Here is a 109,982-nt window from a genome sequence, read left to right on the forward strand (position 1 = left end):
AGAACCACAGAGGCTGATAGCTTCTAATTTTTATTCATTTGTTAAACCTTTTAATGCTTTTGTGTTCTCCAGTCAACAAACTATTGAAAGCTGATTTGCTTCTAAAGCACTTGGGGTTTCACTAGGAAATTTTTCACCTTCCTCTGGTAATACAAATCTTACTTTCCCTTGGCCCACTGGTTTAGACCAGCACTGAAAGAAAATTAGACTTGTTTACCAGGCCTCTTCTACAATAGCTAAAACACCAATAACCTTGCCCTTCTATAGCATATCTTCCAGCCCAGCATTCTACTAGTACAAGCAGTTTAGTTTTGCCTCAAAATGCCTTGCTTGCCATATCTATGAAGCATCATTACATTATGCAGTGGCAGCCTTTCTCCCAGATTTATGCAGACTGACTCATTAAGAGACACTACAATGTTGCGGGGGGAGGGGGTTGTCTGCAGTAGGACAATCTTAAGCACAGGGACCCTAGATACTCTATCTAATGTGGGCAAATAATTTGTTGCAAGTGGTTTCTTCCCTTTTTTAAAACTGGTTTTTAATCACTGTTTTAGTTTGTGCTTTCCGCATGGCTTTTATATTGTGTTTAGTCACTTTCTAATTTTAAAATCTTTTCTCTTGCATCCCTCCTCTTGGCCTGCTGTTTCCCAGCTGGGCCTTTGATTAGACATGGAGAGAGAAGATTTTGATGAAAAGGGCAACTCTTAAATCAGCAGGAGGAAGGACCTCTTAATGAAGAATCTCAACACTGCTTCATTCATTTCTTTAGAAGCCACGTTCGATCCACTTTATCAATTTCTACCCATTCTGCAGTCACATGCAGAAGGCAGAACCACCCTATTCTAGTGCTTGTTGCCCTACTGAGACCCTCTGTTGCAGCTGATGGAACTTACCATACCGCTATCCTTGGTTTGCCATGAAACATCAAGTCTAGAGGCTGTAGGACGTGTATCTACCCACACTGAAACCACTCAAGTGCTATCATTTCTGGGGGAGAGGTCCTTGGTGTGAAATCAATGGAGCGACAATGATGTATTCCAGCTGAGGATCTGGCCCCACATGAATAGTCCTTCTCCAGCAGCTCCCTCCTTCCCAGTGGTTACTACAAAAGTATAGTGTTCTCCCTAGGATTGCATACAACTAACTTTTGGCATTCTGGAGTCCAGTAAAGTTTACAGGCCATTTAGAACTCCTGTTTTCTCTCCTTTTACTGCAAGACTCAGGAGTGTATGTGGTGTCACTGGGACAATGGAAACCATGTGAAACTTGTAAAATATACAATTCCTGACTTTATTACTATTTTTTGTAATGGCTCGCAAAAAACCAGCAAAGATCAGATTGCTGATCTCCTTTCCTGGGTAATTCTGAGTGCTGGTAACGGCCCATCAGTGTCACTGGATGGGAAAATTAAATTGACTGGACATGAAATGTTCACCAAGACAAGGAAGCCAGATAATTGAATGAGTCTACGTGATCATTCCTTTGGATAACGACTTCATGGGCTATGGCTTGATATAGGAGAGTTTTCTATTTGATAAGAGCGTGCCCAAAAGGAGTGTCTCTAAGCACTTAGTCATTTCCAGGTAGCTGTGTGTTTTTCTCCTTTTCGGTGCTGTATGATCCATGAGGATTATTTCTTGATGATTCAGCCCCTTATCTCGTGTCATCTGTAGTTTGTTTATGGACCCTACAGTTTGCTTGTTCAGGTTCAAAGAGCATCTCTCTGGGACTCTTCCAATATGGGTTGCAATGCGAAAGACAGGATTGTTAATTCATTTGGGAGGAATGAAAATCACTGGAGGAAAAGTCAAGATCCATCAGCCACCAGCCTGAAACATTCTGTGAGCCAGCTGAAGACATGAAAGAGGAAAACATCCCGAAGGAATGAGAACTGTGTGCTACTGCAGACAGAACTCCACTCTGCACTAAGATACACCACGAGGCTGCATTCAACTGCTGGGCTCTGCTGGCATTCAGAAGCAAACTCCACGATTCATGCCAGTTGATGTTATGAATCTTTTATGTGCAGTCCCAAGGTATCTCTTGCTTTAGGGATACTATAACTGATTGCTTTAAAACAAGTTAAGTCTTCCAAAAAAGAACAAATCTCTCTGCTCCTCTTGTCAATTTTAAGTCTCTACTCAAGATGATTCTAAACTAGAGCACGCAATAGGGGCTGATCTTGCATTCCCTACTATTGGAATAGGTGTCTTGCATCCCATCCTAATAGTATCAAGAGGCTGGTACAGCCTCATCTCAGGTGCTAAGGCACAGCACAGTTGAGAGCCCTCTGCTGAGAACGCTCTAACATCGCTGCACTAGAACCTGGCTTCCGTCAGCCTGTATGTCCCCTTCCAGTGCAGTTGCTGTGATGAGGTGCGTAGCAGGAAATGGGCTCCTACCGATTATCTTGTATCTTATTTATTTTATTTTGTACAGCAGCCACGTGTGGTCTCAGTACTGAAGAGAGACTGAAACATCAAGAGGATGATTCTCTGCATTAGAATCCTAGTTGAGTCCAAAGATGAAGGTGTGAGGCATTGAATTAGCCCAGTGGTCTGCAGAATTCATGAGGGGGAGAAGCGGTTTCCTAGACATAAGATTTTTCTCTCCCCTCCCTGCCTCTTTCTCTGCCTCAGTCACTCAAGATGGAGAGTGTGTGTTTGTTTGTGTCTTGGACCTTTTCTGTTGAACACTACAACCCACTGACATTGCTCCATATATAATTTAAGCCATAGCTCGGCTCTGACAGCTTCTGAGTACCAGCTGTGCTCAGAGAAACGTGTTCCCCAGTGATTACCAGAAAGGAGAGGAGGCTACCCAGAAGCACAAAGGATGTGGATGTGGACCTGGAGTAGATGTTCTCCATTAAACGTCAATTCGTCCCAATTTCTAATTCTGTCCCGATGGCCTTGCGGAGCTCATCATTGCGGTTGCATTTGAATTTGGAGGAACAATCATCCAGCATCCACTCTGCTGAAGTTCAGATTCCTTTACTTTAGGGTGGCAGTGGCTGGTACACAGCATGGCAGGGGACAGAGACAGAGCTGAGAGCCTTTCTTAGTGGTCAAAGCATCAGGATTGATGTAATGAGACTTTGTGGAGCAACTGGTTCTAATTCCAGTGGAGTCATCAAAGTCCCTCAAACTTCAGAGGTAAATGCAGTTTCTTCCTGGTTTCTCTTTGCAGGTCCGTTAGGACTTTGGTTTTGCAATGTCTCATCTATCAGCTCTGTATGGATGTTAAAGTCCCCATAGAGCCTTAAGCCAGAGTAGGGGTTTGTCCTGCAGCCCTTGGCCAACATTTTTCCTCTTCCTCTTGCTGTTGTGCCATGTGCCTGTGGTCCACCTGACCACTGTCTGCCCACCCCAGCATTGGCCGCATTTCAGTGATCAGTGTTTGTTCTCACTCCCACACTGACATATGTAGGAGAGAGAATTCCTTTCATTCTAAGCTCTTTACATACATAATTACAGTTTATAACTAATTTTTGAATGAAAACTTTTATTTACCTGGATACAGAGTTCGTGCTGCCGAAATTCCCTTGGGATGACATTATAAAGGATGCTGCCACTGGGTTTTCATCAACATAATTTCTGGTACAAAACAGATCTTTTCTTCAGACAAAATTTTACTGAGGATTTTTTGTATCATATAATGCAAAAGAGGGTTTGTTTCATTATTGTGCTATTGAATGTTTTTTTTCTAAGAGAAACACAAGGTATGATCTGACAAAGTGAGAATCCAAGGGCTGTCACTCTCTGTGTACTATGTAAGGAGGCAAGACACTGAATAGGCTGGTGTGGCATTAAAAAAAAAAAAAACACCCCACACCTAAGTGTTAGCAATTGGCATCCTGACTGGCAATCCCAGCAGAGAAATTAAGGACTAAATGGGCCCTGGGAATGAACTATTTTCACCCTAGAAGTGGTTCCTCCAGAGTCCTCCATTGTTCAGCCACAGAGAAGGATTCCTGTTCCCAGAGTTATTAAAACACCACCTTCCTCTATCATCCCATCCATTTCTGAAAGAAAAGCCCACTAGGAACTCCCCCCAGGGAAGTGTTGTTCAGAGCAGCCAAAGATCCCGTGATTTTCATGTTCCTGTGCAAAGGGTCAGAATCTCGAGAGTTGTACAGAGGAGAGACTAAGTTAAGTGCCCAGTTATCCAGACTTAGTGAATCTTAAGAGAACCTCCCATAGACTGTTCAGAAGGCTAGAATTCTGATCCCCATATTTACGTAGGGAAAGCAGCTAATTCCACAGGGAAATATACATTTAAACCAAACCAAAATGGCTCCAGTACCTATAAAATCCACCTTCCACTGCATTTCAGACTCCATGATAGAAAACTGTTATGCCATGTAAACCCTGCAAAATCAGTCCAATGACTTCCTAATGTGAGATCATGACACATGCATTGTAATAGTTGTTAGTGGTAGAGATGTCTATAATTAAATCTGTGAACACTTCCCATTTGAAGATTCCTGTTTTCAGTTGCTTATAACTCTGCCAACCTTTAACCATTCAGATAGGAATCTTCCATGCTGCCTGTTTGCCTCTGACTGAAATATTTTTGGGAAGCTTCTGTAAAAATGGTTCAACCCTTCCTTAGGTTAGGGAAATCGACGGTGTTTTGATAATGCTAAATTCTTACGCCCATTTAGCTGAGAAGCTCTGTCTCCATGCTTTGGAGCAGTGACTTGAAATTTTGGCAAGGGGATGGCCCTGGTGGCAGGGATGCGCCTTTAGCCATCCCCGTGAATATCTGCCCAAATTTGGCCAAGTTATGAGCTTCTGAACAATCACAATTCGCACATGCTTAGAGGTTTGCAGCGTTATTTTTCAAAGCTGCCATCCGCACTAAACATGTTCTGTCCTCATGCAGCCCCCACAGGCTACACATCCCCCAAGGATGACTGAGCATGCGCCATTCGGGGCAGAGCAGGACTCTCTCTGCTTTGCTCCTGCATGCTGATGGCGATCCATGGGGCAGTGGTATCAAGGGCAGGCAGGGAGACTTTCATGTATGCTCAGTGCTGCTCCAGCTCGGCCCAGGTAGTGCAGCCAATTCTCACAAGTAATGCCATTTTGGCCCCTACTGGAGCCAGTAGCCCAATGACAGGAGAAGCTCCAGCCCTGCCCAGAGGAAACCCTCTCTTATTGGCTGTCTTCCCCGCTTGCCTGCCTCTGGGGGAAGAGCAGCCAATCAGGGCCGCTGCAGGAGGAAGGCAGGTGGAGCAGTGAAGAGCTCCTAGAGCTGCCCCCACCACCCTGGAAAGGGGATGAGAGGAACCCCATTGATGCTGCCCCCCTCAGGGCTGGGAGAGGGGGGTGAAGAACCCTGGGAGCTGCAGAAGGTGGGCTGAGGGAGCAAAAACGATGCAGTAGCTGGAAGTTGTGTAATTAATTGGGCTGGAGAATACTTAATGAATTAATTAGAAGTGTGGGGCTTGGGGAGAAGCTGGAAGCTCCACGCTACCAGCCAACCAGCAAGAGCTGCATCCAGGACCAGAATCACCTTACAGTGTTAAAGCCTTGGCCCGTCTAAGCCTTAGCACAGATCAGGGATGTGGGTGGGTCCTGTTTACACTACTGCATGGAAATGTTGCACCTGGAACCCTGGTTTGGTTCTAGCGGTAGTGCCTATGAGGTCTGAGGGCTTTTTCTCCCATTCAGTGCGCAAATGGAGGATGCTGACCATTAATTGTTGTCAGCCAGACATGGAAAGAGACGGGGTGGTGGTTGTCCCTGCTGGAACTTGATTGACCTTTTTTTGCAGGGATTCTGCTGGGACCTGAATTCTGCAATACAATATTATCTCAGCTTGCCCAGCATGGAAAGTCTGGAGGAAAAGATCCTACCAGACAGAAGTGACTACGGAGGGTGGGGAATTCAAAACAATCTAGGGCCAGCCCCTGGGTGCTGCAAAGCTGTAAGCCCTGGGTGGCACACTCAGCACTGAAATAAGCGTCTGGCTTTGCGCTCATCGGGCTTCTAACGCAAAGGCTGAGACACAAGCCCCCCTCCCTCTCCAAACAATCCCTTCTATAAATCTTTGTTGGTGAAGTGTAACTGGGCTGGGCTATGTCTCAGCTCCCAGCCCTTTTCCTGTGGGTGGGTGTTTGTGTGGATGGGGAGGAGGGAGCGAGTGCCTAGCTGCCCTCGCTGTTCTTGCCCATACAGGTGTGCATAAATTGAAGGAATGCCAGACTGAGTCACGGGAGCCTCCCCTCCCCCTCTACCTGAGCTGGAATAAAACTGTCCCTTTCTGGAAAAAGGATCCCACTACAGCTATCCTCACCTCACCCTCTCTCCTCCTCTCCTTACACCACTGGTGAGAGAGACAGGCAGAGGGAGTAACTCCTAAGAGAAAGAGGAGGAAAAGAAGTCAATATTTGATCAGAGGGGACAGAGAGCCCTGCAAAGTTATGTCAAGTTCATGAGCTGCCTGCCTGCCCTGTGGATTTAAACTTGGCAACTGAATGGAAAAGAGAGAAAGGGGACCAAAGAAATAAAATAAACAGGCTAAGTGTGGAAGTCTGCTGGTGGCAGTGAAGCAGTGAAATTCCCCTTTTGCCTTCAGAAGAATTTCTTGGCTTGCTGTGTGGGTGACTGCTGTTTGGATTGTTGCAGAGGATTTGGACTTTGAATCAGACAAAGCACTAATGAGGTTTGTGGAATTAATTTATCTGTGTTCTTTAGTGTGGCGCTTGCTTTAATTTTTTGCCATTGATTAACAAAGGGGAGCGGTTACATGAAGCACAGGGCTTCTCTCACAGGTAGGCACAGGACAGATTGAGGTGGATTGCTTATTGTATGTATCTTTTTTGGTTTTTTTAAACTTTGTGTATTTTCATTCCTTTGTGCTGCTTGGAAATGGCACTGGTTGATCAGACAGGTTTGTTTTGCAGAGTTGTGCAGTTGTTTGGGGGGAAGGGGGTTACCTTGTTAAAATATGTAAAGTGCTGTCACACACACACACCCCAACCATGTCTGAGTTGTGGATTAGCAAACGTTGTCCCAGGTTTCTAAGGTTTGCTCTTTTCATTCCGCTGCTTTCTAGCCAGGGAAAGATGAACTGTGCCAGGAGAGAGGGCATAGGGAACTTGTAACTAAGATGGCCCAAAGTGTTCAGATCTGTAGGTTGGGTTTAGTCCATTATAAACACGGGCCATTTTGCAAAATGTGGATCTGTGTCCAAAGTTTGGGGTTGAGCCAGTTAGAAAAGGGCCAACTATGAAATCCGGGTTCAGATACAGGATCAGGGAGTTTGGTCTCTTCTGAATTGCAGATAGAGTTCGGCTTTTTCTTGCGGGCAAATCTGGCGTAGAGTGTGCACAAGAGAAGGAATACAGGGATGGGGAGGGGCGGTGAGTGGGGGGGGAATAAGGGAGGCAGAGTGCATGTGTTGGACAGGATAAGGGGAATAAAGTATGTTGGGGGAGATAAAAGGGGCAGTGGAGGGTTAGAGGACAGGAGGGGGCCATGTGTCGGGCAGTTGGAGGATAAGGGGCTGTGTGGGGAGGGGAGCAGGGAAAAGCGTGGGGATTTGTGGACGTGGAGCTATATCAGAATTCTGAATCCTGGTAACAGCACAGACAAGATTTGCGGTGCACTGCTGCAGATGCTCACCTCAGCAAAACCGTCTCCTAGCTGCTGGGCCCCTTTGTGGGGAGGCGACTGGGAGGAGAGGGGCACTAGAGTGAATGTGGTTTTCCAAGGGGCAGTCAGTACGCACTGGCCCGGCTGGACAGGGGCATTCCCCATGGTGTAACATTAGCACTGGAGGGAACAGGATACCACAGGGCATTGCTAATGAGCTATGGAGCATTTCACTGAGCAGTATGACTCCTGCCCAGCTCAGCAGGGATTAAAAGTTGTTCCCACCTACTGGATACTTGGTGGCCCCTAATGAGTTTGGTTTAATGAGCCGTGTATGGACGCACCCCTATGTTTTGCACTAGACTGTAAGCTGGAGGCAAGGGCTGTCTTGTGCAGCATGTTTGTACAGTGCCTAGCACGATGGGGCCCAAATCTTGGGAGTTCCTGCAGCAGGGGCCGAAATCACATTACTATAGATGGCAAAAGTTTGTGTCTCGCACACTGGAGGGGTATTTTGGGGGGATCGCTCTCCTAACTTGCGAATTTTGGGGGTTAGCAACAGAGAGTTCTGGCTCCTCTGCCTTGCGGGGACTTTCCGCATGTAGCTGCGCAGGGGGGGCTGATGAGTCCACAATCATCCTGCAGCCCTACCGTTCAGGGAAGGGCTTAGCCTGAACTGAGGCAGCTGCGCTTCCAGCCAAAGAGCAGCTTGCTGCTGCCCCACAGCCTGCAAGCGTTGGGGGTGTCCCCTAGGACACATTGTGTTAAGTGCTGTACAAACACAGGACTAATTGTAGGTGTGATGTGCTGCATCTCTTTGAGTGGTCAAACACGAACTCCTTTTAGGGGGTTATACCTGGAGCAATGTGCCATTGGAAAGGGCATTTGGCTTTGGTTTGAAGGGGTGTCTCTGGCCCTATTGCTTATGCAAGTGTGTGTGTGTGTGTGTGTGTGTGTGTGTGTGTGTGAACATAAGAATAGTCTGACCCAGTATGGCCAATGGTGCATCTAGCCCAGTATCCTGTCTTCCAACAGTGGCCTGTGCCTGATACTTCAGAGGGAATGAACAGAACAGGGCAATTATTGAGTGATCCATTCCCTGTTGTCCAGTCCCAGGTTCAGGCAGTCAGAGGTTTAGGCATACCTGGAGCATGGAGTTGTGTCCATGACCATCTTGGCTAAAAGCCATTGATGGACCTATCCTCCATGAACTTATTTAATTTTTTTTTTAACCCAGTTATAATTTTGGTATTCACAACATCCTCTGGCAATGAGTTCCACAGGTTGATTGTGTGTTGTGTGAAGAAATACTTCCTTATGTATGTTTTAAACCTGCTGCCTATTAATTTAATTGGATGATCTCTAGTGTTCGTGTTATATGAAGGAGTAACTATCACTTCCCCCTTCATCCACACCATTCATGATTTTTTTTTTAGACCTCTATCATATCCCGCACTTCAGTCATCTCTTTTCTAAATTGAATAGTCCCAGTCTCTTTAATCTCTTCTCATATGGAAGCTGTTCCGTACCACTGATCATTTTTGTTGCCCTTCTCTGTACTTTTCCCAATTCTAATGTATCTTTTGGGGGCTGGGGCAACCAGAACTGTACATAGTATTCAAGGTGTGGGCATACCATGGATTTATATAGTGCATTATGATATTGTCCTAATTGTTCCTAACATTCTGTTCGCTTTTTGGACTGCCACTGCACACTGAGCAGAAGTTTTCAAAGGAATGACTCCAAGATCTTTCTTGAGTGGTAACAGCTACTTTAGACCCCTTCATTTTGTATGTATAGTTGACGTTATATTTTCCAATGTGCATTACTTTGCACTTATCAACATTGAATTTCATCTGCCATTTTGTTGCCCAGTGACCCAGTTTTGTGAGACCCCTCTGTAACTCTTGGCAGTCAACTTTGGACTTAACTATCTTGAGTAATTTCATATCGTATGCAGACTTTGCCACCTCGCTGGTTATCCCCTTCCAGATCATTTATGAATATGTTGAACAGCACTGGTCCCAGTACAGATCCTCTGGGGCCCCCGCTGTTTACTTCTCTCCACAGTGAAAACTGACCATTTACTCCTACCCTCTGTTTCCTGTCTTTTTAATCGGTTACTGATCCATGAGAGGACCTTCCCTCTTATTCCATGACAGCTTCCTTTGCTTAAGAGGCAAGTACACTATATCAACTGGATCACCCTTGTCCATGTGCTTGCTAACATCTTCAGAATGCTAAGGTTGGTGAGGCGTAATTTCCTTTTACAAAAGACTCCTCCTCAACATATTAAGTTCATCTATGTGTCTGACAATTCTGTTCTTCACTGTGATGGGTAGATTGGGAAGTAATGAATAGATTTCATTTGCATTACCAAAGAGCTCATGCTTTGCAGACTTTGCCTGGGTAGAATCTAGGTTTGCCAATTTTAGTTGGACGTATTCCTGCAGGTTTCGATACTCTTTAATTAAAGATTAATCTTTAACTCCTGGAGACTCCAGGACAATCCTGGAGGGTTGGCAACCTTAGCAGAATCTCTGTCGGGGGTGTTCACAGAGTACTCCCCAGTGATTTAAATCCAGGTGGGTGCGTAAGGGATTAGAGGCGTGCAAGGAGCCTGCCGCTCCCACTTGAGGCTTGGACAGGAAATTCAGTTCGGACCCTGCTGCCAAACCACTCTGCAGGAGTGAGGCCATTTCAAGAGGGAAAAATTAAAGCTGCTGTGGAGTGTTCTGGGATATTCAGGCTGAGGGGTCAGATTCTGCTGTCAGTGACCCGCGCCCCCCTTTTCCTTGTGAAGAGAGGCTTTCTCTCACCTCCCCAGCGGTCCGGGGATGGCCTTGGGGTTTCTAAGCACCTAGCTGCGTTCCCTCCTTGCCAGCCCCCGCCTGCAACTGAGCAGCCAGTGTGACGTCTGGCCCCAGGGAGGGGCAGCTCTGTGAGGCTGGGTAGAATAATGCACTAAGTACTGGACTAGGAGCGGGCGGTTCTGATGCCGGGGTCGTGATAATGATGAGATGTCGGCTTGCTCCAGGGGCAGGAGAGGCTGTGGGGCTGTGCAAAAGAACCAAACTTTCCTGGGAAGGGCCCTTTCCAATTAAGGACTTACTGGGCACATGAGTGGGGGTGGGGAGGGAATGACTCAATTTGCCCGTACGGATGTCAGGGCGTCCCAGCAGGAGCACTTCGAACATCCGCCATAAAGCACTTCAAAGGGCAGTTGAACACATTACTTTAAAGGGTCAGATCATCCGTCCCTTCTTCAGGGAAAACTCTGGGGAAATTGGGGGAGATTCGCCTAGGGGAGCAGGGAGATTCGCTCCAATTTGGACAGGCTGAGCAGGAGGCAGCACTGACGTTCACTATTCAGAGAGGGAAGGGTGGTCGAGTGCTGGAGGCACTGGGCTTGGGCATGTGTGAGATCTGGGCTTATTTCCTGGCTCTGCCACAGGCTCCCTGTATGACCCAGGACAAGTCTATGCATCTCTCCAGGCTTTGAATTCCCGTCTATAAAACGGGGCTCGTGTTTCCTTCCTCTGTCTCGTCTGTTTGGATTGTCAGCCCTTCGGGGCAGGGCCTGTCTCTCACTGCGTGTCTGTGGAGCACCCAGCCCAATGCGTCCTGTTAACAGATCTTACCACCCTTGCCGCAACTATCAAATTTCAGTGCTTCTGTAGCAGTGCAAAAGAATCATGCGCTTTGCACCCAAACTGCTGTTGCCTCCAGCTCCTGGCTGGAGACGGTGATCCGGGAGGGCTCAGGGTTAGGAAGAGGGATATTTCTTACGAGTGCCTGTCAAACCTCAGAAATAGGGGGCAGTATTCCGGCAAGTGGCCCCCCCATCGGTGGCGGGGGCTGAGATGCTGTAGGAGATGCTGCTGGGAGTGAGGGGTGGGCTGCTGTGAGGCCGTGTGATTCCCCCCCACCCAGAGTGCTTTGGGAAGGGGAGCGGGAGCCGGTTACTTGGGAGGAGAGACTGAGGAAATTCCTATTGTCCAGCAGCCCAACACGGCCGTCCTAGACCGAGACAGGGCCTGAGGGGAAACCTGAGCACACTGAGTCGTTTCATATCTCATGGGTGTGGAGCACAACAAAAGGCTGCTGTGTCCCAAGCGCTCTGCAGTTCTAGCCCCGCTGGGGGAAGTGCTCAGCTCACACCAGAACACGCTTCTAACAGCGGGACCCTTCTCTCCTGGCTCCAAAGGTTCCCCCCAGTGCGTGGGGCTGCCTCGGTGCAGACTATGAATTCTTGATCTTTCCCACTCCGGTTTTTCCTCTTCCCTTTTGTCCATGTTCCCTTTGCTCCCATCAGGTTCCAGCTCAGTCTAGAAACAGCTGTCGCCTCTGCCAGTTTCGTATGGCAGAGCGGCCCAAGCAGGTGGAGTCCCCCTCTCAATGGCCGGCTCTTGGTGTGTCCCCTGAATGTTACCGCAGCTGAGAACCTGGCACCTGTGTAGTTGTATCTGTCCTGGGTGAGCCTACCAAGTGCCTCTGCCTGGCTGGACCAAGCTCAGCTGGATGGAATCTTGCCCTCCCTGGCAATATTGTCTGGCCCCAGCTGTTCAACTCCAGAAGCTGTGCAGGGAGCAAGGTGCCTGGGCTTAAGACTCCGCCTCACACCTGGGCTCTGCCCAAAGCTCCTGGCCAAGGGGAAGCTTGGAAAAGTGACAAACTGCAGCAGAATCCTGGCTCTCCAAACCCCTTCTCCAATGTCTCTCCTTACTCCAGTGCTTCCCGATGAGTCCAACGTCTTTGCCCTGGCTCAGGCTGTTCAGATCATCAGGAACCCACTGCCAAACTTACCAGAGTTTGCACTTGGAGTTTTATATCTGAAATCCAATTGGATCAAAATCCTGGTTGCATAGAAACCGCTGGGAGCTTTTCCCACTGCCTTCAGTGGGGTCAGAATTTCACACACGGACTCCTGATGACCCATTATCTTCTACCGCTCACTGCCTTAGGGTGCTGTCTGCTGACAGATGGACGGACAGATAAACAGACATCTATAACCTTGCTCATCACCATGTGGCTTCCACGTTCTGTTATATTGGTGGTCCCTTTCTAAAGCAGATCCAGTGACAACGTACTGAGCTATATTCATGTGGGGTAGGGGGAAGGTAGAGGAGGAAAGCACCAGGGTTTCTGGGGTCATGACCCTGGTCAGATAAATTGTAATTTGTGTCTTTAGGAATTTACACTTTGGTAGATTCTGCTTTTTGATGTAGAGGATTGCATTAGTGCAACTGCTACAGGCAGCAGAGATCCAGCTACTACACCTACTGCTAAGAGACAGGAAACAGAGTAGGATTAAATGGTCCGTGTTCATCAAGGTTCCCTACGAGGTCTAATGTTAATCCATTTATTAATTATCTGGAAAGGAGGGTGAGCAGTGAGATGGCAAACTCTGCAGGTGTCACAAAGCTAGCTTTGTTAGTCATGGCCAGAGAAAACTGGCAGGAACTTCACAGGAGGGACCTCCCCCAGCTAGGAGAATGGACAAAGTGCTGGCAAATGAAGTTCATTGTTAAATGCAAAGTAATGCACCTTGAAGGGAAACGTTTAAACTACGCCACCACCTTACAGGGTTCTAAATTAACTGTCGACCAAAGAAAGGGACCTGGGCGGAGTAGGTCAGAAGGTATAGACAGCTCAGTGAAGATCTCCCTCAATGTACAGCTGCACTCTAAAAGGCAAACAAAATGTTAGTGTGTAGAAGATCTGAAATACTATGTCAGTACTCATCCCCCCATCTCAAAAAGGGTGTGGGAGAACTGGAAGCGGTTCAGAAAAGGGTGATAGGAATGATCCAGGGCTTGGAAAAACTCTCCTCTGACTAGAAATGGAAATGCCTGGAATTGTTACTTTAGAAAGAAGATGAAGAAGAGACCTGATGACAGTGTATGAAATAATGAATAGTTTAGAGACGGTAGGTCAGGAGTTTAGTTCTCCCTGTCTTATATCACAAGAACAAGTGGCATTCAATGACATTTAAAAGTGACAAATTCAAAACCAATAAAACAAATGCTTTTTCACACAACACACAAACGAAGTGTGGAATTTGTTGTCACAGGATGTTCCTGAAGCCAAAAAATTAGCGCTATTCAAAGAGGGGCTGGACATTTATAGGGATAAGAATATCCAGAGTTATAGTTAATGCTAATAAATCCTGCAAGGGATATTAAACCTCATGCACCAGGGTTTAAACCAATCTCTATTCGGGATTAGCATGAAACCTAACATGGGGGACAGATTATCCCACATCTGCCTAATGCGAGGTTTCTTGCACCTTCCTCTGAAGCATCGAATGCTGGCCACTGTCAGAGACTGGATGCTGGACTAGATGAACTTCAGGTTTGATCCAGTCTAGCAATTCTTAGGGTACTTATCGAGATATGATGCCTTCCAAGGACATTGATCTTCAAGCACCTCTGGCTCTTGTGCACGTATTAATACGTCATTGGTCTGTGCCTCTATTCATGATGCACTTCACGTTTGTTGGGAGGAGGAGCTCCCCTTTCCAGCCAGGGCTGCACACATGGACTTTTCTTCCATTAAAACTGTCCTGGAACCCAGATGCAGCATCCTGTCAGGTTTACGCCTAACCCATCTCGCCAGCTGGTACAGCCATATTGGTTCAGTAAAGGTACAAGGAGCAGACTCTGGCCAAGACTAAGGTGGCTCAAGTGAGGCACCCACCTACTTTTAAAAGGATTTGCAGAGGGCGGCTGCTCCTATCTTGCCTATTTAAGCTGTAACTTCCTCAGGGCAGGGACTATGTCTTATAGTGTGTATGTGCAGCACCTAGTACAAACAAGCCCTGACTGCGGTTGGGAATTTCTACTGCTACAGTAATACAACTGGTATATGGCATTCATATTCCCATTTTACAGCTGGAGACATTGAAGCATAGAGATAATTAATACCCATCTCTTATCTACTGCTTTTCATCAGTAGCTCTCAAAGCACTTCACAAAGGAGGGCAGTGTCATTATTCCCCTTTTACAAGTGGGGAAACTGGGACACAGAGGCAAAATGACTTGCTCAAGGTCACCCAGCAGGCTAATAGCAAAGCTGGGAATAGAACACAGCCCTTCTTGAAGTGACTTGCCCAAACTTGCAATGCGAGTTAATGGCAGAGTCAGGATTAAGATCCCAGGTCTCTGGGCTCCCAGTCTGGTGCCCTGCCTGCTGCACCCTCTTGCGTCCCCGGCGCTAGAACTGGCCAGAGCTGCTTCTTTCCTAAGCTGCACCTTTAGAAAAGGGAGAAACCAAAAGCGTAGCAGACCACGCGTCTGCTAGTGAGTGCAGGGAGAATAAACTCTAACAAATCTTTCCCACTGACAAATTTTCACTTCCTCGCAGGGGTTTGGAGCCGTTTTCACTGGCTAAGAGGAAATGTGAGACAAAAGGAAAATTCAAAACACTCCAGGGTTGTTAAGACACGGTCATCTCCTGCCTTTAACTCCTGCTCTCCCTCTCCGTGCGCTGGGTAGTTCATCGGGGTTCTGAAATGGTCTGACCTGTTGTTGGGCAGCCGTGATCCTTCTTGGCGGGCCTGGGGTGTGTTTGGGTTGTTTCCCCCAGGGCAGGGCCGGCTCTAGGTTTTTTGCCGCCCCAAGCAAAAAAAACAACCTCCGGGAGCACAACTGTCGAAGCCAAAAAAAAAAAAAAAAGCGGAATGCCGCCCCTGAAATTGTGTCGCCCCAAGCACGTGCTTGGCTTGCTGGTGCCTAGAGCCGGCCCTGCCCCAGGGCGTCCCCACGTTGATCTGACCATGGGGTGCTCCGGGTAGGGCTGAGTACTGGACCTACTCAGCAACGTCTAGGGTAGCTAGGTGAGAAGCGCTTTCAGGAAAAGTGGGGGCTACAGCACTCCTTATTATGTGTATGACAGTAGTGCCTGGAGACCCCATTTGAGTCAGAGACCCATTGTGCTAGGTGCAATACAAAAACCTAGTAGGAGACCACAGCCCATGCCCTGAAGAGCGCACTGTCTAACGGGGTTCCTACAGACACGCACAAGCCATGCTGGGAATTACTGTCCACGTTCCCTGGTCTGTTGCATGGCAACATCGCTGTTAAAATGCGGCTGGATTTTATTGTCTTTTATCTAACCGCTCACCATGACTTGATGGCAGCCTGTGTGCCCAAGGCACTGAATAGCACATGGTGACTCAAACTCTCCCCTAATGGTTCTTTCCTGTCTTTCCTCTAAACAATCGAAGTACCCTCCCTCCTCTGGAGTTCTATATATATCTGTGAGCTTGGCATGCCAATGCTGGTGCCGGTGTGACATAGCAGGCATCACATGCAGGGTCTTCACAATGGCCATGGGCTCTTTAGATGTGTTGTGGAGTGGGTTTTGCTGAGTGCTGGTAGTGGCAGTGCAGAGAGGTTTACCTCTGTGCTTTCTCCTGCTGGCTTGGGAAGAGGGCCCATCCTTTGGGTCTCAATTGTGGATGGTGTTTCAAGGCATTTCTATAGCGCTTGTTGCTGGAGAGTCTGAGCAACTGGTGTTTCCATGCCTCTCGTTACAATCCTGTCCTCAGGACTGGGGCTCAGGAGGGCAGGAGGCAGCTCATGGGAAAGGGAGACTTTCCCCAGTTCAGAACCATTCCCGCTCAGTAGTAATTGGAAACTGTTACCATCTGGTGCCAAATGAGATGGTCGTCTCAGTGCAGTGCCTAATGGCACCTGGCATTAACTGGAGCTTTGCTGGCAGTGACAGCAGAAGCACCAAAGTCTGAACGGGGGCAGAGGTTGAAATATCCTCGGACTCCTTAGAGATGGGTGCCTGCAGGTCGGGGTGAAATGCTCTGCCAGGGAGTCAGGGCAGGAAGCCACAGCTGTGAGTAACCAGAGGACATTGATCTCCACGGCTGTCAACCTAGCAACTTCCACCAGCTCTAAATTCACTTTAAACTACAGCCAGCATGATGGGTGGCTTGATGATAAACCAGTGGGACTGAATGCTTAAGCCACAGCAGCAAGGTACATGAACCAAGTACATCTTGTCATGTTATCCAGGCGCTCTAATGAAGAGCGCAGTATAACACCAAGAGGGAGAGGCCAGTGCTTGCGCGCGGAGGCCCTGATCCGGCAGACTGATGCACATGCTCAGCGTTATACACTGTGAACAGTTCCGTTGGCTTGGCTTCAATGGAGCAACTCACCACAGAACTATAGAGAGGTAGGGCGGGAAGGGACCTGGAGGCAAATCTTTGCAGGATCTACGCCTGGCCCAAAGCCCATAAAGTCAATGGGAGTCTTTCTGTTGATTACAGACGGTTTTATATGAGGCCTTTACCAGCTAGTTCACAATGCCCAGTTCTTCTGAATGGTCTCCCAGTGGGAACAGGTGAGCTGCTGATGTATGTGACAATCCAAGACGCGTCATTCCCACCTTCCCGAAACATTCCTGCTTTAAAGGGTTTTACAGCCTCTTGATATTTTAACATCATGCTCAGGAGCATGGATTACCCTGAGATGGAGAACCAAACCAACTAGCCCCAGGCAATCTTTGTTGTGCGAGTCAACCTTGCACAGTGCCTGCATCCTCTAGCTCAGGGGTCGGCAACCTTTCAGAAGTGGTGTGCCAAGTCTTCATTTAGTCACTCTGATTTAAGGTTCCGCGTGCCAGTAATACATTTTAACGTTTTAGAAGATCTCTTTCTATAAGTCTATAATATATAACTAAACTATTGTTGTATGTAATGTAAATAAGGTTTTTAAAATGTTTAAGAAACTTCATTTAAAATTAAATTAAAATGCAGATTCCCCCGGACCGGTGGCCAGGACCCGGGCAGTGTGAGTGCCACTGAAAATCAGCTCGTGTGCCGCCTTTGGCACGCGTGCCATAGGTTGCCTACCCCTGCTCTAGCTCGAGGTGCTTTAGTACCTTACACTAGACTTCGGCCTTGACTTTTTTAATGTTACTGCCTACATGTAACAATACAGGGAATCACAGTCCTCCTGGCAGGGAGGGGGTCTATAAGAGAAAACAACTACAACCACAAACTTCTAAATGAGCTTCTGCAAAGCTCTAGTTTTGTCTCCTTTGATTCCCTGGGGGCTCCACACCCCATCTGGAGCACTATGCAGTAGCCAGAGACATCTAGTGGCTGAATAAAATATTGCAAGTTCATGCATGGCCACAGGAAACAGGATTTAACAAGTCAATGTTTTGCAACGAGTTTGACTTCAGTGAGGCTGCAGCTTTGGAACAGACAGAGGGTGTAAATTGCTCTTCACTGGCTCTCAAGGATGCAAATTGATTCAATAGCCTGTCACGGGGCCAAACATCAGGGTTCACTGTGGAAGTCTGGCACTTGCCAGGGTGGTTGGTGCCATTCTGGAAATTCTTAGTACAATAGAAAATAGCCAAAAGGAGGAATTCGGTATCTTGTTTTTCCGTCTCCATCTTTCATTAGAGCACTGGGCCCTGACCCCAGGAAAAGAAGGTATTTGCTCTGGCTGTGAGTCATGCAGGCTGACTGGCACTGGGCTCTGATTAGCCATGGCCTACCCTATTGTTGGTCCCCAGGCTACAGAGGGATGGTGGAGACAGTCAGTGCTAGTGGCTTCTCCTCCTTGGTTGGGGCTGGAAGGCCGAGAACTATAAGTGTTTGTAGCTCTGCTGAGAAGGGTGCGGAAGAACCAGCGGTTACTGGAGCCTTTAAAACACCTAGCGACTCCTGAGAAAGGAGGATCTCTGTGAAGGGAGGAGTGGGCAGCTAAGAGAGGGGAAGGGAGATTGCTTGGGTCCGCTCCTGAGCAGAGACTGAGAATAGCTCTCCAGAGCCAGGCAAGCCTTGTGCATGCCTCCCCATGCAGCTCTGCCAGTGCACTTTGATCTCAAGCCCACAGCCCCCGTCTGTTTGTCCTGCCACTCTGCTGATGTACCTCACACCAGACCTGCAGCACCCCCTGATATTACAGGGCTGGGCATTTTCCTATTCACAGACTGCTGACCAGACCTCACTGCTGCTAGGCATCGTTCTCGGGCCCCTTCTGGGCCCCAGTCCCAGAGCACAGCGTGTTCCTGGATATGAGCGAGCCTGCCAGGGAAAGGTGACCCAATAAAATCTGTGCTGAACAGGGCAGTGGCTGCTGCCAGCATGAGGGCACTACACACAGGGATGCATTGGGATATTCAACCCATTTGCACAGATCACTGGCGCTTTAAAGCTGAAACACCTGTTTGGGAAACTAAAGACCCTGCTTCATTCTCCTTTCCTCCAGTATCCCATGGGTTAATTCCAGTATAAAATCCCCGCCACACACACACCTGTCTGTGTGGTGGGGGGGTGTTCCTCCTTGTGGAGGCTCTGCCAATCACCCCATGCTGCGAACCTGTCTAGAGGTAGAGTCCTCTGCAGCCCCACGGCTGCTCGGCTGTTATTGCTTGTGTGTTGGATGCCTTGCATGGGTTATCCCCAATATAAAACTCCACACACACCCCCCAGGGGAGGTTGTAACATTGTTGGCTGGTGCATTTCCAGGAGGAAGAGGATGGACGTGCTGCTCCAAAGGACGTGGGCCGGGCTGCTCCTGTTGGTCATGGTCTGTGACGTATGCCTGTGCCAAAAAACCAGAAGTAAGTTCAGCTCTCCTGTCTCTCTCTCTCCTATTTGGTTACACTGCTGAAGTCCTTGGCCCTGGAGGTCTGGGGCACGGGCCTCTCCATCTGCCTTCTCCTGGCCTGCTAAGCCAGCCGCCTTGTGCCTGCTCCTATTCCAATCATTCCTGAAATGCAGAGCTTGTGGGTAGCACCCAGGTGTCCTGTCTGCTAGGCCCTGGCGCTATCCAAGACAATAGTTCTCCTAGTTCTTTTGTGTGCACTTGCTCCATAGCTCGCTTCCGTTGTTCTCTGACATACTCAGGGCCGCCCGACGGGGGGGGGGGGGGGGGGGGGGGGGAAGTGGGGCAATTTGTCCCGGGCCCTGCAGGGGCCCCCACGAGAATATAGTATTCTAAAGTAGTGCAACTTTTTTTTATGAAAGGGGCCCCCGAAATTGCTTTGCCCCAGGCCCGCTGAATCCTCTGGGCGGCCCTGGACATACACGCTGTCTCTGGTTTTGAGCCAGCTCCCACTAAGTCTGCGATAAAACTCCTATTGACTAGGAGCAGGCCCAGCCCCTCTGTCCGTGGCTCGCCCCTTCTTGCTTTCCAAGGTCGGGCTGGCTTCTTCCGCTCTTGATGCGTTCGATCTTGCCTCCTAGTTAATCGCTGCGTGGCCTCCAGAGCAAGAAGCTGCACAGAGTGTATCCGAGTGAGCAAGGACTGCTCCTACTGCACGGACGAGGTGAGCGCCTCCCCTCCCAGGACCTTGTCACGCACAGTGTGATCACGTGGCCGTTCACTAGAGAGAGGCCCCCCAACAGCATTCAAGAGAGGGAACCCGTGTTTAGATCCAGCTTTCACGATTGAGCCCCCTCCTTCTAATAGGCTGGATCCCGGCTTTGGCAACGTGGCTCCAGGCTGTCTCTGTCTGTCACTCATAGACAGTTTGGGGGTATTCCAAGGTTTTGGCTCAGGCCCGTGTCTCTTTTGACCTGCCGCCTCCTCTGTGCAGCCCTCTGCTCAGACTCCCGGAGAGCCTCCCTGCTAGGGGAGCTGCATAAGAGGCTCCTTTAGATTCTCCTTCCTCAAGAAATGGGTCCAAAGGGAAACGGACCTGGCGGCAGTATAACCCAGGGAGGGGGTCAGTTTGTGGTGGGCTCAGAGCAGGGATCTCTGGCTGCTCAGGGATAGACACCAACCCCCAACTCTGGAATGAGAGCGAGGGATGGGCATTTGGGTCCTGTGAGAGGAGGGGTTGGGCCGTGACCAGACAAAACAATTGCCCCACTGCCTTCTGGTCCCCCGTCTCTCCAGTCCAATGGCACAAGTTACCACGGTGCAGATCTGCCCAGACGTGAGCTGGATAGCCCAGTGACAAGAGAGCAAACGCATTTCTTGCAGAGGTGCCTTGGCAGGTAGCAGGGCCCCGGCCCCAGCAAGGTGGGGGGAAGGGGGGCGCACAGAGTAGACAACACGAGAGGTGCTGGCTCTGTGTGTGGGAGAGAAAGGAAGGTGGGGGCAGAGAGAGGAGGGACTCAAGTGAACCAAGAATGCAGGAAATGAGGACAGGTGAGGAACTTGTAAGAGGGCTTTGTTGTAATTTCAGATAAGCCTGATCTTTGGCTCAGTAGAGGGGGAGAGGGAGCAGAGAGGCAATGGGATGTAAAACACAGGCGGGTGAAGCACAGAGACCGCTAGCATAGACCACAATGTGGGAGAGGTGGAAGAATGAACAGGTGGGGGACTCCCTCTTTTCTAGCTAAGATGACGTTTCAGTATCTGTTTTATGCTCTCCAGGGGGGTCAGTGTTTGCAGGGGGAGAGGGCTGACTGGCTGAACACCCTGGTCTTCACGAACGGGACGGGAGCTGGGGCCTGCGACAGAGAGGTGTCCGAGGGGCAGTCTCTCATGAAACTGAAACGCCTGCCCAGGCGAGCCTTTTCCACTCCTGCCCGCTCCCAGCCTAGCGGAGGAGGGGCCGGCTGCCTGACCCCCGAAATGCTTCCCGTCCGCACGGGGCTCTGTTTATTTCCTAACTCTGTGGTTTTTCCTCTCCTGTGGTCACAGACCTTCAAAGAATCCCGCTGTGACCTGAGAGACAACCTGGTGAGCTATGGCTGCAGCGGGGCCAGCATTGTGTACGTGAGAGGAGAGATGCTGGTGCAGCAGGTGAGCAAAAAACACCTGAACTCTGGAGATAATCCACCAATGTTCTGCTTCTCATTTCCTTGACGAGCCTTTCGCTTGATTGCCTTCAGACAGCTCTTCAAGGGGCATCAGCGTGTCCCGAACCTCACCTTCTAGTTGTTATAATCTGCTGAGAGAACTCCCTCCAGATTCCTAAATACTTCTTTGCAATTCCACACGGCTAGGCGAATATAAATACCAGCAGCTATTGTTTACATAAGGCCTACTCAAAAACAGGCTACGCCCTTTGCTAGCTGATTAACATACCCCATTCTCAAAGCCCTGCTGGTGAAACGGATGCATGAACAAAAAGAGCCGCGCGTGTCAAGCTGTGTTAGAAATGCAGGAGCGGGTGATGCAGCTCGACGGGCTAACTCTGGCGTGGGTAATGGGATAACACAACCTTTCACCTCTAGGGCGCCAGTCAGAATTTAGCCAAGGTTGACCGCTGAGTGGGTCAGAACAGGGGGGAGGGGCAGGGAAATGTTGGGAAAATGTCCTGGATCTTTTTCCGCCCTATTGGAAACAATGACGTCAACATTTGACCCATGTGGGCCAGCTCCAGTTGACAGCTATTGATTGGAAGCCCTGATGCCTGTTTGGCAGCCTACCCAAAATGAGTTTGGGATCACAGCACAGTTCCTCGTGGAAAGGGGTAACGGCCACACCCACCCCACCACAAAGGGCACCAAGGCCTCGTCGGCATGGAGAATTTGGGGCAACCTCTCCCTTCTGTTGCTCTCATACAGTGTAGCTCCTTCAGCCCTAATGTAGACCAGCTGCTGGCGCCCTAGCATGGTCCTCTCACCCTGCCCAATCAACATGGCCTCTCTGGGGCTTCCCCTTGCCAATGCTGGTGCAGCTGGAGTGGGGTGGGCAATGGAAGGACCATCCTTCGTGCTGACAGGGCAGCAGAATAAACTATTCTCAAAGCTCCTAGTCCTCAGGTAGCTTAGACACGTCCGGGCACAGTCAGCGAGGGCCTGTCCTTAGAAATCACACGGATAAGAAGCAATCCACCTCAGTTAGCACAAAAATAAACAGACATCTCCAGCTGGGGGGTTAACCCAGACTCACCTGGGTGCAGGGGTTTCCCACTGGCGTCAGTCCCGCCATGTGTCCCCAGATGCCCTTCCCCTGAGCACGTGCAAGGGGAAGGAGAATGAAAGTTAACCCCTTGTTCACCACACACCAGCTATTACCCCTGCTTCCCATCGCAAGCACCAGGGTGAATCTCCTCTGCTGCTCTGCTAACCGTTTCCCGTTCTCTCCCCTGGCAGAATTTTAGCATCGACACGTCTCTGAAGAAAACCCAGGTGTCCCCACAGCGGATGTTCATGCGGCTGAGAGCTGGGGAGGAGGCCAGCTTCAACATAGACGTCTTCCAGCCCCTCGAGAGTCCTGTGGATCTCTACATCCTCATGGACTTCTCCTACTCCATGTCTGACGACTTGAACAACCTCAAAGAGATGGGCCAGAAGCTAGGTGAGGCTGGAGCAAGGCATGCTAGGGGAGGAAGGGAAACCAAGTCCCCCTACTGGCAGCATGGGCAGAGAATCTCCACCCAGGGCAGGGAACAGTAACACAACCGGCAGAGGGGCTGTGTGCATCTGGCCACCAGGTGTTTGTCGTTGTCCCTCGCTGCTTAGTGACGCACCTGGCCCTTTCTGGCCTGGGGTCCCTCTCCCCACCTGGAGTGTTCCTTCTGGCCCTCGCTGCACTACAGCATGAGTCCTTTTTTCTAGTCTTGTACTAAGAAAAGCTGAAAACCAGTGTCCTAGAGAGCGGGTGTGTTCTGTGTGGTGCCCAATGACCCAGATGCTCTGTTCCCCTCATCCCATAAGTCCTTGCACTAGTGAGGAGCCTTACCTGAGGCGTGGCATTCAGAACAGCTCCATGTGAAGGTGATGGGAAAAGGGCTGTGGTCTCAGCTGCGACCCTGCCAGTGCATCCCAGCTCACTGCTCTCTCTCCCTCCCTCCCTGCCAGCCGGATTCCTGCAAGACCTGACCTCCAATTATACCATCGGATTTGGCAAGTTTGTGGACAAAGTCTCGGCTCCACAAACAGACATGAGACCTGAGAAGTAAGTGAAGCTGAGAGGCTTCGATGAGATTGGTCAGGGAACGCTAGTCTGTCTCCTCATTGGCTCCCCCGCTCCGCAGTCTCCAGTGCTCAAACCCCCGTCCCGGTTTCTTCTCTTTGATAACTGCAAACCTCTCCTTTCCTGCCTTCCTGCCCTCCGCGCCAGTGTCTCCCAAACACCACGGCTAATGCCATCTCCTGCCCGCCCTCCGCGCCGGTGTCTCCCAAACACCACGGCTAATGCCATCTCCTGCCCACCCCCCGCGCCGGTGTCTCCCAAACACCACGGCTAATGCCATCTCCTGCCCGCCCTCCGCGCTGGTGTCTCCCAAACACCACGGCTAATGCCATCTGCTGCCTGTCCTGCCACAAGCCCACATCGGCCCCACTCCTTGGTTCCCATCCTTGGCTTTCCCTTTCCTACAACAATAAATTCAAGCTGCACATTCTCTTGTAGAGTTTAAGGCCAGAAGGGAACAGATGATCTAGTCTGGCCTTCTGTACATCGCTAAACACCATCCAGTCACTTCCATGCTAAGCCAACAACCAGAATTAGACCAAAGTATTACCACCCTCAGGAGACTAGATGACTGGGTGCTTTCAGAGCCCTATGTGATCTTGCTCCCACTCACGTCTCTGCTCTCACTGCCAGTGCTCCTCCCAGTCATCTCACCTCACTGCTCCTCATGTCACTTTTTGGACCTCTCAGCTTCATGCCTTTGTGCTGCCCCACCAACTGGAAAAGGGACTCTTCGTTCTGGGACCACCTTTCTCTCCTGCTTCTAATCTTTCTTTCTGCACCAATTCTTCCAGGGATCTCCTCTATCTTCTCACCAGTGATCCTCAAGCAGGGCCCTTCCTTGCACACCCTCTTGTCCCATGCCTTGCCGTGGGTTGCAGGGGCAGTACCTTGCTCTGTGCCAGACACGTTTACGGCACCATATGTGGTAATCCCTTGATGACTCCAGTAGCCAAGCCCCATTTGAAAGCCCTTGCTTTCCCTTTTCTCCATCAGGCTGCGAGAGCCCTGGAGGGACGCCGACTCGCCCTTCTCCTTCAAGAACGTCATCCGCCTGACCAGCAACATCCATCATTTCAGCCAGGAGCTGATGAAAGAGCGCATCTCCGGCAACCTGGACGCCCCGGAGGGGGGCTTTGATGCCATCCTGCAGACGGCTGTTTGCAAGGTGAGCGTGGAGGGGGCTGGCTCCTTTAGATGGTGTGTGTGTTGTTTGGGAGAGAGACAGCAGGTGGGATAGGTGACTAGCAACGTGGCTAACCCGAGCCCAGAACTCGGGGCCATACCTGGTGGGAGCTACTGCTCTCCCAGGATGGCCAGTCCGCTGCCCCTGCTGCTGTTGCTGAGACGGCAGCTTGTCTCGTCTTCCTAGAGTAAACCCCACTGAGAAGGTGCCTCCAGTCTGCGGTGCTCCCCTTGGGTCCCCTCACCCTCTGAGCTGTTCCCTTGTTCCTAGGGTTGTGTGGATCTGCTCCCCAGAGGCCAGCATGTTGTGGCAGCAGGTTTTCTGGCTGGGGAAACGGATATTTCCCTTATCAGCAGGCTAGCGCCCTGCCAGATATATCCAGGAAACAGCCCGCTTCTCCGCTGCGGCTGGACCTACCTGGACCGCCCCAGAGGCTCGGTGGGAGATGTGCACTGGGGGAGCAGGGAAGGAGGTTAACCCTTTCATCTCTGCCGTTTTTGAATTCCCTGGGCTGCGTGGCAGTTGGACGTGTGCACTAGCAGCGAAGGCGGGGATTATGAACAGAGTCAGGTACCCAGAGACCCCTTGACTTTCAGTGAGGAGTCGGGTGTCATGCTCTGAAAAGCCTTGCCTGCCACCGCTAGCGCGCTCGCTGGAGACTGGCCCGGTGCATTGTGTTTGATGGGCAAGTGAATGAAATGCCCCTCACCCTCCTTCCCTCTGGCCCTAGGAGAAAATCGGCTGGCGGACTGACAGCACTCACCTGCTGGTGTTCTCCACCGAGTCCGCCTTCCACTATGAAGCTGACGGCACCAACGTCCTGTCAGGGATCCTGCCGAGGAATGATGAGCAGTGTCACCTGAACCGAGCGGGCACCTACACCTACGACACCAAGCAGGACTACCCCTCTGTGCCCACCCTGGTGCGCCTGCTGGGCCAGCACAACATCATCCCGATCTTCGCCGTCACCAACCACTCCTACAGCTACTACGAGGTGAAAGGGGTGGGCGGGCGGACGGCTGGGTGGGAGGCGCAGGGAGTTAAGGCAATCGTCATGGGTAGGGTTGCCAACTTTCTACTTGCACAAAACCGAACACCCTTGCCTTGCCCCGCCCCTCCTCTGAGATCTCACCCATGCCACTCCCCTTCTCTGAGGCCCCGCCCCCACTCACTCCATCCCCCCTCCCTCTGTTGCTCGCTCTCCCCACCCACACTCACTCGCTCATTTTCACTGGGCTGGCTCCGGGGGCTGGGGTGTGGGAGGGGGTGAGGGCTCCGGGTGGTGGTGTGGGCTCCGGGGTGGGGCCAGAAATTAGAAGTCCAGAGTGCGGGAGGGGGCTCCAGGTTGAGGCAGTGGGTTGGGATGCGAGGGGGGCTCCAGCTGGGGGTGCAGGCTCTGATGTGAGGCTGGAGATGAGGTATTTTGGATGCAGGAGGGGGATAAGGGCTGGGGCTGAGGGGTTTGGAGGGCGGGAGGGGGATCAGGACTGGGGCAAGGGGTTGGGGCGCGGGGGAGGGAGTGAGAGCTCCGGCTGGGGGTGGGGGCACTGGGGTGGGACTGGGGATGAGGGGTTTGAGGTGTAGGAGGGTGCTCTGAGCTAGGATCGAGGGGTTGGGATGGCGGGAGGGGGACCAGGACTGGGGCAGGGGGTTGGGGCCCGGGAGGAGGTCTGGGGTGCAAGCTCCGGGTGGCACTTACCTCAAGCAGCTCCCAGAAACAGTGGCACGTCTCCGCTCCTGCTCCTACGCAGAGGCGCGGCCAGGTGGCTCTGCGTGCTGCCCCGTCCGCAGGCGCCGCCCCCGCAGCTCCCATTGGCCATGGTTCCCGGCCAATGGGAGCTGCGAGAGCGGCGCTTTGGCGGGGCAGCGTGTGGAGCCCCCTGACTGCCCCTATGTGTAGGAGCCAGAGGGGGGACGTGCCGGCTGCTTCCGGCCTCGCTGTCATTCCACCTCTAGCTGGTTAGTGACGTGCCTGTTGTGTTAGGTGAGAGGAAGATCTGGGGAGGCGTGTTGTGCAAATGTTTGGCTAACGACAGGGCAAAGGGAAGAATGGCCTTGTGGATAAGGCACTGGACTGGGACTCAGGAGACCTCCATTCTGTTCCCACCTCTGCCACAGACTCCCTGAGTGACCTCGGGCAAGTCACTTCATCTCTGTGCCTCCATTTTCCCACTTGCAAAATGGGGATAATCACCCTTCCCCCACTCCAGGAGTGAAATTCATTCTGGTGGTGCGGGGCCCAGGCACTGCAACGGAAAGTACCAGAAAAAAGCCTACACTAAAGTGGGGAAGGGAAGGGGTGCAAAAAGGAAGAGGTCCTTCTCGCTTCTGGGCATTGATTAGGCCACCCTCCAAATCCACCTCCCTCTGGACTGAGCGGGCTTGTCCCACTGGGTTTGTCATGCTGATGAATGCGGGTGGAGTGGGCAGGAATTCAGAACTACAAGATCCCACGTGCCACCTGTCCTGTGCATAGAAAAATGATGTTTGGAAGGTGCCCCCAACCATTCCCCACTGTGCTGCTTCACCGTCGTTGTGTTTGGAGTGATGCTCGCTCTGAATCTGGAGGTGAAATGGGGGAAGCCGCTGCTTTTTATGAAGAAGTGAATTAAACTACCTGAGCAAGATGGGGCCAGGGATGTCTCGCTTTAGGCAGGCTTCAGAGAAACGCCACACACCAGCTGTCAGCTCCAGCACAAACGCCCATTGGCAGTTCGTAGCCTGAAGGCAGGGCTCTGCTACCTTTGCGGCTGGTTTATGGAAATGAACCCTTGCAAGGGTGTCTCCGGAACCGCAATATTCCTGCAAGGGTTTGTGGCTTAGCTTCCTCTCCCTTTGTTTTTCAGAAGCTGCACAAGTATTTCCCCATCTCGGAAATCGGGGTGCTGCAGGAAGACTCCTCCAATATCGTGGAGCTGATTCGCATGGCTTTCGAGGTAAGAGATGGCCTCTGGGGTGTCGGTCTAGCTCACAAAATCAAGCCACTGGGCAGCTGGGTAGGGGGAGCATTCTGCCAGGGAAAGAGCAGTGGGGCAGGCGAGAAGGGGAGGCGTGGATGGGTTATGCGCTGAAGATAAGTGCTGTTGGGATCTACCTTTTGTTCTTCCATCCCAGCGTATCCGTTCCAAGATGGACATCCGGGCTGACTCAGTCCCTAAGTCCATGAAGACAGAATTTACCTCCTTGAAATATAAAAAGACAGAGTCTGGGTCGTTCCATGTCATCCGAGGGGAAGTGGTAAGTCCTACGCTGAGCTTCAATCCATCTGTAACGGTTCTTAGGGTGCCCAGGGTTGTGAGTCACCTTGTTACCTCCCTACCTCCAGCGTGAGAGAGACTTGCTTGTGCTGCACTCGGTGTCAGCTCCCTGACACCACCAGCTGTCAGCCACCCAAGCAATCTTCTCTGGGCTATGCCAACCGAACTTTGCTTTGCGGGTTACCAGTAGATGCACCCCACTCCGAGTCCCTTTGAAGCGTTCTCCTGTTACGTCCAGCCCCTGACACTGAACGCTCACAGAAATGACCAGGTTTGCTGTCCCCAAAAGAACACTACACACACCTTGACTGGTTCTACACAAGACCAGCTCCTATAGGACATCAGAGCCCTGAGATATATTTATAGTGAAAACAATCTGAAGTTTATTATCAAAGATTAAGATTGAAGAGACAGTGAGTAAGGATAATGGAAACAGGATGGTTAAGTGTAAAACAAAGTAGAGCGCTCTTCCTAGAGCCATATGCGGCTCCTTGTATAGGCACTGACTCCGGGGCTGGAACTACAGGCGTCAACTTTCCAATGTGCCGGGGGGGTGCTCACTACTCAACTCCTGGCTCTGCCACAGGCCCTGCCCCCACTCCACCCCTTCCCGCTTCCTCCCCTGAGCCTGCCCGAGCCTCCTGCATGCCAGGAAACAGCTGATCGGGAGGCGTGGGGAGGGCTGCCGGTGGGTGGGAGGTCCTGGGAGTGGGCGGGGAGGGGAGCTGATGGGGGGCTGCTGACTTATTACTGTGGCTCTTTGGCAATGTATATTGGTAAATTCTGGCTCCTTCTCAGGCTCAGGTTGGCCACCCCTGTCCTAGAGTCTAAACATAACAGAGTAAGCTTCTGTCTAAAGATGCTGATCTCACCCAAAGCAATCTTCCAGCATCTCCAACCAACTAGCCGGGATCCCCCTTTCATGAATGCAAAAAGCGCTGTCCTTTTGCTTCCTCAGTGAAGGATAAAGAGGCTTCCTTTTGCCTTCTCCTTATATCCCCTCCTCCTCCCACAAATTCATTGTTTGTCCCCAGATTTGGGATGACCCCTCCTGGTGTGTTGACCTCACATCTGTATGCTGACTTTGTCTGCAACTGGGGCACTTCCATTGTGTTTGCTTACAATGCTTAATTTACACGTCAACCAAGGCAGACGAGTCAATATACATCCTGTGTCTGGCAGAAACTTGTTTGTCAACCCTGCCCTGATTCAGACTTTATGAACATATGTCCGTGGTACAGTACATACATACATAACTTTTAAAATACCATCAATACGTACACATCACAACAATTATGAGGATCACTATGACATAGGGTTGCCAACTTTGTAATATTTAAAAACCGGACACTCGAGCAGGAGTGCTGGAACCTCTCCTTCCCCGCCCCTTTCCCCGCATGGCCCTGCCCCTGCCCACCACGCCTCACCCCTGCCCTGCCCCTTCCCCCGAGGACCCGCTCCTGCTCTGCCCCTTCCCCTGAGCCCCCACCCCCATTCGCTTCTCTTTCCCCCTCTCCCCCACTCCTTGTAAGGGTCAGGAGGGACTTGACTGGGAGCTGCAGCCGCCTGATGCAGGTGGGAGGCGGCCCTGGCTGAGTAGGGACTGGCGCGGGTGATGACTCGGCGCCTCTCCCGCACGCAGTAACCAGACTTTGGTTGTCCAGTCAGTAGATCTGACCAGACACCGTCAGGTCCCCTTTCCAATTGGACTTTAAGGTCGAAAACCGGACACCTAGCCACCCTACTATGACCTAAGCCTTTATTAGAGACCTCATGTGACATCATTTATGGATAAATACCATGAAAGCCGTGTGCTAATGGTTGGGAGTTTGTCAGGCGTGTTAGGAGTTGCTGTTACACAATAGTGAACCCGTTGCCAGTTGGCACTGAGTGGCTCTTAAGGTCACACCTCTTCCCTTACAGTAGGGTCAGCCACTGGCTGATCTGCAGGTGTCGGGTCATAACCCTCTTGCTTGAACAGGACATCTGTCATAATATTTTCTCTTCCCTTAATCGGCACAGTTTCCATGCCATGTTCTTGGAGCGTGGTGTAGCAGTTTGGAATTAGTACCTTGGGTTTGATGCAGCCACACCAGTGGATATCGATCTGTCAGGGTCCTAAACCTTCTGTTAATAGACAGGGCCTTACCGGTTTGACATCCCATACAATGGGATAACATTCTTTTTCCATGACTCAATAATTCTGTTCAGTGGGTGTCAGTTTTTTACTTCAGAAAGCGACAGGAAGCTTTTTGTTACGTCCCCCTGTTTGCGTCACCGCTGCACCCAAACCAGTGTCCGATGCATCAGTGCATAGTTCAAACATTTTGTCAAAATTTGGACTGGGCAGAACAGGCTTTTCTGACAGGATTTTCTTTACCTCATCAAAACCTTTTGTCCCCACCCTGTTTTGTTTGGTTTTGGCTTTTGCACAAGTCTGTGACTGCAGACACAATGTCACTGAAACGTGCACGAATCGGCGGTAATAGTTAACCAACGCTGTCAAAGACTGGACTTGTTTTTCAGTCTGGGCCATAGGCCAGATGACAACAGCTTTCACTTTCAGGGGATCAGGAGAAATTTGGCCACCTCCCAACCAGTGTCCTAAATAAGGAACTTCAGCAACTTCTGTTTTACATTTTGACACCTGTACAGTAAGACCTGCATCTCTGAGTTTTGTTAGCACAGTGCCCAAGTGATTTCAGTGATCTGACCAAGAACTGCTAAACAGTGCAATGTCGTCAGTATAAACTCGGGCAAAGTCTTGTAGCTCGTTTAACACTTGATTAACGAGCCTCTGAAAGGTGGTTCCTGCATTCCTGTGCACTCCGAGAACCCTCATGCCATCTGTCTTGGAGACTTAGCTGGCCCGCATCATCATGGTATCTGAGCACCTCAGTCTTCAGTGTATCCATGCTCACAACACCCCTGTGAGGTAGGGCAGTGCTGTTATCCCCATTTTAGAGAAGGGGAACTGAGGCACTCAGACTAAGTGATTTGCCCAGGGTCATGCAGGGAGTCTCTCTCTCAAAGCAGGGAAATGCACCCAGGTCTCCTGAGTCTCAGGCTAGCGTCCTTCCTGTCTTGTGTAGGTTAGCAGCAATTTTGGCATGTGCACGTTCCTGGTGTTACCAGAGTAACAGCTGGACTTAAGCTCCTTGGAGCAGGGACAGTTTTGTGGTGTTTGTACAGCACCTAGCACAATGGGGTCCCTCATTTATTATTGCGGCTTCTAGGTGCTGCTGCAATACAGATGAATAATAGCGGAAGGTACTTTGCAGGCCGAGCCTCTACAGCCAGGGCAAGATAGTTCCCCACCATTCATTTATTGTCCTGGAAAGGAGATAGCTTTTTTTTTTTTTTTTTTTTAATACCTGTCTCTATCCTTCCCTTTACAATGTCCCCAGCCTCTCACCTCCAGGCCGCCAGTTCAAATCCACCAGAGCAGCGGCTGGATCTAGAAGGGGCGTTTGGCTGCTGGCAGCTAACAAACGGGTCTCTTCCATTCAGGGCAGCTTCAAGGTGCGTGTGAAAGCTCATGAGTACGTGGGCGGGGAGCACGTCTGCAACCTCCCTAAGAAAGAGCAGCAAGGGGTAATCCACGTGAAACCCTCCTCTTTGAGTGACAGCCTGAAAATTGACGCCTCCGTCATCTGTGATGTCTGCCCCTGCGAACAGGTATGGAGGCTGCACTCCCACCGTCTTTGCTTCCGGGGGAAATCTTGGGATGTTTTCTGCTCTGATACAGATCCGGGATTGTAATGAATTGGCTAGTGTGTGTGAGCACCACTGCCCTCTACTAGATGGGATCCTCACTGCTCAACTGTGTGTCATATGCCCCTTGCAGCTACCAGCTAACGGAGATTCTCCTTTAGCTCAGGTAGTCAGGGTTTGTGCTTTTAGAGCAGGAAATCTGTCCTTGCTGCTGCCATGAATGGCTGGGGTGAGCAGGGTAGTATCAACTGCAAAGAGCTTGGTGGCCATGGATTTGTTTCACCGTTGGGGATCTGGGGGTGGAATGGAGTTTACAGGTGTGTCTGCTCGGGGTGCTGCGGGCAGCGTCTCTAGGCATTTTGAGGGAGGCTTCCAAAGTGAAGCGACTTTATTGTTCCCAGCGTCCTGTGGAACAGATTCCTAATCTGGCCAAGGAGACATTTTGCTACAGCCCCGTGCACAGAGCCAGGGATACAGTACCTGCTAAAAAGAGCTCCCCTCATATCCTGCTGAAGATCTGCCCACCCCCCATCCGCCCTCTCTTCATGTGCCCTCAGGGGGCCATCAGCAGAGGGTCCTAGAGACCCTAGAGCCTGCTAGTCTGTCTTCTAGGGACATGTGACTGGGTCTGAGTCTCTGGAGGAGGGTCAGTAACGTCCCGTCTCTTTCTCGTTTACAGCAAAAGATGGTTAGATCGGCCATGTGCAGTTCCAACGGGGACTTCGTCTGTGGGCAGTGCGTCTGCTACCCGGGCTGGTAAGGATCCTGTCCAGCGCTGCTCCGTAGGGGACCCAGTCCTGGAAACCTCCTCCTCCGGGCTTCAGTTATCAGTGGTGGTCAAAAGATCTTGGCTTAGGCTTTCTCACCCTGTATGTGATGGCTGCTCTCTCTGTGGATGTGAATCTCCCCACTGGCTCACATGCCAGGGATCTGTCCCCTGATGGGCCCCGTGGTGCCTCTGGCTTCTAAGGCCTCTCAGTGTGTGTCTCTCTCTCTCTCTCTGCCAGGCGAGGGGACATGTGTGACTGTTCCACAGCCTCTTCCAGTGACAACCAGGCCTGCATCCGCCCTGGAGACTCAGAGCCCTGCTCGGGGCGGGGCGAGTGCCTCTGTGGGAAATGCCAGTGCTATTCTGAGGACCTGACCCAGCGCTACGAGGGTGACTTCTGCCAGTTTGACAACTTACAGTGCCCGCGCACCTCCGGCTTCCTCTGCAATGGTGAGTGGGGGCCGAGAGGCTGGCAGCTGCTAGCTGGCCTCGGGGGCTCCTGCAGCTCCTTCCCGTGGGGCGCTGCCCCGACAGCGGCGGGTGCAGCATGGTTTTGGTAGCGAAGCAGGCGCAGAGCTTTGCCATTCACACCCCTCAAGATGTGAGCTTCAACGCCAGATGTGCAAATGCCCCACAGTGCAGGGGTTAGATCCGGAATGTTGGGTCAGGACCCATCTCTGCAAAGAGCTTTTCGGAACAGTAACTTCCTAGAATGGCTGCGAAAGCTTGTCCACCGGCTCGCGTGACCCAGACAGCCCTTGAGAGTTAGCGCTCAATACAAATACTAAATACAACACAGAGCCTGGCTTTTAGCCTGCACCTGTAACAAATCTTCCTGGTCATAGAGAGGCTGGGGAGAGAACCCAGGACATGGGGCTCTGAATAGAGAGGCCTCTGCTCCTTGAGCTACAGGAGATTTCCTTTAGCTGGCGCTAGTAGTAGTAGTAGATCCTTTTATGCACTAAGAACCAGCCACTAGAGAGAGACATGGCCCCCCACACATCCTGAGCCAGAAGGTCACACTGCAAAGCACAAGGAAGGGAGTGCGCTTTGCTAACCTTAAAGTTGCTTTGGCCCCAGGGCCACAGTGAAGGATCGGTGCAGCTCAGGTCTGATTAGAGTCCTGGATCCTGGCCCACCCCTCATTGAAGTGAATGGAAAGATGCCCATTGATCTGAATGAAACTGGATCATGCCCCTGGTCTGTAATCAGTATCATCAATTGCTTCTTCGGACCACGCTTGCGACTATCCCTTTTCCTCTCCCCCAGGGGACAAAGCCCAGCGATCTAAGATACAGTGAGGGAATCCTCTAGGGAGCAGCTGGGATGGCTCATGGGACTGAGAGTTGAAGGCAGGAATATCCTTAGGGGATCAGGAGCTAGAGATGCCGCCCAATTCAGCACTCACCTGTAGCATCCGCTCTTTCTCTGCAGATCGTGGTCGCTGCTACATGGGTCAGTGTGCATGTGAAAGTGGCTGGGGGGGCCCTGGCTGTGAATGCCCCACAAGCAATGACACCTGCATCGACAGCAAAGGGGTAGGTTACTGAGGGCAGGATTGTGCCATGCAGGGGCGGGGGAGGGCAAACTAGGTGGAGGCTGGGTCTGACTTTCCTGCTACCCTGGATCCAAAGGGTTCGGGGTTAGAGAGAGATCTGGATCCAATTAAGCTGGAGCGCTGGATGGCCTGAGAGAAGCAAGTGCGGCTGCGGGTGGCACAATGCTCTCCCTAGCCCAGTGCTATCCCATGAGTGGGGGAGTTTCTTCCTGACCCCAGCTGATGATCAGCTCCTGCCCTGACACATGAGGATTCGATGGACTGGATCATTTTTATCCCAGCTGTTGTCACTGTGGGTAAGTGATGAGGATGCGTGGGTGAGGGAGAGGTTGACAGGGCAACACTGAAGGAGAGCCACTGCTCTAGGACCTCTGTTACCAGCAGCACTAAGTGAGGGTTTATCACTAGTGTCAGAGGCTGATCCTGGCCCCCTCTACTCCTGCAGGGGATCTGCAATGGCCGTGGGAGATGTGAATGCGGCAGGTGCATCTGCGACAGGCCTTCTCGGTTCACTGACCTCACCTGTGAAATCAGCTACTCCCTGGTAAGGCTCCCAGTTCAATGGTCAGAGACCAGTACTCCTAATGCATCCCCTCTCTGCTCACAGCCTGGCTCCTGAGCCTCTGGGGGAACATGGGGCTCTTGAGAGGGCTGGGGGGAAACCCCAAACAAGGCCAAGAGCACATACAGGCCAGAAGCAATCTCCTGGGGACGGTCCTGCTCGTTAGAATGGTTTCCATCCTGGGACAGCAAGGCTAGAGTAGCTGTTGAATGGCCACCGAAGGCTCTTAGCCAGGTCTGTTTAGCTCACAGATGCTATTAAACTGATAAATACAACAGTATACCAAGATATGCATTTACAGGAAGGGAGCAGGCCTAGTGGTTAGAGCATATGTCTGGGATTTAGCTCCTGGCTTCTATTTCTGACTCTGAGACACTTAACTTCCCCGTGCCTCGGTTTCCCCAACTTTAAAACGAGGAATATACTTCGCTTCTTCTCAGGGGTGTGGGAGACTCAGGTTGTTATAATGTCTGTGAAAGCTCTCTGAGATCCTCAGATGAGAGCTGCTACCTCAGGGCAGAATATCAGTGTAGATTATTTTACTGAGATGGGGCTGATTCAAAACCCCAGATCTAAATATCTCCTACATTTGGGAAAGTTTGGCTCTGGATCAAAACTTTGTGACCCGGGGCCTGTCTCTGCTGATACACTGCGTGCATTGTGTGCGTACGTGCATGTGTTTGAATCTGGAGTTTTGGTTTTGCCCACTATAGAAATTAGGAGCCAGCTGCCAAAATCTAGATCTGGGTTCAGATTCCAAATTCCACCTCCAGGCCCGAAAGGAAAAGCATCCAGGATTGTTTGGGATTTCAGTTGGTCTGTAAAGGGATTTGAACTGAGCTGGGTTCCCACTCACCTTCCGCTGCAGAGTCGCTCTTTGTATGTCACCGCCACACACTTTCATGCTAGTCAGCCCCGGTCTGATGTCCCCGCTCCACCCCCTCCCTTACTCTGACGATGAGGGTGCATGAATTGTCTCCAACACTCATCCTTCAGAATCCGACGTTGTCCCTCCCTCTCTCCCCCTCACCGTCTGATGTCATGTCTCTGGTGCACAGGGCGTGCTGGGGGTTTGCGAAGACATTCGAAGCTGCGTCCAGTGCCAGGCCTGGGGGACCGGGGAGAAGAAGGGGCAGAAATGCCAGGACTGCTCTTTCAAGATCCAGATGGTGGATGAACTGCAAAAAGGTACTGAGCCCTCAGCCTGCGGGTGTCAAAGCTCTGTGTGTATCTCACGTGGCTTCCCCGAGCCCGGACCGTGTGTGTTTTGTGTGCAAGCAGCGCCTAGTACAATGGGGCCCAATCCCAACAGGAGCCTCTGGGTGCTACCTCTCATGACAACAGTCGCACACCCCCCCCCCTCTCTCTCTAGCGAAGGAGGTGAACGAGTACTGCTCGTTCCAGGACGAGGAGGACGACTGCACGTACCGCTACACCCTGGAAGGGGATCCCGGCACACTACACAACAACACCATCCTGATGCAGAAGAAGAAAGGTGAGCGGGGCCTGGTGGGGGGAGGAGGCGTGGGTAGGGCTCAGAGCTAGCAGGGCCTTGTGCCCACGCCCACCGCTGATCACAGCTCGACCTCTCTCTCTGCCCCTTGAGGGCGTCAGAGCTGCAAACTCTAAGTCTGAGCTCCCCCTGGTGACCATTCTAGAGGCCACTTCTCTCCTAATGAAGAGTATGAACTTGGAGCTAGTGAAAGGTAGCACCCACCCCATCCACAGCACAGGCCCAGCATGGGCGGGGAAGGTGCAAGCTACGGGGCCCCCTCAGGGCCAAGAGCATGGCTCAGTCTCCAACTCACGTCTCCAAGGACACCTGCAAACCCTGGCTTGCCTGCCCCACAAAGGGGAGCGCACCCCACAGCAATAAGCTGAAATATTGAGGGACCCCCTCGCTGAGCCCCCAGCCACTTCCGGCCCGTGGCTTGTCTTTGCGCCTGTCCATAGCACCCCGAGCGCATTGGTGGGGTTGTACAAATAATGCTAAATGATCTGGCCAGGCCGTGGTCACTCGGCCAAGGCTGCCAGCAGAGGGGCCTGGTAGAGCCCATGGGGATGGTTACTGGGAGCTGGTTACCATTGTCCCGTGGGAACTGGACTGAGATTCCCCCCAGTTCATCCCACACAGGCCACCCAACAGCCATCAGCTGGGAGCATTTTTCAGTCACTCCTGAAAAACTGGCTACATGCTAGGGAGTGAATGAAGAGCTGGCAGCCCCCTCTCCTTGCCTGGCGCTTGTGGGGGAGCACCTGGGGCAGTCGCAGGGATGTTACTGGATCTAGGTTTGGCTGCATCCTCCCAAGGAGAATTCTGGCTGCCCCCTCTCCCATTCCCCCATCCCTTTCTCTGGCTCTGCTCTCCTTCCCTCTCCCTCTCTTCCCACCCCAGACATGCTGGGCTCGGCTGCCCCCAGTTAACCGCTAGTTTATTGCTGCTGGTTGCAGAGTGCCCACCAGGAAGCTTCCTGTGGCTCATCCCCCTGCTCATTTTCCTGATGTTACTCCTGGGGTTGCTGCTGCTGCTCTGCTGGAAGTACTGCGCTTGTTGCAAGGTGAGATCCGGGTCCTGCCGTGCGGGGCTGCACTCAGACCCCCGGGGCAGGTGTGGCAGACACGGGAATTATCCAAGGCTAGAGACTGAAATCCTAGCTCTTGGAAAGCAGCCGTTCAGACTCATCTCTCGGAAGACGCTTTACAAAAGGCCCCGCTGCGCCTTTGCTGATCCAGCTGGGAAGCCAAAGGGTCTGAATGTAATGTAGTTTGGGGGGAAAGAGGGCCCGTTCCCATTGGAACTGAGGGGGGTTGTGCCAGTGGCTTCAGTAGGAGGTAGATTGGAGCCAGCATGTGCCAAACAGTCCTGTCACATCCGTGGCTGTGTCCCCCTTAGGGTAAACACACTGGCCCACAAGGGACAGCAGTTGGTCTGTGGTTTTAGCGGGCAGAGGTCTAGGCTTTCCAAATGTGGTTAGCCCTGCACTGCTGAGGAGTTTGCAGCCATCTCCCTTAGTGCTGTCGTGTGCACAGGCCAGGATGGCGTGGGGGCTAACGGAGATAGGGGGAGGCAAAGGGACCTGGCCTCAGCATTCCCAGGGGAACGATGACATGGGGTTGGCAGCTCTTGCCATCCCACATGGAGACCCCACAAGTTGTATCCATGCCCCCCCCACAATGGCTTCCTGTTGCTGATCTAACCCTCTCCGGCAGCACGGGAGGGAGCATTCGAGGAGCTCCTGGCCACAGAGGGACTCTCCATTTCTGTTTTTTTGTCTCCTAGGCTTGCCTGGCCCTGCTGCCCTGCTGTGCACGAGGTACCTTGTTCTGGGGGGAAGGGGACCGCTTTCGGAGGGGGTGCGCTTCCTGTACGGATAGGAAGGGAAGGGGCTGGGCGGAAGCAAGACCCCCAAGTGGGGTTAACCCTTCAGGAGCCTGAAAGGCTCAGCTGGGCAAAGGTTCTTAGTGGAGACCAGTGGCCTTGGTGGGACACTGGACAAGCCGTGTGTGCTCCCTACGGGACAGAGCCGGGGCTGCTGCTAGAGCACGGCAGCTGAACGGGCACCGTTTATTCAGTGGACACGCAGGATGTCCTGCTGGCCTGATGCACCCTCACTGCCCTTTGGTCCCCCATGAGCCATGCCAGCTCTGGGCAGATGCCGCTGGCATCCTGGGCTTGTAACTTGCAAGAACGATCCCTAAGAGCAAAGCACCGAACCTCAGGCAGCAGATGGATCGAGGGGCTCCTGGAAGGTCCTCCTGGGGGCAGTGATCTCGGGAGGGGTAAGTTCCACAGGGGCCAGGAAGAGGTTGCAGCCGCTGTAGAGAGGAGGGTTTAATGGGTCCCTTGCTGGCGTCTTGGCAGAGAGGCCCTGGATGAGCTGGGCCATGGAGTCAGAGCTCCCCGGCAGGGCAGTGCGTTGGGGGAGCCTGCTTTGTGGTTTAAACGGAGGGGGTCTGTCAGTCCAGCACCGCGTGAGTGCAGGGCACAGCCTGAGCCTTGGAGCCCTCTGAGCTTTAACCTGCTCCCCCCTCACCCCGCAGGCCGCACTGTCGGGTTCAAAGAGGATCACTACATGCTGCGGCAGAGCCTCATGGCTTCGGACCACCTGGACACCCCCATGGTGCGCAGCGGCTCCCTGAAGGGCAGGGACACCGTCCGCTGGAAGATCAACAACAACGTCCACAAGCCGGGCTTCTCCTCCCACACCACCACAAACCCCAAGGAGCTGAGTGAGTGCTAATGCCGGGGGGGAGTGTGTGTGTGTGCATGGCCTCCCACTGACGCCAGATGGGAAGAGAGTTTGGCAGCCTTGGGGTCTCCTCCTGGCCCTTCACAATCCCCAGGTCCTAGTTAGCCCCTTTCCCAGGACAGCACCCCTGCGAGGAGACTCCCCTTCCCTTTCTCTTCTCCCGCCCCCAAGGAATAGACGCCTGCCCCACAAAGTATATCCCCTCTCTGTCGCAGTGACTGCGAGGGTCCCCCGGGCCCGCCACCGTGAGCATCCCCAGACGTTCCAGCCTAGAACCGCTATGCCAAGCAGATGCCCCATCTCCACGTGCTGCCTTAGCTCGGCAGGCTGCTGCCTGGATTCAGCCTTCCGCTCTCCCTGCTGCTGCTTTGGGAGTGGTGAGGGCAATGATCGCTCTACTCCTCCATCCAGAGCGGCTGCTGAGACAGCTCCTCGGGCGGCTGCCTTCCTTGGGCTCTGGCTGTGTCTTGCCCAGCGCCTACTGGTTGCCGCAACTGATGGTCTGAGCACCATGTGAGCCGTCCGAGCCCTGGAAACTGGGCGCTGCTGGCTGGGGTGTGGGCCACCAGAGCCCTGGTGTTTCCTGACTCCCAGCTGTTCACGGGGTGGTTTCTCTGACTGACAGTGAGGGGGTCTGACCGGGGATTTCTCTCTCCAGTTCCTTACGGCATCTCGCTGAGACTGGCCCGGCTTTTCACCCAGAACCTCATGAAACCGGACAGCCGGGAATGTGAGCAGCTGCGCAAGGAGGTGGAGGAGAACGTAAGGGGCCAAACCGCTCTCTCTGGGCTTTGCCTTTTGGGGCGGAGGGAGCCAGGTACAGCCGGTGTGAGCTGTGGCTCTGTGGCTAGGGCCCAGGAAAGCCGGGGGCCGGTTGGGTGCAGCCAACAGGGCTGGGGAGCGGATGGAAACGGACATGGATTCTGAAGGGCTCATCTTACCGAGGAGGTTCTCCCTGCCGAGGGTGGTACGGACGAGGGGGAGGCCCTGGGTTCTCTGGCTGGGGTGGTACAGAGAGGTGGGCAGGAGGGTGGGGTTGTAGCGAGGGAGAGGGCTGAGCGGAGCCTGCTCGGTTTGCTGGCAGCATGGTGCCTGCTGTGCTGAGTCCCTGTGGGGCTGTAACAGACTCTCTTGCTCCTTACAGCTGAACGATGTTTACAAGCACATTTCCGGTGTCCACAAACTCCAGCAGACCAAGTTCAGGTGAGTGACCCAGGGACAGAGCGGATGTAGGGGTGCTGGGAAAAAAGGAGGGCATGGGGCACCCAGGGCTGCAAACTCTGACCTAGAGGGACACCTAAACTCTGCATGGGCAGTTTCCGAGGAGTAATCCTTCCCCGCAGCCCAGGTGCCGTGGTACCCCCAGTATCGTGATGTGAATGCCAGGGATTCACATGCTTGCCAGGGGCCTCCCAACTTGCCCCCAAAGGCACCACCATGGACTCTCTGGGCTACTTCTGGCTCCGTACATGGTGCTAAAATGCTACAGGTCTAATCACGTCTCGCTGAAGTCAGTGACCAAATTCCCATAGACTGCAGTGAGGACCAGGTTTTGGCCCTGTAAACGTGGTATCCTCCTCTCAGCTGGGAGAATCGTTCCCCAAGGTTAACTCTCTGTAAACCACATCCCTGGGCACGTCTGCTATGGTGTCTGGACGATCTGGGTCATAGGGAGCAGCAGGACATGTAGGGACCAGTGCTGGGGGTCAGCAGCTCTGGGGGACACAGCAGAGAGATGCCCTGCGTGGCACTTGCTAGCCAGCGTCCCACAGTACGTGGGGTTCTTCAGAACTTGCGATCGTGGGCCACACATTGCACAAGAGCAAGGACAGAAACTGGAGCGACAGGGAAAAGTCAGAGGTGGGACTTGAACTCCTGCCTTCAGTGTTCCCACGAGGGAGCTCGGCTGCTGGAGCCAGCGGAGCAGCTCTCATAGCTCTAGCCTGCTATAGACAGACTCTGGGTACTTCGAGACCTTCATGGCACCCCAAGTGGGATTTGGTGGGGTTATTCACTCTTGCTGGTCTGTTTTTTCCCTAGGTTGCAGCCCAATGCCGGGAAAAGGTAGGTGGAGTGTTCATGTGTCTCTCTCCTTCGTCCCTGTGCGAGTGTCTGTGCGTGGCGCGTGTGTATTGGCTGATTGAAAGCTTTGATGGCTGACTAGCGCTGTGAATGGCTGGTTGGCAGAGGCATCTGATTGACAGAACAGGGGCAAGGCGTGAACTCCTTTCTCTCATCCCCCTGACTGGGCTGCAGGCAGGACCACACGATTGTGGACACAGTGCTCACCGCTCCCCTTTCGGCCAAGACGGAGATCGTGAAAGTGACGGAGAAACACGTCTCTCAGGAGGCTTTCAATGAGCTGAAGGTGACGCCGGGTTACTATACCGTGACCTCTGACCAAGGTAGGAGGCGAGTGTTGAGCTTATTGACCAAGGCAAAATAGGGGTTTGTGAGGAGGGACCCTCTCAGCTATGCCCTTTCACCCTCTCCGCCTGCGCAGATGCCCACGGGATGGTGGAGTTCCAGGAAGGTGTGGAGCTGGTGGACGTCCGGGTCCCACTCTTCATCAGGGAGGAAGACGACGATGAGAAGCAGTTGCAGGTGGAGGCGATTGAGGTCCCCATGGGGACAGCGGCGATTGGACGCAGGCTCGTCAATATCACCATCATCAAAGAGCAAGGTGAAGGGGGCGGAGGGGCGTGTGATAAGAAATTCTCAAACCTAGATTAATAGCTCCTAAGGCCAGAAAGGACCATTCTGATCTAGTCTGAGCTCCTGCACAACATAGGCTGGAAACCCTTACCCAGGGATTCCTGTCTCCAGCCCAGTGATTTGTGTCTGAACTAGATCATCTTGATTTGAAGACAAGAAGGGAAGGAGAGTTTCCCCCAGCTGGTCCCTCCCTTCCTGTGCTGTCCTGGCCAGCAGCCCCCATCCCCACTTAGATGGCTCATGCTTTCAGCAGAAGCCGTCGGTCATGAGGCTAGGAGAGACTTTTTAGCTGGGCGTGAAGGGATAACTCCAGATTTCCTCTGTTCCTTTCTGGGGTTCCTTCTCCCTGACCTTCCTCTTTCACACCCTTTTTTCTTTCTTAACTTTTACGTAATCTCTGAGTGATGCCCCCAACTCCATCTTTCCTCCTGGTGTTTCTTCCTAGAAACTGCACTCTTGAGGCTACTGGATCCTCAGGTTTTTTGCAACAGTTTCTTTGCTGATGTCTTTGACAGTATGGTGGCTTTAAAGAACCCAGCTCTATTGTGTGTGTGTGTGTGTGTGTGTGTGTGTGTGTGTGTGTGTGTGTGTGTGTGTTTCTAAGAAGCCTCCATCAGATATTTGTTTGTTTCACATGGTCCACCTATCTGACTCCTTTCAGCCAGCAGCATCATCACCTTTCTGCAGCCAGCCTACTCTCACAGCCGCTTCGACCAGGTGGCCAGAATCCCTGTGCGTCGGGAGATCATGGAAAACGGAAAATCCCAGATCACCTACAGAACTCGCGATCTCACCGCGAAGGATGGCAAGGTGAGGACTGTGCTCCTTGGTACTGGCGGATCTGAGCATGGTGGCATGAAACCCAGCAAGTGGGGACTAGTAATTACAGGGGCTGCCACAGCAGAGACATATCCCAGTCAAAATGAATATACTCCGGGGAGGGGTGGGGCGGGGCGGGAGAGATGTGACCTAGAGGTCTGAGCGCAGAATGGGAGTCAGGAGCTCACGCATTCTCTTCCCAGCTCTGTCCCACCAGGTTTGCCTGTTGGAGGCCTGGGTGTGTGGCTAGTAAAAATGTCGCTCTTTCGGTCATCTTGACCAGCCTTCTGACATGCTTGTGATAATGGACTGTTTGGAAAAGCCGGGATAAACCAGGAAGTTCCCCAGCAGGAATCATGTGCTGGTCATGTCCTGCAAAGCCTCCTGCAGCAGGGTCAGCCTGGAGAGGTCCTGCTGTATAGACTATACTGCAGGAGTGATAGCACTAGAGAGGGGAGGGTGTGTTTTGTGTTTATATTGCATGAGAATACAGCTATGTGGGTTCCTTTCTGAATCTGCTACAGTACCGAGCAATATTCCATGGCTATGCAGAGGGTCGGGGGGACCACACTGATGAGCTATGTCCTGTGGATGGAGAGGGGGTGGGCACGCTGATGAGCCGTGTCCTGTGGATGCAGTGTGGGGAAGGACTGAGTAATGAGCCATGTCCCGAGGATGCTGTGGCTGGGGAGTAATAAACTATTTAGCATGTTCTTTCTAATCCTCTCCCAGGACTACATCTTCGCAGAGGGCGACTTGGTCTTCCAGCCTGGGGAGATGCAGAAGGAGGTGCAGGTGGCGCTGCTGGAGCTGACCGAGATCGATGCCCTTCTGCAGAACCGCCAGCTCAAACAGTTTGCCGTGGATCTGCTCAACCCCAAGTACGGCGCCAAGATCGGCAAATACCCGCAGACCACGGTGACCATCACTGACCCAGGTGGGTGTGCCACCGGTGAGCCGTGCTTTTCCTGCATCGCCAGGTTCTTGTGCCACGTGCTGCTGGCAGATAGGATGACTCTAGGCCAGGAAAAGTAGTGTGAAGTGTGTAATCCCTACAGTGTGTCACACCAGTGACATGAACAGATGTGTGGCCTGAGCTACCAGAGACGCTCCTTTCCCTTGATGCCTCAGCATGCTGCAGGTCTGGGTCCTAGCCCCAGTCGGACAGCTGCCTGGGGTAGTTAATGAGACAGGGTGGGTGAGGTGACATCTTTTACTGGACCAACTTCTGTTGGTGAGAGCGACAAGCTTTCGCGCTTACCCAGCGCTCTTCTTCAGGTCTGGGAAAGGTACTCGGAGCGTCACAGCTACATACAAGGTGGAACAGATTGTTTAGCATTAGTATTTAACATATATTTCAAGGGACCACTCAAGGTGAAGTGGTTCATTAACACCTCTCCAGTCATGGGGGGCAGACACTGGGGGGAAGGGGGGTATTAGTGGGTTATGGATTGTTGTAATAAGCCATAAATCCAGTGTCTCTGTTCAGTCCATGATTTTTAGCGTCTAGCAGAGTAATGAATTTAAGCTCATCTTTTGAAAGTGTTGTGCAGGTTTCCTTTGAGGATGAGGACTGAGAGGTCAGCTACAGAGTGATGGCTTGGTGAAAAGTGTTCACCCACAGGTGACAGGCTGTTTTTGCCTTTTATCATTTTCCTGTGTGAGTTCATTCGAGAGCGTAGTGATTGTCTGGTTTCACCCACATAGTTGCTATTGGGCATTTAGTGCACTGGATGAGGTGCACCATCCAGTTGTGATAGGCACGTGTAAGACCCCTGGACCTTGAAAGGTGCGTTGTGGGGTTGTTGATGTTCTAGCCGTGGAGATATGTCTGCAGGTTTTGCATGTTGTGCTGGTGTATTTAATGATATAGTTTTGGTTCCCCCTAGTGGTAGACATGTGCATAGACGGTATCTCAGTCCCAGAGACTGGGAGGAGATGGATCATGTGAATTGCAAACCGAAGTGAAATTGGTTTCTTTGTTTCCTTTCCCTGCGGATCTGGGTGCAGGTAGCAGTGTGTTTTGGGGGAGTCGATAAACCACGTAGTACTGTCTGCACCGTTAATGTTTTAGTCCCATGGGACTCCGTGGGGTTTAGATACCTGTGCAACCACATGTGGAGTGGCTCTTCCCGCATGAGCCAGGCTATATGGGTTGTATGACAGGGCCTATCAGAGAGCTGTGTATTCTCCTCACTTGTTGGGTAGATAGTGACAAAGTAATTATTAGGTATGTACTTGACACTGTCATAGCGGCTTCATGGAACTGTGATCCAAAGGAGAAACCGTTATTGAAGCATCATAAAATGCACAATAGAAAAGCCCAAACGCTTCCAGAAAGCCAAGCCAAGCCAAGAGGCTGGCATATTCACGGATTCATTTCTGGGGCACAAGCCCCGCGTGCATCACAGAAGAGGCAGTGTGGCTCGGTGGCTAGTTTCAGGGATAGGACACCTGGCTTCTATTCCTGACTCTTGCTCTGACTTGCTGTGTGACCGTGTCACATTGCCTCTGTGTGAATCATAGAATACCAGGGTTGGAAGGGACCTCAGGAGGTTATCTAGTCCAGCCCCCTGCTCAAAGGGGGACTAATCCCCAGACAGATTTTTCCCTAAATGGCCCCCTCGAGGATTGAGCTCACAACCCTGGGTTTAGCAGGCCAATGCTCAAACCACTGAGCTATCCCTCCCCCCTGGTGGTTAGTCTGCGAAGTGAAGAGGACACTGATCAGCTCCTCAGGGATGGCTTGAGAGCTAATGTAGTAATGGCCATAAAGCCCTCAGAGAGCTGGAGAAGTGGTGATGTGGGTTGTCCCATTCTCGCTCCGTCCTGCGGAAGGATAGTCACTCATGCCCTCGGGGCATTTCACTCTCCCCACTGCAGAGGTTGTGGATGGCATACAGATCCCAATTGGCCTGGGCCAGTTCCCTCAGTCTCCCAGAGGCAAGCTGGGTGCACCGCTCAATCCGAACGCCCAAGCTCTAAGCTCCAGGAAAATCCGCTTCAACTGGTTACCACCGCCTGGCAAACCCACAGGGTACAAGGTAAGGGCTAAACAGGTTCCTGGGGTGGGCATGGACAGCCCATCATCCTGGGGCGTCATGGCCACTCCAGTCCAATGATCGTTCATCCTGCGGGGAAGGGGAGAGAAGGTGCTGGAAGATGGGAGGGCATCGTGGGCTTGATGGATGTCCTGGGCGGATTCTCTACGACCATATCAAATCTTATTCAAGTCCAGTAAGGGAAAGTCAGCAAGGGACTTACCTCTCATATGGAGCCTGTCTGTCTGGTGTGGGGGTGGGTGGGGCTGGGGTGGCCTTGGAGCTTGTGGAAGGGAAAGAGCATGTAGCTGGGGAGAGCCAGGCGTAGTGCCAATCTTCCCTCCTCGCCTTTGTCAAGGAACTCGACCCTTAGCTCCTGTGTGTCCCGCTTCTCCAACCCTCCCCACCCCTCTCCAGTTCAGCCACTGCACCTCATTCCTTCCCTGACGCATGTCCCGACTCGGATAGCCCACAGTCCTTAGCCCCAGCACAGGGACCTCGACCTGCAGCACCTGCCCTTGCCGCCTCTCTCCCCGAGCAGCAGCCGGCTAATCGTGCCAGAGCCCTTTCTAAGTTTCCTGGTGCAGAGCCCCCTGGGGACTCAGATGTATTTCCCTTAGATGTGAAGTTACATTTCTCCAGCGGGGAAAGGCCGGTGTGTTCTCTCACTGGATGATGCTAGGAGCATGAGAGATTAGCAGGCAGAGCCTCCTGCCAGGGAAACTGGGGCAAACTCCATCACTTAGCACAGAAAGAACTAGCCAAGGCAAAGCTCCAGAAAATGTACTGGAGGGAACAATCCCACGCTGGGAGTGGGCTGGACTAGATGGTCAGTGTTGAATGTAGGGGGAAACTCCCCCCTCTGCAGACTGTGCACCACTTATTCTCTCAAAATAGGGCTTCATTGGTGCATGGGTCTTCTCTGACCACTTCTCTGACCATTGCATCCTACTGTGCATAACACTCACTATCCCAGGCAGCGGGTTGCATGAAGTTTGCTCTTGGTTTATAATCGCTCTTGGTGGCTGGGAAGAGGAACTGAAGGAGAACAGGGGAGGGGAGAAGTACTTATGGTTTTCCCTTTGATGGTAGGTGAAGTACTGGATCCAAGGGGACCCTGAGTCGGAGGCCAGGTTGATCAATTCCACAGTGCCCTCAGCAGAGCTGAATAACCTATACCCCTACTGTGACTACGAGATGCAGGTCTGCGCCTACAGCAACATGGGCGAGGGGCCCTACTCGGATATCACCCACTGCCGCACCCTGGAGGATGGTGAGCTGCTCCCCCTGGCTTGTTCCCACAGGCTCGCCTGGCGTTTGTGGGGATTAGATCCTGGTGACCAGCTGGTGTGGCCAGAGGACACCAAACCCTGTCTCACGTATTGAAGGCTGATGCCTCATTGGAAATGTCTGCAGGACAACCTGATCTTTTAAAAGGCACAGTCTGGTGGTCTGCACCCAGGCCTGGGAGCCAGGAGCGTTTGAGTTTCTGCTACCAGCTCTGAAATAGGTGCCATCTGTGGCTTTGGCCCAGTCACTGAACCTCTCCCACCCTGTGTCCTAAGCTGGGACATCTCAGGGTATGTCTACACTGCATCCGGGAGTGAGCATCCCAGCCCAGGGCCACAGATTCATGCTAGTGTAAAAACAGCTCCCCCCCCCCCCCCCCCCCGGACTTGAGAACCCAAGCTGCAGCATCTACATCAAGCTTTTTAGCACTCTAGCCTGAGTCTGTGGACCTGGGCTAGGAGACTCACTCCCTGGTGCAGTGTAGACGTACCCTTATAGGCCTTATTTTTTTAACTGCCGAGCACCCTCCATACCAAGTGATTAAACTCAAGTCCCGTGTGTCCAGGTGTTTTATCCCATTCTCATCACTGGGGGTAATGGGAATATTCCCCTGCTGTTCCCACAGGGTTGTTGTGGGGATGAACTGGTTAATGAACATGAAACATGTTGTGTGAGTGTGTTACAAAGGACTAAGGTCCAAGAGCTGCTCAGCTCCTCATAAATGGAAGAGTATTTGCTTCTCCGGGTACCAATCTGAACATCTTACTTCATCTTGTACTGCCCCGGTCAGTAGCCGGGGATGGCTGTTTTATTAAATCTTGCCAGGAAAACAACAACAAAGCAGAAGGCCCCAAACAAATGGAAACCTGAAATATTGATCACAGGATTCCTATCGCCCAATGATAGCCGGACGTTTTATGAAGCTCTGAATGGAGCTAGAGGAATACGGGATTTTTCGGTTCACTAGCAATTCTGAAAAATCAAAAGAACAAAATAAAATAAAATTGGGGGTTAACCAAAGCATTTTCTTTGACCCCAAATGTAGCATCTCACTTGGGTTTCAAGCATTTTTAAACATTTCTTATTTTTTTTTTTAAATAAAATTGACAGGAAATTTTGAAACAAGAAGTCATTTGGAAATGAAAAATGGAAACATTTCATATTTCAAGTATTGAGATGAAAGGTTTAGGATTTGTTTTACCAAAACAATTACACAAAATCGACAGGAATTCATGAAATGTTTCATTGCATTTTTTGCCCAAAAAAGGTTTTGCTCGAAAAATTTCACCCAGCTCCTAGTTGTGAACACATCTACCGCCACTAGTGCCCACTTTGTTTAAATCCTCTTTGTTAATGTGCTTCTGAACGCTGTGTACTGCACCTCCATGAGTGGCGGTGGAATAGACCCAAATGGCATCTTTTGTGTCCTTCTATCTCTGGTTTGTGGCTGGCAAGACTTTTCCTTCCACCAAGATACCTTCCTCCAGGGGGCCCATCAGAAGGAACCAAATTGCTGGAGGAGAGGAGAAGACAGCCCATCATGGACATGGGCAGCGATAGGCATATTGGAAGGTCTAGACACCCTAGGCTCTGTGATGCATTTTCCAGCACCTTCCAGAGCAACTGGTGTAAAATAAGCATGTGGTGGTGCCGCAGTCCGTCGGGAGATCTCCCCGAATCGAGCCAGTTGAGCCACACTTCCCTTGGTCATGTCCCATCACTCACACCCAGAAATATCCAGCCCTCCCCGCATGCTTGTTTCCAACCCCGCCTCTTTGCTCTCGTTCCTGTTAGTTCCCAGCGAACCTGGGCGTCTGGCTTTCAACGTCGTCTCTTCCACTGTGACTCAGCTGAGCTGGGCTGAGCCTGCCGAGACCAACGGGGAGATCACGGCCTACGAAGTCAGCTACGGACTTGTCAATGAGGACAACGGTAAGAGAGGGCTCCCCCTTGCCGAATGGTTCTGTAGAGGTGTCTCCATCGGACTGAGACGCTAAGACCTTGGCAGAAACAGCCAGGACCCGTCCTCAGTCATTCGCTGCTCCTACCCCGGAGCCATGAACTGGGGTTGGGAGCCGCCCACGTTACAATGAGTGAGAGAGCACAGGCTGCTGGGGAGGTGGGTGGTGGTGGGATGCCAGAGCCCAGGACAGAACTTCAGTATTAAGGACATGGTCCTGTGAGGTCCTGAGCACCCTCAGCTCCTGTTGACCTCATTTGACTTCAGTGGGCGTTGGGGATGCTTCTCACCTTGAACAGTCTAGGGATGATGCCCTGGGAAACCCGCTGCTGGAGGCCCATTTCCCTGTTCGTTTTGGGAGCTTCCCAGAAGTGGAGTTACACCCTGGGAAACAGACACTGAGGGTGGCTGACTGCATGACCGGTAACATCACCCACCTCTGTCCTGGCACCTGCGGCCCAAGTCTCATTGAGACCCTTGGCCTTGGGGGGCTCCATGGAGCTTGCCAGACAGGATCCGGAGGGTGCAGTCTGGGACTGTCGCGAGGAGGACGGAGGTACTGATGCAGTGCAGAGGCTGTCTGGGAGCAAAGCACAGTGATGAAAGCAGAAGTGAGCCCTGTGAATCAGGGTTGCGCTGAGCTCTCCCACTGCCACTCCTAGACATGGGCCCAAGCCCAAGGTTCAGATGAACAGCCACAATTGTGGAGGGTTCTGTTGGTTTGACCCATTGATACAGGCCAGTTGTGAAGTTCAGGCCTGGATCTCGACTCTGTTTGGGGGAGTTTGGATCCAGAGGTTTGTTTGCTTCTGGCCCATCTCTAGTCATTTCTTAGAAGGCAATGGCAGGTGAAACCCGCGCTGTTTGTATCGCTCTTAGAAAACAGCGAGACTCCTCCTGCAGGTTGGCACCAACGGGCTCTAGCTCTGCTCTGAGTCCCTCTGCTGACAGGGTTAGGGGCCACGGGGGGCTGATGACCCATGTGCTACTGTGTGAGCTGGATCCGAACTCAGGATCTGATGGGTCCTTCGCTCCCCAGGCCAAGTGAGACTCTCCCGTCCGTCTGCAGCGCCCCCTGTGGATGTGTTGGGAGCAGTGTCAGTGGGAGACGAGGGGGTGCTGGAGGCAAGGATGGTCAGCACGATAGCTTGGAGGATGGAGGGGAAAAGAGCTGGGACTGCCACAGTGCCATGAGCACACCAGCTAGGCAGCTGGCCAAGTGACTGAGCTGCATGCACAGGACAGACACTGCAGCTGCAGCGACCACAAAGAAAAGAGCGGGTGCGTGTGTGCAGAGGCCGGGGGGGCGGGGAGGAGTCGCTGGGCCTTTGTGCTGTTTTCCCTTTCAAACGGGAGAGCAAAGCCGCCTAGCCCAATACAACTGAAGGAGCGGGGAGAGAAGAAATTAAGAGGTGTGTGTGTGTGTGTGTGTGTGTGTGTGTGTGTGTGTGTGTGTGTGTGGGTTTGTGTGTGTGTGGGTGTAGAGAGAGAGAGAGATATGACCTTGCTGGATGGGCGTGTGCTTCCTTGCAGTTCCCTTTGGGCCCATGAAGAAAGTTCTGGTTGAGGAGGCGAAGAAGCGCATGGTTCTGATTGAAAACCTGCGGGAGTCGCAGCCGTACCGCTACACGGTGAAGGCCAAGAATGGAGCTGGCTGGGGGCCTGAGCGAGAAGCTACAATCAACCTCGCCACACAGCCCAGGCGCCCAATGTCCAGTGAGTGCTTCTACTGGCCTGGGCGCGTGGGGAGTGGGGCTTGACTACTCTCTCTCCCTCTCTCTCCCCGTTTTAACTTGTCTGTGTCCATGCTAACATGCCTGTCCCTATGGCATCTGGGTGGGTGGTTTCCCTCTGGCATGGGAGGGCCCCACACAAGCAGGGTGTTTAATGGTGCTCTCTGCCTGCCCCTCGCAGTTCCCATCATCCCCGACATCCCAATCATCGATGCTGAGGGCGGCGAAGACTACGACAGCTACTTGATGTACAGCGCGGACGTGATGCGCTCCCCGTCCGGCAGCAAGCGCCCCAGCGTCTCCGACGACTCCGGTACGTGCGCTGTGTTTTGCAAAGAGCGTTTTGTTGATTTCTCTTGACAGCTTTGAACACTGAGCCTCCCCCGGGAGAAGGGGAGTCCAGAAAGCAAACCAGCAGAGAACCTCCCTTCCGAACGAGGGAGTGATTTACTAGCCACAGGATCAGCACAGATCGTTTTTTGTTCCTCATTCTGCTGCGACGGCAGAGAGAAGTCCCAGCTCTGGGAGGACCATGCAGAGGCTGAGCTGCCACCTTGCTTCTGTGCTGCTGCTCTGAAGAGCAATGGAGGCTCAGCCTCCACCAGGCACAGTTGGGTAGGAACTTTGCATCCAGAGGTTGGGCCTCTGCCCGTTGCCATGAGATTAGGGTACAGCGCACAGTCCTGACCTCCTAGCTCCTGGGGATGTTTCTTAGTTCAGCCGTTAGGCCAACGAGAGGGACCTCACTGGGTGGTGGAGCAGAGACATTTCAGCTAATAGCTGCTTAAGACCCAGAAGAACCCCAGTGGCCCATGGTATCTGGTTCTCTCCCATTGTGCTCTAGGGGTGTCCCACTGGCTATGTCAGGGCTGCTAAGGTGAACGTGGCAGAGTCTCAGCTTGAAATAACTATTTCAAATGGGAAGAATGAAAGCGACTTGTAATGTGGAGCTGGGGCAACTGGTGTTGCTGGGGCAACCTTACAGGAGACCTAGGCTGGAGCAGGTTCGACAGTGGCTGGAATGAGGCGTACCCTGCCCTGTGCGCTCTCTCTCTCTCTGTTTCAATCTGCTTTGGGAAGTGATGCGTCCTTGCAGAGAGTAGAGTGTACGTGTAAGGACAGCCCCACGGTGGCCAGCGTTGTGTGCACCTGTGAGCTTCATGGAGTGAGGAGGCCGCTCCTGAGCATGGGAGGACAGTTCTATCCAGCAGTGCCTGTGATGGGGACAGGTGTGCAGTGGGATCGCCAGCCCTGTTCTCAATCCTGACGGAAATGGGGTTGGAGCTCTGGTCTCCCCAGGGCTGGTTGAACCCCTAGTGTCCTGTTCCCTCCATTCTCCAGCTCTGTCCCGTGATCTCTGCACAGCAGTAGCCCATCAGCGGGTTTGTCACAGGAGGCAGATGCAGCTGCTCCTGGAGGCTGACCCCAGTGTGCAGCAGGTGGCCTGATGGTGGCAGGTTCCCCACTTTGCCCCTGCAGGCCGTGCCAATGTGAGTACTTAAATTGTTCCAAAAGGCTCCAGGTGGAAATATGTGCAGCTGCTGGGGGAGGACTTGGACCTTCGCCGCATCACCTGGAGGCTCCCAGCCGAAATGATCCCCCGCCTCTCTAGCAGCAGCTGCTTCTCCTCGGACACCGAGGGTCTCCTCCACGAGGATAGCTCCCATTCTGAGCTGTTGGACAGCGACACAGCCAGCGGCAGCCTGACGAGGAGCACGACGCCCCGGCCCCAACCAGGTGAAGGCCGGCTTCTTCTGCAGTGAATGTCGTGTCTCGTCCTTCTCCGAGCCAAGAGCGTGGAACTGGGCCCTGCCCCCTAACATCCCCTCTGTACCCACATTGGTGTTGGCATGAGGCACTGGTCACATGTAGTAGAGTCTGCTTGCAAAGTGTTGTCATGGTCTGTCTGCTCAGGAGAGTGCCAAGGTAACGCCCACCTCGGGCATGGACTGGGAACCTGCTAGGAGCTCGCTTCTGCAATAGGCTCGGACCCTTAGGGAAGGAGCAGATCAAAACCATGTGAAGCCTGTAAGAACAGCCGCCTCCAAGGGGCCACTCCTCATCTTAAGTAACTGCTCTGAAGTAACCCACCCAGGTTTCCAGTGCAAACCTGCAGGACTATTATTGAGAGAGCAGCCTCTAGGAGGCACCTGATTTCTGCTGCCCCTTTGGGTGGTCACTTAAGAGGGGGGTCATAAAGACCATTAATGGCGGGGTTTGCTTTTCAGGTCCGGCTGAGATGAGCTCCAATGTGAAATCTGTGGGAGCCGCCTCCTTCAGTTGGCATTTCTTCTTCTTTCGTTAAGACAAAATATAAACACGTGCTGGGATCAAGAGATCTGACCGTTAAGACACGTGAGGTTGGACCTTAGCAGCCCCCCGACAAGCTGAGCTCTGGAGTTACCTTGGGCACTGCGGGTCGGTTGGGTATTGTGCAGGGGGTGCAGGTTCCTGTTTGTTTCCCCTGCTGCTGGCTGTGCGGTTGTCACTTGTCTGAAGAGCCGGAGTTATGTTCTCAAACAGCTGGAGAACAGGACAAAGCCGATGCAGGAGGCATGGAGCCGTGGTATGGTCCCGATGCCTAGACTGCAATTGCTGAGACTGACTGAATTCAATCTTTCCCAGAGCATCTGCCGAATGGCCGGATGGATTTCACCTTCCCCGGCAGTGGGGGCACCCTGAACAGGACCTTGAATGCTAGCTATAACCAGCTGACCTCACACATGCACCAGGAGAGGAGGCTGATGGGCAGCTCGTCTCTGACCAGAGATTACAGCACAATGACCTCAGGATATGGTGAGTGTCGGGGGATTGGGGCCCTCCCCTCTGCTTCGCCATAGCAGGGACCTGTCTTCCTACCCTCTACCCCTTACAGCGATCTTGGGTCACAGCGGCCGGGGCCTCCCTGTACCTCTGCCTCCCAGAGCTCCCTCTCTCCACACTGAGAGGGCTACCTCTGTGCATCCCCCCAGGCCACCCTGAGAAAGGGGGGGGCTGCCTCCATGGGGCCCCCCCAGGGCTCTCTGGGAAAAGGGGGGCTGCCTCCATGGGCCCCCGCAAAGCATTCTGGGAAAGGGGGGCCTGCCTCCATGGGCCCCCACAAAGCATCCTGGGAAGGTCGGGGGCTGCCTCCATGCCTCTTACTCTATCTCCATGGTTACTTTGCAGCTCGAATTGTCTGAGAGTCGGTCTGGCAGTGGGGACGGGGCTGGAGAAGCCCTTTTCATGCTCTCCCTTAAGGCAGCCCTCTCTGTACTGGGGCCCCAGCACACGGGCTGCTCTGGCTTCAGATGCCTTCAGTGGTCTCTCTCTCTCTCTCTCTGTTTTCCGCTATCCTGTAGACCAGCCAGGGAGGATTCTCCCTTCCATACGTGAAGATGCTGGCAGGATGGCCCTGCTGCCCCAAGACGTAGGTGTCAGGAGCAGGGCAAAGGTGAAGGGTTCCTACGCCAGCAATGGCTTTCGGGATTCTATAATCATGACTGATGGGCCCACTGGGATTGCCAAGTATATAGGTACAGCCCACGGCAAAGCCTTGTCCAGTGTCTTCGTGGGTGTCTCCCCGCAGTCATGCATCCCATAACCAGCCCATCCACCCGTGAGCTGTCTGCTCCTCTCCTCCACCGGCTTTGTGTGTGTGCTGATCTGTGCCCCTGACCCCGGCTGCGCCTTCACCACACCACCTTTCCATTTGCAGGGTTCATTGACCTCGTTAAAGCCATGTGAGCTGATTAACCCGCCCCACGCTCTAACGACCTCATCGACTCGCCGTCCGCGTCCTGCCCTCTTCGCTCCTAACAAGCCGATCGTTTTCTGTCTCTCTCCACAGGCCTTGGGGGAGAATGTGTGCCCAGTGCAAAACATCCCTCCGAACCACGCTAGGCAGCTGAGCCCTAGAGCGCCTGGATTGAGGTGCTGGAGAATCTGCTTGTCATTGCATCCATTTGCTGCCATGAAGGCAGTGGTTAAGGGATACCCCTTAATTCTTCCCACCTTTTGGTTCTGGAGGTGCTATTTGTAGAGAGAGCAGGGTGGGCTAATGAACTGAGCATCGGGCTGGGAGCCAGGAGCTCCCAGGGTCTAATCCCTCGTCCCCCTTTGACTCACATGAACCTCTTTGCCTCAGTTTCCCCATCTGTAAACCAGGGATAGCAATACTCACCTCCCGAACAGCTTGATTCAGTTACTGGGACACGTGACTGCAAAGCAGTTTGAAGATGATGGGGGAGGATTGCAAAGGCATAAAGGGCAGTTAAGCACCTGAACCCCATTGAAAGCCCATGGGAGTTGGGTGCTTAATTCCCGTTGACAGTCTCCCCCTTGAAGTGTCACCCTTGATGAGTGGCTGCCAGCACGGAGTGGGGGGAGGTCAGAGAGAAGCTGGCGGGGGAATGAGCAGCTAGGTAGGTGAGTGTGTGCAAGATAGAGGAGTGGCCAGTGGGTTAACTGTGGATGTGTGAGTGGGCAGGGACGGCTCATCCTTCACAGTACCTCTGTGCCCTTCTCTCCGATGGGGGTCTCTGATCCCACCCCCACCCCATCCCCAGCTTGCATGCAGCAAGGCTCAGGGCTGTTAGATGGCTGCTCTGACTCCCCTTCCCCCTCTCCCTGCGCAGGCCTGTCAGGCAAAGCACACTCCCTAGGGTGCATTCCCTCTTCCCCCAGAAGGCCAGGAGTCCCACTCACTCCCAAGATGTCCTCGAAGCACCAAGCCGCCTGGACGTGGTGCTTCAGGGGGAGTGAGTTTGGCCAAGCCTGGCCCCAAGCCTGCTGGGGAGCTAAAGGGCTGGCAGGGAAAACATCTAGATGTTCTCAGCAATCCCTTCGCTCCCGTGGCTGGAGTCAGGGTGTTGCTTCTCCAAGTCCAGAGACTGCAGGGCGCTGTTGTCAGAACCCATTTGTATACCGCTTGACCCCATCCTGGCTGCTCAGCTCAGCCCCCAAAGCCCCTCCGGGTAGGTTCTCGGCAGACCTGGCCCGTGGTTGCGGAGAGGACGTTTTGCCACATTCTCCCTGGACTGTAAGGACCATCACACACTGGGGTGTGTCTGTTTCTTTTCCCCACTGCCTCTCGCCTTTGAATCCAAGGTTGTGACTTTCCCTCTTTGCATCAGATTCCAGAATGGCCCTGGGCGTCCCTGACACTCCCACCCGCCTGGTGTTCTCTGCGCTGGGGCCCACCTCCCTGAAAGTCAGCTGGCAGGAGCCACAGTGCGAGAAAGAGGTGCAAGGCTACAGCGTGCAGTACCAGCTCCTCAGTGGAGGTCAGTGAGCTCTGTTCGGCTGACGGCTCAGCCCCGGGGGTGGAACGAGTCTTCGTGGTACAGCATGGGGCTGGGAGATCTAGAGCGGAACCCGGGTTCCACTGAAGCCAATGGGAGTTTGCCACTGATCTGAGCAGAGCCAGGATTTTACGGGGCGGTCTATTCCCAGCTGTGCCACAGACTTCTTGGGTGGCCTTGGGCAAATCATATATCCTCCTGGTGCCTCATTTCCCCCCGTCTGGACTAGCTCAAATGCCCCCCCCCACTCTCCCCAGTATTGAGGACTTGCTCGCTGACATCTGTGAAGTGCCGTGAGCTATCCGGGTGGAAGGTGATGGAGGATGGGCCTGAGTCTGATTCATTCAGCCTCCTTGTTCCCTATTACTAATTCTAGTCAGTGTTTAGAGCCCGTCGCCTCCGGACCCTGAGGCGGATGCTGGAGAGACGCAATGGCAAACACAGACGTAGAGTGGCCATTATGGGGGTAACCGTAGCTACCATCCCAACGCTTCCCCCAGCCCACCCTCACCCCTCCCTAGCCTGTCGCACTGAGTTCAGTGCTGCAGCTGGGTCTGGAAAGGAGCCGGATAACCCTGCGATCAATGAGGGCAGAGTACCCAAGCTCATAGGACTTGTCTAAAGGCAGAGGGGTCCTATCACATGGGTCAGGCTATTGGGGGTTTGGAAGGATTCCCCCCCTAAACACAAACACAGCCCTGCTGTAGGTGGCCACCTGCATTGTAAGGTCACATCCGCTCCGTGTACAGGCCGCGGCCAGAGGCACGAGAACAGGCTTGAGGGACGGTTGATCTGCTCTGGTGTGACCACACACACACACTCACTCACTCACCCTGTACTGCGGCTGCAGCCCTGCTGTTGTGACTGTTAGGTGGCACCTGTCTCTCTCCTTCCTCCCCCCTTCCAGGAGACGTGTACAGACTGAACATCCCCAACCCCACTCACAACTCGGTGGTGGTGGACAACCTGCTGCCAAACCACTCCTACATATTCAAGGTGAAGGCCCAAAGCGAGGAGGGCTGGGGCCCCGAGAGAGAGGGCGTCATCACCATTGAGTCCCAGGTGGACCCGCAGAGCCCGCTGAGTCCTGTACCAGGTGAGAGGGCCCGGTGCTGGCTTCACTCCATTCCCGTCTCCCTGTGGCTGGGCAATGAGCCGCGGGACCCCGGTGCGGCGGCTTCACACACTGCTCCACTGCCCGGGGGGGTATGGAGGCCGACCTCAGGGTGTGCTGGGGGTCTGGGGCATGGTGGCGGCACCCCCATGTCGAAGTTTAGGCTCTGTAAGCTCCCAGTTGTTGCTCCTTCACTCCCCCTTTAAAATGAACACCCCCCCCTTTCCTTGAATGCTGCTCCCCAATGTGCCATCTTCAGTGCACTATGTAAACAGCCGAGACTCCCAGCCCATTACAGCAGTGACCTGCATAGACCCAGGCTGCTGCTTCTCTCCCCCAGTCCAGCACTGACCTCTCGCTGTTGCTCCTGCAGGTTCACCGTTTACACTGAGCACTCCCAGTGCGCCAGGACCCCTGGTGTTCACTGCCCTGAGCCCGGACTCGCTTCAGCTCAGCTGGGAGAGACCCCGCAAGCCCAACGGAGCCATTCTGGGCTACATGGTCACCTGCGAGATGCTGCATGGAGGAGGTACGTTCTCGCTCCGGCTGGGCTGGAAACAAGCCATCGGAGAAGTGACAAATTATCCCTTTGCTGGGGCTAAAGCGTAGCACGTCGCAGCTGCAGACCTGATCCAGGAACAGAGCCTCCCGCTCCGTTCAATCCCTGAGCAGCCTTAGTGGGGAGGGCTGGGCCTGAGACCCAGCCCTGTACTGAAATGGGGATCTTTCGACAGAGAACCAGGGATGTCATAAGGGGGGGGATGAGGGCTGAGACAAGAATAAAGTGGGGCAGGGGAGAGGGTGGTGGAAACTGCAGGAGGGTAGCAGCTGGGGGGTGAGTGGGGAGGAAGTTGGTGGGAAGGATGGTGGGCTTTAGGGAACCATTGTATTCTCTCTCTTCATACCGTGCTTCCATTTGGATTAGGGGAACCCAGGAATATCTATGTGGAGGGGGACAACCCGGAAACCTCCCTGACCGTGCCCTACCTGAGCGAGAACATCCCCTACAAGTTCAAAGTGCAAGCCAAGACCACCCAAGGGTTTGGGCCAGAGAGAGAGGGCATCATCACCATTGAGTCTCAAGATGGAGGTACCACATTTCTTGTGTATATGTGGGGGAACAAAAGACAACCTGTGGGGGATGGCAGTCATGGGAAGAGCCAGGAACTGGGTCAGGACTCCAGGGTTCTCGTTCCACCTCTGCTGGTGAAACAATTTCTGTGCCACAGTTTCGCTATCTGTAGAATGGGGATAATACATATCTCCCGGGGGCAGCAAGGGTTAATGTAATATTTATAAGGGGCTTTGAGATCCTTGGGTGAGAAAGGAGTCTGAGAACTTATTACTTTATTGCCAACCTTCTTCTTTCGATGACTGTGCATCCCCAAGACCCAGCAGCCACCTCACAGGGTCTTTCAGCCTCCCAATCTCTCGTGAGCATTCTTCAGATTTCTTTCTTTAAGGGCTCCTAATGGAACAGTATGACATAAGCTCTCTGCCTAGTGGTATAGGGAGAGGGTCGTTGGCGTTGATTGCTCAGTGACGGGTAGCTAGGGGCTCCATGTGATCGTACAGCTCCTGCGACATTCCCCGAGCTGACTTTTCTCCTCTTCTCTCCAGGAGCTTTCTCACAGTTCGGAGGGCAGCAATACATGAGAGAGGAAGTGTACAACCTCCCCGCGGAATACAACACCACCACCACCATCAGCCACTCCTCTCTGGAGCCCTACTACACAGGTAAGGGCTTCCTGTCTGGAATGCTTCAGTCCCTGGAGACGGGGCAGATTGTTGTACGGAGTCACAGTCGTTGGTATCGGCCAGTGCAAAGGAAGGTGCCTGGTGTAGTGAATAGTTACAGCACAATCCTGACTGCCCATAGATCTCAGGGTCCTAGCTCTGCAGACATCCAGGGAGGGGCTATTGGAGGGCTCCTCAAGGCTATTCAACGCTATAGGCTTTCAGCAGGGTGGGCGAAAGGAGAAAGAGAGAGGAAAAATGAACAATTTAAAAAATTGTATTTAAATATCCCCATCCCTTCACCCCTCTGGTGCCAAGGGGTAATGATTTTGAGACACAATAAATTGTTGTCAATGGGAACTGAACCAACTCCTCTCTGTCCTCGCTGCAGCACTGCCTCCCCTAGTACTGGGTGGATGCCAGTCTGAAATGCGCCATGGTTGCATTTCCTGAACGCAGCCCAGGTCCCGCTGTGGCTGACGGCCTTCATGTGGGGTCCGGGAGAGAATTTCGTTCCCAACACACAGGCTAGGGCCCAAAAGCTACTGCTCCTCCTGCAGATACCTGTCTGACAGTCCAGCCGGGATAGAGCCAGGGCAGCACCTCACGTAGGCCGTCATGCCCACGGCTGACCTGCTCCTCTTGTTGCAGATGGCATGTTGATGACCACCCAGCGGGTGGAGAGCAGTGGCACCCTCACCAAGCAGGTCACCAAAGAGTTCGTCAGTAGGACCATGATGTCCAGCGGAACACTCACCAAACAGATGGAGACACAGTTCTTCGAAGACTGAGCTGGGGAGAGGCTGCCAAAGGGGTGTGCGTGTTCAGACTGCAGAGCTTTTCAGGCAGGCTCATGCTATGGTCAGCTTCCAGGCTCTGGGCCGCCGTGCCCACCTAATCTCACCTGGGCATAGAACTGCAGTGGCACTTGACACGCTGGTCATTCCTTTGAAGCCCACCGCCGTGGAGGCGGCACGTCAGCAGATGGGATGGCAAGTGTGTGATTGGCATTTGGAGCGCTCCGTTTCCGGGCTGGCCGGCCTAGCATCTCCACTGAGTGGTCTGTCGCAGAGGCTTCTCAGTGCAGGGTCATTGGCCAGCCGTTTCTGGAGTCCCGTGTAGTATAATCCTTACCAGCTGACTTTGTGTGTATGTGCTGCCTACCCACTCTCACATGGCTGGCCTCCTGCTGGGAGTCTGCACTGGGCTTTGGTTTGTATTTAAATATCCAGCTCCGCCTCTGTCTTGTGTGCTACCTGTCATGCATGGTCACTTTTATTTTTCCAACCTGCTGGCTCAGCCCTGCTTTTCCCCCCTGTTCATTTCACCAGTGGGAGGCAACTCCATTGTGCTCTGCAAATGTGCACAGTTCTATTGTTTATGAGCCTGTGTTGCAATGTAGATGGTCAGGGTAATCGCTGCATGCCTACCGCACCTGTTTGTGTAAAGCCCCCTGCTGCTAATGTGTGGTACTGCAGTAACAAATTATAGCCTTAATTTGCATAGCATTACCCACAATGCTCTATGATGCAATTTTGCTGAACTCTTGTACAGTTTTCCTCATATATATAAATATATTTTATTATTTTATAAAGAAACCTAGGTAAATGAGAGCTACAATGAGCATTAAAGACACACAGCTTTTGGGAAACATTTGTAATAGCAGAGACTGGTTAAGGAGCCTGATCCAAAGCCAATGGGAAAACGCCCAGTGACTTCAATGGGCTTTAGATCAGTACCTAAATCCTCCACTGTTGATTTCTGCAGTACAGCAACCCAACCTCCTACAGCATCCTGGATCGAGGAGCTTGTGTACTGCAAAGCATACAACAGTCCAGTCTTACTGTAGCTACAGCGTACTCTTGGGCGAAGGCCAAGTAAAGCCTGGAGGACTACAAGGGAAGAATCAGAATTGCTAGTTCAGTGGCGTAGGATCGGAAGAAATGTACTATAAATGGGTAATATTTTTGTTTTGTTGAAAGACCAACTTGGTTATAAACCTAAGACCCCAAATCCTTATTGGTGTCACTTTCCCCACAGTGGAGCTTTAGTGCAGCTTAGGCAGATAACATTGCGTGACTTGTAAAGGCCTTTGATCCCCTGCCCCAAATACTCCCTGTAGTGTATTACATTCCACTGTCACCCAGTAACTACAAGGTGACAGCAGAGAGAGAAGTGGGGGCGGGACAGTCGCTCTCCTTTAGAGTGGATGAACTGTTAGCCTCAGCCACGTCGTTCTTTCCCCAGCATCAGCCATTCTCAGACCACATTGGGGCCAAGAACTGTGCTGGAACCCTGCCGTGCATGGCTACCGCTTGGTGGCAAGGCTGTGGCTGCGTGAACCAAGTCGCTCCCACGGTCCTGCTACCCAAGGCTGAGAGTAGTAGGGGCTGTCGTGCATCTGACCGTTGTCCAGTGATCCTTTACTAGAGTTATTGCCGTGTGTCTAGCTTCTGGGTCGATGAGGCATCCTAGCATCTTGCCATGCCCTTTGCTGCGTTCCCTCCCTGCTACTTCCCAACCCGGTGGTGCTGGAATCTCTGTATGTTCACTTTCCCTAGGGCATTCATGGCAATGTGGTGGGGGGAGGAGCTTTGCCTTTCTGTCCCACACGCCTCTGCAAACACTGCACTAAGTTATGCCAGCGGGGTGACTCGTTCGTATGTTTCGCTTCCCAACCCTCTCCCCGAGGGGGTGTCTTTGAGGCGAGCGTTTCTGATCATAATGTACAGTACTAACCGCAGGTTCCGTAGCCCAGTTCCGTAGCCACACGTCCAACCCAGCTGTGCCGATGTTTAATATGGCTATTAACCTAAAGACTTAAGGGAAGATTTGCAAAGGCCCAAAGGGCAGTTAAGTACCCAACTCCCATAGGAAGTCGGTGGGAATTGGGCAGCTCCTATTTATGCCTTTGAAAATCTCCCCGTAAGCCCCTCCAGGCCGTTGAACAGCGTTAGCTGGCTGAACAAGAGCTGAGGCAGCATGGGCCAAAAGCTAGAGCTGTGGATTGGGAGGCAAAACCCCTAGGGGGTTCTAGCCCTGGCTGTACCACTGACTCCTTCCCTGAGCTTGGGCAAGACACTTAACACCCTGGTGCCATGTGGCACATCTGTCAGATGGGGATGGCAGGACCCACCTTTGAAATCTACCAATGAGAAATGCTCTTGAATTGCCTCTTGTTTGACATTTGGCTCTGAAGGGGTCTGAGCGTGGACTGGTTCAACTTCACCCTCAGCCGACTAGCAGGGGAGCTGCTCATGAGCATTTGGAAACTGTTCCTAGTGAGAACGGCAGCTCCCACCTTTCATGGGTAAGGCCAGTTTTCAAAGGCCGCGGAACAAAAACAATAGCTGCCCTTATTCCCTGGAGGTGTCGTTGGTTTTATTGAAGCGGACTATGGAACTTCTCAGCCATTCCTTGAGAACCAGAGAGAGCTCCCAGGACAGACCATTTCAAGGGCTCAATCTTGCACCTGGCTTCAATGGGAATTTTGCCACTGATTTCCCTGTGAGCCAGACCCCTCTGTCTGTCTGTGTGTGTGTGTGTGTGTGAGATTAATATACACACGTTCTCCCCATTGTGCATGACCATCCTGTCCTAAACCTAGGTGGGAACTGGGGCTAGTTTAGTTTTTGATCTAAATACAAGAAGCCTGGTCTGTTACAAATTAAACCAAATGTGGTTTTACACAGCCCATTAGAAATATTTAGTTACTGAATGAATGTCCAGTTGGCCTTATATTTCAGTTCCTGGCTTCCAGGGCTCTCGGCGACTAGTTTTTTCCTAGACATGGACGTATTTTCAGCTAAAGTGGCACTTCACCAAAGCTACACCACGTTGACTGTAGCCTCCCGTCGCTGTGCATCACAGTACCTTGTACTGTAGTTATAACACACTGATTCGCTGCCACAGGAGAGTTCATACAATAATTGTAACCAAAGAGTTAATTAAATTATCTGGGGCAGAATGCACCCTGGTGGCTGATCCCAATTCTAACAACCTGCCCTTTTAAAAAGGTTTGTATAGAAGAGCCACAATAGAACATAACGACTTTTTTGTAGCTTTCATGAGATAAGTACAATTGTTGGCACATGAATACTTCCGGTGTGTACCAAGGAAGAATCTGTCCACAGGTGTTCTGGACCACATGGCTTTATATTGCACTTAATAAACAATTTTCTCTATAGTCTGGCTGCCCCATTCATTGCAAAAATTCAGAGGTAAAGATTGGCAGTTGTGCCAGCTGGCAAGAGATGAGTTACAGGGGCTAGGATGTACCATGCTCCCAGCATATGGGTGACTCCTTCTCTCAGGCGACTTGGCACATGGCCCTCAGTCATCCTAGTCCCTATACTTCCCTTCAGTAATTACTAAGCTTCATGCAAGGCATTACTACACTGCCACTACATGTTGCCCATACCACTGCAGTAATCTGGATCAGTCTCTGGTCTCAGTTACACTGGGGTTAACTCTGTGGACTGTAAGTCTCACACATGTTGGTGTAACTGAGATCAGAATATGGTCTCCAGTGGTTTGGACTGAGATGGTTAAGTCAAGAGGCAGAACTGTTGTGCAAAATTAGTTTTATTACTTGAGTGGCGCAGGTTTGTACATTTCCCTGTGTTCCGTTGTGAAGTTAGAAACAGAGTCATGTTTGATTTCCTCCAGGAGGAAGGGGGAAGGCAGCTGGCTCAGGACTTTTCCTCTGACGCCGTTGAGGACCCGGAGGTCAGAGCCCTATGCAGAAAGGGAAGTCGCTCCTTACAGAGGCTGTGCCTTTGCCCCATCTGAAGGCGTGGTGAAATAGAAGGTAGCTGTGCCATTGTACTTCTCCTAGGAGACAAAAGGAGAAGCAAACACTGAAGGGTCCAACAGAGTCTGCATGCTAATGCAATGGGCCCTGCGATCAGAATGCATTCAGGGAAGCTACTGCCAGACTGAGCATTATTGGCCCCCAACCACAACTCATTTCATATACACTTCGGTACGGCCATCTGATGGGACTAGTAAGATGGTCACATTGAGACTAGTGCCCTAGCGAGCCAAAGGTCCTATAGCCTCATTACCAATCCAAGTCCTCCAAGCAATGTCTCCAGCTATGTGTCACTTTGCTTAGTCACTCTCCGGGGATATTCTCTGGAGACACTCGTCTGTCTCACTATCCCAGCCTGATCAAGCCACCTTCCATGCGCCTGATCCTCCTCTGCCTCGACCTTGCCTGGTCAGAATTCTCCACTCACGCTGGTGGAGCCGGGCTCTGTGCTGCAAATCCTGAGGCCAGGCTGAAGGCCAGAGCTATGGCGTTAGAAGGGCTACGTACCTTGATGTGCTGCAGAGCTTCCTCTGCTGCTCCAGCCTCCAGCAGCGTGACAGTGCAGCCTCCGAAGCCTCCGCCCGTCATCCTGCTGCCATAAACCCCACTGACTTCCAGCGCTGCAGCTACCAACTCATCCAGCTCAGGACAGCTGACCTCATAATCATCCCTGGGAAACACAAACCCGAGTCTGGGCAGCCTGCCAGTGCCGCATCCCTGTACACACATTCCTAACACACCCAGCCCTATAGCACCTGGCTGCAGCGGGAGATGGAAGAGTCGTTTGATTCCTCCTGAGGTCGAATTTCAGGGCCAGTCCTAGAAACACATGCATTTGCTAGCCAAAATGGAGAGGGCAAAGCCTCTCAAACTGCAGGCCCAGCTGCTAGGGTTAGCCTGGCACATTCCCTTCAGTGGTAGGGGTATTGGGTACAGGACTGGCTCCAGGGTTTTTGCCGCCCCAAGCAGCAGGAAAAAAAAGCCGAGATAGCAATTGCGATTGGCGGCACTCCAGCGGCAGCTCCACCGCGCCGCTTTCTTCTTTGGCAGGAATTAGGCGGCAGGTGCTTCCCACCGAGAGGGACCCGCCGCCGAACAGCCCGACGTGCCGCCCCTTCCCCTTGACCGCCCCAAGCACCTGCTTGCTGGGCTGGTGCCTGGAGCCGGCCCTGATTGGGTAACTGGCCATGGGCATGCTTGAGGAGCAGGGGCAGAGGCCTCCTTCTGAATCCTCTGGTACAGACCAACGCCGAGGCTGTAGAACAGGATCTTCTCTGCAATTATTCCTAAAGTCCGTCACTTATTGCAGGTTGTTCCCCTCCGGAACGCTGAGCGGTGGGAGAGACTAGGTAAGACGCTGCACGGGAAATCTCGTGGTTGAAGCTGTCCACCTTGCTATCCTTGTGTCCCATCCTTGGGCCCTGAGAGCTATTGCTACCCTACCCCCAGCTGGAGTGTCCCTACCCAGCGGGGCTGGCGATGCCCGTACCGGAGGGAGTTGTGACTCTCCACCATCAGCCTCCCAAACGTCCTGTAGTCCTTGGCCTGCAGCGCCTGCGCCGCCCGGGAGGTGCGCTCTATTTCTCCGATGACGTGCCTCGCGCGCCGGTACACCTCCTCACTCAGCAGGGCCCGGGCAGCTGGAGACGCACAAGGCTGGACTGAAACGCGACCCATGGCCTAGAGCCTCCAAACAGCACCAACTGGAATGGAGCCCCATGCCGCCCAGCACCTTTTGAGTTCACTTCTCTATTTGCCCCCCGCAGAGTCACCAAGCTCACTCCACATACAGTCCCTGCCCCTCTTCCTCCCCCCCACCCCCCCAAAGTCACCAAGCCCACTCCCCAGTCCCTGCCCCCTCCCACCGCCTCCCCCCCCCCCATCGCCAAGCTCGCTGCCCACTGTCCCTCCCACCACCTTCCTCCCCCCCAGTGGCCAAGCTCTCTCCCCACACCGTCCCTGCCCCTCTCCCACCGCCTCCCCCCGCCCCCCCATCGCCAAGCTCGGTCCCCACACCATCCCTGCCCCCTCCCACCACCCCCTGTCACCAAGCTCACTCCCCACACTGTCTCTGCCCCCACCACCCCAAAGTCACCAAGCTCTCTCCCCACGCCGTCCCTGCCCCTCCCCGCACCACCATGGTCGCCAAGCTCGCTCCCCACGCCGTCCCTGCCCCTCTCCCACCACCTCTCCCCTCCCCATGGTAGTCAAGCTTGCTCCCCAACCTGCCCCTCTCCCACCACCTCCTCCCCCCATCCCCAGTCGCCAAGCTCGCTCCCCACACTGTCTCACAAGATTTTAGGCTGCAGCAGACTGTTCTGGTGACCCAAGGAAGACGTTCCACTCACCCTCCAAGTCGGCCATACAGGCCTCCCTCAGACTGGCCTTGCCCAGAGCCTTCGCTGCCTCCTCGCACTGGCGCCGGCGCGTAGGGTACTCGCTGCCCGTCAGCGCGTGCCGCACGTTGGAGTTGGTGATGAGAACCACTAAGCTGGGGTCGGTCAAAGGCAAGAGGAAAGTCTCCAGCGACCTGGAACAGAGGTCACAGCAGGGTCACAGGGGTGGGACTTCCTGTTTCCACCCAAGCCCCTGACGAGCGGGAGCTGCGTCGGAGCAGCCACCTTGGCGCGCCTCAGGAGCCTGCGTTACAGCGAGGCCATGGACATCACTCTCAGGCTCAGAGCCACCTAGGAACGAAGCCAGTGTTAGAGCTGCTCTCCACCCACACAGCTGGGAGGCTGGCATTCTAAAGGGGCAGAGTTAAGGTGGTTTGGGCACTTTGATGCTGCATTTTCATCATCTCACCAATTGTATTGCAGTATCAGCCACAGGCCCAAGTCAGGGCTCTATTTTACTAGGGCCTGCATGCGCCGATAAAGCTAGTCCTCCCCCCACAGAGTTTACCCTCTACATAAGCTACCACAGGTGTTTGGGGGCTCTTCAGTTTAACCTTAAGCTCTCTGGGGCTGTCATTTATTCGGTGTTTGTACAGCACCTAGCACCTGGCCAGCAGGCACTACTGCAATGGAAATGTTCAACAGTGACTCTGGAGTTCCTGGCCCTCCAAGGATGGGTTTTACTGGCCATGATCCTGTAAGGATTTTTACCATGAAGTTACAGACCTGATTTCTGTCAGGGTTTTACTGCTCAAGTCATTCCATTCCCATAATAATAACCCTGTGGAAGGCTATCCGGCAGCCACAGCCATGGAGCCATCTTGTGGCCCTATCCCAAGATCTCCGTGGCTTGTGTCTGAATGGCTCGGTCCCTAAAGCTGGGGGGCGCTGGATAGTGGGGACTGTGACCCTTTGTCACTGGCTGAAGGTCACGGGATGCTACAAGTTCCAGTGGGGAGCAGCTCACCTTGCTGTCCAAATTCCCAGGCTAGGCTTGCCCTTGCCCAGCCAGCTAGACACTAGACATAAGAGTTACACGGCGCAGCTCGGGACAAGGCAGCAATTCTGCTCTGTGGGAGGCAGTGTGGTCTAGTGGGCAGAATACAGGACTGAGAATCAGCAGACCTGGGCTGTAATCCCAGCCCTGCTGGTCTGCTCAAGGTCACACAGCGTGACCAAGGACAAATTCTCATTTAGGCTGAGGACCCTTTATGCCACTCCGGGTATAAATGTAATTCACTTCCACAGCCCTTCACACTGCCAGAGTGGTACAAAGGGGCCTTAACGTAACTGGGTGTCTGGCCCTACACCTCTCCAAGCCTCTGTTATGAGGCTTCGTGGGCAGATGATGAGGAAGCGCTTTGAGATCCTCGGAGGGAAGGTGCTGTAGAAGTGGAGAGTATCATCATTAGATGGTACAATAAGCTATGAGTCCGTATCCTGACCTGCAGTCTATCAGCAATGCATGGCCCTCTTTGCCCATCACAGATATGAACTGGTCCATGATCCCACAGGGCATACCAGCAAAGGTGTGCTCAGCCTTCTGGCATGCCAGAGCCTTGGCTACTAAGTCCCCATCATCTGTGCCAAATGAGAGAGAGCTAGATTAGCATGGTGCCTGCTTCATTTCCCACCTTGCCCAAGAGACCCAGGGGCGGGATGGGGTGGGGGGGGGGGGAACTAAAGCTCATTTTCACTTTCTTTCATTACAGAGCCAGCACTGCAGCTGCCTGTTTAAAAAGGGCTGGAGTTATAGCTAGAGATCACTCCCAACTAAAACCCTGGCTGCTTTAGGCAGTTCGGACTCCAAATCCAAATTCTGTGGCTTGAACCCATCTCTGCTAATAACGTTTGCAGCGATGCAAGCAGAGGGGGAATTGCAGCCTGGGTGAAACTCACCCCCCTGCAGAGAGCCCGCACAAGGCCCCAGAACAGAGCTTAAGGGCGGTATAAACCTTGTATGTAGCATATTCTGTGCTTAATTCTGTTGCTGATCATGTACCAGCTGGGATCACAAGGAATCTTCCCCACCCATGTGCAATACTGCACAATCTAGGCACACCCTTCCCCAGGGTGAGGGGCACATTTGTCTTCTTCTCAGGCATCACATGTGCTGGCTACTATCACAGACAGGGTACCAGGCTGCACGGACCAATCCAGTCACCATATGTTGGATGCCACGTTCTTCAGCCAGAATTTGATTTGATACACTTGCGGGGAAGGGTGGAAGTGCTGTTATTTTCTCACACTTGCTCCCAAAGGAGCATTCCCCACCCACCCATCCTGGCCAACCCAAAGAACTTCCTGGTTGATTCTCAACAGAGAGAGAGAGAGAGTTCCTATTAGTCGTGTGCAGAGTTAGCCAGGGATCTGGAGGGGCCCTGCTGGAAGGGATGGGCTCCACCTCTGAGAAGGGGGAGCAGCTCAGTGGCTGTGATGCAGCTCTCAGTGGTGGTGAAGTGGAGAACTGGAATCACAGCATCTCCTATAGTGTCTCTTGGCCAGCGCCTGGATTGGGCACAGAGGATCCCAGAAGAGAGGTTCTCTCCTGCACCAGGCTTGTGGAGCTGATGAACCGGCTGCTGTGTTACCTGGGCAGAGCTGCTGCAGAAAGGTATACGTAGCCACTTCAAGCGAGGCTGAACTAGACAGGCCACCACCCAGTGGGACGTTACTGGCTATCACTGCGTTGAAGCCCGGGAGAGGACCGGCTGTAATGGAGACAAAAAACAAAGGGGAGAAGGAGAATGAGCCCATCCAGAGACAAGACAGAAAATGAAGTGGACTTGGACTGGTGACACCCCTGGGAGTACAACACCCCATGGGAGGCAGCTGCCGTTGGAGAGAGGCTGGGGGAACTATGTCCAGTTTAGAAAGGCCAGTAGCCGTCAGGCTGTGTCCGACTGGATAGAGGGCAGGTGAAGGCCGTCTGCAAGGAGCTGAGAACTACAGCCGTAATGAGCTGGTTAAGGCCCGTCTAACTCTTCCGCTCTCGCTCCCAAGAGGTAATCCAGACAACCAAGCTGTATCCTCATACCACGCTTGGCCCACTGCTGTTTGGTCTCTCTATAGTTGCAGCCCAGTGCTGGGGCAGCAGCTTCAGGGAGAGGGAAGGGCAGTGGAGGAAGATATCCCTTACTCACCGCCAGTTCCGCCATGGAGCAGTCACTTCTGGGAGCAGGAAGGCAGGCTGCCTGGTAGAGGCAGAGAGTGCCTGAAACCCAGGTGCCATCTATCTTGTAGTCGCAGACAAGACACGAATGGAACAGCAGCTGCAGGGATCAGCTGGGTTTCACTAATGTTCAGCTGTCTCAGTCCCACTGTAACACCCACCCTCCCGACCAGAGCACGCTGCATCTTGAGAGCCTGCAGAAACATTGCTGACCCAAGCAGCTCTCCCGCTGCCCAGGTGCGTTTGGACCTTACCCCGGTAATGCTGGATCACGCCCTTCACATAGTTGGCCCAGTGAGGTTCCCCAGGCCTCAGGGTGTTTCTTTCTGTCGGAGCTAGAAACTGCACCCTTTTGGGCTCCTCTGCCTCCTCCGCGGTTGTAATGATGGATATCGTTCCATCCCGCCTTGGGCTCCCAACCATCACGGTGCCCAGCTGCAGGGCCTGCAGAGAGAGACGTTGGCTGAACCCCACTCAGTGCAAAAGGAAATGAGGGAAACCTGCAACACGTCCTGCTTCCGGAAAACCAGTGCAACTGACAGTGCAGAGATATCTGGCATTAAGGCTGGGATCCTGCTCCCACTGGGAAATTGGTCACAGGGAGCAGGCTGGAGCCCCAAGGAGCAGGAATTTCCCACTCTCTATGAACCAGTTGCTACTTTGTGCCTCTTATCACAAGGATGGCGATGGCTTGGCTGCCATGTCCTGCAACTAAGATACCCAAACAACCTTAACGCTGCCCCCAGAGAGACACCAGCCTTCCTATACACAGTGGCAGAATTATACACGTGTGCAGAGATGATGCTTTTAGGATTGCCTCCCGGTCAGGATTTTATTCCCTGGGCCAGTTTGTTCACATGAAAAGCAGCCTTGAAAAAGTTTGAAAAAAACACTGATTTCCCCATCCTAGAGCAGGAGACCCAAAGGCATTCCTGTTCTGTGCTAGCTCTTTGGTGGCCTGTAGGAAACCAGTATAATGGCTTCCGCCTAGCTGCTAGTGGACAGGTCATCGCATCACAAATGCCATCCTCACAGCCCAGGCTCTATGGAAAGTGAGGGCATCACACTAGCTTTTTCTCCTAGGGTTTCCAAATGTTACCACTGCCAAACAAAGTCCTAGTCAGAGATCAAGTTATTGGAGTCAGGATTTGCCCCAGGCAGTCAGAAGGGGCAGAAAACTCTGTCTGCATCAACACGTGTTTGCAAATTAAAAGTTAGAGAGGCAGAAACTATAGAGTGAGTAAAGAAAAGGAGGAGAATGAAGCAGTTTAATTGCCCAGTGGTTGCTTCAAGACATACTTTGGGAATAGGGGAAGGGCAGTACAACCCATCTGTAATCTCATTTACCCAGGACCATGTTACCTGTCATGCTCAGCGGCAAGGCTGCAGCTCTGAAGGAGATGGAGTTGTAATTACAGGCCAGGCCCACGATCGTCAAAAGACAGGCTCCCAAATCCATATTTAAGCACCTAAATAAGTGGCACGATTTTCAAAAGCCCTGCTGAGTGCAGGAAGTCGAAGGGCACTCAGCACCTTTGGAAATTAGGCCATTTATTTAGATGCCAGAAAAAAGGATTGAGGAGCCATCCATGGTTGGAAATCTTGGCCTAAAGCTGTTTTTCCTAGCGCTGTGCCCACACGGTGGTGCTCTAAGTCCGCTGTCTGACACTTGTTGGTTTCCTGGAATGGCAGGAAGATGAGAATGGTTCCTACCTTCTCCGTTACCCTGTGACCTAGAATTCTCATTTGGGGAAGTTAATCCAAGCCCAGGCCAAGAGGCTGCTAAAATGTGCTTCCCAACACACCCAATACTGCATGTCTGGCAGTATTGCCACTGGATAGCCACAGCTAGGCCAAAAACCATTACACGGTGATGGGGGAAATCTTAACAGTTTACTAAACTGGGGGACTTATTGTCCTGAGGCCTGATTTTTATCCAGAAGAACGGCTGTACTGGGTCAGGCCAAAGGGCTATCTAGCCCAGTATCCTGTCTTCTGACAGTAGGGTGACCAGATGTCCCAATTTTATAGGGACAGTCCTGATATTTGGGGCTTTGTCTTATATAGGCACTTATTACCCCACACCCCCGTCCCGATTTTTCACATTTGCCGTCTGGTCACCCCATCCGACAGTGGCCAATACAAGGTGCCCCAGAGGGAATGAACAGAACAGGTAATCATCAAGTGATCCATCCCCTGTCATCTTTTCCCAGCTTCTGGCAAACAGAGGCTAGGGCCACTATCCCTGCCCATCCTGGCTAATAGCCATTGATGGACCTATCCTCCATGAACTTATCTAGTTCTTTTTTGAACCCCGTTATAATCTTGGCCTTCACAACATCCTCTGGCAAGGAGTTCTACAGGTTGACTGTGCACTATGTGATTAAAATACTTCCTTTTGTTTGTTTTAAACCTGCTGTCTATTAATTTCATTTGGTGACCCCCCCAGTTCTTGTGTTAGGAGTATAAATAACACTTATTTATTTTCTCCACACCAGTCATGATTTTACAGACCTCTATAATACCCCGCCCCTTAGCCATCTCTTTTCCAAGCAGAGAAGTCCCAGTCTTATTAATCGCCCCTCATATGGCAGATGCTCCAGACCCCTAATCATTTTTGTTGCCCTTTTCTGAACCTTTTCCAGTTCCAACATAATCCAATCCAACATCCCGAGCCGAGTGACTTGGTTACCGTTTGTACAGCACTGTGCTGATAGAGGCTGTAGCGGAGCGGGAAGAATTCAGTAGTGATAGTTTTGCTGGGACTGGGAGCAAGTCTGAGTGTTGTGATTCTCTCAGGAGGCGGGAGGGGGGCTCTTTATTCCACCACCGTTCTGGGGGAAGGGGCGGTTCATTTTGTGGCTCTCTCTGCAGTGACGCCCCGTGTAACAAACACGCGGGACAAGTGTTCGTCTCGCGAGCCAGGGGGCTGCAGAAACACGGAGGGAGACAGCAACGTGGAGGATTCTGCTCCCGACCCTCGCAACAATGCGGACTGGATCCCCCGCTCCTCTATGAAAGAACGGGATGGTACCGAAGTGCCTGGGTTTACTGCACCCAACTCGTGGGGGAAGGCGGGGGGGGCCGGCATGACCACAGCCCAAGTAATGCTTCGGCGGGGCCCCCCAAGTCCAGCCCCTCTGCCCTCCCCCTTACCATAGGCAGCACGAAGCCCTGGTTGTAGTCCGTGTGCTCTCCGATCAGGTTCACCCTGCCGGGGGCTGACACCGCGATCTCAGGGTCCGCCCCTGCAAAGGCCCCTCGGTACGCCACCCGGGCCTGTGCCAGCAGCGAGCCGAGATCGGCCTCCCTTCGCCCGGCCATGCTCTGCAGGGAGCTGGGGCTAGGAACGCAGTGTTGCAACGTTCCACCACGGAACGCCCAGCTGGACCAACAACTCCCGGGCCAGGTCGCGTGGGCCTCCTCCCGCTTCCTGCTTGCGCTGGAGGCTTCTTTACTGCCCCGCCCCTTAGCCTGGAGCTGGTGAATTTCTTTAGCTCGGGTCAGTCATTTCGCCTCCCACATCAGGCGAGTTAAATAGTAACCCTGTTCAGTGATTAACTCTTTGCATCTTCCACCAGAGGATCTCAAAGCGCGCCAGAAGGGCGCACCCTAAAAGCAGAAAGGACCCCCCCAGCCACACAATGGGGGAGCTGCCTATATGCTCCAGTCGCTGTAGAAAACCCCACGTCTTCCTTTGGGACGCTCTGGCTCTAAAGGAGGGGCTGCAGGAGTGGAGAACCAGGGAGCATTTGCTGGATGAAGTGTGGTTACTTTTCCTGTGCAGGGTGGGTTTCCCAGGAGATCATTGCTTTTGGTGAAGGAGTGGCCATTCCATCGGTACCTACAGCACTTCTCAGGCCCTGAGAGTACTGAAGGGACAGTTTGCACTTTTTTCTAACACCAGCTCAGCTCTACTGGTGTTAGCTCCCTTGGAAATCCTAGTGTAAAGGGGCCACTGGCTGCTGCTGTTTTTAACAGTATCCATTAGACCTGCCCTGATCATGGGTACTTGGCACAGTGTTAAAAACCCTGGTGGTAGCTGGTGACCTCTCTATAGCCTTCCCAGTGTTGCTAACAGAGGTGAGCAATGTATGGAAAACGACCTTAGTGCAGACAGGGCCTCAGATATGAGGGTAGAGTGCGGCTGTCTCAGGCAAAGGGGAGGGAAAGGAGAGGCAGAGGAGATAGCCTTTTTCTGGGGTGGTTCTCCAGATTCACATAGTTCCATATGAATGTCCCAGGAGCTCCATTGGATCCAAAAATGCCCATTTCCATCACAGCCATGTTGATTTTCTTTGAAAAACTGAAACCCCAAACATTTTTCAGTTTTCAGCAACCCCCCCCCCAAAAAAGTGGTTGTCAGTTGCAATAGATAAATACACAGAATATTAAAAAATCAATTTTCTTAGTTTGGTTTTTCAATGGAAACCAAAAAATAGAAGAAAAAATGTTTTTTTTCCCATTTTTGTTAAAAAATTTTTGCGAGTGACAAAATCATGGGGGGGGGCATCTCTGTTAGGCATACGGCCTTCCCTCTCCCTGCTGGCTCAAGCTCTTTATCCATCCATCTTTACTGCATTTATCACAGTGATGTCAGCCTCTCCACCTGCTAGAAAGATCTGCCTTTAATACGTGCAAGTTCAAATCATGGGGTTTGGGATTCATGTGTTACCATCGCACTTTTATTCCACTGGAAGGAAGCATGGCATATTAACTAACAGCCTCTGAGCAACTCTTTTAAGAAGCCAGGTCATCTTATGGATGAGGGGACTGAGGCCTGGAGAAGTTAAAAAAAAAAGGTATAAGGTTTTGGGATGCATTGCATGAAAGATGCTATATGAAATAAAACGTATTAATTATTTATGATGATTAATTGTATGTGGCATTATGAGCTTGCAGGGCTACCAGCAACATTTCCTATCTGTAGGAAGGGGGAGGGAGAACTCAGTGGTTTGAGCATTGGCCTGCTAAACCCAGGGTTGTGAGTTCAATCCTTGAGGGGGGCCACTTAGGGATCTGGGGCAAAATCAGTAGTTGGTCCTGCTAGTGAAGGCAGGGGGCTGGACTCAATGACCTTCAAGGTCCCTTCCAGTTCTAGGAGATAGGATATCTCCATTAATTTAATTTATTTTATTTAACCTGTTTCAGAGGGGTAGCTGTGTTAGTTTGTATCAGCAAAAACAATGAGGAGTACTTGTGGCACCTTAGAGACTAACATTTATTTGGGCATAAGCTTTCGTGGGCTAGAACCCATTTCTACATCTGATGAAGTGGGTTCTAGCCCACAAAAGCTTATGCCCAAATACATTTGTTAGTCTCTAAGGTGCCACAAGGACTCCTCGTTGTTTTTATCTGTAACCTGTAAGAGCAATGTGTCATTCAGGTGAGCTTTCTTTCAGTTTGCAAATGTCCAGAGAATCCTTAAGTGAGTTGCGGATCTATCTAATGTAGGGGTTGTTTTGATAATGTAGGGGTTGTTTTGATAGCACTCATCTTTGTAGTTTCTAAGCAATATTATAGCAGTAAAATTGAAGGCACAAATATTAATTTAAAACCCCTTTCATTCTCATGATGAAAGGCTTTACAATGTGTGTTTCAATGAGATACTAAAATTTCACTTACCAAGTTAGTTTTAAATCTCACTCTGTCATGCCTTAATAGCCCTGAGGCTAACGTGTTTTGCACAGTCCTCCTATTTGTCATTGCAAACACCCCTAGTTTGGCCTTGTTAATTATTATAGTATGATTGAATTGTATGGTTGTAGTGCAGACAGTAATGTGAAGAAATGTCGTTGATTGGATGTTGTTGCATTTGGAGATCATGATGTTTGTTTAATGGGAACTAAAAGACACATTCAGGAATAATAAGTAATGATAATGAGGTCTGGGTTTTCCTTGGCCCTCCACAGAGGTGTCAGGATGAAACCCAGCCACCTCAGGTCTGTTTCTCTGATCAGCGTCATCACGCCGCTGACTTGTTGCAGGATAATAAGTATCAACATTCCAAAGCTGCTGGAACAGCCTAAAATCTCTTCCTCGGGGGGGGGGGGTGTCTCTATCACTTACTAATCATTCACCCCAGACCACCATCTCGGGAGCATGATTCGTCACCCTCCAGGAGAGCTGATGAGATTATTCCAGCTTTTCTAATGCACAGCCTTGTATTGGGCTCCCAGCAAAGGTACTGAACTGGGCCCTGCCCCCTCTGCTCCCCCCCGTCTGCTGCAGAGAGAGTGGCATCTCCCAGTATGTTGCCCTGTGTTTGCGGAAGGGACTCACAGTCGCCACTGGGTGGAGCCCTGCAGGTGTCTGTGGGGCTGCGGCTGAGGAGGGGGGCAGCATGACTGGGAAAGAGCCGCTGCTGGGGACCCTGAAAGGTGAGTGGCTGGAGGAGGGGGGAGATGCAGGCACCTGGGCGTGGCTGTATGGTTGGAGGGATTTACAAGGGACTGGGTGAGAGGAGGGGTGTGACTGTTGCTGCTCCGAGTTGGGCAGGTGCCTGAGAGACAGAGAGCTTGGGGGAGACTTGAGAGCCAGGCTGCCCTCGTGTTTTGCAAAGTGAGGACTCCCCTGGGGCACTGATGTCTTTCAGAGGGTCTGAGTGTAAGTGCTGATCTCAGTTCCCTGGTAAGGTTGCCATCCCCTGCCCTGGCTTTCCTGGGTCCGGCTAGCCTTTTTTGTGGGGACGGTGGCCCTATGAACAATGATCATGGGACACTGACGAGATCCTGAAATTGATCTTGTGGCCCACGGTGATGCAGTGAGCTAACACCATTGCTTTGTGATGTAAGCATTGCCATGTTGCACCGAGACATCACGGTGAGGGGTTTTATAGAAAACCAGTGGGGGTCGGGGTGAGAGAGATTGTTCGGGATGTGGCAATCCTAGTTGGGAACAGTAGAGAAACAGCATGGTCAGCCTTGGGTGGGAGTTTACCTCTCCCAGAGCTCTTGAGCATCCCCCATGTGGCTGAATGAAGAGGTGGCATTAACATGCTCTGGTGGGAGCTGTTTACAGCCTGGAAGGTTGGCTTGACCAGTACAGGGTATTGGAGGGAAGTAATAAAATGGGAGCAAGGGAAGATCCTGGTACACACCTCACTGCCCTTCTCCTCTATACACACACTGCTGCCAGAACACCAGCTTTGTGCCTTAGAACACACTGGGGAGTGTGGAAAACCTCCTGTAATTACTCACTGTACAGTATGCTGTGACCTGTGTGTGCATTCCTTGGGAGACTCTGTCTATCTGCAAGGGCCTTAGACTCTCTTATGTTTTGAGCTGCTACCTGCAAAGCTGTCCCCAGATGAGCAAATGCCACTGAAACACCTGTACAGAATCTGCCATGGAATCAACAGCCCTGCTAAAGGAGAGTCCATTCTCCTCCTTCAGTCAGGCTGTAATAATCCTCAGTCACTTTTATTCTGGGTTGTCATCCTTTCCAAGTAGAGACCAGTTTCTCCTCCAAAGGACGGTGACCCCACCATGCATTCTTTCTTTACATCCAGCCGTTCCCATCCCTGGAAACCAGCCAACCCTTCACTTGCATATTTTTGGTACTATCTTTGCTATCTCCGATAAGCTCTTACACCTTTATCCCTTTTGGGGACACACATTCTTCTGGTGACTGGTCCCCTCACCCTTTCCTTTATCTTGGGGGTGGGTTGGAAGAGAGAACCCTGGATTCACTACTTTAATGTACATCCTGGGCACCTAGAGTTCAGACCTGTGAGACTGAAGGGCAGAGCATACAGCCCAGAAAAGATGAATCAATATTTACAGAAGCCAGCCTATTGTATGCTGATAATGGCAGGTGACTCAGTTTCAGAGAGTTTAATTCTGAGATGGTTTCTCACTGTGAGTCACTTCCCTTTCTTGGGCAATTGGGAGTATCTCCAGATGCCTGTTCAGAAGAAGTCAAAGAGGGTGGGAGGAGGATTCTTAGAATCATAGAAGAGTAGGACTGGAAGGGACCTCGAGAGGTTATCTAGTCTAGTCCTCTGCATTCAAGGCAGGACTACGTGATAACTAGACCATCCCTGACAGATGTTTGTCTAACCTGTTCTTAAAAACTTCCAATGATGGAGATTCCACAGTTTGTTCCAGTGCTTAACTACCCTGACAGTTAGGAAGTTTTCCCTAATGTCCAGCCTAAACCTCCCTTGCTGCAATTAAAGCCCATTGCTTCTTGTCCTGTCCTCAGATGTTAACGAGAACAATTTTTCTCCCTCCTCTTTGTAACAACCCTTTATGTACTTGAAAACTGTTATCATGTCCCCTCTCTCAGGCTTCTCTTCTCCAGACTAAACAAACTCAATTTTTTCAATCTTCCCTCATAGGCCATGTTTTCTAGACCTTTAATCATTTTTGTTGTTGTTCTCTGGACTTTCTCCAATTTATCGATGTCTTTCCTGAAATGTGGTGCCCAGAACTAGACACAATACTCCAGTTGCAGCCTTATCAGCACGGAGTAGAGTAGAAGAATTAATTCTTGTGTCTTGCTTACAGCAGTCCTGCTAATACATCCCAGAATGATGTTCGGTTTTTTTTTTTTTTTTTGCAACAATGTTACACCGTTGACTCATGTTTAGCTTGTGATCCACTATAACTCCCAGATCCCTTTCTTCAGTACTCCTTCCTAGGCCGTCATTTCCCATTTTGTATGTGTGCAATTGAGTGTTCCTTCCTAAGTGGAGTACTTTGCAATTGTCCTTATTGAATGTCATCCTTTTTACTTCAGACTCTTTGTCCAGATAATTTTGAATTTGAATCCGATCCTCCAAAGCACTTGCAACCCCTCCCAGCTTGGTATTGTCCACAAACTTTATAAGTCTACTCTCTATGCCATGATCTAGATCATTAATGAAGATATTGAACACAACCGGGCCCAGGACCAATCCCTGTGGGACCCCACTTAATATACCCTTCCAGCTTGACTGTGAACCACGGATAACTAAGGCTGTGAGTCTGTCACGAATTCTGAGACTTTCCAGGACCTCTGTGACTTCTGCAGCTGGCAGGTGCGACTGACCCCAGGGCTGCCTGAGGTGTGGCCCCGGGGCCAGCCGCACTGCCGACCCCCCCCCCCCCCCCCCACCAGCAGCAGTCCCTGGCTGCCCCCCCCCACCCCAGCCCCAGCAGCGGCGCTCCTGGGCCGGCCCCAACAGCAGCTGCGGCGGTCCCGGGCTGTCCCTCGCCAGCAACGGCAGTGGGGGTCCTGGGCCAGAAGCGCCGTCCCTCGCCAGTAGCAGCAGCGGTGGTGGTCCTGGGCAGCCCCTCACCAGCAGCAGCGGCAGTCCTGGGCCACCCTCCCACCCCAGCACCAGCAGGCGCCCCAGAGCCCCTCCCAAGCACCAGTGGGTGCACCAGCAGGCACTCGGAGGCCCCCCCAGCATGCGCCCCAGAGCCTCCCTCCCCCAGTACGAGTGGGTGCCCTGGAACCTGCAGCCCCAGCAGGCGCCCCAGAGCAGCAACTGTGCCCCCGGAGTCCCCCAGAACCCCACAGATTTAGCCAAGGGTATATAGTACAAGTCATGGACAGGTCACTGGGCCGTGAATTTTTGTTTACTGCCCGTGACCTGTCCATGACTTTTATTAAAAATACCCATGACTAAACCTTAGCCTTACTGATGATTACTCGCTGGGAACAGTTTTCCAACCAGTTATGCACCCACTTACAGTAGCGCCATCTAGGTTGTATTTCCCTAGTGTGTTTATGAGAAGGTCATGTAAGACCGTATCAAAAGCCTTACTAAAGTCAAGATATACCACATCTATCACTTCCCCCCCATCCACAAGCCTTGTTACCCTGTCAGAGAAAACTATTAGGTTGGTTTGACACGATTTGTTCTTGACAAATCCATGCTGACTGTTACTTATCACCTTATTATCTTCTAGGTGTTTGCAAATTGATTGCTTGATTATTTGCTCCATTATCTTTCCAGGTACTGAAGTTAAGGTGTCTGGTCTGTAATTCCCTGGGTTGTCCTTATTTCCCTTTTTATAGATGGGCACTATATTTGCCCTTTTCTAGTCCTCTGGAATCTCTGCCATCTTCCATGAGTTTTCGAAGATAATCGCTAATGGCTCAGATATCTCTTCAGTCAGCTCCTTGAGTATTCTAGGATGTATTTCATCAGGCCCTGGTGACTTGAAGACATCTAATTTGTCTAAGTAATTCCTTACTTGTTCTTTCCCTATTTTAGTCTCAGATCCTGCCTCATTTTCATCAGAGTTCACTATGTTAGATGTCCATTGCTACTAAACTTTTTGATGAAAACTGAAACAAAAAAGTCACTTAGCACTTCTGCCATTTCCATGTTGTCTTTCCTCTCTCATTGAGTAACTGGCCTACCTACCATGTCCTTGGTCTTCCTCTTGTTTCTAATGTATCTGTAGAATGTTTTCTTGTTACCCTTTGTCTTTAGGTAGTTTACTCTCGTTTTGTGCCTTGGCTTTTCTAATTTTGTCCCTACGTGCTTGTGTTACCAATTATTTGTTTATATTCATCCTTTGTAATTTGACCTGGTTTCCACTTTTTGTAAGACTCTTTTTTTGAGTTTCAGATCATTGAAGAGCTCCTGGTTAAGCCAGGGTGGTGTCTCGCCATACTTCTTATCTTTCCTAAACAGGGGGATAGTTTGCTCTTTTGCCCTTAATAACATCTCTCTGAAAAACTGCCAACTTTCTTGAATTGTTTTCCCCCTTAGACTTGCTTCCCATGAGATCTTACCTACCAACTCCCTGAATTTGCTGAAGTCTGCCTTCTTGAAATCGATTATCTTTATTGTGCTGTTTTCCCTCCTCCTGTTCCTTAGAATCGTGATCTCTGTCATTTCATGATCACATTCACCCAAGCTGCCTTCCATTTTCAAATTCTTACCAGTTCCTCCCTATTTATCAAAATAAAATCTAGAACAGCCTCTCCCCTGTTGCTTTCTTCTGAAGTAAAAAAATTGTCTCCAATGCATTCCAAGAATTTGTTGGATAATTTGTGCCATGCTATATTATTTTTCCAACAGATGTCTGGGTATTTGAAGTTCCCCATCACCACCCAGTCCTGCTTTGGATGGTTTTGTCAGTTGTTTTAAAAAAGCCTCCTCTACCTCTTCTTCCTAGTTAGGTGGTCTGTAGTAGACCCCTACCATGACATCACCCTTGTTTTTTACCCCTTTTATCCCTACCTAGAGACTTTCAACAAGTCTGTCTCCTATTTCCCTCTCAACCTCAGTCCCAGTGTATACATTTTTGATATATAGACATCTAAGATACTGATTTGATTTCTGCCCTATGTTCCCTCTTGTCTCTCCCTTGTCCCTGATATAATGGCCCATGCTCCCCCCAGATTTTGACCAGTCTTCATTTTTTTTAACTTACTTGTGGGCTTTTTGTCTCCTGCCCCCATTGAACTGAGTTTAAAGCCCTCCTGTCTAGGTTAGCCAATCTGTATCCAAAGATACACATCCCCTTCTTTGATAGGGAGATGCCATCTCGGCTCAGCAGTCCTTCTTCCGAGAACAGAATTCTGTGGTGAAGGAAATTGACGCCCTCCTGTCAACATCATCTGCACAGCCAGGCATCACCCCCAGGATGCATCTGTCTCTGTCTGGGCCCCTACTCTTGACTGGAAGGATTGAAGAGACCACCACATGCACCCCCAACTCCTTGACCCTCACTTCCAGAGCCCTGCAGTCACTTCTGATCTGCTCACAGATGGGGTAGTTGTTAGAGGGCCGGATGATCCTCGGCAGTCCCTCCGTAATGTCTCAGATATGGGCCCCTGGCAGGCAACATACCTCCTGGGATGCCATGTCAGGCCGACAGATGGGTGCCTCTGTCACCCTCAGAAGGGAACCACCAACCATCACTATCCTACATTTCCTCCTGGGAGTAGTGACTGTGATCCTCCCAGCCTTGGGGGTACAGAGCTTCTCCTCATCCACCTTTGGGGGCGATTCCTCATCGCTCATTGCCAGGGCAGCATAATGGTTCTTCATCACTGTGGTGGGTGGGTTGGGAGCAGGGGTGAAGCATTGCCTGCCGTCAGAAGTAACCAGCTGCCAGTGTCTTCCCTGGGACAGAGCCATATCCTCTTCACCTAGGGGCATGACAGAAGTCCTCTCTAGCTGGACAGCTTCCCCAGCCTTGGAGGTTTCCATATGAATACACTCAATGAATTCCTCGTAGGCACGGATGTGCCTCAGCCTAGCCACCTCCTCCTGTAGCTCTCCTACCTGCTTCCTGAGAGATTTCACCAGCAGGCACCTTTCATACTGGACAGTCTCCCCAGCCTGACTTTCTGTGAGTGGGAAATGCAGGCGACAGATCCTACAAATCCACACCAGGATCTGGGTAGAGGCCTCTGAGGTTAGGTTCCCTGTCTGGATGCAGGTGGAGGAGACAGGAGCAGCTTTGGCATTGCTAAACATAGGGATTATACTACGACTCCCTCTCAAACTCCCCGGTTTGCTGCCCCTGTTCGCTGGCTTGTTATTATTTATACACCACCAGCAATGCGCCCCATGCTTCACAGAACCAGTTTGAAAGCTGGCCTGAGGAACTGACCGTGAAGAATAACTTGGGAGAGTATGGGGCAGACAGGCGTTACAGCAGCAGGAAGGAGATCCTTCTGCCTCAACCTGGGAGATCGCTGCTGCTGCCGAGCAGTGTTTGTAAGGAGACGAGGTTCTTAGTCCTCCTGACTTGCTCTTTGTGGCAGAAGTGTAGGCTGTAGTCGAAAAGTGAGACTAGCTGTCAGGCTCCAGCTGGGTTCTAGCCATGTACTAGGAAGTAGGAGAGTGCTGCTGGCTTTAGAGAAACAGGTAGTAATGTGGTAGGAACCCAGTAGAGAAAGTAAAACTGATCTTCAGCAGGGCAACCGTGTCCTGTCTCAGGCAGCGAACAGAGCTTCCGCTGTTCCCTGAGACAAGTTCTAAGCCGTTTTCTTCTGTATGTTGTGCTCCACCTCTCCAGATGGTAACAGGGCTGACCATCAGCTGTGAGTGAGCTGATAGAAAGGGGACAATTGCAGTTTCCAACCAAGCTGCTGAAATGCCCACCTTCCTTGTGGGTAGAAGGGAAGGGGGTGCTGGCTTTTGTACTCAGTTGTGCCAGGTGTCAAGTGCTCTCAAAAGCCATTGACCGTCAAGGAGCGTTGAGGGTGCTTGACACATTTCAGTCTTGGGCCTTTTATGCCTACTACAAAGGAAAGACTATGTGTGAATGCTTCACCTCATCAGTGCGCTTGATAGATATTGTCTAATCCTCCCTCTCTCTCTCCAGGGTGGTGAAGTGGTGCTATCCCCCCTTGTCTCGGTAGGGAAACTCAGCCGCAGGGGTTGTGACTTGCTCAGAGTCTCAGACTGCTCTGTTAGCAGAGCTGGCATTAGAACTCTGGCAGTCCTGATGCCCAGCCTTGTGCTCTTTCCCTAGACCAAGTTACCTCTCATGAGCCAGGCCTGAAGCAAGGAGTGAGTTTGCTTTCCTCCTGGTATTTAACATTGATCTTATATCTCTGGGGGCTGAGCAAATGGTTTGACCACGTGACTTGAACTTGATCTGTTCATGGACCTTCCTGCCAAATAGAACAACCTGATGGTAACAGACTGACTGCAGAGTTATTCCACAAGCTGTTGCTCTAGCTCTGGTTAAAAATACCAGCTCATCAAGACCAGTCCCACGAGAGGATGATGTGAACAGGTGCCCACAGCGTTCTGCTTGCCTCCCACTGTCTCACAGCGTGCATCCTCGCCATCAAGGAGGGGAGCAGCCCGTGCACTGACGCCTCCCCGCACCTAGCCCCCTTCTGCGAGATCTTGGAAACGATCCTTCGAAAAGGAATTAAACGTGAGTGGCCACTTCTACTCCATGCACGCTGCAGGGGCTGGTGCGGGCCCGAAAGAGGGGGAGCAACACAGACTGGTGCATGTGGTGCTTGTTAGTAAAGGACAAGCAGAGCCCAGGAACCACGGAGGCCTAGAACTCCCTGGGGAGTCGTGTGTGTTGGTTAGGAGTGACTCCATGTGGAAAGAATAGGGGCAGCTGCCTTTGCAGAATCTCCAAGGGAAGCGCTCTCCTGGTTACCTGTCAGAGGGCCTTCCTGAAGGAGCTCCTCTTCTCTCTCCTTCAGAGCCGGTGCTGGGCTTCAAGAGACGAGATTACTGGCACTGGTTAGAGCAGCTTCCTCAGCAGGATACCTGCAGTGGGTGAGTGGCCTTTGGATGACAATATCCTGGACAATCTTTTGGGTCCGTTGCATGAAAAAATGGGGCGGAGTATGTGTTATTGTGGAGGAGGGGGGGATGACGTTAATGCAAGGCCTCCGTTTGCAGCCCTTTGCAGCCACCCCCCTTGAACAGGTGCACGTACACTAGTTAAAACTGGATTATCCGGAGCTCAACGCACAAAGAAAGGATTTTTGGATAAATAGCCTGGTTTTAAACTGGCTCAGGGCCTTCTTCCTGATCCAGCCAATGGACAGGACCCCTGGTCCATGGAGACCCCCAATCCTTGGGGAGGGGATGGCAGGACTGGGCCTACTGAGGCCCCATAAGACTGGTTGCTTGTTCCGAGCTGAAACTGTGATGAACTTGAAACCCCTTGGGTGGGGTTTTAAAGGACTGTTCCTGCCAGAGCCCCTGTTAGGGTTGGGGTGATCTCTGGTAAGCTTATTAGCATGCGTGGAGGTTCTTTTATTGTTTTTTAAGATGTGTTCTCTGTAGCGCTTGTATCTTAAGAACACGGAGGCTTGCATCGGGAGAAATGCATGGTCATTTATAACTGCAGCAATTACACTGTATGCCGGCTCTGGAGGGAAAGGAAGCAAAGGCCTGTTCAGGCAGACTGACTTTGCAGGTCAATTCACAGTATGATCAGGAAGCAGTGCAACTTGGAAATACACTGGTCAGAAGGGAGTGAGACACATGTCTCCACCCAGGAGAGGTGATGACCAGGGGAGCTGGAAACCTGAGAGTGGGTCCCCTTGCTGGACCCTACAGGGGGAATACAGGTGCAGTTGCCCTGAACTGTGACAGGTGCCATTACAGAAACTGGCACAATGACTTGCTCCTGGAAGAGAACCCCATTACAAGTGAGTGACCAAGACCCCTTTGGCGGACGACCAGAGCCTGGGAATGGGTCGTTGCCTGCCGATGCTGTAAATGTTTCCTGCTCCCTCTTCATATTTCTTCTTTATAGGGTGACCCCCTTGTCAATCATGGTAGAGAAAGCCAGTTCCTGTGAGAAGGTGCTGACAGCGCAGGGACGAGGGCGGTACTTCCTGCGCCTAGCTTTAAATCAGAAGTTACTAGCTACTGCCATTCAACAGCTGGCTCGGAATCCAAAACTGCTGGAGGTAGGAAGAGCTTTCAGCATGAAATATCTTTATGATGAGGGGCAGCAGGGAACTGGGTTTGGGTAAACTAAGAACTGATCCAAATCTTGGGCCTAAGGAGAAAGCTTTTTTTTTTTTTTTTTTGCTTGAACCTCTGTATTTTATAATTCCAGCCTGGCCAAAAATAGGAAGAATTTGAAATCTCCTCTGAGTTCTCTAGGCCAGGTGAACAGGCTCCAGAGGATTCAAATAAAAATCCAGGCTTTTGTCTGCCAAGCTAAAACCACCTTCCAGAACAAATTTGAGGTCATTCATTTCTGTGTGTGCCATGGATGCAATTTAAAGTGTAGAATTTTAGATGGTTTTGTGGCCGTGTTGTTCAGTTCATGGTGTGCAACTAAATCATGTGTGTATCTGTGTGTGTGTGTTTGTTTTAAATTTTTTAATTTCAGTGTTACGATCCTCTGGTCTCAGTGCTGGGAAATGAAGATTTCATGGGTAAGGTTGAGACTTCCTCCAAAATTCAGTAATGTCACTTAAAAAAAACCAACACACAAATTGGTTGAGATGTAGGTCTAAAAATATTTCCCCCCATTTATGAAGCGAAGATGACGGAAAGCCAGGGTATGCAATCTTGTATTCTGGAAAACCTCCAGTTTATTTATAATTCCTGGATTTACTATAGCTTCCATCCTGCACTTCTTATTCATTCAGCTCCTTAGGAATTGTATCTGAGTAAGGACGCTGTGATGGAACCATTTCAAGGGATGAAATGAGATTATTATTTTGAAGTCAGGATGAAATTAATCCCTGGTGTTACTCCATAGACTTCAGCAGAGTTTACACCAGAGGATGAATTTGACCTTCATCACTAAGAAATAACCTTTGGCGATGAATGGTTATAAGAAAACTCTGTTCCCTAACAGGGACAGAAAAGAAGGATGGGCTGGGACTCCAAGAGTTGGGTTAAATTCTTGGCTCTGCCACAGAATTCCTTTATGACCTTGGGCAAGTCACATGATCTCTCTGTTCCTCAGTTTCCCAACTGTAAAATATGGATCCTAATACCTCCTTTCTTCTACCCTGGTCTATTTAGCTGCAAACTAAACTAGGGTGAAGACAACACAATCCGCTGAGATCTCTAAGCACTACTGTAATACAGGAAAAAAATCAGCCTCCTTTTAGTCAGACCCAAAATGTTGGTCTTTTGAGGGTGTTTTTATTTTAAGTTTTACCAAACCTAAAATGAATAGAAATAACCCTTTTTTTTTTTTTTAAAAAGCCAATGAAACAATTCTTGTTTGGATCTAAACCTCCCCCCACAGCATTTGCAGCCCAGGTGTCACAACCCAGTGCTAGAGCAGCGAGCGAAGCTAACGTCTGTTTTATTGTCTAAGCGGAAGGAAGTGGTAAAATCTAAGTAAGCAGTCTCAGTGCTGGGGAGGTACATTAGACATTTATCATTCAGTTTGAATCAATCACAAGGTGGTGTTAGGGATCTGAGATGGGAAAGTTAAATAGGATGATTTGTAACTGGAGTGTTTCTTTAAGTAAACTGCAAAAGTCTGGTGTCTTGTAGGTAACTCTTAGCAGCCTAAACCCTACTGGTCCCAGGTGAGGATGTCAGAACTGGAACACTTTTCCAGCTATTATGAAAGGCTGGAATGCTGTGTCTCCATCAGCAACTATTCTCCCAAGAGTACCGGGACAGGGAGAAAACCTTTTCTTTTGATTATGCTAAATAACTGGTGGTAAAACTGTCCCTAGATGGCTTTTAAATCACTTTGGACTTCTAGTTGAAGTCTAAGTCACACAAACCCATCAATATAATTGCACGGTTAGCATTGGAGAGGAAGGATGTACTGGAGATTAAAACACAGAAGTGGAAGAAAGTTACCTGCTAGTGGTGGTTTCTGTGATTCAAAGCCTGTTGAAGTCAGTGGAAAGATGCTCATTGACTTCAATGGGCTTTGGATTGAGGCCCATGTAGAGTGCCCAGATGTCCTGGTTTTATAGGGACAGTCCCGATATTTGGGGCTTTGTCTTATATAGACACCTATTGCTCCCCCCACCCCCCGTCCCGATTTTTCACATTTGCTGTCTGGTCACCCTAGGCCCACGTGTATTGCGTTTGTACTCCAGATGGGTGTCTGGACTAGGTTTTGAGGGTATTTTGCACAAATGTCCCACTAGTGCGGTTCCACCAGTGGTAGCGATGCAGCGGGGACTGTTATAGACAAGGCTCTGATGGGATGTTCTTGCAAAAAAAACCCTGGCATTAACAAGGCCTTAGAATCCTGGCCCTGGCCAGTAGCAAAGTGGATAGGGGGTGAAAAACCAACATTCTGTAAGTGAAGGTCTAAAAGCCCTGCTAACGAGCTGGCTGATGCCTGTGTGTCCACAGGCCAGTGTGCTCATGGAGCCATCCCTTTCCCTGTCCAGAGTGCTTCTTGGTCAGCTGTTTTTCTGTAGCTGAGTTAGAATTCTATTTCGTGCCATGAGGTTAGTTTGTCTGCTGTGTGGTTTTGGTCAGAGTTCTGTGACTGTGTGACATAGCACGCAGCTCCTACAGTGCAGACCTGGAGAGAGCTGGGGTCTTTTCCTGGCTCTGTCACAGCCTTGCTGTGTGAACTTAACCATGATCCTGCAAAATGGGGATAATAATCCCTGTTTCACAGGCTGCCATGAGGTTTAATCCATTGAGGTTTGTAAAGTGCTTTGAGATCCTTGGATGTAAGGCACTGGAGAAGTGCAAAATATTGTTGGTATGTACAGTTGGGCAAGTATTGTTCTTCTTAATACAGTATGACCCTGAGGATCTAAAACTCCCTGTTGTCCAAATTGGGGGGCATGTCCTCTATTGTCTGCTACTTACATGGAAAATCTCTTCTGATCTGGACCTCTGCAGTGTCCCTGGGACATGGGGATAAGCCAGTGTGCAGCTGGTGAGGAGTCTGGCAGTAATGTTGGCTCTTGGTCCCCCCTCTTACAGAGCCGTTCCTCTCACTGATGCTGGTGGTGTCAGAGATGAATTTCTCCCTGGATCTGCAGGTACGGTAATAAGTTGGTCTGGGCAGCAGCTTTGTGTGTCTAACATAACTCTGTGTACAGAGGTCTTTGTCTCCTTACTTGACACAGTTGCTCTGCTGTGCTTTGTCTGCAGAATTCCAGTTTCTTGGATGAAAGTTGGCTGCTGCCGGTAAGACTCTGCTTCTCCTTCTGATGCGGGATCCAAGATTTTATTCTTCCTCCTTCCATCTGCTGGGTGGCCCCTTGCTGATTAGCTGGATCATAAACACAGAACATTGTTAGACTTCAAGAGACACTGCCAGGTTGAAAATCATTGGGCTAGATGGTGCAAATTGGCATAGCTCCATTGAAGCCAATGAAGTGCCATCTGTTTACATGGGCTGAAGATCTAGCCCATTCTGTGATTCTTTAAAATAGGTCCTGAACCAGCAAACACTTACTCCCCTGATTCACTTTACTCCCTTGGGTCCCAGGGACCACTCCTGCTAGTAAAGTGAAGCAGGTAAGTCAGTGTTTACAGGACTGGGGCTAAGTTACTAACATCGCAGGTATCTAAAATTGGAGGAATTTTTAAAATCTAAGTACCTATTATTACTGCTGCTCTTGTACATCTTGCATTTCTCTGGGTTCAGACAATGAAAATAGGCCGGTCAGTTTCACTCAGTTCCATTTTTCTGGCTTTCTTGTGCTAGGAGGTTGCAAACCTGCAGGGAAGTGTTAATTTCTTTTAAAATTATCCCCTCCCCCTTTCCACTGGATTTTCAAAATCTTAGAAATAGTTCTGTTGGTCTTCATTCATTTATTTTTTATATATATATATGTATATATATATATATAAACAAAGATCTGGGATGGAATTCAGGTTGCACCGAAGCCAAATGCAAAACTCCCATTGACTTTCATGGGCCCAGGATTTCACCCACAGTGCCTGCCCCTAAAAGGCTTACAACTGAATGGACTGCATTTCAGGTTGCCTGAGTCCCTTTAATTAACGTGGCATGATGGGAAGTGTTTCGCGGGGGGGAGTACAGGGTTTGTGTGTGTGTGTGTCCTGCAGACTAATTCCTCCAGAGTCTGCCTTGGCCCTGCCTAAATCCCAGGTTAGAGACCTGCAGTGAATGACCTTGTGTCAGTGAGGTCAGAAAGCTGCCTGCCCGGGAGATGGCTCCAGGGGTTAGTAATGGGACAGGGAACCTGTGGCTCCACTGTCCAAAGGTCGTTACAACATGGCAATCTAAGAAGTGTGGGGATGGGTGGCCGGCCCTGACCTCCGTCCAGTGTCTAGCAGGCCGGAGTCTGTCTCAAAAAGCACCACCACAGTCACCGCTCTGATTGGCAGTTTCAGCAGAGAGGCTGAAGACTGAACAAACTTTGGCTGAGCACCTTAGGCGGGCGTTTAGCAGACTCTGGAAAGACATGGCGGTGGGTGCTCGAGGTTGGGTTGGAGGCCCATGGGTGGGGCTCTAAGGGGGAACGCTCACTGCTGCTGCACATCTTCTGTGGATAAATGGATGACCTCAGACTCCGGAGGTCTCAGGCTGGCGTCTCTCAGAGCAATTCCCCCAAATGTAAATGGAGCAAACACTAATGGGGACAAAATGCCCCCCTCCTTGCCAAGGCTGAAAGGGGCTGGAGAGGGAATTCTTGTGCTCCCTGGAGCCATTGCTGGAGGCTGTCCTGACAGATGCTGTGTTCTAGGTGTGCATGACCTATGAGACTGTACCCTGCAGAGAACTGGGGATGGTGCTCAGGTAAGAGACCAGCTTTCCTCCTCCCTTCCCCTACTGCTCAGCAGCCTCACGTCCGCATTGCAGTGGGTGCTGCTGGGATCTATGGACTTATCATAGAATCGTAGGACTGGAAGGGACCTGAAGAGGTCATCTAGTCCAGGCCCCTGCACTCGTGGCAGGACTAATTATCTAGACCATTCCTGACAGGTGTTTGTCTAACCTGCTCTTAAAAATCTCCAATTATGGAGATTCCACAACCTCCCTAGGCAATTTATTCCGGTGCTAAACCACCCCTACAGTTAGAAAGTTTTTCCTAATGTCCAACCTAAACCTCCCTTGCTGCAATTTAAGCCCATTGCTTCTTGTCCTACCCTCAGAGGTTAAGAAGAACAATTTTTCTTCCTCCTCCTTGTAACAAGCTTTTACATACTTGAAAACTGTTATCATGTCCCCTCTCAGTCTTCTCTTTTCCAGACTAAACAAACCCAATTTTTTAATCTTCCCTCATAGGTCATGTTTTCTAGACCTTTAATCATTTTTGTTGCTCTTCTCTGGACTCTCCAATGGCCGTGGCCTGGGTCACGTCCCTGATTAGATGCCAACCTGACCCGGGCTGAAAGTGCTCCCAAGGCAGGGCGCATGCCCCGTGCCAAAACCAGAGCAAGGGGAAGGATGACTCGAACGGCACGCTTGCACCCATTACACCCCAAACGCCAATGGACTCTGCGAGCAGCTGCCTTGTCCTCCAGTGAGCAAAAGGGCTGTAAGTGGCTGGACCCACCTCCTGTTTGGGCCAAGGGATATAGAGCCACATTAGTTCTTCTTCTGGCCCGAGGAATCCTGCATCCCCAGCTGCTTGGGATGTTTTCATCCGGTCCTTCCAGCTGAACTCTGTGTCTCGGCTCTGCCATCAGGTACTTGGACGGTCGGATCTTCGTCATCGAGGTGCTTCCCGAGAGCCAGGCAGAGGTGGATGAGGTGGTGCTGGCTGGAGACGTCATTGACGAGATCAGTGGCTTTTCCCTGAGAAATGCACGCAACGGACAGGTGGGGGGAAGCGCGCGGGGTCAGACGAACTCCTACCTTCAGAAGCTGATGTGCCGCCCCCCTCTCCTGGGATCCTGTCTCAAGTGAAAGCCTCACTGGTGTGTGGGGCAGGGGAGGGAGTTGCAGAGGGATGAGGTGTCTGGCCGTGGGATGGGTACAGAACAATTTCCCTGATCTCAGTGAGCAGGAAGGGGAGGAACGATGTGTTGGCAGCTTGTGGCTGGATCCCAGGGGCGGGGCCGGGTTGTTCCGTTGTTAACAGCTGTTGAGAGTACACAGAGCTACACCACAGAAAGCAGGGAGGGGATTGGCATGGGATGATCCAAGCCCCCTGCCCTCAATGGGTGCCCTGGCTCTCTCCTCTCCTTCAGGCAGGGACTGTGCTGCAGAAGCTGAAGGGCAAGCCCCTGAGCTTCCGCATGATCCGGTGGAAGTGGCACGACGGAGGGATGTACAAGCCGCTGCTGCCCTACCTGAAAGTGCTGAGGGAGAAGGTCCCCAGCTTCCAGCTCCAACAGGAGCACAGACACAAAGAGGAGAAGGAGGAGCGGTGCCTGCAGGGGGGCAGGTAGGGCCGGCTGGAACTGAGGAACGCGCGTCGGTAGGGGCGACATGATCCCACGTGCCCAGCATTGGGTTAGCCCTGAGCTTGGGAAATGAAGCCAAGCCGGGATGGGGAAGGGAGTAGAGGTCTCTGTTACATATGTGGGGCTGGGCAGCGCACTGCAGTGTGTGCTCCGGAGCAGTCCTCCGCATCCAACACACACTAGGCAGCTGCTCTTTTGCGCTGAAACGCATGCTCCACGCCCAAGGGTTGTGGAGATCCTTAAGGTTGGTATCAGTATTGTGACTCATCTAGAATCTCAACCTTAAAGCGGCCAGCATCATTCCGTTCTGGGGGTGAGTGGGTTTGGTGCATGCTTTAAGTTGTGCCATAGCAAGACACCTTAGAGGAGCTATGCATGGACTCCCTGTCCTAATTCTGTTTCTTCCTCCCCAGGCTACTGTACAACCTACGGTACCTGGGCCAGGCCAATGTCGGAAAGGTACCGTTGTGATTCTGATGGACTGTAGTGTGTGTGTGTGGGGGGGTGAAATCCACTGACTTTCATTTAACATACTCATTATTTTATTTCCCACACCCCACACCCCACCCTGATCTGTTTTCAGTACGGTGGCAAAGAGGTGCTGGACGAAGGCATACCCAAGGTGTTAGAGCAGCACCTGTGCCCACAGGTGAGTTCCTCACTGTGACTTTGCAGGAAGGATGGACTGGCGGCTGGCATCGCTCCAGGGCAGAGATGAGGTGGTTTGCGGTGCCGGCGCCGTTCTAGACTTCTCAGCTCTTTCGGTTTCTTTTTGGTTTAATCTTAACGCTGAATTTCTTCAGCTTCTAAGGGCTTGGGGGTTTATTTGTTTAATAAGCACAGCTTCCCCGGCACTCTCACCCCTTCCTCCAGTCTGATTTCTTTGTTTGGGAATTTCCTTACTTTTTAATTCCCAAAAAATCCTCCCTGGGCCCTTAGCAGTGAGGGGGTGTGTGGCAGGACGAAAACAACTAACACAGCTACCACTCTGAAACCTGTGGCAGGGCAGGCATTCTCTGCTCCCTGGGGCCTCCTGCCTGGGGCCTTCAGAGTAGAAGAATGGGTCATGGAAGAACAAGACAGGGGTTCTTCACTGCCTGGGAACAACTCCTCCTCCCTGCTGACCCCCAGCTCTTCATCTGTCTGACAAACCCAGGGTCTCCTCTTCAAACTCTCTTCCCCCCCCCGTTCAACCGGGTTCCCCCCCTCTCATTCCTCTATGGTAGCAAACCAGACCTGTCTAGTCTCTGGTGTTCAGATGCAAATTGTAAAGGCCCAGCATGGTGATTCCACTATACAGGATAATGCAACTAACTTGTCTAGCCTGTCTATGGTCCATAAGGGTTAACCCCTGTTCAGGAAATCACTTATCCATGGGTTTTAAATCCCATTAAAGTCGCTAGAATTTAATCATGTGCTGCTTCAGGGCTTTCCTGAATTGGGGCCTGAGATTGTGATGTAATTGTCCTCTGGAAAATGCCCTCTCAATTTAAAACTTCCCCATTCACAGGAACTAAAGAGCTGCAGACTCCTGTGAAGTTCAATGTTTTTGAAATTTTCGGCCCTGCTAAGAACAGGTGGACTAAAAAAAGCATTAGGCGCTGGAGAAAACTCTAAGCCACAATGAATTTTTGATTTGGTAGCATAAACACTTCCTGCACTCTCCAGATTCTAAGGAAAAATCCTTCTCCTACCCTGCTTTAAGCATTTCAATTTGCAAACAAGTGGGTCACTCTGAACAAAAGTTAGAGTGAAAACAGGGCTTGGAATAGAGGTCTAGACTCGGCCGTAACTATGGAATTGCTCCCAAACCCCTCACTAATATAGCGAGGAATGGCTTTCCTCCTGCACATGGCTTCTACCAGTGACGTGGTTCCTGCCAGACCCTATGAGAAAGTCTTCCACCTTCATGCATGAATGGCGATGCTGGCATTAGCTAAGAAGCGAGTGTATGCGCACACGTGCACGGGAGAGCTTGGGGAAGAGCTAGTGTGTTGGGAGGGAGGGAGGGGACTATTACCTACATTGCTTAGGTTGTCAAACCTAGTGAGAGAGAACCACATGGCTTGAGCATTCGTAAGAGTCTGAAACATAGGGTTTGGAGCTCAGCAAATCTGTGTCTATTGCATGAGTCAAAACAAAATGGGTTGGGGAGAATGTATTTCCTTTTCCTTAAGCAATGCAGAGCACTTGAGATCCATACCTCTGTATTTTGAATACATGCACCAAGTAGCCTATGTGCATCTGCAACAAATATCTGGGATACCTATATACATTATTGTAGTAGGAAGAGAGCCTGAGACATTGAGTTGAACAGGCTGGCTAGAACTGCTCACTGTGACATAATACCAAGTGCAAAGAATGCTCAGTGCTTGGGGGAAAAAGACATGTGCTCTACCCTGCAGTGTTATAATGTAAGAGCCTAACTCTGCCACTCTCATGCCAGCTGAATAGTACTATACTCACTGAACAGGCATAATATACACCTCCAAGTTCACCAGCAAATCCTGGGAAGACAAGACTGGTCATTTCTGATCAGATTTAAGGTGATTAAACAAGCGGAACCCGTTCTCCTTTAACAAAATGTCAGGCCTTCTGTAGACCTCACAAAGAAGCAAAATAAAGGCACAGACCAGGCATTGTTTTCCCTCTTCAGGATACTTTTAATATTCTTGTACTGGATCCATTCCTGCCTTTTGTATGTAAACTCCACAGGGAGAGATTTTTGTTGTTTGTCTGGCATTCTGACCAGTTGTAAAGTGCAGCGTCCACCTTGTGGTGCTATAGAAGTGCTGAAGAGTAATTCTATGGTTAAGTCGGCACAGAACAGACGGGTTTAGGTTTGGAGCGTGTGTAGGGGAGGATGTGGCTGGCAAAAGGAGAGAGACAGAGTCTAAATGAGAGTCAGCCCCAGCTGGGTTTACAATTACGCTTCAGTCATTCAAGCTTGATGTTTGTCTACTATGAATACTGGCAGATTAACGTTGGCATTGAAGTTGGCTGAGCTAGGATTTTGATGTTGTCACCACACCTCAGTAAGATAAATGTAGGAAGGTCCCATCTCTGCCAGTGCTGTTCGCCCACTCTGGTTCCAGATTCAACCAGCCGGGCTGTGTATTCAACAAGCCACTAGTAGGGATTTAATGTATAGAAGGATCTTTGCAACCAAAGAATAGAAAACTTTTAAAATAGGGAATCTGAGGATTTAAATCCTCAATCAGTTATCTACATTTCTGGGCCTGATTGACCAATGCCCTGAACCTTGCGTAGATGTTTGTGAAGTAGGTTTAAAACACTACCGTTCTAGAATAGCTGTGATTGATGCCCACGATGCACTGGTATAAAGCATTTTACAAGATGGAGGGCAACAGTGAATCAGGTCCTGTGAGCTCCGAAGAGGAGAACACAAGCTGAGTATTGCATAACTCCTCCTCCGCACACAGCTCTGCCTGTCTTGACCTGAAATATCCTCTGCTGGTTCCATCCTTTATTCCTCCTGAGCAGAGATCTGACAATCAAACTCAATTATGTGGCAATTTTGCGATCCTGTCAAATCACCACCAGAGGTTAGACGGAGATTATCACCGGGGTCATTTTCACTCACGACCACACCGCATTTGCTGCACCAACCAGCCCTTCTGATCTGTGGATTTTGCCACCAGCGGAAGAAGGCTTCCTGAAAAATTGGGCTTCCATATGATTTACATCACTCCTGGTTAAGCGCTCTCTTGCTATTATCTTTCTCTAAAATAAATCTTAAAAGTTGGTTTTGTTTATTTATTCAGGAAGTTTTATTTGACGTGAAAGAAACTGAAGTCTTCATACAAGAGAAAACCTCTTCCAAGGTGAGAAAGGGTTGTCTTCAAGTTTAGTTGAAACATTCTGGCATGTTAGAATATAGATATTCAGGCCTTCCTATAAAGCCTGTACTTTAAGAACTTAGGTGTATTTTTATCACTTAGCTAGTTACAGGGGTATAAAAACAAAGAATCAAAATCACAGTCTGCCTGTGTTCGGGCCTTCTCTCCCTAGGACAGTCTGAGGCCTTGTTCTTAGGCTAAGGCCTTTGGCTAAGCGGCAGGGGTAGCCATAAGCTGGGAAGCGAACGGTCACATCCTCACATCCCAAACCAGTCACGCTGAAATGAGATGGTATTGGGCTGTTAGGAAGACGATCCTGTCTTGATAGTGCCCATCACCACCAGATAAAGAAACAGATCTTAAGATGGTTAAAGAAAACTTAGTTTGATAGCATCCTGTCTGGCAAGAAATCACTTATCAATGGTTGTGAACCCCTCATTTCTATATTGTTTTATCTTTATGGCCCCCACTTTTCTATTGTTAATCTGTCTGGTTCTCTAATTGTTTCTGTCTGCTGTACAATTAATTTTGCTCGGTGTAAGTTAATTAGGGTAGTGGGATAGAATTGGTTAGAGAATTATGTTACAGTATGTTAGGATTGGTTAGTTAAGTTTCAGGAAAATGATTGGTTAAGGTATAGCTGAGAATATTGCTATATAAACTGGGGTCAAACAGGAAGTGGGGGGCAGGGAAATTGGAATCATGCTTGCTAAGGGGGGGGAATGGGAATGGGGAACAGGGCTCTGCACCGTCAGAGCTGGGAAGGGGGACACGGGGTAAACGCTCTACGGCGTCAAAGCTGGGAAGGGGGACGGGGTAAACGCTCTGCGGCATCAGAGCTGGGAACAGAACACTGGGGAACAGACTCTATCGGCGTATAGAAATAAGCCTGACTGGTGTGAAGGGCTTCGGAATATGCTTGCTTGGAAACTAACCCCAATAAATATCGCAGTCTGCACTTCGGACTTCTGGTCTTTTGCTGTCTGCGTGACAAGAACCAGGGAGGTGGGAGGGTGAAGTGAAAGCCCTCTAACATGGCACATTAGTGATGTTTAAATACCGATGTGTCCCCTCTCACTTTCCTTAGCATGGTTTTGCTTTTGTGTGTTTTTAGCTTGTAGAAAGTGCACTGACCTTTGTGTGTACACAGCAGTGTCAGAATGTGAAACTATTTTGTGTCTCTTATGCATGGCAGCAGCAGCTCTGACTTCATTCTACATTTCCCTTTGCAGCAATTTATTTAACGCCGGACTAATTCAGTGAACAAACGGCAGGCTCCAGAGATTGAACCCTGAACTGTCAGCTTTGTTGCTAATCAAATCTCTCTCTTGATTGTTACACCATAGGTTCTGTTCCAATACCCCTATCCAGAGATCTCCTGTGTGGGTCGCCGTCTGGACAGCAACAATCTTTTTGCCTTTTGCGTTGCGTAAGTGTTGATTGTGGGATAAACCTAGTCTGGTTTTGGGATCATGACTTCTATCAATTACATTTTCATGCATAGTCTTAAAACCATTATCAAGCTAGAGTTAGAAAACATGTGTACTCTTTTGGAGAAACTTTGAAAGATCCGGTGATTGGATTTGGCATGCTTGCCCCTCATGTGCCACAGTCAGTAAATGAAAAAGGGGCTAACAGCACAGGGTCCAATAGATGTGTGCTATTGCTGTATGTGTACATGGAGCATCAGCCTTGCTGTTACAGATGCACCAGATGTTGAGATGAGGTCCCTCTATGGTACTTCCTGTACCTGGACACCATTTTAAACCCCTTTATGAATTACTGGACTTATTTTTGTCTATTGATAGGAATTTTCTTATTCAGGGTTTCACCAGGGACCCCTGAACACAGTACCTTTGACTGTCTGGTGTTTGAATCAAATTCTGAGACTGAATGTGAAGAAATTATCAAGAGAATTGGTAAGCAAACATTTTACTGTTTATTAGAGTAAAAAAGATGGAAATTCTTTGTGTTCCACCACATCCTGCCACATGCAAGTAGACTTCCACTTTGTGTGAGGTACTAGCACATGTAGGTAAAAAGAAATGTTTTAATGTGATCTTCTAAAGGTTGTGCTTAAATCCCACTGAAGTTGATAGAACATGTCTGTAAATTAAAGCTATGTATGTACTTTAGTGCTTTCCTGAATTGAGGCCTGAGACTGTGAAGTAATTCTTCTCTGGAAAATGCCCTTTCAGTTTAACTGCCCCAATCACAAGATCTAATGAGCTGCACCCATGTGTGAAGTTAGGTGTTCTGGAAACTGTCCCTGCTGAGAACAGGTGGGCTAAAAAAGCATAAGGCATTGGGAAAGATGTAAATCACAAGTAACTTTTTACTTCCACTCTTTTTTGTGATGTCTAATTAGCATAGTAGGTAAATTCTAGTGATTCCTATAATACTGTAGCTAATTTATTTACCACATACCCAACCAATTTTAGGTAACCGCTGGTAGAAATACCCAAGTTTCAGTATCTCCACTCAGTGAATGGAGTTAGTGGTGTTTTAGGGGGGCTAATATTTAAATATACTTTTCCAAGTAGGACTGAATCAAGCTGTGGGAAGTTCCATTGCTTGCAAGACTTGGGTTTTATTTACCCAGGTATCTAAAGGTGGGGTCTACACAGCAAAAACGCAGCAGTGAGTCTCCGAGCCCAGGTCAACTTATTTAGGCTTGCAGCCTGGGGCTAAAAATAGCAGTGTACACTTTGGGCTAGGGCTGGAACCCTGGGCTCTGACACCCAGCAAGAATCTCAGAGCCTGGGATCCAGCCTGAATCCGGATGTTTACACTATGTTTAGCTCTGTAGTGTGAGCCGAAGTCAGTTGACCAGGGCTCTGAGACTCACTGCTGCAGGTCTTTTTTTTTTTTTTTTGCTGTGAAAACACCCCCAAAAGGTACTTATTAGGCGACACCCTTGTGTGAGGTAGGGCAATGCATTTATTGCCATTTTACAGCAGGGAAACTGAAGCAGAGGCTAAGCAACTTGCCCCAGTCACACAGGAAGTCTGCTAGAGCAGGGATTGAACCTGGATCACCCAAGTCCTAGTGCCCTAACCACTGGACCATCCTTCATAATAAAATAAATGTGTCAAGATGGTGGTATCCTGTTTGCTTAACTTTCTACATTTAAGATGTTTTCAAGTCATTTACATCATAATTCAATGCTCTTGTTAGAGTCTTGTATTACCCTGCAGTATTTAGACACTTATCTTGGTGCTGTTGAGAGTATCTAAGATTTGGGGAAAAATAATGTTCTACATAATTATAAAGGTGTTAATGCTATGACATTTTGTTCCAAATTAATCATTCTGTAAAAGGGAAGAGGGTGCTGGAGCCACCCTTAGAGTTTGCAGAAGAGTAACTGGTAATAAGTGCTTGTTCCCTCAGCTGCTGGATTTAAACACACTGAATGGTTTGTCTGATGAGAAGGTGGTGTGATGACTCTAGCTCTGAGCATTCTCCAGGCACTCCAGTGACCCACATTTGGAGCCCTGGTGACAATTCCATCCTATTTTCAGATGTTAAGACCTTGACAACGGATTAAGAGGCTGTCTTCACCTGTAATATGAACTGAATTTAGGATTTTATTTTTAAACTGTCAGAATTTTGGAAGGAAGTGTTTCAAATGCAGTCTATTCTAAGGTATCCGTCTGAAGGCCAAGGCTAACTTACCTGCCCACTCTCAACATCATAAGTTGTTTATTTAAAAAAAACCAAACCAAAAAACCATGGAGTTTCACTAAAAGCTTTCAGATTTCTGTGGAATAAAACATGGGAATAACATAGCTGTTCCCAGTGTCAATTTTTCCATGCTTGACTTTAGTATGGATGCAAGTGCTTCTACAACAGCCAAAGGGAAAAAAAAAAAAAAAAAGACTGACCTCCTTCCCCACAGCAAGTTGGACAGGACAGCAATTTCAGTGTTAAGAGCAGCACTGTAGCTTGTGATAGGTTAACACCTTTTCTGTATCTTTAAATTAGAAGTCAAATTAAGTTATGGCTGCTACTAGTAGCAAGTGCTCAAATATGTATTACTGTTTAAAAAACAAAACATGTAAAGTGTTTTAGAATTTCAGCTAAGTTTGCCCCCTCCACCTGTGTGTTGCAGGAGGGGGGAGTAGCTCAATCTGCACCAGTTTTATTAGCAAGGCTTTTCTTAGTTCTGCTTTCTGATGGAAAGTTGAAAGCAGGGAAGTTGTTTAAGAGCAATTGTTTCGGGGGAGAAAGGATATTAAAAGTGAAACAAGAAGTTGAGATGGGGGAATTTTATTCCATCTAGAACTTGCTCACAACCTGTAACTTAAGTTAAATGGGTGGGAGGAAAAGTCAAATTTTCAAAAGCACCTAAAATTTCATTGACTGTCAAGTCAGGAGGCACCTCCTAAATTAAACACCTCAGTGTCCAACTGAGATCTCCCCCATGCTTGTTGTTCCTAAACTTAAGAACTCCAAGGAAGATACATACTTAAAGAAAATTGAAGTGACTCCAAAATGAATTAAGTTAAAGACGATTCTCTTCTGAACCACTATCAGTCTAATGGCCATAGCTTAGTCTCATTAAGTCCACCTATTAAAGCCTTAACTTTTTCTGCAGCTTGTTTGAGGTGCTTTGGTTTTGGGGAAGAGATTAATGTATACCAATGCCCCTTGAAGGGGGGTAGCTTAAAGCCTTCTCCCCCTCAAAGAAAACAAACCACACATCACATTTTGCCACTGTGATTTAAGGAGTGGGACCAAGCTCTGCCTTCCAGCCTAGACAAGATTACTAATTTAAAACATGATCTTCACAAGAGCAGCCAGAGGACAAAAGCTCAAGTTTTCCCTAGTTCAGGTCACTTGTAAAAGTAGTTATACAAGAAACAACAAATTGAGGCAAGAACATTCTCAAGTATTACACTACCTCTCCATTGGGCAAAGAATATTAACTCACTCCCTTCAAAAATTTTATCCAGCTTGCTATTTAACTCCATGGACACACCAATGACAGGACACCTCACATGTGAATGTAAAACATTTAATTTAAAAATGTTGACACTACAATATATAAAATAGCTATTATAAATGCACATAGTGTATTCTATAGCTGCCAGGTTTACGTTTTTAGGAAACTGTAAGTTACACTGTGGTTAAGACTTGTAGTTTCACCATCTGAAAGTCCACATTCTATCACAGTGATGTATGGTCAGACTTAACAGCCCCAATTGTTAAACACTTGGATCAAGTCATAACCAGTTTTATTGCAAAAGGACCCTGTACACATTTATATCAATTCTAGTACCTTACATTTTTAGCTACCCAACAAGTCATTAACATACAGAAACATGCATGAGAAGCAAGAAAGATCACCCATCCCTTCTGCATATTAGCAACTTGTCACTCTTGAGCAACAAGGCTCACATCACTGAGGTTTATGTGAACAGTCACTTTTAGCATTCATCCTGAGTGAAAGATGGAATGACTTAAGTACAAATGCAACATATTATAAACAATTTCTTACAAAAAAAGTCACAAATTAAAACCAAAGTATTTTACAGAATTTACTACAAAACACCATAAAAACTGCTTCCACTTAAGCTCTCTCCCCCCGTATCCTGCGAGCCAGCTGGATGTCTTTGGGCATGATAGTGACTCTCTTGGCATGGATGGCACACAGGTTTGTGTCTTCAAACAGACCCACCAGATATGCTTCACTAGCCTCCTGTTTAAAAAACAAAACAAAAAAAAACGCAAGAGTGTTAGAAACCTTCAGAAAACAACACTTGCTCCCCCAACTTCCTAAGTTATCATAAGCAGCAGCAGTGAGGTCACTAGTTGTACAATACCTGCAGTGCACCAATGGCTGCACTCTGGAACCTCAAGTCTGTTTTGAAGTCTTGGGCAATTTCCCTTACCAACCTCTGGAAGGGAAGCTTACGGATCAACAGCTCTGTAGACTTCTGATAACGACGAATCTCACGAAGGGCCACAGTACCAGGCCTAGAAGGAACAAGAAGAAGAGACTTCAGTCCACGAGGATATCACAACGCGTTGTTCCAGCTCCAAGTCTAGGGTTGCAGGATATTCTCAGGCAGACTTGTCACCGCCTCAGCAAGGTTCCTTGCCTTACCTGTAGCGATGAGGTTTCTTGACTCCACCAGTAGAGGGAGCGCTTTTCCTAGCCGCTTTAGTGGCCAGCTGTTTACGTGGAGCTTTGCCACCAGTGGATTTACGGGCAGTCTGCTTTGTACGGGCCATTTTTCCTCACTTACCTAGAAGAGAAATAGGCAGGTGTGACACAGGAAAGCCCCAGCCCCACGATTAAACCTTCTCCCTTCGTCAATACAACCCACCCCCACACGGTCTGTGCTCCCCAGCATAGCGACAACAGCAAACCATCCCCCTTCTTCCTCCCCACGCAGAGGCGTGGGCAAATCGCTGCCAGCCCCAGGCAGCAGATGTCCGTGGGCTGCCTCCCCTCCCCCGCGCGGCAGGCAGGCAGCCAGCAGCCTCCCCTGGGAGGAGGAGGAGTCACGGCTCCCCCGCCCCGTGGCCTTTCTTCTCGGAGGGAAGGGTTGAGTCACGGCCGCCTCCCTCTGCCTGCGGCCGGCCGGCGAGTCCCAGGCGGCGGGTGCCGCGGAGCAGGGGAAGCCGGGATGGCCACCTCAAGCAGGCCCCCTCTGAGCGGACAAGAGATCGCGCTTCTTCCGGGGCGAAGCCGGTCAGGTACGGTCCCGCGCGGGTCTCGTCCGACGCCACCAGGAGCTGCGCTCAGCGGTGCCGGTCGGCCCATCCTGTTGTCCCCACGGGAGCCGCTCACTGCCCGGCGTGGAACAGCCACTCACCGCCTGTCCGAGGATCCGCCGGCTGCTGCTGCTATAGCTATAATCCACTCCGCGTACGAGACGCAACCCAGCCAACAACCCCCCTCACTGTGCCCTCCCGCTCCGAGGACCCGCTTTTTATAGCGGGGGCGGCAGGTTGCGTGATGACCTCATAATACCTGGAAACGGCGCACCTCCCCATTGGCTGGGGCTTCCGCCGGCGCCGTGCCGTCACAGGACACAAAGGCGGTGCTCCGTTTACTCAGCGCTGATTGGATACAAGCCTGGCTGCTGATTGGTTGTTAAAGTAGCACGCTGATTGGCTACTGGGAGGCAGGAATGAGCCAATCAGAACTATCTCTGGGTTTGTTGTTCTGATTGGACGAAATGGAACATGCTTTGGATCCTACCCTTTGTTGCAAAGCTCCACAATGGAAAGGCAATAGGAAGGCAGCGTGCATGAATGTCCTAAGCGCAACTGGGAGGACAGCTGTAGGACAGGGGACTCGATAGAAGCATGCTGTAGGACAGGGGACTCGATAGAAACATGCTGGTAGGGGCAGAGAGTAGGTTTTATTAATGTCCCTCATAAAAATTTATGTTAACAAAAATGCAGTTAATCTTACCTTTTAAATAATAACCATTATTAATAGTGAATTAACTTCATTTTCTAAAGCATTGTTCAGGCACAAAACACTAATTAGTAAACTTTATTTTCTATAATGTCTTTCATACTCTATGTACCAACATATGGAATCGGTGACAAATTCAGGGATGTTTGTGGATTAAAATATTTTAATTCCACTGAAATACACTGAATTTGTTTTTTAAAGACAAAGCAGGGAATATTATAAATACTTGGCTAAAAATAAGGATGGTCCTTTCTAAATGGGGACAGTCTGGGTAGGTAAATTCATTAAAAAATAAAGCAAAACAATTAGTAATGTAATAAATTTGATCTTTACAACACATTTCATATACCAAGGCCTTGATCTTGCATACATCATGCGTAAAGTTAAAGCATTGGGCTTCATGGAGTTCACTGCAGGATCAGGGCCTTGTGTGCTTGTGATTTTCATACACAACACACTAATGTCATTAAGATTATTTTCGTCTTTCATACACAAACCTATTCATAACGTTTATTTTATACAACAGATACATAGCTATACATACTGAAAAATAAAGTTAAATAAGAAATATATAATATCTGTGTATTTATATATCTCCACAACATGGATGCCCCCTCATATCTAAAACCATACAAATAAAATAAACCTGAATTATAGTTATATAATAATAATTCAGCTATATAAAGGAAGAAATTTAGGCCCCAAATCTATAAATACATGTGGACTTAACTTTAAGCACATGAGCAGTCCCACTCAAGTCAATAGGTGCAATCCAGAGCCCTGCAGATCCTGCTGGTCCCATAGGACCCGCTAGCATAATACTGGGAATGGGTAAAATGCACTTTGTTGAGGGCAGGATTGAGTGGGCAAAAAAACCCAGACTGTGGTAATTTGCAAGAAAATACTTTAAAACTTTTTATACTTAAATTTAAGTGCGGGACAGAGATTTGGTGTCTACTATAACAGAGGTTAAAGTACTTTTTACATGGTTTAAGCAAGATTTGTTTTATTCTTTTAGTGGTAAAAATTGTCTGAATTCCATTTATATATAGAATATACTGACTTTTTAGTTTATTTTAGTAACTTGCGGGAATCTGTCTCTCTTGCGGGATTTGCAGGATCTAAGGTTTTCGTTGGTGGGAGCGAGATAAAAACACAAGAAAAAATGTGGGAGCGGGTGGAAGTGGGTATTGCGGCGCGGGGCGGGAGCAGAATTTAAAAAATAGTCCCACACAGGATTCTAGTGCAATCTTGACCCTACTGGAGTCAATAGGAGTTTGATCACTGACTTCAGTTGGACCAGGAGTTTACCAGTGAAACTGTTCATATGCTTAAAATTAAGCTTATTTATAAGTATTTGCAAGATCGAGGCCCTAGCACTTACAACTCACTCATCCTCCACTTCTTACTGATGCAAAACTCCTATCGCCTTCATATAGCACTATCTTCAACTTCAGCATGTATACAAACATTAACAAAGTTATCAATATAACATTTGTACAAAATTGGAGAGGAAGAAAAAAACCAAAATATTAATATATCATAACTGGGAAAACTTCTGAAAAATTCATAGAAAATAAATCAGTAATATGTAAGTCTTCATCAGCACCACATTTCAAAAATTTCAATTTTCTTCTTGTGAGCAGCATTAACATCCCACGATCCACATCCATATAGCCTATGAAAAAAGTTATGCTTTTCACCAGTTGCACCTTTGTATATTTCAAGATGCCATGTATTTTCCACACTCTCTTAAGGGAAGCCATAGCTGAGTGAGCCATCTTTAGTCTTCTTCAGATTTCTTTGGAACAGCCTCCTTGGTTGGATATATATGATACCAAATAATTCAATAATCTACTGCTTCTACAGCTGGTCTGTTAATTGTGATGTCTGCTTACATCCTGTTGTTGTTTGTTGTGTCAAAGTATGTGCAATTTGTTTTTGTTACATTCAGGAATAGTCCATATTTCCCACAAAACTGTTTTTACAGACTCCAGCATTTGTTGCATTGCGTTGATGGTTGTAGCAAAGAGAGTTGTGTCATCAGCATATGTGAGTTTGGTTAAGAGGTGACCTCCAATGGAAATCCCAGCTCCTTCCACTTTGTAAAAATCTTCAAGACTTGTCTCATAATAAATTCTGCATATATGTTAAAGAGGGTTGGGGACAAAATACAGCCTTGCCTATCACCCTGCTCAGGGGAAAACCGCTTACTGCTGTTCACACCATGGCCTGTTGTTGGTGGTAGAGATTTGCACTGAGTTTAGTCAGATTGGATCTGCAGGCTTGCTAATATTCTCCAAAGGCGGTCGTGTCAGATGGTATCAAACACTTTGGATAGTCAGTGAATCATATGATCAGTGGGTGACTGTACTCTCTGGATTTTTCAGTGATTTGATGGATATTTGCAATTTGGTCAGGTGTGTCTCAGCACTTTCTGAAACCAGCTTGTGGTGGTAGTTCTGCTGCTATACTTCTTTTCATGCAATCCTGGATTATGTAGAACAGAACTTTGCTTGTGTGCACTATCAGGGAGATGAGATGATAGTTACTACCCTCTGTTATTTTTCCCTTCTCTGGCAAGGTCAGAAAAATTCTCTTCATCCAGTTGTCTAGCCAATTTCTAGTCATCCATACATCATCACAAATTTACCACATAAAATCAGTATTGCTTTCGCCAATTGCTTTTAACAGTTCTTTGGGCACGTTATCTACCACTCCCCTGGTCCTTTCCCAGGATTTAATTTCATTATAGCACGCACCATGTCCTCTCACAGGATTAGTGGCTCAACAGACACCAGCATGACACAAACTTATATACTTTGGTCACGTTAGGCATAGAGATGGAAATAAACTTGAGAAAGTTATTATGGAAGGGATAGGGGAGTGTCATCTTAGTCAGAGACAACCAGTGAGGAGATGGATGGATGGTTTGTGGCAGATCACTGGAAGGTCAGTGGTTGAGTACTCAAAGTTAACAATGGATCATGAAGGCTTCTGAAAATTCTGCTATGATGTCACCGATATTCAGACATGAATAAAGTTATTTATGTACTTACTTTGTATGTAAGTAAGATTGTGTCTGTTTTGAAATGTAACCATCTCAAGGATTATGGAACCATTTCATTACATTTTTAACAACTGATAGGCTAAATCGTGCAAGCCTTACTTCAATGGGAATTTGAATAGGATAAACAGGATCAGGCCCAAAATGCCTCACATGGACTATGGCATTGTTTTCAGATGTACTGTACATAGGGCATAAACTGAACACCTAAAACTGCCTGCTCTATATTGATTCTTGATCACATCTGTATGTCCTGCAAACTGAAATAAAGAATTACATATTAAAATAGATATTGCACCAGGTTTAGCACCCTCCCAAAAGAACATCTCGGGATTCACAGATTAAAAACATGAAAGGCAGAACCAGTACTGCACAGAAGGTTCAGAAAGAGCTCTTTCTAAACATCTAACATAGCCCCACCACTTCATTACCATCATCCCCATACACTACAGAAGAAATAAATAAGCCCCTTATGGTCACACAAAGTGGAAAAGCTGCTGGCAAGGATGGCATTTATCCCAAATTCCTCAAGGGACGAGCATGGTTGGCAGACCAATTCAAACTCATAAATTAATGGAGAGGTGTGACAGAGTGCTGAGGCCTGACAGATGAGTCAGTACTCTGATCACTGTAGCCTCAATTAATTTCCCCAGTGACAGCTGATTGAGGAAATAGGAATGAGCTAATCAGTTGGGGAGGAACGGTGAGTTAAAGAATTAATTGGTCCGTCAGCTGACAATATTGATAAAAGGCAGGAAAGACTTGTAAGTGGGGAGGACAGGCCTAGCTGTGCCCAGATTGAAGGTGATCCAAAGGAAAAGAGATCTCTTGTCTTTCCAGGGCCCTTATGAAGGTCCCATAGGGATTAGGACTGTCGTGTTGCACTATACAGGTGTTGGTGGAGGGACTTGAATAAATTATACAGAGTGGGAACTAAAAGATGAGTCTCTGAGCAGTTCTTAGGTCAGCCAAGGATGGGAAGAGGGCAGACAGGCACCCCATCACAAGAGGGTATTACTGGCCCATCTCACCCCATCTTTGAAGCCATCCTGCAAAAGGAACAGGCCAGCTTCAGACTGGGACAAAGTTGCTGCGACCAGGTTCTCACCATTACTAGTTACATTGAGGCTGGTTTTCAGTGGAATCTAAAAAATGGAACTGCATTGACAGGTTTATCTGCTGCATACAACGCAATATGGAGATATGGGCTGTTGCTCAAGGCATGAAGGGTCATCAAATGCTGTAGCATTATGTGACTCCTGGCCACAATGTTGAGCAACTGAACTATGTTCTCTTGAATGGGCAGATCAGCAAAGCACACACCCTTAATTATGGTCTGTCTCAATGATCCATGTTGACTCCTTCACTATTCAACATCTACATTAGTGACTTATGCTGAGAACAACGCTCTTGCGGTACAATACAAAGACCTCATCACCATCGGTGACATCCTCAATGTCAACCTCAGGATAATGGCAGAATACTTTCAATACTGAAAGCTCTGTCCTAATTCCTCCAAAACCTTGGTAATAGTCTTTCACCTAAACAATAAAGCTGCCAAGGAAAGACTTAATGTCACCTTTCACAGTGAATGAGTCCAAAACTAGCCCTATCCAGTGTACTTGGGTGTAAATTTGGACAGAAGCTTGATTTTTAAATTTCACCTGGTAAAGACATGCAAAAAGGTAAAGGAAAAACTAGCCATGTCCAAAAACCAACATGGGGTGCTGATGCACACACCTTTCAAACAGCAATGGTAGCACTGGTGTACTTGAATGCTGAATATTGTGCACCAGGCAGGGTGGGCAGCTTACGTACCAAATCTCTGGATGTGCAAGCTTAATATCACAATAAGAATTATAACTGGAACATTAAAATCAACACCCATTCAATGGTTGTCTACTCTGGCACATGTACCCCCACCCAAGATCCTGGAGAGACACACATACAGATTGTGAGTACAATTGAAATGTGGCCATCCTGAATTTACCAATTCATGAAGACCTCCAGAACCTCTTGTAGAAATGCCTGAAATCTCACAAGCCTTTTTATAATTTGCCTAAAGCTCTTAAAGCATCCTCATTCAATCCTGTGGCACACTGGAAAGAATTCTGGGATAATGGTAATGTCGCAAACCCGATTGACAACCAGACAAAAGAACTTCCAGGCTTCAACCTACCTCAGAAACAATGGTCCACATTGCATCATTTCAGAACATCACATGGCAGATGCTATCATCTCTTACACCTCTGGAAGATGAGAGACAACACAGTGTGACTGTGGACATCAGTTGCAAGCTATTGATCACATTGTAAATCAATATCTGCTTCAATCATTTGTTGGTGGCAACTCATAATTACAGCAAACCACTTCCAAAGCTACCCCACCAGCCCACTAATCTAGATTTGGTTAGCTGAACATTGCTAATCATCTCTCTTGCCATATGCAATAAGAAGTTCTGCATAGATGTGGGTTATACACTAACTCAGACTTGTACTAATATGATGTGACAAGATCCATCACACGATTCAGGATAGGGACTGCTGTGGTTTACATATATGTATCCTCTCCACCTAATGTCTTCATTCTCTGTTTAATTTTCCTGTTCTTTGGGGTTTGCACATAAAAAAGTTACTTTTTATGAAAGCAAAATAATTAGATATAAATAAAACTATTTTGCATTCATTTATATAATGGTGGTCTGTTTGTGCTTTCAACAAATAAGGGAGCTTAGTACAGGGCTGCCCAGAGGATTCAGGGGGCCTGGGGCAAAGCAATTTCAGGAGCCCCTTCCGTATAAAAAAGTTGCAATACTATAGAATAGTATATTCTTGTGGGGGCCCCTGCGGGGCCCGGGGCAAATTGCCCCACTTGCCCCCCTCTCCCTCTGGGCAGCCCTGGCTTAGTAGCTGAAACTTTGGAACAGGGACCTACTTACACTCCATTCCATCCAAAGGCAAGACTCATGGGCTGCAAGGAGGAGCCCATTTTAATTCGACTCATTGGGTGCTTAGAGAGAATGAAGATGCTAGCCTTCCAGAAACTCTACAAGTTCAAACACTCTGTGATGACAACTGCATGTTTTTTTACTGGATGGTACACTATTAACACTGCAGATAAATCTGTGGTTAGAGTTTATTAAGAAGAGTTACGTCCTGATTGTAGACTTTTTTTTTCTGTAATTCTATAATGATGATTGCCCAAGCCTCTAATTATAGAAATACTTTTATAGCTTTTTGTTCTGGTTTAGGACTGAAGAGGAGCTATCCAGCGGTTACAGAAAATGAAACTAAAACTAAAACAAGCTATGACGGGAAGGCGCATATGCAAAATTCCAAAGATACACGTATCTACTCAGACACATACAGATAATAAAATACAAAGTGCAGACAAAACAAACTTACCAGGTAAAACTTAACTTTTCTGTGTTGCCTTTCATTCAGAGTGTATGTTGGGTTTTCCTAACTGGAGCATGGAAGACAACAAGCAGCGGAAACCAGGATAGTGCCAGGACTAATTGGTCTAGAAAGTCTGTTTGGCTTAAACCAGTGATTTTCAAATGAGGGTGTGTGGAACCACTCCTTGTGGTCCACAGAGCTGGCTGTTCACATGGTGCTAATAATACCTTGTGTGCAGCTGCTAAATTCCTTTAAAAGACAGGTACAAACAGATTAAACGTTGACATAATATTACTTTATAAACAAATGTGGTAGCTACTACAGGGATTCTGTGCAATCACAAATGGGAGGGTAGATCGGCTATCCAATAGCACTATGAAAAGTTTGAGCTCCCCTAGGTTAAACAGTGTCACAACATGTTAGTCTTAAGTGGAGGTGAGTGTGTGTGTGTATATCTGTATCTATATAAATAAAACTTTATGCTGATTTGAGTATTATTTGATAATCCAACATTTCTCCTTCTACAGGCTCATCACTTACTGTGATTTATTTGTTTATATATTTGGCCTTGTCTATGTACAAAATTTGTAACTTTACTGATATAGTTAAAGTAGTACAACTCCTACAAGTGTGGATACAGTTATACTGTATAAGATACTTATAAATTTTATCTTATTCCTGTAAATGTAGGATAATGAGCTCTTAAACTGTATCAGCATAACTGTGCTAGGTGTTGTAGCAGTGTAACTATTTGGGGGGGGGAAATCACACCCCTAAGGCCAAGTTTACATTCAAAAGTTAAGTCGACCCTACTGCATCACTCAGGGGTGTGAAAAATCTGCACCCCAGTGACCTAGTTAAACCAAGCTAATCACCGGTGTAGACAGTGCTAGGTCGACAGGAGAATTATTGACTGTTGGGGAGGTGGATTAACTACTGCAAGGGGAATACCCCTCTCCCCTCTCTGTAGTGAGTGACTACGCTGAAGTGCAGCTCTGTTGCTATAGCATTTTAAGTGTAGACATTACCTAACCAAAATAGTTATACTGATACAAAAACTGTGTAGACCATGCCTAAGAGTTTAATATTAACATTGTTCAATCTGTGCCTAGTGGCCAAGTTAAAATGAAAGGTGTTCCTCTCATAAATCCTTGTGCTCTTTCCCTCCCTTCCCCAACTCTAAAATAGCCCAGTGCGTTTAATAATTGTGTGTTGAGCCTGAGATATCAAAATTCTGTGTACAAAGGCTTACATTATCTCCCCATGGAAGAAGATAATTTACACACAAAACTCTGCAAAGTTCCTGAGGTAATGTTCCTTTCAGGAGAGGTTTTTCCTCCTTTGGAAGGCATGAAAGGTGTGCACAATCGTGATAACCCAACATTGATACAGAATCTGGGGTTAGCTATAAAGAGGCAGCTTCTCCATACAACTCTCTCCATCCTTCTCAAATCGAGTGTGCTGTTATTTATTCATTGACTATTTTTGGACCTTTTCTGCCTTGTGGGGTAAGGTAAGCAGTAAAAGAAGGGAAATGTGGAAATTAATACTACAGGATCAGCTTTCTGCATGACATTCTGCTGGAATGTCTGCCTTTTGTTTTTAAGTAGGGGAGGGAGAGAAAATGAAGTTATATACAGAAAATACCGCTCTAATCCTCTGCAAA

The 109,982-nt window shown here is 50.3% G+C and overlaps 4 protein-coding genes across 5 annotated transcripts; 2 read left to right on the top strand and 2 right to left on the bottom strand.

Annotated features, from left to right (window-relative positions):
- Positions 1 to 6,450: 6,450 nt before the first annotated feature.
- On the top strand, positions 6,451 to 62,604 carry ITGB4 (integrin subunit beta 4). Its single transcript, XM_026654428.1, has 40 exons — positions 6,451 to 6,675; positions 19,111 to 19,205; positions 19,831 to 19,913; positions 21,239 to 21,340; positions 22,639 to 22,843; positions 23,347 to 23,443; positions 24,458 to 24,629; positions 25,378 to 25,641; positions 27,494 to 27,583; positions 27,762 to 27,884; positions 31,415 to 31,582; positions 32,298 to 32,374; positions 32,626 to 32,837; positions 33,822 to 33,925; positions 34,391 to 34,489; positions 35,566 to 35,695; positions 35,880 to 36,002; positions 36,959 to 37,065; positions 37,788 to 37,821; positions 38,549 to 38,737; positions 39,416 to 39,519; positions 39,902 to 39,960; positions 40,798 to 40,821; positions 41,014 to 41,162; positions 41,261 to 41,440; positions 42,134 to 42,282; positions 43,024 to 43,228; positions 45,175 to 45,335; positions 46,425 to 46,605; positions 48,417 to 48,554; positions 50,116 to 50,298; positions 50,497 to 50,628; positions 52,941 to 53,111; positions 53,657 to 53,830; positions 55,430 to 55,579; positions 56,505 to 56,693; positions 57,085 to 57,240; positions 57,637 to 57,801; positions 58,332 to 58,448; positions 59,100 to 62,604. The coding sequence occupies exons 1-40, from the start codon at positions 6,671 to 6,673 to the stop codon at positions 59,237 to 59,239; spliced, it is 5,406 nt and encodes a 1,801-aa protein (XP_026510213.1). The 5' UTR covers positions 6,451 to 6,670; the 3' UTR covers positions 59,240 to 62,604.
- Positions 62,605 to 63,014: 410 nt separating this feature from the next.
- GALK1 (galactokinase 1) lies at positions 63,015 to 72,286 on the bottom strand. 2 transcript variants are annotated; one of them, XM_024214152.2, is made up of 8 exons: positions 71,986 to 72,286; positions 69,084 to 69,273; positions 68,249 to 68,368; positions 67,103 to 67,238; positions 65,610 to 65,791; positions 64,751 to 64,901; positions 63,769 to 63,931; positions 63,015 to 63,281 (listed from the first exon to the last, which is right to left on the bottom strand). In XM_024214152.2, exons 1-8 carry the CDS (start codon positions 72,151 to 72,153, stop codon positions 63,210 to 63,212), a joined length of 1,182 nt encoding a protein of 393 aa, XP_024069920.2. In that variant the 5' UTR covers positions 72,154 to 72,286; the 3' UTR covers positions 63,015 to 63,209. The 2 variants fall into 2 exon arrangements, with proteins under 2 accessions (XP_024069920.2, XP_029768076.1); XM_029912216.1 differs by lacking the exons at positions 63,015 to 63,281; positions 63,769 to 63,931 and adding an exon at positions 64,370 to 64,589.
- A 2,851-nt stretch (positions 72,287 to 75,137) lies between these two features.
- On the top strand, positions 75,138 to 98,127 carry LOC112116559. Its single transcript, XM_024214137.3, has 16 exons — positions 75,138 to 75,209; positions 82,569 to 82,676; positions 82,960 to 83,035; positions 84,027 to 84,183; positions 84,615 to 84,660; positions 87,155 to 87,213; positions 87,326 to 87,361; positions 88,891 to 88,943; positions 89,837 to 89,969; positions 90,341 to 90,537; positions 90,970 to 91,015; positions 91,140 to 91,205; positions 94,342 to 94,401; positions 95,763 to 95,845; positions 96,241 to 96,335; positions 97,807 to 98,127. The coding sequence occupies exons 1-16, from the start codon at positions 75,173 to 75,175 to the stop codon at positions 97,839 to 97,841; spliced, it is 1,287 nt and encodes a 428-aa protein (XP_024069905.2). The 5' UTR covers positions 75,138 to 75,172; the 3' UTR covers positions 97,842 to 98,127.
- A 1,509-nt stretch (positions 98,128 to 99,636) lies between these two features.
- LOC112116541 (histone H3.3) lies at positions 99,637 to 101,276 on the bottom strand. Its single transcript, XM_024214100.3, has 4 exons — positions 101,241 to 101,276; positions 100,526 to 100,667; positions 100,242 to 100,395; positions 99,637 to 100,117 (listed from the first exon to the last, which is right to left on the bottom strand). The coding sequence occupies exons 2-4, from the start codon at positions 100,651 to 100,653 to the stop codon at positions 99,989 to 99,991; spliced, it is 411 nt and encodes a 136-aa protein (XP_024069868.1). The 5' UTR covers positions 100,654 to 100,667; positions 101,241 to 101,276; the 3' UTR covers positions 99,637 to 99,988.
- Positions 101,277 to 109,982: the final 8,706 nt, after the last annotated feature.

The sequence above is a fragment of the Terrapene carolina genome, unplaced genomic scaffold (assembly GCF_002925995.2).
Source record: "Terrapene carolina triunguis isolate 2854851 unplaced genomic scaffold, T_m_triunguis-2.0 Scaffold192, whole genome shotgun sequence".
In the NCBI taxonomy this organism is placed as follows: domain Eukaryota; kingdom Metazoa; phylum Chordata; order Testudines; family Emydidae; genus Terrapene; species Terrapene triunguis.

What these genes read in the sequence shown, in the direction of transcription:
- GALK1 (XM_024214152.2), bottom strand. Translation starts at nt 72,153, where the DNA reads ATGGCCGGGCGAAGGGAGGCCGATCTCGGCTCGCTGCTGGCACAGGCC. An exon ending in CTGTATGGCCGACTTGGAGG is followed by an intron (nt 64,902 to 65,609) that starts GTGAGTGGAACG and finishes GTGCGTCTCCAG; the next exon opens with CTGCCCGGGCCCTGCTGAGT. An exon ending in GAGAGTCACAACTCCCTCCG is followed by an intron (nt 63,932 to 64,750) that starts GTACGGGCATCG and finishes TGTGTTTCCCAG; the next exon opens with GGATGATTATGAGGTCAGCT.
- LOC112116541 (XM_024214100.3), bottom strand. Translation starts at nt 100,653, where the DNA reads ATGGCCCGTACAAAGCAGACTGCCCGTAAATCCACTGGTGGCAAAGCT. An exon ending in AAGAAACCTCATCGCTACAG is followed by an intron (nt 100,396 to 100,525) that starts GTAAGGCAAGGA and finishes TGTTCCTTCTAG; the next exon opens with GCCTGGTACTGTGGCCCTTC. An exon ending in CAGCCATTGGTGCACTGCAG is followed by an intron (nt 100,118 to 100,241) that starts GTATTGTACAAC and finishes TTTTTTAAACAG; the next exon opens with GAGGCTAGTGAAGCATATCT.
- ITGB4 (XM_026654428.1), top strand. An exon ending in CACAAACCCCAAGGAGCTGA is followed by an intron (nt 38,738 to 39,415) that starts GTGAGTGCTAAT and finishes TTCTCTCTCCAG; the next exon opens with TTCCTTACGGCATCTCGCTG. An exon ending in TCTGGAGCCCTACTACACAG is followed by an intron (nt 58,449 to 59,099) that starts GTAAGGGCTTCC and finishes CTCTTGTTGCAG; the next exon opens with ATGGCATGTTGATGACCACC.
- LOC112116559 (XM_024214137.3), top strand. Translation starts at nt 75,173, where the DNA reads ATGACTGGGAAAGAGCCGCTGCTGGGGACCCTGAAAG. An exon ending in CGGTGCCTGCAGGGGGGCAG is followed by an intron (nt 90,538 to 90,969) that starts GTAGGGCCGGCT and finishes CTTCCTCCCCAG; the next exon opens with GCTACTGTACAACCTACGGT. An exon ending in CTTTTTGCCTTTTGCGTTGC is followed by an intron (nt 95,846 to 96,240) that starts GTAAGTGTTGAT and finishes TTTCTTATTCAG; the next exon opens with GGTTTCACCAGGGACCCCTG.